This window comes from Lonchura striata, chromosome 7 (assembly GCF_050655825.1).
Source record: "Lonchura striata isolate lonStrDom1 chromosome 7, ASM5065582v1, whole genome shotgun sequence".
Classification (NCBI taxonomy): domain Eukaryota; kingdom Metazoa; phylum Chordata; class Aves; order Passeriformes; family Estrildidae; genus Lonchura; species Lonchura striata.
In genome coordinates, this window is record NC_140709.1 from 2,834,245 (window position 1) to 2,978,423 (window position 144,179).

General features: G+C 39.9%; 2 long non-coding RNA genes across 5 annotated transcripts; both read left to right on the plus strand.

The window, feature by feature from the left end:
• The first annotated feature begins 34,818 nt into the window (after positions 1 to 34,818).
• Positions 34,819 to 81,110, plus strand: LOC146766862 (uncharacterized). Of its 3 annotated transcripts, XR_014956665.1 has the most exons (5): positions 34,819 to 35,526; positions 35,883 to 35,965; positions 75,423 to 75,529; positions 75,962 to 76,056; positions 80,144 to 81,110. It is a non-coding gene; the product is annotated as an uncharacterized LOC146766862 (long non-coding RNA). The 3 variants fall into 3 exon arrangements; XR_014956666.1 differs by having other exon boundaries at positions 34,819 to 35,627; positions 75,962 to 81,110; XR_014956664.1 differs by having other exon boundaries at positions 75,962 to 81,110.
• Positions 81,111 to 81,650: 540 nt separating this feature from the next.
• LOC146766863 (uncharacterized) lies at positions 81,651 to 100,689 on the plus strand. 2 transcript variants are annotated; one of them, XR_014956668.1, is made up of 4 exons: positions 81,651 to 86,840; positions 88,025 to 88,086; positions 96,418 to 96,550; positions 97,256 to 100,689. It is a non-coding gene; the product is annotated as an uncharacterized LOC146766863 (long non-coding RNA). The 2 variants fall into 2 exon arrangements; XR_014956667.1 differs by having other exon boundaries at positions 96,418 to 100,689.
• Positions 100,690 to 144,179: the final 43,490 nt, after the last annotated feature.

Consider the following 144,179-nt stretch of genomic DNA (forward strand, 5'->3'; position numbering starts at 1 on the left):
CATTTAGGAACTTGGTCAAAGGGAATAATGTGAAAACTTCATTTTGCATCCACATTGCTGTGAAATTGCTTTATCCTCCTGGTGTGGGGTTGGTCCAGCAATGGGACCTCCATTTCTTACTGGAAAATGGGACCAAAGAAGCTTTAATCCCTTTTTCCACGAGACATAAAATCCTGGAGGAGCCAAGTGTGTGTGGATGTACCTTACACTCCTGCTCATCCCAGTCAATCTCTCCATATAATTAGTCATATGCTTAAATTTAATCACTTTTGCAGCTGGAGGATTGAAAGAGCTTCCTTGAAGGGGAAATAATTTTTTTCCTGTGGCCAACTAATTTCCCTGGATTTTGAGTTCTTTAAGGAGTGGAGGAGAAGGGGGTGGCAGAGACAATTACAATGAAAACAAACAAAAGGATCACATAAAAGCCAAGTTGGAGTGCTGAAGAGACTTAATAGCTATAAACTGGTGGCCATTAGCTCCTAATTACTCTCAAATAATTACTGAATAGAATAGTAAATGTTATTAACTTGCTTTAATATTCAACATAAAACATTGCTTCCACAATAATTTACTGTTTCTTCAGCTTTAATATAAACACTTGTAAAACTGGGCTGCTTCATAAACATTTGTGATAAATGAAATTATTCTGAGGGTTCTGTGGGGGAGACCTTTACACTGTAGGCCAATGGAATTATTAAGGTGATGGAAAAGACCTCCAAGTTTATATTGGAGTTAAAATATTCACCCATTTGTTGGAGAAGCAGATTTAGGTACTAAAAGACAAATCAAAATCCCCACACCAAGAGGAAAAATAGGAGTTGGATGTGTAACTGTGGTTCTGATGTCCAGATATAGAGGCCTAATTTATATTCTAATAATATTAGAATTATCTTCATTATTCATTCATTTTATTAATACTTGTATTCATCATCATCTTTGGAGAGCTTTTACATATCTCTGCCCTGTGCAATTGACTTGAGACTGCATTTTTTTTCCTGAAGGAAAAGATTTTGTGCCTTGATGTATTGAGAATAAAAGCCTGCCATAGTTCAGGGGTAAATACCCAGAAAAATGTGTGAAGTCCCCAAGGGAAGGTTCTGTTTATAAGAGCTGTTAGTTGTGAATTTACATCTTATTCCTTTGCCGGGGGTGTTTTGCTGTAGATTAAAAGGTATTTGATAAATAATGATGGACTAAACTTTGAGAGGTTGGCCCCAAATTAGTGCAGGGCAAGAAGAACGTGTCCCTTTCTGTCTCACCTGTTTTTATCTTCTTTTCTGGCATTTGGGCTGGAGTGGAAATGGGGAACTTATTGCCTTTCTGTTTGCAATAGTGGAGCCTTCCTGGCGTGGACAATTATCAACTTTTTTAATTGTTTGACCTTTCTCAACAATTAGGTGCAAGAAAGTGAGGCAGCTCAGCTTACTCTGTGTTTTGTCTCACTGGAATTAGTTTGCAATGGAATTAGTTTATAATGATGTATGTACTTAAGGACCTTCCCATGTCATGAAAGTTGTCTATTTATTTTTTTCTTTATAAAACTTAAGATGGAAAAAGCCCTAAAACTGACTCGCATGCTATCCTAATTTTTTATCTTTCTATATGAAATATTTGAAAATAATCTCTTTAATCAGATTATGGATTCAGATATTGGTGAAATATTTGGGTATCTCTTACTAATTTCCTGCTCAGTATTATGCTGTTTCTGTGGACTCAGTATATAAAACCTTGATAATTGGTTGGAAATTGCTGAGGTGCCTCAGCCAGCACAGCTGTGGCACCCACAGGTAATCCAGAAAATCAACTGAATTTCACATTTCTTCCCATCATTTATTTATTTTTTCCTGTAATTCCAACTTGCTCAGGGAAGTGTGTGGTGAGCAGGAGTCAGGTAGGGCATGAGGGCAATCATGATGGGATCAGGATCTGCCATTCCCTCAGAGCCCAAATCATTCCTATTCCTTTGAAAAATTCTGAGAATTATCACAGGATACAGTTTTTTTCACAAGTATTTTTGTCATTGAAAAAACTCAAAAACCCACCCCCCTATTTGAAATGGTTCTTGTGGCAGCCAAATTCTGGCCTCCGAGGTTATTTTAAAAGTGGGCAGATCGAAAATCTGCATTTAAATTTCATATATTGTACATTCCTAAGCCAATCGTTCCTTCAGCACTGGGTAAATGCAACATTTCAGTGCTGCACCATTTTTAAACTTCATCATTGAAGATAATCACCCCGAAACATAATAACAACATCATCCAAGTACAAGAAAATATGTTTGAAATGTTGTTTTTTTTTTTATTGTACCATAAGATAGCACTTCCAAAATCCCAAACTGAATTGCTTTTCAGCAGATAAGCATCAAAAACTACATTTCCTGCTTTCGGGGAAGGTGCAATAAGGTGCTCTATCAGTGTAATAGTTCCCAATGATATGCTCTAGTAGTATTTTGATGAATTACATGATTATAGCTAAAATGAACACTTTCATCATGCCTGAATTAATAATGGTGGTATGATTTGGCAAGTACTCCTGCGGTGTTCTTAAACTCATCACTTCAGAAGACAGAGTTTCCGAGCCCATCCTTTGTCTTGGGGAAACACAGGGATCCTTCACTGCTGAAAACGCAGGGAGCAGGAGGAAAAGTGACAGCTCTAAAAGGGAAAAGCAAACTGATGCTCGCTTACCTTGCCAAGCTCATCCTGACTCAATCACTTCATTTTTCACTGCCTTATTCCCGTGTCTGAGGCACCTTTGACTGTGTCAGAACAGAAAAAAAGAAAATCAGTATTTTTTCTGCGCGTGAGAACAGGTTTGTGAATTTTGTGGCAAATGTTTGCTGTAGGAAGGGGTGGGGGTTGGATTCTTCTTCCAGGCAGTGACAGGAAAAGAGGGTTTGTACCTCCAGCTGCACAAGGGGAAATTCAGATTGGACATCAAGAAGAATTTCTTTCTTGAAAGCGTTGTTAGACACAAGAATGTGCTGCCCAGGAGGTTTGGCAGTCCCCACCTCTGGAAGTGTCCAAGGAATGACTGGGTGTGCCACTCAGAGCTCTGGGGACAAGGTGGGGATGGGGCACAGCTGGGACTCCATGGGCTTGGAGGGCTTTTCCAGCCCAAAGAACTCGATGGGTCTATAAAATGCTGTGTTTCCAAGTGACTTTAAAGCCTTAAAAAAACATGATTTTCTCTCCAGTCACTGGGTTTACTGTAGAATTTGGGTGATCAGGATGTTCCTTTCTGTGTGCTCCATGTCAGACATTTGGTTGGACCCTCACCAGTCCTTGAGTGGTGTGACCATTCCACCATGTCCATAAAAACTTCCCACGCTGAGGATTCCATAATTCCATAATTCCATAATTCCATAATTTCTCAATGCTGTGCAGATATGCACAGCATTGAGAAAAACCTGCTCTGCTGCTGCTGCCCCAGTATAATTTGTCTGGCAATAAATGAAAGATCTCAATCTTTACAGCTGTCATATAGTTCCTTCAATGAACATTAATTTCACCAGAAATAATAAGAAAAATAACCAACCTGCTGCAGAGAAGGAATGTAAACTTTTGCAGGCTATTGTAAAAAATGCTGATGCACAATGCAGCACAAACATCTGGAGCAGATGTGTCTGTAATTTCTGTGTTCACTGGCCTTGGCTGGGACCTGAGATGTTACAGCCTCGTGCTGGGACTGGCTGGGGCAAGATCTTCCTTCTTTTCCTGAGTGCTTTTTGTCCCTGGAATTTTTGCTCTTGGTTAATTATTACCCTCTTTGTTTGTATCAAATAGTAATTTCATGCAGTGAAATATCTCAGGGTTGCTGATGCAGAAAGTCAAGGGAACATGAGCAGTGTTTGGGATCCCAAGCTACAGGAAAATGACATTACAGGGCTCAGGACATGAGAGAATCATGGAACTGTTTGGGTTGGAAGAGAACTTAAAGCCCATCCAGTGCCACCCCTGCCATGGACAGGGATATTTTCACTATTCCAGGGTGTTCCAAGCCTCATCCAGCCTGGCCTTGGCATTTCCAGGGATCCAAGGGCAAACTCTGGGAAATTCATTCCAGCTCTCAGGAGGAAGAATTCCTTCCCAATATCCAAACAAGTTGCCTCAAATGAGAGCAGAGGGAGATGAACTCAAGAGAGCTTTTATCTTTCCTCTAGAACAGTCAGAAATCTCAAAATTCTTCTCCTGGGCCAGGTAGGTGGGTAAATATCATGCAAACTTCACAGTCACATTCGTGTCCACCCAAACTAAATGACTGAACTTTATTTTAAGGTTTTGGTGCACAATATATTTTTTTTTGGCACTCTCAACAGTGTAAAATCTGTTAATAGCCTGCGTGTAGAGACACAGCCCCTGTTTAGCTGCTGTTATAAGGAAACAAATTGTAATTCTTAATTGAATTCTCCTATGGAACTACCAGCAATATAAATTACAGTGTCATTGGAATAAGAGGGGGGAAAGCCCTTTTTACAAGCCTCAAGATGATAATTTATAAATAAAGTAAACCCAAGAATCTTTAACAAAAAACCCCTACAGAATCTGACACTAATAGCCTTTACTTTTAATCTGATACAATAAATCTTGCAGCCATGTAACCAGAACAGAAATAACAAACCAGGCCAAGCTGGAGGAGATTTGGGGGAGTTGAAGAGAAACATTCTCCTTCTTTAATTAAAAATATATGGTGATTTTCTGGCATTCCAGAATAAAAATGTTGTTGCTGCCAATTGCTTTGCTCCAAAGAGAGGATTTTTGGTTGGATTCTTTGCCTAAAATCTTCCAGATCCACATGTTCTTCGGAATTTTCAATATTCATTTTGTAGAGTTTGTGTTCTGGCCCCACTGCTGTAATTGCATGAGAATCTCAAATTATTTTTTTTTGGTGAGCTGCAGCAGTTTAAAAGGAAATATGATCAATCAATATTAATTACCTTTATAATATTACTACTTTTTGTGAGTTTTTTTTTAAATGTTGCAAGGATACTTCAGGAATTTGTCCAGAGAGAGGATATAGTAAATGGTGACCAAGAGGAGGGTGCTAAGTGTGGTGCCCTGTGACATTTCTCCCAAAGAATCAAGGAATGGATTAATTTATCTATTCCATATGTCACACATCGATGATGGCAAATAGAGAGTTTCATGGTCTCTGGGTATTGCCAGCACTCTACATTCAAAGATATTTATTTAGAAATAAGAAAAATAATGGGAAAAATCTTAAGATTGTGACAAATATCAGCATATATTTGCCTCTTTATTTGTCTGCTTGGAGGATGTCACTAAGAGTATTGAGACTGGGACTGATCTGCTCCACAAAGATCAGGGCCTGGATTTTGCTTTTATTTTTTTTCAGAGACCAGTAGGATTTTTTCCAATTTTGTAGGTTTTTTAAAGTCTTAACTTTATTAAAGAGAAATTCTACCTTATTTTTTTTTTTTTAAGGGTTTCTCTTTATTTTAAATGGTATAAAGGAGCAGAGAGTAGGTACAGAATTCCAGTGTAAATGTATGAAAAAGCACAGAGTAGGTACAGAATTCCAGTGTAAATATATGAAAAAGCACAGAGTAGGTACAGATTTCCAGTCTTTCCAAGTTTGCCAAGGCTTTTTTTGTGGATAATTTTTAATAACAGCAACAGAAAAGTGGCACAGTCTCAAGCCTGCTCCTAAACCAGAGCAAACAGAGAAACCCACAAAGTAAACGGCTGCCTTGACTTGTGCATTCTGGAATGTAAAAACATCAGACCAAAATCGCATTAACTGAAGAATAAATGTTTAAAAAAAGAGAAATTGCCCGTTCTTCCAGCAGTGCCAGGAGCAAGCATCACCCTCTTGTCATGCACTGGGCTGTGACTGCCTGTGGATCTTAAAAATCATCCCAGCCCTTAAACCATGGGCACTGAGCACGACCCATCCTAAACACTCTGATTTTTGGCTCAGGCAGATGCAGCTCATCCCAAATATTTCTCTGAATCACCTTGTTTCAAATCTGGACATTTCCCATGTGCTGCAGCTGATGGTGATTTTTTTTTTTTTAAAGCAATACAAGCAATAATCTGAAGCTCACTTATGAGGCCTGCATAAAATGCTGTCTAACAACCAAGTACAGTAAATTAAACATGATACTCATAACATAAATACAATTATATTTATCAGCCTTTTATAACCACACAAAGCATTTACCAGTAAGAGTTATTTTGGAGTAGATAATTCCCAATTAACTTTTACTACTTTATTTTTTGCTAATTTACTTAGAGTTAATTTTTCAAATAAAATAATAATAATAAAAAAAAAGCTGTATCAAATGGCATCTCTAACTATTACACTGGAGATGAGATATAATTAAAATGTTATGTATATGGAATTGCAGCTGATGGGAACCTCAGCTTAAACTCTTATTTTTGTCTTTATTTGATTATTGCCTGCTCTGCACAGAGAACATGATTGAATTGCAAAATGGCTGGGTGCCCACAGTGCCAGGATTTGGAGAGGGAAAGGAAAAGCTTGGAAGGAAATTTACCTGGAAATTCAAACAGGTCAAGGTATGACCTTAAATGTGCTGAGGAATTCTATGGAAACCTTTCTCCAACCATGCACATTTATTTTCCGTAATCCTGGCCATGCCTGTGGGGTTGGGAATCTTGGAATTCCACGGCTCAATGGTGGGAATGGCAGTGGTCGGTGAAAATAGACCAAACTACCCTCACCCACAGCCAGTGCCCACAAAGGTTCCTGGCATTCTGGACAGATGGATAAATCAAATTTGAGGAGGAGGTTGATGACCATAAGCCATAAATAAAATAATAAAAATTAAAATATGCAATAAACCACCCCCAAATGAGAATATCCTGGGCACCAATCTCATTGGCTGGCAGTCTTTTGGTGACTCAGAAACAGCTCCTGGTGGCAAAGGGATGGTGCCAACTCCACCTGATGATGCCTCAAAAATAAGAAAATTAGAGTCCCCTAATTTCCTGATGTGCCAACTCTACCCCTGTGTGGGTGCCTTTCTGCTCTGTGGGGTTGATGGAACTCATATGTGAATTATTCACCTGTTAATGAATTTATTCACTCGTTAATAACCCTTGTGATTCCACTGCCCGGTTCGTCCCCAAAGCTTGGGATGTTGGCTCCACACCAGGGAATGTCCTCGTGTCTCAGCCCAGATCACAGAAGGCTCTGTCTAAAATTGCCACCAAAACCCAAAGTCCAGTGAGCTGCATCACTTGGGTGGGGTGTCCTTTGCAGCTTTTCTTGCCCTTTCCAGTTCCTGGTCTTCCCCAGGATAGTGGTGAGTGACAGAGTCTCTCTTGGGATGAGGAATACTCAGGGAATTCATTGCCAATGTAATTTTGTTCTTTTTAAAGAAATCCTTCAAGATAAAAAAGGGGACAAGTCTGTGAAGCCTTCCTACCTACATTTTGCTTTTCTGGTTTTCGCTTTGTCTGGAAACATAAGGCTTAAAAGCAGTTGGAACTGAGGCTGGATAAATCGGAGAAATCTCTGCTGGTGACACCCTCTGTGCTCATTTCCCTGTCCCTAAACCAGGAATTAAATACAGAATCCCAGAATAATGAGGCTGGAAGAGACCTCCAAGATCATCAAGTCCAACCTATGCCCTAACACCACAACTAGACTATAGCACCGAGTGCCAAGTCCAGTCTCTTTTTAAACATATCCAGAGATGGTGATTCCACCATCTCCCTAGGAAGAGAATTCCAGTATTTTATTATTCTTTCAGTGAAAAAATTTTTCCTAATATCCAACCTAAACCTTCCATGACATAGCTTGAGACTGTGTCCTCTTGTTCTGCCAGTTGCTGCAGAACCTGCAGAATTGTCCCAGTGTCTCCCAAAGAATCCCCCCCTGGCAGGGTTAAACGTGCTGTGGCCACTGCTGTAGCTGCAGAAATTCCAGCTGAGGACTGAGCTCAGCTCTGGGGGGTCTCCACACCCTGGAATGTTGGGAAAATGTGATTTTCACAGGGAGAGCGTGCTGGGGACACACGGGGTGTCCTTAAACCAAACCACTCTTTATTTCATCTGTCACCGCTAATTAAAACAGAAGCAAAGTTGCTAATTGTGCTGAGGACAATGTGGTTGGGAAATAAAGGAAATGTGAGCTCAGAGGCAGGAATTAATGTATTCCAGGCAGGAAGGAGGGCTTGGCTGGCGGGAAATATCAGCTCCTCATGAGGGCGAGGACAGTCACAGCCCCACTGTTCATTATTTTGGATGTGTCACATTTGCCAGGCTGACAAGATGTATTACGGACGAGGAGTTTTGCAGATGGAGAGAAATATCCATGGAAGTTGTTTATTTGATTTTGTTTTTCAATATTTTTATTATTTTTTTTCTTTTTCTGCACTACCATGTCCAACCTTGGGATAATGGAATTATTTTATGCCTTTTGCACTATCATCAGGCTTTGGATGGCTGCACAAAGGCCACTGGCAACAGAATAAGATGGCTGTAAAAAAATGCAAAAAATTGGGATAGGAGGGGGAAAAAAAAAGGTACATCCAATAACTTGCCCTTAAATTTAAAAGGAACTAAATGAGGAACTTCTGGACAATTTATCTTGCTGTTTACAGATAACAAGTCACTTTGTTTTTATGTGCTCAGTCTAGTATTCCATAATTTATTTGAAAGAAGATGAGAAATAATGTAGATAAATGATGAAGTGTCAGGGTCTGACGCTCTTAAATGAAGCTATTATGGTCAAAGAGAAAACGTAAAACCTGCGGCTCATTATGAGAGCGTTCTACTTGTCAGTTAAGTGAAAAGGCCTGGAATGATTTCCAGTTTATTTGTCATTGCAGTTATTAAAGCTGTCTTTTTGGTGCCATGAAAATGAATTGAAGACTTTATTCGAAGTAAATTTGTACTAAAGCTTTCAGATGTATCTTATGTGAGTTCAGTGAGGCAAGAAAACAGCTTAAAAGCTGAAATATTACAAGAAGGCAACTACTGAAGTCCTGAAACACACAAGAATATAAAGTCTGAGGAAGTTACACAAATAAATGAAGTATCTTGTCTCTTGGGAAATAAAGCTTAGTTTGACTATGTTGTACACTTAGACAAAGAAATCAGCCCTTGTTAGTGGCAGCAAAATATTGTCTTTCACAGCCTTGTGCCTGGTGCTTGCTTTTATATCAAGCTATTAATTTTTGGGACCAGATTGTCAAAGAAGTGGGGATTCTCTGGTCCAGAGCACCTTTAGAAATGCAGTGTCTGAGGCAAAGAGGAGATGTGGCATCCATGGCAAGATTGGGTTTTTATGGCCATCCTTTATGGTGAGGCTCTGTGATCTCAGGGGTCTTTCCAAGCCCTGATGATGCTCTGGTCCCACCGTGCTTCATGAGCAGGGCAAACCATGGCAGATAATGGGGTTGGGGACACCCACCCAGGGGTGCCTCTGCCCTGATTGAGCAACCAAAGCATCACATCTGACAAGGCATGGGAGATACCACTGACATTTTTATTCCTCTGGAAACAGCCTTAAAATACTTGAACCTTGTGCAGCCGGAGGGTCACAGTGAAATGTTATCCTGAAATTCAGGCAGCCCTGCTGCTGAGGTGGTCACTGACACTCCTTTTATTGCCATCCCCCCTCAAGATCGTTCCTGCTGAACTGTAAATCCCTAGTTTATGTGGAGACGACTGATAGGTTTATTTTATTTTGTTCTGTTCTTCTGGATTTCCTTTCCAGCAGTCATGTTCCCCCCTACCACTTCATATTTGCCAAGACAAATTGGTGCAGTTCTACTGGGCTTGGACTGTCCAAAAGGAAATTAAGAGTCTTTTTTTATTTGAAATTGAAAGCTGTAGGAGCACTAAACTGAATGCTTAACTCCAAGCTCCAGCAGTCTTAAAGCACTATAGTTGACACTTTATTGCAGATATTACAAATGTTATGACATGTCTTCAGGGTCAAGTTAAAAACAAAAAGGGTTCCACATTCTCATCAGAAGTAATCTGTCAGTTTTGTCATCAGATATTATAGCAGTCCTCAGTAGCAGTGTCACAGTCAAGGGTTTATCAGGCTCGGTGGTAGATGTGTACATACTCTGATTTCCAGGGGTTTATAACTGCAATAAAAATTCCCTCCAGGCTAAAACTTGGCATTCATAGCCCAGAGGGATTTTTTTAATTAAAAAAAAGTATCAGTGAAGGTTTTTCTTGAACGATAAGAGTGCACAAAACCCAAATCTATTCTGCATTTTAAAAATACTTTAAATCTTTTAAACTGGCAGACTTCAAATATTTAAGCAGCCAACTCTCTTTACATAAGAGACCATTAAAAAGGACATCCCAGGAAGGGGATAGGTGGTGGAGCAGACAAGTGCTTTGTGCTCATCACGAGTTTAAGTGTTGAGCATTTGATGAGATGTATAATTAGCCACACATTTCTAAAGCTCTTGGTGTCTCTCTCCATTGAAACTGTGCATGAGGGAATTAGGATGTCTGAGGCACAAATATAAATCAGTTTTTCCTCACCACCCCCTGACACGGTCCTGTAGGACGGGGTTGATACGGCGTAAGCTGCTCGGATCAAGGCAGCCCCTCTGACACCCACAGCTGCTCCCAGGAGAACCACAGGGCTTCATTTCCTGCAGTTTTCCTCCTGTTTCCTTCGTGGAGGCAACCAAAATATTCCAGGCTTGGCAGGGATGGTTAGAGGGCAAATAACACAAGCAGAAATGCCCATGCAAATTTTGTGGGAGACCACTGACCTGGAATGTTCGGTTATCGCTCAGTGACATTGTGGGGTTTCTCTTTGAAAAGTTAAGAGCAACGTATTTGATATGGAGATATTTGTGCTAAAACATGATGAAACATCATCTCTTATCCCTTTAAAAACATCCAGCTTTACTCAGGGGGTGGTGAAGCTCTGGCATAGGTTCCCTGAGGGTGCCCAAGGCCAGTAGGACAGGGCTTGGAGCAGCCTGGGATAGTGGAAGGTGTCCCTGCCCCTGGCAGGGGGTGGGATGGGATGGTCTCTGACCTTCAACCCAAACCACTCTGGGATTCCATGATTTCAGGCTCCACCAGGATGCCAAACCCAGACTTTCTGTGCAAATGATTTCTGTAACAGTGTTAGGCACTGCAGGTCCCACCTGGTTTTATTTTTAAGCTCAGGGACAGGGATAACAAACAGGGTGTGTTAAAGAGTCACCGGGGTGCCCCATAAAATCCCAGTAAAGCAGCAGAGAACAAGCTCTGCTGGGGAGCAGGAAAGAGGGGAGCATGGCTGTGGAGCATGTTTTCTGCTTTTATGTTGTAATTCGACTTCCTAGAGGGAAAATGAAGGAATGTGAAGAAAGAAAACCAGCCCTGGGTGGCTTCACTGCCACGTCCAGTGGGAAATTGTCCTCAAAGAACCTGCACATGCTCCTTTAGTGCCGTTGTGGAGGCACTGCAAAATTGGAAAATGGAATGGATTTCTAAGATGCTTCCTACTCTCCCTGCCTGAATTCTCCACATGGGAATTCAGGTGGAGTTGGCACCATCCCTTTGCCACCAGGAGCTGTTTCTGAGAGTCACCAAAAGACTGCCAGCCAATGAGATTGGTGCCCAGGATATTCTCATTTTGGGGTGGTTTATTGCATATTTTAATTTTTATTATTTTATTTATGGCTGATGGTTGTAAATCTCCTCCTCAAATTTGATTTATCCATCTGTCCAGAATGCCAGCAGCCTTTGTGGGCACTGGATGTGGGTGAGGGTAGTTTGGTATATTTTCCCTGACCACTGTAACCCATTTCCTACCTGCCCCATGGCACAAATTCCCCTAATTTTGGGTGACAGCTGCCTACTTACTGCTATTAGATTCCTGGAAACACCAAATATTCCCTAAATCTTCTTTATCAATCAGACCAAGACTGATAATGACAGGCTTGATGCCCTGTACTGGGCCATGAGACTGATGGGATGGAAGAAAGAAGAATTGTCTCAAGGGAAGCAAATGGTTTCAGTAAAGGGCCATAAATGCAAATTTAAGTACTCTTTCTAGTAATGCTGGTCTATTATTACAGCCTAAAGGAAGTTCATTTAATTAATAATTAAGCTCTTCAAGTTACTCTTAGCATGAATTTTAGTGTCAGGAATGGCCAGGAATAGGTTTTATGATGTGGCTGTGAGGGAGAACTGACAGCAGCATAAAAAAGGTGAACGTTTTGCCAAAATCATTGACCAAAAAAGGCAAAATAATATACCAAAAATACCACACCAAAAAAATACCAAAATCCAGAGTTCTGGGAAGTCTCAGCAAGCCCAGCTTGCTATTTAAAGACGGAAAAAGCAAAGTCCATGACAGCCACCAGAGTTTCTCTTTGCTTTAATGGGACAGCACAAAGGTGATAATTATTTTTCATAGGAATTCCCTGCCTACCAAACTCCTGATAGCTCCAGCTGACCTTTGGGAGGCTCTCCAATTCTACAAATTCCATGTGCTGCAATGAGAATTAAAACCCTGTACCCAGGTCCTCCCTGCCCAGTGGGTGCCACCAATGGAACGTCCTGGACCAGCATCCTGGACAGCACCAGGATCCCGCTGGGGCCCTGCCCCCCTCTGAAAATGGGTTTTCCTGTGCTCTGGGTAAAGTTTATCCCCTTCCTGTTGCATTTTCCATGCTGTAGTAATGATGTTTATCCCACTGGGAATATTGGGATCATAACCCACAAAACATTGATGAAGTGCTTTGGATTTTCTGCCACAGAAATGCAAAATCTTGTTGATGGTGTATATATTTTTTTCCTCAGATATTCTTTTCTTTTTAACAATTGAAATGATTAGGAATGACTTGGTGTTGTATCCTGTTTTCTCCAAGCTCCTCTTTTCTCCTCCTGAATTGTCTGGGGGTTGTGGTTCACAACTTTATTTGGTTTTCTTTTTAATCTCTGATTTAACTTGGCTCAAAACCTCTTTGTGTATTTACCCCAAGTGACTCACAGAGCAATTCTGTCTCACATCTCTGTTTAGGGGTAAGCAGTTGTGTCTTCAGAGTGCAGAAAGGAAAAATATCTTAATTCATATTATTAATTGAAATGTATTAATTTCTGAGGCTTATTGGTTTCTGCCCACCTGGGTGAATACTTTAGAGCATAAATGGAACAGTATTGTTGATGAAAAATATTCTCATATTCTATAATTCACAGTAATTTAAAAATGATAATACATTTTTATTATTGCTCTAAATATAATCTCTGAAAGATTAATAAAATTTGTGTTTTCCAGCCTTTTTTTTTTTTTGCTGGATAGGGCTGTGAGATCTGGGTTTGGGGAGATGAGCACCAACCCTTGCTGCTGTGCTCTGTGATTGATCCAAGGAATGGAAGATTTGGGTTGAGTTCTCATGAGCTGGGAGACCTTGAGCAGTCTGACTGCACAAAACTAACAACCCACATGCTCAGGGTCAGGGTCAAGGAGAGTTTTTTATTTTATTCCATGATGTCATCAGAGAAGGGACATAACAAGTTGTTATTTTTTTATATTTTTAAGCCCGTATAGGTGAATAAAAGCAGAATAGAAGCAGAGTTGTTGTACAAGAGGAGAATGATACAATAATTCAGGATAATCCAATGATTTAGAATGAGCCAATGATTCAGAATAAAGGAATGAAAATATGAGTAGAATCATAGAATATCCTGAATTGGAAGGGACTCTTAAGGATCATGGAAGTCCAACTCCTGGCCCTGCACAAGGCATCCCCCCAATAATTCCACCAACAATAAGTTATAATAATTCTAATAAATTATGATCACATAATTTTGAGAGTTTTCCTACCAAAATACTCAAGGAGAAAATATTCTGGATTAGATGTTTCTTAGTGTTGGCTTTTTTGAGAGGCTTTGAACTCCATGGGCTGATTTTTTGGGGAGGGTGAGGAAGCTGCTCCTTCCTAGGATAATCATCTCTGTCTGGTCTTCCTCAGATCCCCCTTCTGCTCCAGCCTTTCTCACCAAATCTATTGCCTGTGTACATGGGCAATATTCAAAATAGAAGGAAAAGTGCTATTTAAGAATTTCCTACCTTTGAAATCTTGAAACTTCCTTCTCTACAACCTTCCTTAGCAGTGAAAGTAATTAGTGAAATGGGCAGTGTTGTCTCATATCTGTGTCCACATTAAGTATTTTTAGGGTGTGAATTTTTAGAAGTTTGGAAAGCCCTAAGATAAAATTTGAAGTTAATTTTCCAGGCAAAATTTAACTACAAGACACATTTAAAAATTTGTTTCCTTGCAACAGCATTTCCATGGAGAAGGGGATTTGCATTGTGCAAATATTTAGGTAACATTGGGATGTAAAGGATCTAATTAGTGATTTTGTGAAAAAATTATTTGCTGTTTCAATGCCCTGAGTGGAGCCCAAGTGGTGCTGGCTGCCCCAAAAATTCCAAATTATTGGGATGAACCCCAGTAAAAACCAGTTCCAGAGACATCCAACTCCCAACGACGGAAAGGAGTGAACAATAAAAATCGGTGACATTTGACTGTTGCTGATTTATCTCCAATTCAGGCTTCTTAGCTTAACTTAACTTAACCACAGCCGGAGTATTTGCTCAAGCCCTGAGCTGACAAGAACAGAGCACTGGCCATTATTCCTGCTGGGGAGTCAGGGGGTTGAGCCATCCATCCTGCAATTCCTTGAATTCCCAAAGCTTTTCACGCGGCTTCCTCAAGGACAGCGCTCACGTCTCAGGCGCTGCGGTGACAGATGGGATGCAACGTGTCATGTGATGGATAACGCCGGAGCCGCGGCGCTTAATCCTTCTAATACTAATAGCAGCATTATCATAGAGATTTATGAGAATGTCAGTTCCAAGTTCCCAGTTCCATTCATGGGTTTTTAAAACTTCAGCTGCAAAAAACATGCATCCATCCCATTAATTCTAATTATCATGGTTCATCTTCTCAGCAGTTTTGTACTCCGGAACCTTTCAGTGCAAATTAACGTACCAAAAAAGTGTATTAATTAATATTTGTAGCTTTTAATTTCTGCAAGAGTGTTGTCTGGAAGCAGCTGGCAGTACAGGGCCACTGCTATTGAATCTTTGCCAAACAAGTGCAGATGTAATTTTGTTATCTCTTGCTTAGTCATTTACGCAAATTAATTTGAACAATTAGCCTTTTACTGGTCCTTCATGAATCATGCAAAAGGGATCTGCCAAAAAATTGCTACTTGACAGAAAACAATTGGTTAACGTTGTAAATCTTCCAAAAAGGTATTGCTGTGTTTGGGATAAAGGAGAACTTCAGGAACAATCTTGGTGGTTTTATTTTTCTTTAGTATGCCTTATCTATTGCACTTACTGCTGGGGAACAAAAATTCTGAAAGAAGATTACGCAGCAGAAATTTGGGAATTTTTGGATGAAAACCAAAATATGTGAAGTTCCTTGCCTGGATGTTGCATTGACTTCACTGCTCTCAGAGCTGTGCTGATGCTTTACAGAGAGGAGGTCGGTGCTGAGGTCACCCCAGAAAGAACAGATTTACTCATTATTTGACAAAACACCCAAATCTCTCATTTCTTTGGACAGGACTGTAAAGGAAGTGAGTTACCTCACGGAAATATCTCTCTTCTCTAAGTAAAAGAGGCTTCCACATAAGAGCTCAAACTTTTGTTTAATTAATGTGAAGCATCTCAACTCCTCTGTGGAGGCTGGGTTTGAATGACAGGAAACTCAGATGTTTCATTGCTCTTTTCTTAAATATCAAACTGAGTTTTCACCAGATAATCAAACTTACCAGCAGACGGTGCCATCCGGAGACTCTGAGTAGTGCTGTCAGTGGAAATCTGTCTCAGATGCTGTTATTGTAAACACCCTCTTTTACTTTTTTCCCCTCAACATTTTTACATATATCCTTTCAGTTTAAATTGCATTGCACAAATATGAGCTTAGTGATGGATATTCCTAATTTACAGCCAACTTGTTACCTGTCCCTCTGATTTCCCTGCTGAGACAGTTCTTGCAATTTTGGAAGGTGCGTGCTGTAATGTTCTCTCGGTGAATTAAATAGAATTAATGGTCAGCTGCATCCAGAACCATATAGTCAATGTAGTAATAATATATAGATATATAAATAATGATAAAACTGACATATTTAAATAAAACAGTACAATTTTGTCCATCTCATCATTCATCTTGACAGGACATCAATTTTTCAGAACAGGTAAACTTTTTCTTGGGACAGTAACAGGACCATCCCATTTTGCCTGAAATTTTGACTGCAGCTGTGGGAGCAAGTTCAGAATTAAATATTCCTTTTGTGGCAATCACACTGGAGCTCAAACGAGCACTGACTCTTCATTAGCTGAGCCAGGCAGCCCTGTGCAAATTCCATCACTCCGGCAGGGTAAGGTAGGGGTCCCTTTCCCTCTAATTGTTTTTTCCAAGCTGCGATTTCACAGCCTGTATTGTTATTTCCATTTGTCCATTTGATTGTGGAGAGAAGAGACCAGATGTTGTGTGACAAATCATAGCTATTTGCAATCTGTTGGAATTCTTATAAATTGTACCGGGGATCATTTTCTGATAACTGATCCTGCAATCACTTGTGCACGTGCATCACTTAGAGCACGAGATGTCCTATTGAAGATTGTGGATCTATTCATGTGCCTCAATTAAACAGGCACCATGGGCATTTGTGGGAATGTTTGTGGTGGGAAATCCGTGGATATTTGGAACTTGGTTCACCGTGGCGCCAATTTCCATTCCATCAAACCCCACGTTATTGTTACACCGTAAAGCTCAAAACCGCCTCACGGTTTTTTATTATAATTAGGGTACGTAGGGTTCAAAATTTGGCTGAAGATTATCCTGCAGCAGAGTGATCCAATTTTGTTTGCTGAATCGTAATTCCCAACAAATAGTTCCTTCAGGAAAGTGCATCCAGCCCAGCCCTGTTATCCGTCTGTTTTTAGGGGCTGCGGCTAATCAGAGAAGTGGTCTCTCACTGCCACACTGAGAAGAATGAAGTTAGTTCCTCTGTAATTGAAAGTATCAGTAGTAAACTTGGCTGGAGCTTGATTAATGGTATATTAAAATCAGAGTCTTCGTGGTGAGTGCTGGATAAGGAGTTTTGGGCAAATTACTTGGTTACTGGGAAACCTTTAAATTTTAATCATGGAGACACTTCAGCATCATTAGGAACTGAAAAGGACAATGGGCACTGGAGGAAGTTATGTGAATTGATGTGCTTTTCAATCTCTTCTTCTGTGGGGCTGTTGAGTGATGCATGGGCTGCAATCGAGGATGCTCTTGCTCCCCATGCCCCTGATTGCTGTTGTTATAATTTAGTGTTATCCAGTTCTTTATGATCATGGAAATCAGATGAGTTATTTGCAAAAGACGGAAGGTTTCAGAATAAGAAAATGTGCTTTAAGAGCTTGGATTGTCTGCAGTTTGTCTGGATGTGGGGGGGAGGCTGCACCCTGTGTTTAGAACAAATGGAAATAGGAAAACAGGCTCTTTAACACACATTTATTCTTTAATGTGATAATAATACAAATCTCAAACCTACATTTACACCTCACTTTGAGATCCATTCTTGACTAGAGAGCTTGTGCCATGTATTGGCTCATGTGTGTGATTATCTATATTTATATTTAGATAATATAATTATATTTATTTATTTATCTATACTTATATTTAGATAATATATTTATATTTAGATAATATATTTCTTATCTATGTTGTCTATATTCATTAGTCATATATTTATCTATATTTACAGAGACATGAGCTTCTGCAATAGCACTTTATGAGGATCCACATCTTTATGTGGGATGTAAATCTCTCTCCTGGCTGACAGATCCAAATCAGAGTGCAAATAAATCTGGGGCACTCAAGCCCTCACAAATTTTGGACCTACCTGGGATTTTGGAGCAACTCTAAAGATGTCAGGATCTCATTTCCAATGTCATGGAATAGACAAGAAATGCTCAACATACTCAAAGTGACAGCAAGGGCTACAGAATTCCCCTAGTTTTTCCAGGGAAGTATACAATGGAATTGGGTTTATAAAGTGAGCCCTGTAATTTAAATTTAAAGTAATTTTTTTGCCTCCACTACCAAAGCAAAACCTTTCTCCTTCCTAAAGATGTCCTGCAGACATATTCTCTCAATAGCCTGAATTTATCTGTAGCCAGTTCATGCTTGCACCAACCTTGCCTAGTGATTTAAACTACTTTTAGCCAAGTCTTCATTCAGTTTACTGGCCTAAACAAATGACTTTGTTTCATTCTCATCACTTAAGAGAGGTTGGACTTTTTCCCAAGTATCGTTTTCCATATTTTGATGAATTTTCCTCCGGCCTGTGAACAGTCTGCAGCACCAGACAACACCAACATGGTGCTTGCAAAATAATGGGAATATTCTCCTGTTTTAAATGAGAATATTTTTCCTTTCCCATCATAAGATGCACCCACCATTTGTGCTCATGTTGCATCAGTGAAATCTTTGCCTTCTTCTTCCATTTCCAAAAACAAACTCAAAACCACCAATGATTCATTCCTAAATTCCTGAATTGGAAGTTTTGTGCTCCTAAATGTTATCCTATGTCTGTCATTGAAGTCCCCAGATAATTTCATTTACCTGACGTCCGAAACTCCTCAGAGTAGTCGCTGCTTTCCAAATTCATGTCAGGAAAAACAATTTAATTGGTGTAGTCGCATCCTCTGTCAAATTAATTATCAAAATTGTTCAATAGGATCACTTCTGACACCTGAGCAATGTAGGATTAACAACCATTTGTCCAAAGTCACTTTGGAGTGCTGTGAAGGAAAAGGTCTAAATGCCACTGTGCTCTCCAGAGGAACATCCATTTTCTTTCTAAAGGAAAATATGTACTAGGGAATTTTAGGCTGGGAAAAGTGGTTTATTTCCAGCAAAGACAGAACTTGTTGTAAAAAAATATTTGCAGAAAAAGAAACTTCATTTTGCAATATTTGCACCAGTCATCATTGGAGAAGGTGGTTGGGAATGATCCCTGTTCCTATGGGATGCAGGAATCCCAAATCTCAGCTGTTGGCCTTAAAAAGGCACAATAACCAGCTACAATATTCCCCTGGGAATATCCCATTCACCCATTCACTGAGTTTCTTGCTGATGCAGATTAGAAACATTGTTAAAATGAAGGGAATTTTCATGTAGGAGGATACCATTTTTCATCCAAAATAGCCACAGGCTGGAAATCTTGCCACAGAAAACAAACTGCCAGACCAAAATGTGAGAGAAAGAGACATATCCAGGCATGGTAAGTTGTGCTTTTTGATTTTTTTTTTCTGTTTCTTTTAATAGATAATGTGTAGTTAGGAACTGAGAATAGTAGAACAAGTCCTAGGGGGGTTATGGATTTAATGGGAGGGGATGAAGCTGTTGTGGGAACATATTGTTTATTAAATTTTCTCATTCAGATGTTTATTGTATGATTTATGGTGACTTAAGCTTATTATGTTCCCCTTTTTAATTTGTCATGTAATCATTGTGTACAACCAATTAATACATCCAGAACAGATGGAAACACTGGGAGGAACCCCTTGACCAACCAATTGACCTTTGTTTACAGTGCAAGACTTAAATTTCAACAGTATCAGGTCATTCCCTATCTCTAGATCTATAGAATATGGAGATATGGTGTGTGCAAAACAGATTTCACAAATATTTTTGAAGTTCAGGACTCACTGGGTCATTTACAGGGAGTTTTGGATTTCACACTCCTCATTTTATGTTTGCACAGCCCAGGAGTGAGCTGAAAACTGGAGACAAATCTGAGGCCTCTAAAAATGCAGTGCTTATCTAATGTAGTTTAGATTTGTCTTATCAGCCTTGCAGAAGAGGAGTGTCTGTGGGACAGGCTGGGGTTATTGATCAGCTTCAAAATGTTCATGAAGATGTCTGAAAAGCTGAAAGGAGAGTCTGTGTTAAGGGGGTGCTCAGCAGCTGCAGGAGGGGCTGGAGTTCTGCCTGGTGGGAAGGTCTGGAATCAAGCGCCAGTCCATGGCATTACATGGGGTCACTTCCCAAATCCACCTCTTTTTTTATAACTATGGCTATTCAGAGTTCACTCTTCCATTTTTCCATTTAGTTTTCCATTTTCCATTTATTTTTCCATTTTCCCCTTTTCCTTCTCCTTTTTTCCCCTTCCCTTCCCTTCCCTTCCCTTCCCTTCCCTTCCCTTCCCTTCCCTTCCCTTCCCTTCCCTTCCCTTCCCTTCCCTTCCCTTCCCTTCCCTTCCCTTCCCTTCCCTTCCCTTCCCTTCCCTTAATAATTAACACAATTCTCTTAATAACAAAATTATTGTAATAATTAATTTCAAATATTCATCTGGTCCTGTTCCACCCCCAGGTTTCTCCCATTCTCCTCCCCATCCCACGGAGAGGGAAGGAGCAGGTGGCTGTGTGGGATTCAGCTGCTGGCTGAGGTTAAACCATGACAATATCTCTCAATTTCTTTGTCTTTCTTTGTCACTACATCACTGGGAGAGGAGAGAAATCAGGAAAAAAAATAACTTGATTAAAGATCCATCACAAATTAATGAACGAAAGTGCAATCCTGGCACTTCATGCTAGAATGGAACATTTTAAAAAATCATGAAGAGAGACATAAGAACACTAGAAAAGTTTGGATTGGGGCATAAAATTTCTTTGGAAGACTCTGTGCTAATCAAGAGCAAATGTAAGAATCCCTCAGGCTGAAAGGGCAGCGAGTGACTGTTATTTGTTACATTGAAGGTTTTCAATCAGCATTTTCCAAACGTGGTTTCTCATTATGATAATGATGATGGGATTAATTATCACCACGAGAACAAGTGATAATGGCACTTTGAACTGTGTTTGTCACCACATGACACGGGCTGTTGGTTGTTTTTTACATTCCCAGGACCTGGAGAGGTGCTGGCTTTGGCACTGGGAAAGGAAGTGTCCAGCTGGGCAGGAGGTGTCAGGGGAGGACAAACCTGGCAGCCTCCTCACCTGTTGGGAAATCACCAGGAAAATAACTGGAATTACTCCTTGGGATTAACACTCAGCTGCAGCAAATTATTAAATTAAATATTTGCTTGTTTTCTAAGAAATAATGCTGTCACAATGGCTGAATTTCTAAAATTTATAGAACTATTATCAAATTTCAGAAGTTTGTTTCAGCCTATGCTGGAGATGGAACTTAAATCAGAGTGGTGGGGAAAGAGAGGAAAGTGAGGGAATAAATCCATGGGAATACCCCTAATTAACCCCTGGGGATAAATCCATGGATCCCAGAACATTTCCCCGCAGCAGGAGCAGTGTGGGGTGGCTGACAGAGCAAAACACTATTGGAAAATATTGGAAATTTTCCATTGGTGATCTGTACCCAGTGAATATTTCAGAGAAATATTTAAAACAGAAAGTGAAAATGTATCAAGATATGATGGGCCACTGAGAATTATTGGGAATTGGAAATTTGTGAGGTAATCTGGCCTTAGCATGAGATGTCCTTCACAATCAAACTGTTCCTAAATCACAGTGTGGATAATTCTGAAAAAATAAGGAACTTCTGATTCTCCTGCATACATTTGATAAATCTGTTGACAAAAAAATTACTTGAATTTTTTTTCAATGAAGTATTTAACATTTATCTGCTGTTTATGTGACTTCCAGAAGCTTTTTTTTTTTTTTTTTTTTTTTTATTCCTGAAGACCTCACTATTTGTTGCAATTTGTTTTCATATGAATGGTTACCCATGTGGAAGAATGTGCTCTGGAACTTTTTCCTTGTAATTAAATTAATTCAGGGGACACGGAAGCAGCTCCTGGTGCTCTTTAGCTTCTCTTACTTTAGTAACTAATTAATATACAACTGACACACACGTACTCAGCTTTCATAATGTTATCTGATTAATAAGCAATAACCACCACAGTAAATCAAAATTAAATGCCTACTTATGGCAGTGAGTTTAGAACTCTCCTGCCTAGAGACTTTCCATTGATTGATTCATTAAATATTTCATTGACAGATGAAAAGAAGAATAAAAAAATCCTTGTGAGCAGCTTTGCCTTTTGTTTTACAGGGGAAGGTTTAGACCATTGGTTCACTGAAGAAGTTAAAGTTCTGCAAAGGGTCTTGGGTGGCTGAAAAACCAGATGAAAGCAGGGGTGGGTTGTACTCCAGGCAGTGCTGGAAAGAGGGATCCCAGAACAATAAATCATTCCCTGAATTTATGAGTATATTTTGTGGATAATTAGTTCCCTGCTGGAACTACCAAAATCCTGCCAGTGGTTTCAAGGAAGGTACTAGAAGCTTGATAAAGGGTGGAGAAATAAAATATCTCCAAAAAGTTGGAAGAAGAGAGGAGCAGCCTTCTTCCTACCTCTGGAGGAGAAATTTAAGCACTTAATTCCCAAGAAAATTCACTAAATCCTGCTTTTCCTATGGACCTCCCCGTCAACAACATCAAAATGAGTTGACAACCCTTGGTTTTAGGGTCACAGATGAAAGTTCAGAAAAGATTGCTTTCTAAATGATTATTTTTAGGAGGAAGCTTTCTCTTCCAGCTATACCAGACTATTTTGGCTGCTTCCTGCTGCAAATGAAAAATTTACTTGTAATTTAACAAATATATTTCTTGCTGGTGCAAAGAAACCTGTGCCAGGTGTGAGAGATACATATTCAGGATTATATTATTATTTTTTAGAACCATATTTCTCACAAATGGCAGATGGACAGCCATATTCACCACTTAAGAATTAAATTTGTAGCTCCAAGATTTTTCATAAGTTCCCATTGCAATGTTCTTGGCATTTTACACTCATTATGTTGCACAAAGTGTTCATTATACCATGACACCTTGAACAATGAAGGCCAAATGTGCAGCATGATCAGTTCAAGGAGATGTAGGTGGGTAAGTGAAGAAATGTGTGGGTTTGGGAAAGCAGAGGGTTAATATTATATCTTACTTTAGGAATAAAAATAATTTTCTGCAGAAAATGAGGTGTAATTACATGATAAACAACAGTTCTTTTCCTTTCAAATGTTACAAGTTAGAAGAAATTTGATTTTTTATTTTGGTTGGTTTGCTGTTTAATGTTTCTATGACTTGGCACTTATTTACAGCCTGCTTTTTATCTTCAGTTATTTTTTTACCTGGTGTTGAAGGCTATTCATTATGAAATAGAATAAAGCCAGTGAAATAGAATATGGAAATTGCTTTTCAGTTCATGGTTAGCCTCTACTTAGGGTAAACTTTTGTACAAAAAAATGTTTTGTCTCTGATCTTCTCCAGTAAGGAGATTTTAGCTGTAAAAAAAAGCTGTTCCAAGGATCAGAATCTAACACAATGATTATTTTTTTTTTTTACTTTACAGTGAAACTTTATCTTTTTGTCGCTACGTTAACCTGAAAACCATAAAGATACATCTTCGTTTTCCTTTAAGCTTCTTCTCCCAGTCATTCCTTTTTAACTCATTCCTATAATAATCCCTTTCCAGCACCACCAGTGACAGCAAAACCTATGAGGGTTTTCAAATTCAATAACCAGGCCTGGAAAGGAGGCATCCCTCATCTCAGCCTCAGCTGAGTAACTGCAGATCCTTAACATTACCCTCTACACTGGAGGTCCTCGGAGCCATCAATCTGCTGGAAATGTGCTGACAGCTCCGAGCGGTTCCGCGGCGTCTGAGCCGCTCCAGGAGCGCTGAGATCACCGCCGGAGCCGTGACTGACGAGCTCGGGGTGAGGACTCTGCCCCTGCAGCTCTGAGCACACGTGTGGGGCAGCTCTGGGCACGTGGGAGAGATCCGGGGGGATGGCATGGCTTTGGTGCTTCTCCTCTTCTGCCCAAGGCTGGGGAAATTCCAGCTTTGGTTTGGGAGGAATCCAGCAAAGTTTGCAAATCTTGACGTCGGCATGCCGCTATTGGCCACGAAAAGAGGCCATTTTCCATGGGAAATAAACTCATTTCCCCAGGGTCTGGGTATCAGCTCAGAGGTAGCGTTTGGGGCTCTAGGAGCATGCAGGGTCTTAGTTGCTGGAAGTTTGGTTTGGGAGAAATCCTGTGAAGTTTGTAAATTTTTAGGTTTTGATGTTGGCACCCCACTGTTGGCCAGTGTGAGCAGCTGTAAGTGGAGGCCATTTTCTATGCAGAAAAAAACTCATTTCTACAGGGTTGGAGTATCTTCACAGAAATGGAATTCAGGGCTCTAAGGGCATGCTGTATTCTAGTTTCTGGATGTTTGGCTTGGGAGAAATCCTGTAAAGTTTGCAAATTTTTAGGTCGGCATGCCACTGTCGGCCAGTGCGAGTGGCTGCAGTGGTCATTTTCCATGGGAAAGAGAAGTAATTTCCCCAGGATCTCAGTATCAGCTCAGAGGTTGGATTTAGAGCTGTAAGGGCATGCTGTATTCTAGTTGATGGATGTTTGACTTGGGAGAAATCCTGCAAAGTTTGCAAATTTTTAGGTCGGTGTGCCACTGTCGGCCAGTGCGAGTGGCCGCAAACAGTGGCCATTTTCCATGGGAAAAAGAACTCATTCCTGGAGTTGGAGGATGGAATTGCAAACGTATTGCTCGCCATGAGGAAAATGGGAATGGTTTTTAGGGTTTGTCAGATGTAACTGAAATTCAAACCTGTGTATCCTCTACCTCATCTTCCTACACCCCCAAAACACCTCTCTGCTGTCTCATTTTCCTGATGTGGAAATCCCAGGATCACTGAGGTTAGAAAAGAGCTCCAAGCCCATCGAGTCCAAACTGTGCCCAGTCCCCACCTTGTCACCAGCCCAGAGCACTGAGTGCCACATCCAGGAATTCCTTGGGCACCTCCAGGGATGGGGACTCCAAACTTCCCTGGGCAGCTCTTTCCAATGTTTAACAACCCTTTCCTTGTAGAAATTCCTTATGGAAGTGGTTTGAAACAATTGCTCTGTGGGTTGCCTCTGGACCTTCCACTGGTCAAACCAAAACTGTGTGTCCTCAGCAGGACCTTTTCTGTGTCACCTGTCTTTCCCTTCCTCTTGAGCAGGTTTCTGCCCAGCTCACAGACCACTTGCAAAGACACAGGAATTAGTTTGGAATTAAGTTTTCATATTATTAAAAAGAAGTTTCATTATTTTTCAGTTTGAATAGTCTCTCTTTGTTTTTGTCTCTAAATTAGTTTTTAACCATGTGTACAGTAATTGTAACAATGATACAATTGTTGCAATAACTTATAACAATGTTACACTAATTTCCTCATTTAACATTTCTATTTTTAACAATGCTAAAGGAAGTTGAGTACACACAGTAGGGAGATTATATGAATATATTCTGATTGTTGATGTGTCCCATTTATTCCTAGACTTGATGAATGTTTCCCTTGCAAATATGTGAAGGGAATGCATCTTGATGTTTCTCACAGTACAGACTAGAGCCAGGAGTTTAAGGCTCTGTGAATCACTGAAATCCCCAGAGAGCATCAAAATGTAGTGGGAATTGGGTCTTTAAACCCCCTCAACCACATTCTTCTGCCTGAAGAATTCCACCACAAACCAATAATTTCTGCGAAGTATGAATAATTCCTAAGTTCAGTACAGAGACTTTCCTTTCCTTTCCTTTCCTTTCCTTTCCTTTCCTTTCCTTTCCTTTCCTTTCCTTTCCTTTCCTTTCCTTTCCTTTCCTTTCCTTTCCTTTCCTTTCCTTTCCTTTCCTTTCCTTTCCTTTCCTTTCCTTTCCCTTTCCCTTTCCCTTTCCCTTTCCCTTTCCCTTTCCCTTTCCCTTTCCCTTTCCCTTTCCCTTTCCCTTTCCCTTTCCCTTTCCCTTTCCCTTTCCCTTTCCCTTTCCCTTTCCCTTTCCCTTTCCCTTTCCCTTTCCCTTTCCCTTTCCCTTTCCCTTTCTTCATTTTCTTTCCTCTTTCCTTCCTCCTTTTCCTTTCCCATCTCCTTTGCCTTTGACGTCTTTACTGACAAGAGTCACTTTTATTTCCAGCTGCCCTGTACCAATCTCCTGCTCCCGAGCCGCTCCCGTTCCCTCCGCGGGCGCCAAGGACGATTCTGCGCCCTCTGCTCGGGGTCGCGCGGGGGCTGAGTGGCTCTGGGGTGCAAATCCATTCTCCAGCTCAGTGGAGCTTCCCCAGCAGAGCCAGGAAGGGCGAGGGACACGGTGGCACCGCACGAGGCTGAGCCCACCTCCGCCTGCCTCGGGGCAAAGCCGCTCGACCGCACCGCCAACAGCTCGCCCCAAGACTGGGGCACTCGCTGTTGGCTGCACAATCCTCTCTAATGCTCGATTTTTCCTTCCTTGAGGAAAGATTAAAGAAGAGAATTACATTGGAACTGGTGGAGGCATGATCCATGCTCCCTTGATTATATGGAAACATTAAAATATCATCAGCATGTTAATTTTATCAACTGAACTGGATGAGATTTATTCCTCTCTCTTATCTATTGCATTAGGCTGGAAATACAATTTATTCTGATGGTGGGAATGTCAGACAGAGAGACCAAAAACATCTGGACATCTTAATAGGAGACAAATTTTCTAGGATGTACATTGACCCTTTAAAATTAATTCTCCTAATAAAGAGGCAGGAATTTCAGGGCCTATTCATCTTTCCAAATCGAGCCCCATCTCTTTGTTGGGGTAAAATCAGGTGGATGCAATGAAGGTTCCTTTGAGAACTTGTAGTTCTCATGTTTTTGTTGCATATTTGAGTATCAAATACAAAAGCTTATTAAATATAAATATAAATCACACAACATCAGATAAAGCCCAGCCATCAGAAACTACAGGATTAATATAAGTGAAAATTCTCCTGAAGAAACAATGTATCTTAGACATTCTCCAGGTCTGTGTTGGTGAATTTTCTTTCTGAATGTATAAAATCATTATTAATTAAAAACAACCATAAAGAAAACCCCAAAAAAATCAACTCCTTGCTCATTGAAGGATAGTTTCCATATTAAAAAATATCTTGTATTACAGCATGTTGATTATCCCAGCAGATTCTCAGCCTGTGGAGGAGGGTGAGTGACATTCTCCTTGTCCTGGGAAGCGCGTGGAAGCAAAGTTAAACACCCAAAGTCAAATACCTGCGGCTCTGTGCCCGCCTGGCACGCTCCGATTCCTGTTTTCCTGGGAGCACAGAGGAGAAGGGCAGAGCAATGAGCTCTGATCCAGAACATCCCTCTCAGACTGCTCCAGGACGGCTGAATTTTCATGTGGCTTTCCCTGGAAGTTCCAGGCTTGCCCGTAGCAATAACTTGATAATTGTTCTGGGAAGAGACTCAGCACTGCTATCTTATGCACAAGTAAACAGGCATCTATAAGATTAAGAATTATATGCCAGGGCTTTGACACAACCATCAGTTATGCCAGATGTAAATAATTTATTCTTTGTCAGTTCAAATACACAGCCTGGTTTGGATGGCTGAAATTTATGCTGGCACCAAAACGCAGCACGGTGTTATTTCAGCAGGGTGTCAAAACCGCAGAGATGCAGCTCGGATGACCCAAAAAAGAGGGAGAAAAATGTTATTTATGTTTTCTGAGGGTAACTCATCACTGCTATGTAGAAATAGGTGACGTAATAACTTTGTTGTGTGATGATACGTGGGGAGGCCCTGGCACAGAACAGAAGTTGTGGATGCCCCTGGAAGTGTCCAAGACCAGGTTGGAAAGGGCTTGGGATAGTGGACGGTGTTGGAGGTGGAACAAGTTGAGTTTTAAAATCCTTTCCAACCATAAACTTTCTGTTATTCTGTGATTACATGTGTCCTCCTTGACATGAAATCATGTAATTGTTTAGGTTGGAAAGGCCTCTCCCTACCAGTCTCCTAAACAGTTTTGTTTTCCAAAGCAAAGCATTTTGAGAAGGAGCCTGAGTGGAATTAAACTGCAATTCTGCCAAGGTGAACCTGGGCTGGTGCTTGGTTTGCCCAGGATGCTTAGAAGGTGCTCAGGTGTTTCCTTAGCTCTGAAAACCGAAGAAATTGAGATGTTCAGCCAAGATTTATTCACTGGTGAGGCACCTCCAATCTTGGCATCATTTCTGGGCCCCTCCTCACAAGAGAGGAGACACTGAGGGGATGGAATGTGTCCAGAGAAGGGAATAGAGCTGGGAAAGGGGCTGGAGAATCCCTGAGGGAGCTGGGAAGGGGCTGGAGAATCCCTGAGGGAGCTGGGAAGGGGCTCAGCCTGGAGAAAAGGAGGTTCAGGGGGGACCTTGTGGCCCTGCACAGCTCCTGCCAGGAGGGGACAGGCGGGGGGTCGGGCTGTGCTCCAGGAACAGGGACAGGAGGAGCTGTGCCAGGGGAGCTCAGGGTGGGCAGCAGCAGGAATTTCCCCATGGAAAGGGGGCACAGGGATTGGAACTGCCCAGGGAGGTTTGGAGTGCCTATCCCTGGAGGTGTCCCAGGAATTCCTGGAGGTGGCACTGAGTACTCTGGGATGGGGACAAGGTGGGCACAATTTGGAGTCCATATTCTGGGAGGGCTTTTCCAACCTCAAAGATCCTGTGATTCTGTGAACCACTTTATGCACAGTACAGTCAAACACATCTCCAAGATTTTTTGGCACCTTAAACATTGAGTTAAACTTTGGTGAGGCTGTCAGATAATCTGTTCCCATGCCATCAGCTGAAAATTCTGCTCCTTTTACAGGCATTCACCTCCCAAGGATTTACTGGACAACAGAAAAAGTGGAATTTGAGGCACACATCCTAAGCCGAGTCCATAACAGCCCCCATTTCCAATAACAAAACCAGCAGTGACAGTGATATATGGCTTTTTTTATGAGACCTGATAACTGATGGATATGTGATCTTATAAATGCTTAGACAAACTAATGCACATAATTATATTTTCCATTTGAAGTCTATTGCTCGGCATTCTAATACAATATCATTAGTCGGAATGGCCACAATGATACAGCTTGGGCAGTTTGTCACAGTAATTACGGGGTGATTATTTTTGACTGGAATAAAGATTTCAGTTTTAGTATGGTGGAAAGCATAATCACAAATTAGAAACAGCCTCAGAATAAAGAAATATCAGGGAGAGGGACTTTAAATATGGATTATAGTGCAATTCTAAAACAATTTCTTTAAAGAAGTGCAGTCATTTGGCTGAAAGTGGGACTACTTTTAGGTTCATAGCAAGTTCCTTCCCAAAAGGATGACAATTACCTAATTAACAGTTCCTATGTGGAAGGTTTTTGTAAAAGGGAAAATCTGGGCATCATAAGGAAGGCTTGACTTGTAATTTACATAACTGCTAAAATGGGCTTTGTTTTTTCAATCGACAAAAAAATGCATCATTTGTCTTCACCATGTTCAGGAGGGTTGATTAAAGTAGACACTGTCCTCACATCTGTATTGAAAACTGTATTAATCAATTGATTAATCACGAGGCATTAATCAAAATCTTCCTTAAGTGTTTTACTTTTGGAGCGGCTCTTAGTATTTCCTATCAGATTCCTTTTAAGGTGTCCATTATAAAGATTAAATTTGGGTGGTAAATATTGAGGGGTTGAAGCACACGTGGCTTTCCCCTTGAAGGTCACAGCCATTGCTCATTAGTGTTACTTTTAATGGGATAAGAAGCAAAAGTTTTTAATATGTGACTACATCAATTAATCAAACCCACATTTGATTTCCTTTCCAGTAAGCAGAAATTTCTTGTGGTGTAAAACTTTGAATACTTCAGGCTATGCTTAAAAATATTCCAAGAATTTAAGCTGTTCATGCAGATATAATGAACTGATGTTTTAATTATAACTGCTGGTTTTTAAATATTCTTCTTTACAAATATTGATTTTAAGGTATCCTGGACAGTTTTCATAAAGTTTATATTAGAATAATCTCATTTTCCCATACAGTGAATGAATGTCAAACTTCAGACCACTGCCACAAGTCTTTTTAGGTGTAATTTTTGAGTACTTAGTGAATTCAAGTGAGCCATAGAGGACCTTTGTAAGAAAGCTGAGCATCTGAGAATTCCACTCTGTTTGTTTTTGCTCATTCCTGTTTGTTTTTTCAGTGTGAAACATTAAACACCGGTGCTCCAGTAAATGTAATTTTGGAAGCATCAATTGCAGCACAAAAGAAAACTGCTGATTACAAACCTCTTCATGTGCAGGGAAATGTCTCTTCATCTCCCAATCCCTCTGTAAGTGATTCTTTAAGAGACATTTAGTGAATCCTCCTTGTGGCTGCTCTCATGACAGACTGGAAATACCTATTTTCCTACTGACTGCTTTTTCCACAGTGGGGGGAAAAAAATCCACAGGGGAAACACCAAACCCAAGCATATGCTATTTGTATTTACTTGGATTTTACAGTAGACCAAAAAAATATGCATCTGGCATTCCCATCACCTCTGGCAAAAGTTTAAAGAAACAAGAAATCAAAGCAGAGCAAATTAAATCCTTCAGCCACTTCCCTTTTGCCTTAAAAAAAAAAAAAAATCCAGTGCTTTTTTAGGTTGTCCTATATCCAGAGATTGCCAACTACTGATTTTGTAGTGCTCCTAAGCACTCATTTTTGGGGGATGGCTTCAAGTGGAACAAAGTGCAGACAGAGCTCTGTTTGATCTATTAAATCAAGGGATATTTAATGATTTGAATGATTTAATGATTTGATTTGGGCAGCTTTAGGACCCCTTTGTGCTGCTGATGCTCAGGGGAGAGCCTTGAAGTTTGGTGGGCAAAGGGTCCCAGGAGACCCTCAGGATGTTCATCCTAACCCAGGGATGGGACACCAGCAGGAGGAGTGGGATTGGGAACCTCTAAATGGAGGCAGAGTTTTAAAACAGCTCTTCTCATCAGATGATGATAACTCCTAAAAGCACCTTTGATGTGTGTTTACTAGAGTTACTCTGCCTTTAAAGCCACTAAAATCCATGGAAAATTTTGTAATGCCTTTAAAAATTATACTGGGACGCTTGTCTTGTAATGATGTGAAAGAGAAACATGTGCTCCAAGTCTTGAAATAATCAGCAATTTGGACATAAATTCAAACCTGGGGTGCTCTTCCACAGCTGAGTCCAGTTTAGGTTTTGCTCTGGATGCTGGAGGTTGGTTGCCTGCTGCAGTTTGCATGATCCCCATTATTCCTTCCTCATGCAAATAAATCCCAGTAATTCCGTGGTGGGGTAATTTGGGACTGAGCATCCTCGTAGTGAGCTGCAGGTGCTGCTTCAGCACTGGGAAAAGTGGGATGAGGGTTAGAAATTCCTGCTGGATGATTGATCATCAAAGCACCTTCATTTTTAACAGAATTATGTTCAACAGTCCTTCAGTTTGGGTTTTTGGGGACACTGATCCCATGCAGGGATTTATCAGCGGTTTATTGCCACTGATGGCTTTTTGTTGTTGATTTGGTTTGCTTTTTATTTCATGGAATAATGGGCCAGGGAAAGAAGCCATTGAAATGTGTGGAATGAAAGTATACCATTTATAAAATATGTACTATAAATATAATAATAATGATAATAATATATAGGAATATTCAATCACAGAATGTTTGGGGTTGGAAGGCACCTTAAAGCCCATCCCATCCCATCCCATCCCATCCCATCCCATCCCATCCCATCCCATCCCATCCCATCCCATCCCATCCCATCCCATCCCATCCCATCCCATCCCATCCCATCCCATTCTTCCACTACCTCAGGTTGCTCCAAACCCTGTCCAGCCTTGCCCTAAACTCTTGGGAAAAAAAATATTTAGTATTTAATATTTAATACTACAATTATATGTAATAATTATTCTAAATATTGGTACATTTAATATTATAGCTATACAAATAAAAATACAATGTGGAAAATACGTAATTAAAATAATTATAATTTGTCAGTGGCACCTACAGGCTGTTTGGTGTGAGATATTGCTCTGGAGGTTGAAAATGTGTTTCTGTGTGTTTTTAAGGAAATGGAATTTATCTAAAATTTTGTTCTGGATTAAGTTTATGTGTTTTGCCATGGATTCTCCTCTCCTCTCCTCTCCTCTCCTCTCCTCTCCTCTCCTCTCCTCTCCTCTCCTCTCCTCTCCTCTCCTCTCCTCTCCTCTCCTCTCCTCTCCTCTCCTCTCCTCTCCTCTCCTCTCCTCTCCTCTCCTCTCCTCTCCTCTCCTCTCCTCTCCTCTCCTCTCCTCTCCTCTCCTCTTTCCAGGTGATCACATAACTTTTTGATAAAGTTTTATCAAATCCCACATAAAAATATTTTTGATATAACTTGGGTATGACTGGAATGTTTAAATCCATTTCTGGCTCGTTTTTCCTGCACAAAGGTGCCTGAAGTCTGGACCAGATCTCTTGGCAGCGTGCACTGCCCTGTGCATCACATCCTAAACAAGAGCTTTGTCTGGGGCTTTAGAAAATAGAAATGCTGGGTTCAGTTTGACAGAGAAGCCCCAGGGAGATGCTCCCAGGGAGATGAGTGTCCTTTCAGAAACACTCACAGCTCCTTTCACGTGGCTGCTCTCCCCAAAACAGCAGAGCAATGCAGCTGGAACAGCCTGGAAAAGGGACAGGACAGTGGGGCAGGAGGTGATGGTTGGGAAAGGTTTTAACCAGCACAAAACCAAACCCCAGGATGGGTTGGGTCAGAAGGGACCTTAAAGTTCATCCCATTCCACCCCTGCCATGGCAGGGACACCTCCCACCATCCCAGGCTGCTCCAAGCTGGCTGTGGGCATTCCCAAGGATCCAGGGGCAGCCCCAGCTTCTCTGGGAATTCCATTCCAGGGCCTCCCTGCCCTCACCCTAAAAATTCCTCCCCATATCCCATCCATCCCAGCTCTCTGGCAGTTTCATGAGATGCTTTTTCCCCAAAGATTCCCATTAAATGGGAATTTTTACACCTCTTCTCTGGCTGTGCCATCTCTTCCAAGTGAAGCCTGACCTACCTCACACCCCTGTATTTGCAGAACAGCCACAGCATTAAAACTGCAAGGAAAAGGTGGCTGCAACATTTGTCCTGCTCAGAAAATCCTTTGTTGTGAAGGGTTTTGTGTATGGAAATGAAGGAAAGAAATCCAGGAACAGGGCACAGAACATCCACCCCACAATGATAAGAAACCCCCAAATGTCCTTACAAATAATATTTTTTTTTTTTTTTTCCAGGGTTATTTTAATTTAGAGTGCAAGCAGAGCAGAAATACAAGATGAGGAACCTTCCTGTTCCTGTTATGCCTTTTCCCCCCAACATCTGGATGAGCACAGGGATTCCTCTGGATGTACTGTTATTATATATAACATATTAAAATATATATTATATATATTATATATAATATATATATATTAATATATATTTGTTGATTTTATTATTATTATTAGATACAAAAAGAGAGGTTTTTACTATTTAATTGTATTAATTAATATTAATAAAAATTAAAAAAAAATTAGCTATCCTGTTTCAACGCGGAGCATCTTTTGAAAGTCAAATTACCAATCCTTGGAAATGAACAGCACAATTCAATACAACAATAGAAAATAAAAAGGGAAAAATATAAAAAGCAATTTGATAATGGGATTGGAAATGTCCGAGGGCTGCTCTGTGTGCTGCCTGCTGCTCCTCACTGGCACGTGTGCCTCGATTGCTCAAAGCCCACAATGTGTGCCCGAGATTTTTGTCATTGCAGAAAGCCTACGTTTGACCTTTCTTTGTAATTGTGACACCAGTTGAATTCTGCTTTGGTTCATGGCAATTTACTCCATCCTTTGAGAGTTCACTAGTTAATTATTGCCAAGTGAATTTTTAATTTGCTCCGATGATTACATTGGTGAGTGCAGTCATTAGTGGGAAATTTATTTTAGGAATTGGCACTAGAGGGAGCTAAGTAATTGTATCATTTATGGATCTGGGAAGGGGAGAAAAAGAACATTCATTAAAAAGTTGCTTTTTTTTTCTGAACCTGCTGATTTTACAAATATGGCAGCTATGCCTCAGCAAATTAGAAGTGATAATGAATTAGTTAATTTTCCTTCCTGAAAACTGCTATGCTCAGATTATTAAGTTACTCTATTTCTGTTTTACCAGCTACCAGCCAGTAAATTAGGATTTCTAGCACTCTTTTGGGAGGGTGAATTTTTGTAACTATTATCCTTGGTTATCATTAGTTTGGTCTTAACAGAATTAAAATGCTCAGGGATACCCTCCTGAGGCATCAGTGTGTTCCCAGGTGGATTCCAGGATGGATGGATGGATGGCACCGTGGGATGCTGTGGCTCTGTGAGAAGAGCAGAGCCTGCAGCCAAAGCTGGGCCTGGACACAAAATGCTGCATTTTCCTGCCCAGTGTCCACTGAAATCAGTGGAATTCTATTTTAACTCCGAGTTTTGGTTTTGCTGTTCACCTTTGTTTTAGTGGAGATACTGGAGAGAGCCCAGAGGAGCCACGGAGCTGCTGCAGGGCTGGAGCCCCTCTGGAGCCCGGCTGGGAGAGCTGGGAATGTTCCCCTGGAGAAGGGAAGGATCCAGGCAGAGCTCAGAGCCCCGGGAATGTTCCCCTGGAGAAGGGAAGGATCCAGGCAGAGCTCAGAGCCCCGGGAATGTTCCCCTGGAGAAGGGAAGGATCCAGGCAGAGCTCAGAGCTCCGGGAATGTTCCCCTGGAGAAGTGAAGGATCCAGGGAGAGCTCAGAGCCCCGGGAATGTTCCCCTGGAGAAGGGAAGGATCCAGGCAGAGCTCAGAGCCCCGGGAATGTTCCCCTGGAGAAGGGAAGGATCCAGGCAGAGCTCAGAGCCCCTGGCAGGGCCTGAAGGGCTCCAGGAGAGCTGGAGAGGGACAAGGGATGGAGGGACAGGAGCCAGGGAATGGCTCCCACTGCCAGAGGGCAGGGATGGCTGGGAAATTGGGAATTGGGAATTCCTGGCTGGGCTGGGATTCCCAGAGCAGCTGGGGCTGCCCATGGATCCCTAGCAGTGCCCAGAGCCAGGTTGGATGGGGCTTGGAGCATCCTGGGACAGTGGGAGGTGTCCCTGGCATGGCAGGGGTGGCACTGGATGGGCTTTGAGGTCCCTCCCATGCTGACCCATTCCGTGACATCCTAGAGCAGCCCCATGCTGGATCCCATCTGGGATGTGCTCACCTGCACCCCACATCCCCTGGCTGTGGCTCAGAAAATCCCAGATTTAACCCTAAACTGCCAGGCTGCTCCTGCCCCCCTGCTCTGTCCAGCTGAGACATTTCAGTGTGGTTTAAACTGCGTGCAACAAATTTCCAAATCCAAGAGCTGATGCTTCCTCTCTTTACAAAAATGTCACCCCTCAAGGTAGTGTGCCCAATAAGCAGGAAGTAATGCAGACAGATAATTAAAATAAATAAAAATCCAGAATCCAAGATGCAGCCACTGGCCTAGATTATTTGATAAAGGTGAGAACCTCTGACTTTATCATGAAATATCACAGACAGAAAATTCCTGAAATGTGCTGGCTTTCTGAGCCCCCATCTGTTGGTGTTTATGTCATTTTCCCCCAGTTTCACCCTTTTTTCAGGCCATGGGAAGGCACCACCAGCCCCACAGCCCCAGCTGGGAGCTCCACTGGTTTCACCTGGGAGGAATCAGTGCCACTGCTTTTAGGTGAGTCCCTTTTCCCAGAGCTTTTTGCCTGGATTAAAGTGTGGGATTGCTCTGCTGGTGCTGCTGCACATGAGGATTTGTCCTCCTGTATGTGCTCAAAGGTAGGTACAATCAGAGGCAGAAATGAGGATAATATTTTTTTTATTATTATTATTTATTTTTATGTTTCCTTGTATTTTTTTCCCCTGGAATTTTAAAGATGTTCCCCAATGCTGAACAGTTATGGGTGTTTGCTATTCCTTTGTCGCTTCTTTGTTATTGCTACTCTATTTTCAGTTCTTAATTCTGGATATTTTTGCTTTGAGCAACCTTGCTAAATTCTTTATTTCTGTGTTGTATTCTTTTCCACTGCCCAGAACCCATTCCTGCTGTAGTTCTTTGAAGTTCCTCAATGAAAAATCACTGAGCCTTGCAGGTCAGCTTCCTGTGAAATCCTATGGTAAGCCAACACCACATTTCATACTTTTGACACTAAACCTGTTGTTCAATAATTTAAACTGATATAAAAAGTAATATTTTTAATCCAGGGCACGTTTTAATTTTTCCTTTTATGTCATATATATGTGTGGGCAGTGGAGAAAAGTGATTTGGAGTTCTGGTGGGCTGGGTGTGTTCCCCCAATGACTTTATCCATCCTTGGCTCCAGCAAGAAACCTCTGAGGTGGGAACTCTGGGTGAGATTTTGCAGTTTGATATTCCTGCATCAAAACTGGGGCTCCAAATCCATACACACTCTTTACATTCTTAATAAAATGGTTTTGGTCAGTAAGCATCTATTTCTAGCTTTGCAAACTAGTGACAAAAGGTTGGGGATTTAGAGTGGAGTAAAACCCCCCTCAGGAAGGGCAGTGCTCAAAGCACCTCTTCCATTTCCAAAAGAGTTTCTTTTTAAATCCCATCACTTTTGGTTCATTCTGCACCAAAAATCTGTGCTCTGAAGTTTAGAGATTACGGGAAATAAGGTTTTCCCAAGTGTCTGGAAAACTTTGTAGCTCTGTGTCTACTTCATGCATTTCTTTCCAAGTTTTATTTGAGAATGAGGGAGTTTTGTAGCATCTTTTCCTTTGGTTGATTTTTCTTTAAGAGTACCTCTATCTATAATGTCTGTCTATCTATAATGTCTATCTCTGATAGATATTAAATCCCTGGAAGTGATCAAGGTCAGGTTGGACAGGGTTTGGAGCAGCCTGGGATAGTGGAAGGTGTCCCTGACCATAGAAAGGAGGTGGAACAAAAAGGATTTTAAGGTCCCTTCAACCCCAAAAAAAAATCTGTTGATATGCAGTGCTAGAAAAATCCTGGTTTTTCTCTGAGTTTATTAATTAAGAGCACTGGGAAGAGTTGTGAAAACTTTGTCACCCTTTATATGGAATCTAAACTGGCATCAGGTGCATGGAGAATCCTCTGTGATGTGATCCATTCTTGTGGTCTCACAAAACTCAGATGTCCAGGCTCTAAGCACGGAGCATTTGAAAGATTTTAGGTTTTTGGAATCAAGTGGCTAAATTACAATATCACAAGAGATACTGATTTTATATCAAATCTGCCAGGACAGAGAAAGAAAAGAGACTTTTAGTGCTCAGACTGATCATTAGTGCCATGTTAGAGCCCTCTGGTCACAGTTTTGCTGATGTCCCCAAAACAGGACAGATTTCTTTTATTGCTTTAAGGCCTGGTGTTGTTCTTGCCCATAAAGAATTAACCTGGGAGGAGCATCCCTTAACTTTCAAACACTTATCTCAGTATTTCCTTTCAAATCCTCCCTTAAAGCAGAGCTTTTCCCACCTTCCTGAAGTGGTTGGGGAAATTTAGTAAAGGTTATTTTTCCTTTCCTTTTCCTTTTCGTTTTTCTTTTAGGATAGGCTGAGATTCTGGGGCAGCAGAAGGGAGATTTGCTCCCGCCAGAAATACCTGGCTTGTGTAAACTGCAAAAATCTGGCCTTGCTCAAGTTTTTAAAATTACTTCAGCAGATTTAATGAAACTTCTTATGAGGCAGCATCACTTGAGCAGCTAAAAAATCCTCCCATTCTTAAAAAAAACCCAACAAAATTAAATATAAGCTTTTTAAGCTCAAACTTGTTTTTTAATAAAAATTTTAGCTGATTCATGTCCTTCCCTCTTGTCCCACTTATTTACTTTAATCAACAGGAGACTTAGAATTTTTAAGGCCGTTGTTCAATAGCTTTTTTTGTCCCAAAATCCTGTGTGTTCCCCTTTAGCAGGTGCTTGTCAAGCCAGTCTGTGTTGTTCCAAAAACAAAGCAAATTTATAATAAATTAAACCCTTTCATGTTGAATTTGGAAATTCTAATCCCTGAATTTATTTTTTGTTAGAAATTGCAACTTTGATAGAACCTTTGACTTCACTGGGAAAGGAAATGTAGGTTTTTAGATCCTGAAATGAGAAATATTTAACACATTTTGGGTATTTTGGTATTCCAGTGGCTGTTCTACCACAGTGAAAGTTGGGAAAATCTCAGTGAGGCTCTGCCTTCAACTCCCCAGAGTTCTCCTTGGTTTGGCTTCATGATCCTGAGACTTTTTGGGACAATTTCCTGATATTTGGTGTTTGTTATGCTGTGCTTTGGAGAGCTCTGTGCACTCCACGAGGTCTTCCTTGATGTGCCCATCTAGCAAAAATACCCTTTTAATGTGAATTTCTGAGGTGTGCTGCCCTTGGGGAAATTATTTAGCATCAGTTTTGCTTTCTGGAGCTGATCAACAAATCCCACAGACTGTAGGGAATATCTTTGGAAAACCCTGTGCGTTTTCTCTGAGGTTTGTGATGCCCATCCATGCAGTTGTGGCAAAAATGTAAAAGCCAGACACAAAATCTCTTTGTTTCCTTTGTTTTTACTTCCCTGTGACCATCTGTAGTGGCCTAAAAAATAAATATATGAATTATATATGGTCAAGGCCATCTGGGCATGAGCTTGGCCACAGGTGTAAAAACTTTGGTGTTAGAGAACACTTGTGACACTTGAAGTGTTGGTTTGACCAGTTTGTAAGAGTTTTATGGAAACTATTCCAGGGTAACAAAGTTCTTTATTCTAAACTCTTGCTTCACTTAATTCCTTTAAGTCATTATCTAAAATATAGTGATTTAATGCACTTTTTCATGCCTCCAAAATCTACATGCCTTGTTAGGCTGCACGTTTTTTTTTCTACGTGAAAATTATTCTACAAAGAAAATCCAAAAATAAAAAACAACCCAAATAAACAGAGGTGATCCATTTGTTTATACAACACTCAAGTATTTTTAATTCTCCCTTCTAAAGATGGAATCTTTCCTATCGTTTATCAGGCTTGAGGTGTTCCTGGGCACCCTTTAATTCCTGTTCACTTCTGGTTTGCCGACAAATAGATGTTAATGAAATTCTCCAGGTAATAATGGAGAGCTTGGGAGAAGTCAGATCCAATTATCCATGTGTTTTCCCATGAATTTTTAGACAAACACAGATATTTTTCTCTGCCCATGCAGCTACAGAAGGGTTGCACTGGTGTTTTACTGGATTGGATTCCATCCTCCTGAGGGGTTCCTTCTAACTCTGCATTTTCTGTGATTTATTTCTCATCTTTTCCTCCACCCAAAGCCTGCAGATTTTTTTTGCTGAGGAAATAATTTTGGGAAATCATCGTTGGCCTCTCCTGCAAGAATTCTGATGGCTGTCACTGCATTGATTTTTAATTTTTTTTTTTACCCCACTTTTTTTTTTGTTTGTTTGTTTGTTTTTGTTTTTTTGTTTTTAAGTTTATGTATTTGTTTGGTTTTTATTTTTTTTATTTATGTTTCTCCCCAAGTTTAAGGGCCACTCCCTTTGGATTTAGTTGGTTCCAACAGCACAGCCACTGCTGGACAGCAATGGGAATGTCCAGGGATCAGATTTGAGCCTTGGTAATTTTCTGTGTCAATTATTTCTTACACTTCAAGTATTACCAGTTTTTCTTCACTTGTTTGTCTCCAAAACATAAATGTCTGTTTTTAACACATATAAAAATGATGTCTTTCCATCAGCTAAAAGCTCTAAAATATTTTCCATCTCCGAGAAGGCTGAGCTGTTGAACAGTTCACTAAAACCTGAATCAAGCTGAGTATAATACAGAATTTGGTGTGGCCCAGCTGATGGGAGGAATGGATTAATTCATTTCCATGCTGATTTCCCTTTCCCATGGTGAGATACTTGGATTTTTTGCAGTGTTTGGTGCAGTTAAAGGGAGGCAGCCCTTGAATTTCAGAGAGATTTATTTTCATATAGTGGATTGCCAGCTAACTCAGCTGTCCTGAAGGTTCTCACCTTCAGCCAAACTGCACCAGACTTGGCTTTTAGATATTTTTAAAGACTTTGGTCCACCCAGCTATTTCTTCAGCATGATGAAAAACACAGACACAGAGTTCATATGATGTAATTACGGATATTTTTAAATTGTTTATGTTGTATTTTTTATTTCCTTAAGTCAGACATTTATCTGAAGTTTAGAATTCTATTCAGAACCAATGGAGAAGGGTGGGTTATACATGGAAAAAAAGTCTTGTGTGAGTTTCTCAGTAGTTTTTAATAAGAACAATTTTAATCCCCTCAAAATATTAGGAGGTGGTATAAGAGAAGGAAGACCTTGAAATGAGAGAAAATACTTTCTGTTGAAATATTTTTAATTCCTTGTACCATTATTTTTCCCACTTTTGTTGTTTCAGAAATTTGATCACTAATGCTTTAGATATAAACAAGGGGAATGTGTTCAACTTTAATACTTTCTTAATCAAGATTTTTTTAAAGTATTCATTAGGTGCCTTGATAGCTCTGTTAGCTGATATGAAGTATTTGTATTTTTCTGCAAAAAAAAAACCCTGCTGCCATCAATGAATAACAGCTGGAATAATATTAGGGAAAACCCCATCCCTATGGTTCTGGTTTATTCCTGCCTGCTGTCCAAGGGGGTTCTGCCTCTTTCTGCTTCCAGCACTCTGCAAAATGTGAATTTTCAGTTGGGGTTGGCAACACCCTCCACTCTTTTGCACGAGGATCCATACCCCACCACTGTGCAGAAATCAGGAACATTAACACGTCCTTCTGAATTTTATGCTGTGGCCTTTTGTCCAGGAGATTAAACCCCAGCAGGTCTGGAATCAGTGTAATGCTCTTTGGTCCTGTTGGGACCTGAGGGTGCTTCTGCACCTTTGGCATTTCCTGTTCTCCTGGGTTTTCCTGATCCTCAGGTCAGAGCTGTGGTGGTTGCTGCTCAAACAAAGTGCTGCAATCTCCTCAGAGCCGAGATGTGGGTGTGGGATGAACGGGAAACTCCTGCCAGGATTGAGGGGCAGGGGTAAGGAGGTGTCAAGGAGGCAGTTGTTGGTGTTTCTTGGGGGTTTCCTGTTGGAGGAGTTCATTAATGAAGACAAAACCACCTCATTTTGTTGAATTCAGCTTAGGAAAGTCCTGCTTGGTCTGTGGAGACCAAACTCCCTGTCTCAGATTGTGTCAATAGTGATGCCAGTGCAGCCAGGCTGCTGCTCACCCATTTAATCAGGGAGCTGCTTTTGTTTTTATTTTTATTATTATTATTTCAGTGTATTCCAAATCCATGGGCAGCACAGAATGGCTTGGGTTTGGTAAAATCCATCTGTTCCCAGCCCCTCATGGAGCTGGAAGTGCAGCCATGACTGTAGGGTGATGGAAATCCAGGAATTCCCTTGTGTGCTCAACTTCCCCACTGTGCTCTCCCAGAGAAGAGGTTGAAGATGTTTCCAGTAGGATTCCCGGTTGGAAAAGCACATTAGGAAATTAGCTTTTTTGTTTTTGGCAAATGGTAGAATAACAATCTCACCACGTAATCAACATCACCTTGAAGCAGTCAGTGAATGGCAATTTTTCTTCAAGGTTCAGGGAGTGCTGCATTATTGGAGGTGGGCATGTTCTCATCAGCCCCCATTGTCTAACAGCTAATTACTGCTGGGATTAACTCCATTTCACATCAAGGTTTGTATGTCAAACAAACCTGAAATTTGGACATGAGTTGCTGGATATATCTCAATTTAAAATAAAATGAAAGTTCTTTCTCACAGTGGTTGAAGGAAATGCTTCATAGCAAACTCCCTCACCACGCTTCTCAGCAAAAAACAGAGTGGGGTTTTTTTGTCTTTTTTTTTTTTTTCTTCTTTTTCCCCAAGAAAATTGGAAAAAAAAAAAAGCTCTTTTAGGCTCCTTCCAGTTGATGCTCCATGTTGTGACATGTCATGTAAAACTGCATCTGTTATGCTGAAACCAGAACATAAGAGAGACGCTCTTGACGTGAGGAATCACAACACGAGGGAACAGCAGGAACGCTGAAAGCGCGGCGCGGTTCTTCCTCCCGTAACCCCAGCCCTGGGAGAGACGAGGGATTTAAGGGCCTTTCCAGCTCCTCTCCATCCACGCTTCCTCCCCAGTGGCTCTTCCCCCTCTCTCCATGCCCAACCCAGCCCTTCCCATGGGGGGAAATCTCATGGAAGCTCAGAAATGCCAAGTCCGAGGGAAGTTCTGCCCAAAGGGAGACCTCAGGATCAGGCCTGGGAGGTTTTCCTGCCTGTGAAGTAGAAAATAGACTCAGATTAAGCGAGCAGACTTGTTATTTGACAGTTTATAAAATATTTTAGTATCTTTTTGGCAGTAGCAGTTTGAATGTTGGCAAATGTACACATTGCTTGCAGTTACAAAACCTTGTAATGAGTATTTCCCACTGTAATAGCAGCGAGCTGAATTTTGGATAAACCACTTAGACTTGTGAACTCTGACATGCCTGGTAACTATGTCTTTGCAAAAAGAATTTTGTCAAGTATTGGAGCTCCTACTAATAGCACATCCATCTTTCTGCACACTATAAATCTTAAGAAAATTTCTATTACTCTGCAATTTGTCTGGCTTATGCTATTTATTAGCCATTTTATTCTGCTGCTTTAAGAAGTAATGTGATGTTCATTTTATTGCTGGTTCAATAAATTGTTAATTATAATGCAGTGATTGCTGCTGACGTGATTTAAAAGCCACATTAGCACTATAGCATTAAGTTTTAACTATTTTACCCTTCAATTCCCTGTTTATACAACAGTAAAAGGAAAATAGCCGTAGACTAATTTAAAAAATGAAGGTACTTGTATCTATTGATCACATGTTATACTAGAAACTTTTGTTGTTTTTTTTGGTTGTGTCTTTTTTTTAAAAAAGGTTACATTCAGGTCTGAAAAAGAAAATGCACCCACTGAGCACAGTCTTCCTGTTCAGCAAAAAGTGTTCTTAAAGCAAGATTAACCCCAAAGTTAAATTAACAGAATTACTTAGTTAAATTAGGACAATTGGCCTAATAGATTAAAGGAACAAAATACCCAGATAAATCATAATCATTTTATAGTTATGTGTAGCTTTTGGTGCCCATTTTGTATAACAATGGAGCAGAAGGGAGGCTGAGATTGGAAATTGTACCTATTTTCTCCAAGAATGTTGTAAATGGGATTGGGGGAAGTCTCCTTTTTGCTGATTTAAAGTAAAATCTAATTGCTGTGAGTCTAATGATCCATCCTTGGCTGAGCAAGGAGAGAGAACTGACTCGGGTCCAGAAGCCCCACACAGATATTGGGCAGGATGGATGGAATTATGGAATTCTGAACTGGAGTGGCTGGGGACACCTCCTGCCTCTGGGAAATATGTATCAGACATGAAGATTTTGGGTGAAAATATTTACTTTTCTTAGTTATAACATGTGATTAATTTTTTCTTTCTTATTTGAGAAAAATGCACTTGTAGAAAAAGGGGGGGAAACAGAATACCTATGGAAACTGGTACATTAAGCTGTTTTATTTGCATATGCACACGTATATGTTTAATATCCATAAAAATAAGCATGAATGGATCGAAGTCTTCCTGCAAATCATTCACCACCAAAACTGAGGTGCAGCTCTCAAAGACTGGAAGCTAGAGCTCATTAATTCAGACAAATCCATTTAAATATATGGGAGAATGTAACTTTTAAGAGTTCCCAAGTGCCCCTGCCATGGAGCCATCTGATTCCACAGGGAATATTCACCATCACCAGACTTTCAGGCTGCAGCATCTCTGGTTAAAGCATCTTCTGAGTTCTGGGCAGCTTTAATGTATAATTAATAATACAAAGAATTAAAAGAAGCAATAGGAAGCTGTGGTTAGGAGAAACTGCCTGGCTGAGGTTCCCTGCTCCAGCTTTTATTGGGAGATCTGCTGCTAGACAAGCCAATAAATCACAACAAAAAGGTTGTCCTTGCTAGTCAGAGACCTGTTGAAATGAATGAAACACCCAAATCCTTTAGAAAATCCTGGAAGGGAGAAATCTTAACTTGAATTGTCTGATTGAATTTAAAAATCTGCCTGGAAGAGACATTTTAACTAAGTCAGAAATAGTTATTAACTTGAAGAAACCCTTTTCAAAGGTGGACTTAGAGTGGTTTTGTTGTAAGAAAAGAGCTTAAATTATTTTCTTGGGGGAAGGATCATTTCCCAAAAGAAAATAATTTCTGCCAGGGGAGCGTATTTAAAAAAAATTAAAACAAAACACAACACCCAAACCAAGCCAAATGAAACAGGAAAAAAAAAATAGCAGTTTACCCCACATCTTAATTTTGATAAATATGACTTGTTTTGATAAATATGATTTATTTGAATGAATCTTAAATTTTTCTATTTAGTCCTCCCTCATTTTATTTGTGCTTAAGACACTGGCTGAACTGCTTTGATAAAAGGATAGGTCTTGGAACTGGTCATGGTAAAAATTACAGCTATTAATTTAGATAGAATTAATTTAGATAAAATTAGAGAATTAAGAGAAAGTTTGGCTGCCAGCTGGCTCCAAGATTCCAAGCTTTGGGAGCAAAGATCTGAGCTAAAGGGACTGATAAAGCTTCTGGAGCTGCCATAATGTACTGAAAATCCTATCCTTGACTTAGTGCTACATGACATTTCAATAAAAGAAATTAGGACATAAAAAATGACTGTGGGCCCTATTAAGCAGATTTAAAAGTGGTAAACTAATTGCAAAAAAAGTAATGGGGATGTTTTCAGCAACATCTCCTGGAGATGCAACCATGGCATAACACGTTTCCATGGAATGAGTAATGACCTGGAAAAATAAAACTTTTAATGCTTGCGGATCACACAAGAACTGGGGGAGTGATAAATAAGGAAAGGGGATGGTAACTTGTACAAAATCCAGATTATTTTGGATGAAGGGACTGGTTTTCAGAGAAAGCTTCAACGGTAATTTTAGTAGGTTGGATTTGTAGCAATTTTTTTTTTTTGAATGAGTGATTTAGAATTTGAAGAGTTTTTGCTACTTGGAGGATATAAATTTGAGGGTTTTTTTATATTTAGCTGTATTTAGTGAATTGGGATTTTTTTTGTGGTTTTTTGTGTAAAATTGTATTTTTTTTTTTATTTATAATAATGGAAGTGGTTAGAGGTGTTCCTCCATCAGGAAGCCCTGAGAAAGGCTGGGGAAGGGACAGTGCTACAAACCCAAGGGAAAATCACTCTCTGAACTTTTTGAGGAGCAAGAATTTACCCACTCTGGTTTTCCAGGGTGGTGAGAGGCTCTGGCCTGAGGCAGCAGGGTTTGGGTTGGGGATGCTCAGGGAATTTCTGCTCATTCCAAATCGGTCCAGGTGCTCAGCATCTGTGGTGCCCTGCCAGGCCCTGGATTTTACATTCCAAGGAATTCTGTGTTAAAGCCGGGTTTAAAACCTGGACTTTTGCAAAGGCTGTCTAGAATTTGTTGAAAAATTCAGATCAATTCTACCTCTGCCAGAATCAAAGAGGAGATTTTGGGGTAGGAGGCTGTGCTTGTGCTGCTTTCAGTGAAACTCCCAGCCTGAAATTAATCCTCACCTCAATTAATGAATATAAATTACATGGGGGAGTGGATAAGTGGGGGACAACCCTGCTCTAAAGGAGGGTTAGAAATACAATAAATTCCAACCTAGAGTATTCTCTGCATTATTTATCCCTAAATAAAGCAGAGAAGTGATGAAACTCCAGGAATTCCCAGCTCAGTCAGCACAGAAAGCTGAGTAGCCTGTAAAGGAGATAGAAAGGAAATAGTTGAAAAAGGTAAACTAAAAACAACCCCACAAATTCAATGCAAAGATTCCATGCAGGAAGCTGTCAGGAGAAGCAGGAGAGAGGGGCTGAAGTTGATAAAGCCACCAGGATGTGTGGCTGCTGCTGCAGCTTTTGAAAAGTGCTCAAACTGTGACTTTGGAAATGCCAGTTTACTGCTGGCTCTAAACAGGACGTAAAAAGTTATCCACAAAGCCATAAGAGGAAAAAGAAACTCCTAATGGACTGTGAAACCAGATGCTTTATGCAGGAGAAGCACATTCTGCAGCCTTCATGTTCTGATTTTTTTTCGGGGAAATGCTGCGATACGCTCGGTAATTTCCAGTCGAGATGTTTGTGCCCCAAAGAGTTTGTGCTGGGAGGGATATTCCTGTTTGAGGGTGGGGAAGGAGGTGAGGACACGTTCCACAGAAATAAATTGATAATAAATCAGTTTATTTTTCAAGCTGTAACAGCTTTTAATTTAGGAACAGTGCCCATCTCCTAGGAAGGATTGAGTCCCTATAGGTGTTGTTTGGGGGGTTTGGGCACCAAGAGGGTTCTGACAGGTGCTGAGGAAAAGGTCACCCCAAATATCCTAAAAACACTCTGGGCTGGCCTGAAATCGGGTATTTTTCTTCCTAAAAACATTCAGGATTTGGAATATTTATTATTATGAGAGGTTGAAGCAAAGCAATGCTAACAGTGAATAGTGAAACAACTTCTGTGCATAAGTATTATGCTAATTTTGCTCATGAGAATCATTTTATCCTTAAATATTTTTGAGGAAGAAAAGAATGTTAAAAAAAGTTTGTTTTTACTTTTATGGTTGAAGTATCATTAGACCATAACTGATTTTTTTTTTTTTTGTGGGTTGTACTACTTAATCACATATCTAAAATAATGCAAGTAAGGAGAACTAATTTCATTCTGACTTTATTGGTGAGCGGATAGAATTGTGAAAACCTGAGGGTCAAATAAATCCTGAATTTAAAAAAAAAAACAAACATTGAATGTATTGAATTATCTACATGGAGTAGAAAAAGTGAGATACAGAAATAAGTTCTGATTAATAAGACAAAGGGAAATGGTGCAAAACAGATGGCATCCCATTCTGCCTTATGATTATGCATGATGTCATTACAAAACACTGGGATTTTTGTGTTAGGTGATTAGAGACCAAATTAGCAGCTTAACTTTTTCTAAACTTCAGCTTAATTGACAGAATTTTACATCTCATTGGTAGTGAGCTCCAAGAAACAGTTCCTGAAGCAAAGGCTGCAATGGGGAGTAAAAAAAGGAATTAAAACTTAAGACGTTTTTCTGATTTATCCATCAAATTTTGATTCCGTTAATAAGTTCTAATGTGCCACTATTTTTGTTGAGCATGTTACAAAAACCAGAAGTATTTCCTTCAATTTCTTGATAAAAATTCCAGTAGATTGGAGTGTTTGCAGTAGGAAGTTGGTTTGAGGAAGGTAGAAAGAAGACAGATTATATGGGGGTGTGTGTATAGAAATAACAGTGGAAATTGTTTTCTTCTTAGTCTTCCCCACCCGTTATTAATTCATTAAAAAAATTGAGGTTTTTTCCTATTATATTTCAATGTTCAGCACTGACTGAAAAATAGAATGTGTTGGGCAAACAGGAAAAAATCTCAGAGAAAGGAGAGCTTTGGAAAGGAAGGATGGAGAGGCTGATCTGAGGGAGTGCCGTGAATTGAAGTGCCATGAATTCCTCCTGGTGCCAAGAATTTGGGTGGATTGCAGGAACACAGAATGGCACGGGCAGGAGGGACAAGGTTAGAGAAATGATGATGGGAGGGTTTGAAAGCTCCCGGCCTATTTTGGATTTTGCTGCAGCAGGGATATTTGCTTTCCTTGCTGTACTTGAGCACTGGGCATTTCTATTTCTGGAAATGCCTCGAGAACGTCATTCAAACTATTTCAAAACTCAGGAAAATTTCCTGGGTGGTTTTCAGTTTGCATTGCAGTTCCTCTTGTCTCTTCCTTCCAAGACCTCTCTGAAAAAAAGCAACAGATCCTGAAGATAAATCCACATTTAATCTTTGTGAGAATTATCAGTTGTTTGTTCTTTGACCAAAACAGCTTCATCTACATCTTCTCATCTTCATTTTAGCCATTGGTTTGAATCAGGACAGGGGGAATGTTTCTTAGCAAGATCTTTTTTTATTTCCCCCCCCAGCATCATCTGAAATATCAGAGGAAGGAAAGTTTACTCTTTAGGCATTGAGATGCCTGGTGGCAGTTTGCTTTAGTGTTTTAGTGTAGTTTACTCATTCTATTTAGTTTTCATCCAGTTTTTAATTTGTCACATGTGTGTCATATTGATAAAAGTTTACTTTAATGTGCTATTTGTTAAACGAAAATAGACGTAAAGAAAAACCACAATTTTGCTTTCCTGAAGGCTGTACTTGTTTTAAAATACTTAGTGAATTCTAGATGCCTGAAGTTCCAGGAAAAAGTGAAAGATAGGAGTATTGAATATATTTCATTTACAGGTGAAGTAAAAATAGGAAAATATTCTCGCATGGGAAGAACAAAATCTGAATTAACAGTGCAAGTAGAGAGGGAAGAGCACAGATATTATAGGAAATAGGGCTTGGAGGCAGGATCAGCTGTGCCCAAATCCTTTGTGACAGATCCTTGTCTAACTGGCTCTTTACATCACCACTGATGGACTTTCCAAAATCTCTATAGACTTTTTTTTTTTTTGTTAATGTCTGATCAAAATCTCCTCCTCAGCAGTTCCAGCCTGTTCCTATTTATCCTTTTTGAAGTGGACACAGGGAGCAAATTCTTTGCAGCTACCACCCATCTATGTACAAACTTATCACTGCTGATCCTTCCCTTTGGGTTCACCCAGCTCACTTAGCATCAGTTTTACACAGATTCTGTTTTCCAGCCCCTTGTTCCTTATCTTGAGAGTTTAGGCAGAGGAGGAATTCCTGGAAAAAATCTTATGTAAAAATATTTTAATATTTTCAGCCAGTATTTGAGCTGTGTTGAATATTCAAGTCAAAATCAAATATAATAATTAGCAATGAGTTCTGATATTTGAGATTGATTTCTGTGGTTGTGGTTATTTTTTTTAATTAGGCTTTGGCATGAATAACAGGGTCCAACTTCATCCCCATTCTCTCTGTGCATATGTTGAAAGGACAATTTTGAACCTGTGAACAGTCTTTTATCCTAAATATGTTGTTTCTGTTAAAAAACTCCATGCTAAATCAGGTGGCATTTGAAACATCTCCATGAAGACATTTTGAAACAGTTATTTTTAATTTAAACTGGTTTTGCAGAAGGAGAAAGGGCCTTCACAGCAGAGCTTGGTCTTTGGCTTGGAAGGGTGTGGGATACAGGAAATTTTCCCTTCCTTCCACCATCACTAGTGGGTGAGATCCACATCCTAAAGGCTTTGGGAGGCTGAAATTTTTAGGATATGACTGCTTTTTTTAAAAAAATAATAAAAACGGAGAATCATAAAATATCCTACACTGGAAGGGACCCACAAGGATCATGGAAGTGATCTTGGCCCTGCACTGGCACCCAACAATCCCATTATATCCCAAAATTATTGTCTGTGGCAGAAAATTTGTGTTGCTCTTTCTAAGATATCTAAGACACAGACTATGAATGTAAAAAAAAAAAAAAAAAACCAGACAACAAAAACCACCCCCCAAATCCTTGCCAAATGTTTTGCTTGCCTAAAGAAAAATATTGGTTGAATATTATTTCACATATTTTAACCCCAGGAAAATTAACATGTGAGAGATTAAAAAAAAAAAAAATGCCTCATGCACATTTCCAGTGCTAGAAAGAAAATTAGGTTCTTTTGATTTTGTGTTTGTACAATGCACAAACTTACACATTTACGTTACCAGATAAGCAATTAGCTGTTGAGATCTCTTTGAGAGATTTGCTAAATGTTTGTATTAAAATCAGGAATTTGTTTTGGTTTTATAATCAAAGTTTCCTGTTGTGTTCCCCATCTATTTTTGGCCATCAGTTTTTATACTTACCTTTAAATTTTGTAATTTTTATTGATTATAACAGTTGTATCACTGCCTCTTGTACCAAAAGGATGGACATAAGGTCCCGTTTTGAAAAATCCTGGGCATTTAGCAATCCATGTACCAAAAATTCATAAAAGGAAAAAGCTGGAAAGTTCTCCTTTTTATTTTTTCAAACTTCAGCCTTCTGCCCCTCAAGAAATGTGCTAGCTGAGTAGGAAGGCCAGCTTTTTTGGGACACAAAGGCCCTGAAGGACATTCCCAGGCTGGCAGGAGCAGAGTTTGACGTCCCAACTGTGGGCAAATTCCTCTCCTGATGCCAGAGGATGGTCCCCGCTCTCCACAGTCAACACAGCTTAAAACTGCAGCCACAAAAATCTGTTTGCTCATCACTTTAGTCTTCCTTGAGCGTGCCTGAGTCAAAAATAGATGATCCCCCAGGCCAGGATTTGCCTGATCTGACTTGTGGTGTTTGGAGGCAGAGCTCCAGCCGCCCTCGGAGCCGGGAGAGCGATGGGCAGCCCTGGAGCTGAGCTCTCCTCTCCTCCTCCCACTCTGGGCCCAGAATGAGGAGATCCCTCTTTGCTCCCTCGTTTTAAAGCTGGGGTTGATGGCTGAACCTCTGAATGTCCGAGCAGAACTCAAATTTGGGGTGGTGTTGTCTTGATGCAGGAGGCGGTGGCTGCGCGTTGGAGCTTCGCACCCAAAAGAGGAGTTCCATATTTTATGTCCCGTGCATAGGATGATAAATAGGAACATGGGGAATTAAAGACAGCTTTTAGCCACAGATCCCACCGGAATGTGTCAATAAGCAGAGTTCAGAAGCTCCTATCTGAGATCTTGTTATTATTATTTTGAGATATGATGCTGCAAAAAGAGCTTTGCCCTAGGAAGAGAACCATCCAGGCTAAAGCTGAAGGAACTGCCTGGTTCCAGTGCAAAGAGTTTTTGGATGTGATCCTTAAGGTCTCTTTGAACTTAATCACCGGTCATTCATCAATAATTCATCACGTGACTCTGTAATACTGTTATTTACTCTGCTTTTTAGGACAGCATTGCAGCTAGTGAGAGGAATGGATCCCTTTGCCACTGCAGCCACATCACCCTCTTATTTCAGTGCCTTCAGGAGACCCAGCTTTATTTGTTTATTCCCAATTAATAGCATATTTTATTATTGTTCTTACAATGCAATTACTTCAGTTGGGTGGTAAAAACAAAAGAGCGAAAACATTACAGGGAAAAGTGCCTATGGAAAGCTTGTCAAAGTGTCAGTGACCCGCCAAGGCTGCTCCATTTATCACAAATGGCTTTGTTAATACCCAGCCCCAGCAGCACTCAGACTTAATGCTCTGCTCAAAGCCCGACAATGGGAAACACTTGATAAGACATCTATTGTCATATTTATCATTTATAACACGCAGCAAAAGCGTGCCAGAACATTTACTGGGTGTCTGGAGGTGGAGTGTTGTCACCAGTGCCACCTAGGCTGGAGGCAGGGCTGGGCTCAGCCTGGCTGCCAGGAGACCTGGTGGGTGGAGGGATCAGAGGAGGAGGAGGGAAAAGGAGATGGAAAAGGAGAGGAGAGGGAGAAGATGGAGAGTCTGAGTGTGCCAGAATCGAGGGGAGGAGGAGAAGCTGGGGGAGCTGGGTTCACCCTAAAGGTTTTTATCACCAGCAGGAAAGTGAGTGAGGGAAGATTTAGGGGTGAGTTTTGGCACACCTCGGCTCTGAGCAGTGCTGGAACCATCCTGCTCCGCGTGGGTGCCACTGCCCCAGCCCTGCTTGCTCAGCAGCTCTGCTCAGCTCTGGGCAGGGCACTGCTGCCAGAAATGCACCCCGGAGCCTCAGGAAGCAAAATTCAGGTGCTGTTTGGTCAGAGAGATGAATAACTTTTGACTGCTTGTTCTTCTTTCATGGCAGCTGTTTCTAATTCCCCACATGAGACGGGGTACCAAAGCACTTTTCTTCTCCAGAGGAAAAAATCCCTACTATTATAATTTTTTCATTACAGCTTAAACATTTTCAGTTTTAAAACAGGAGAAAAATAAGGGTAATTTGCTAGATCTGATTTCTGATGCATTTTGTTCAATGTTATGTAGCCACATTTCTTTTTTTCTGTGGGAAATTTGATACATTACTTGAAGTTAACTACATACAAGAGAATACTAAATAAATTCACTTTATGTGCTTCCCTAATTAGTTTTCAGCCATGTAATTCTCTTCAATACGGAGCTGAGAAATCCCCAAGTCTACCTTGATGTAGTTAGTGTCACATACACCGATCATGTGAAATTGAATTTGAATTTACTACTAATATTTAAACACGAAAGCTGACTTGAACCGTATTTCCCCCTTGGATAGAGATGTCACTGCTCCCTGTAATGAGCAGCATTATGTTGAATACTTAAACCAAGAACAACCAAGTTACAGGAATGGGGCATTAATCTTGGAGAACTGTGGAATTTTGTGCTTTAGACAATGCAGTGTCTTCACATTCTTTCTTACACTTTAATTACTTGCGATGAGGATTTTGCAGCGTGTATTGTTTGAGCATGTTTGGTGGGGATGGAGTGGAAATATTGCGATCTCCAGGATCTCTTGGATAACTGTAAACTGAGCATAAGCACAAAACGACATTATTTGTATCACCTTCAGCTGTTGGATGTAGGAAGTGCAATAAATTCCTGTCCAGATCTCCCTGACTTTGTCCCCAGACCTGAGGGTGTGTGTGGGGTCCTGCCAGTCCCACCTCTGGGGGAGAGGGAGATGCTGAGTGTGAGGTTGGTACCACAATCCTGCTCTTGCAACTATTTCACATCCCTCAGTTAATTGAATCTAAAATCCGAGTGTCTCACTGGTCTCTCCCTCACCTGGGAGAAATCTGAGGTTTTGGTGAGGAACCTGCAGGAATGATTTTCAGAGACTGAATATTGAAAATGCTGCCAGGGTTTCTTCCTGCAGGTTTTGGGGTGCTGTGGTTGGAGAGATGGGACAGGAACTGCTGGACTTGGCACTTGGATGGCACTGAAATATGGTATAATTTATGTTGCTGCATCATTCACTCATGGCCTGAGTGGACACAAACACCTGGATGACTTAAATGAACTTTGCAGCACTTGGCTCTGCTATCACTCAGTGTTTGCTGATCAACTCATGCACAAATTTGTAGAGGGAGGGGAAGAAGCTGGAGCAGGAGAAAGCAGAATTTGAAATGTCACTGTTGGATCTCTCTGGAAATGTTTAGAAAAAGCAGGTTGGATTTAAATCTTTCTCAGTACCTTTGAAAAGAGTGACTACCACTACACAGTGAGGATGTGGGGGATCCCAGACCAGCTTCAAAATTCCTTGAGGGATTCATGCTCTGGAATCCCCCAAACTAGTTCCACTCTCAATATTTCCAAAATATTATATATATATGCTCTCAGAATATATAATATACTTATATTTATATATTTTATTATATCTACTTTATTATAACATAATATAATATACTCTCAAAAACCAGGATAATTGGCACTCATGCTGTAGGTAGAATTAATGAGGAAGGTAATTATTTATTCCTTCTGGGGGGAACTCAACATAGCACAATGAGGAAAATTAATTTTGAGGAAATAATACCAAATCATCTATAGAAGCTTAATGAAAACACCCGACAATGCATTTAAAATGGAGTTTTGTGTGTTTTTGTAGACTTTTCTCTCTCCTTTCTTAAAAATCCAACCAGATCCTTTATTTACTTATTAATGGAGTGTGGTAGATTTTGTTCCATGTTGGATTTGTTTTTCTACTTAAAGACTTTAAAGATTGTGTTTTTAAACTAATTTACCGAACCTGAATAAGATGAAAAAATTCTTATTTGCATGGGGAATCCTTAAAAAGTGGAAAGTGGCAAAAAAGCGACTGGTTAATGAGTGAGTTGTGACTCATTCATGGAAATTTCCATACATTGATGTAGGTTTTGTTGTAAAACAGCATTTTGGGTGACTCCTACCACATCTTAAAGAAGGAGTTTGGTTGAAATCAGGTACCAATTTTGCTATTTTTTTTAAATAGAGAAATGAGCTCTGAATGCAGAGCTGCATGTTTCTGTATCAGGCTGGGTGCCTGCTGCAAGGAAAGCCCAAAATTTTGGTTGGTGAAGCTGATTTTTACCATCTTAGAATGGATGAACTCCTCTTGCTGCTGTTTTCTCAGCAGAAGTTGTGCTGTGGTGTCTGCAGGAGGAGGATTACACTGCATCTGGCAAAGGAAATTACGGATTAACATGTGCATTATGGAGAAGAAACATTACAGGAAAACTGTCATTTGTATTTTACAAGGAAATAATCCTTTAAGTCTCTTAGGGTTGCAATAACTCTTTCATTTCACTCCCCTTTTGGAATACCCTGTGAATCCTCATGTCAGAATTAGTAACAAACAAAACAAAGCTCAGGGGAATCTGGACTTTTTCAACCAGAAAGGTCAGTGCTAGAGAAGAGATTTTAGAAAATGTTCCAGGTGCTACCAAAGCAGCCCCCCCACAGCCAGACCTGGGATTTTGGGAGTTCTCCAGGTGCTGAGTATGGTGTGGATTTATCCAGCTGCCTTTCTCCCTTCCCACAGTGAAAATGTGGAGTGATGCCCTGCAGAGGGACTCAACCACTCCCCAAAGCCTGAAGGAAACTGGTTTAGAGGCCATAGGCTCAATCTGTAGTTTTGCTTGTTAATTTTTCCCAGGAGAAACATTGCTTGGAGGTCTGGAAGCATTTTAGGTTAGCGAAATACCTGCTAATTCCTGCTCTCCTTGGCTCCTGCAGCAGTCACCACTTCCAAATCCTGGTTAAACTCAATGATTTTTAGAGGTGTTTTCCAGCCTTAAAGATTCTGGGAAATCATGGTTGGGTTCAATGATCTCGGAGCCCTTTTCCAACCTAAATGACTCCAAGGCTGTGTGCTGCTGCCTCTGGTTTGCAGTGAGAAGGTCCTGCCTGCAGCATCCAACTTCCTCAATCTGCCCTAAATGATTTTCTTTTCCAACACTGGACTGAAGGGTTTAGAACTGCAGTCATGAACCAGAGTGGGGATTTCTGCTGCAAACAGCCTCGTGCAGTTCCTTTGCTCAGCCTTTGCTGTGGAACCACCCAGTGTCAGCTGAGTCACTGCTCCGAGCTGGCTTGTCACTGTGGATTGGGAATGCTGGACCTGGGGTCACAGGGACGGGCAAAACGACTCGTACGGTTTCAGAAGGCAAATGAATGTTTATTCAAAAGCACTTCTCTATCAAAGAGAGAACATCATGAACATTAATTCCATTGGTCTTAAAGTAAAACCATTTCACCTGATTGGTGCACTGCACTTAGGTCAGGTGGTAGAACATATCTATAAACAATATGAACGGAAAATACGTGAATTGATAGTTTACATTCCTCTTGGACTTTTTCCCAGCCTTAGCCTGGCAGAAATCTTTCTCCTTTTCTCTCTGACTGAACCAAGATTATCCACAGCATCCAACCATTCCCTTCATGGGATTGTGGCATTTCTCTTCAGCAAAGGTCTTAGAAGAACCTTCCAAATCCCATCTTGGCATTAAAGCGCTGGCGCCACTCTTCCGTCCGTGGTGTTTGCTGTTTTCTGGTGGCCAGAGGGTCGCTCTGTGCCGTGTTGTGAGGGAAACAATTTTTAAAAGTCCCCAAAAGCAGTTGTATGACTCCAGGCTTGGCTGAGGAATGCCGTGGATCCAATAAACATTTTAATGTTGACTTCAGAGCTCTGGTTGGAGAGGCAGCTCTATGTGCACTGACGGTGTCTTCTCGCTCTGCCCTCAAGATTGTCACCTCCTTCTGAGCCAAGCACTGAACTGGGAGGGAATTCTGAGGGAAAACCAGCATCTGGATTGGGCCAAGGATCTAAATTTTCACTTTTTGGGAGAATGCTGGAGTGCTGGCTTTGCCCGTGGTGGTGTGTCTCACACCCAACATGGCAGAATGTTGTTTTCTGTCGGGAGCGATGTCATCTTCCTGTTGGATTTTTGGCCGAATTAAGAGCAGCTTTAAGCAAAAATTTATATTTTGTTTTAACCAATACTACATCTATGTTTTTTTAGATGTTTTTTGCCTTCTTTTCCTTTTAAAGAATTCCTTGGTGTCTCTTTTCCAGCCTTCTAAGAAACAGTTAAATGACTGAACCTCAAAGGTTTGAGCACTTCTACAAACAACAGTCACAGGGAGGAAAATTAATGGTTTTCTGTTAATGACTCATATTAGTCCTCTTTGGTGGTCTGAAGCAATGGATCAGATATTTTTTTATTTTTCTTTTTTTCCCCCCATTTCTTCCACATGCCTGTCATTGGGCTGCTTTTCTGATTGCTAGTTTTGTTGTTAAAAATGTCACTCTCTTTATTCACCCTTCTCCCCATAGAATCTTTAAAACTAAATGCAGGAAAAGTGGAATATACCTGTCATTTAGACCAGCTAGAACAAAGGTTGATAGAAAATACATTCCTAGTTTGAAGAGGCTTCCCTGCTGATTTTGTTTATCAGAAAATGGCAAGTTTTGTTCCTAATGGACTGAAATTTAAATAAAATCTGACTCTGGAAATAAAAGCAGCCATTATGACAAAATAAAATTATATATTTTATAGGAGAAATTGAATTAAAATGCTAGTTTCCTTTGGTTAAATTCTTTTACATAAGGAAATGAATAAACGAGAGAGAGTGGAATAGAATGAGATGGAAAGCTGATTGTTGAAGTAAGCTTTTTAAAAATCAATAATCTCTTGTAATTTATATTTTTGAAAAAACTTTGAACAGACTTCCATATGATATCTTGAATTATAGCTACATTTCTATGTTTCCTTTCATTAGAAGTTGAACTGGGGGTTAAATAGAGCTTCCCCCCTGGGATTTCAGGTTCTTACTGGGCTGTGGCTTTGGACTACAACCTTCTACAAAAGCAAAGCATCCCCAGAACCTGAGTTATTTGAACAATTTTATTTATTAATATTAATTAATTTTTTTAAATCAGGTTGTATTATGTGCCAGGATGGGTACTGAACTCTTAGGGAAGGTGGTGGAGCCACACCAGGGCTGGGGAAAGTGATGGCTGGGGAGCAATCTACCTGTTGGAGACTTGGCTTCCAGGGAGCCTTTTCATCTGAATTCAAGAGGTTTAGGATTCAGGTGCAAAAAAATAGTGCTTAGAATGAAAATTAACATTTCTGTACAAAAATGTGTGCTCTCACAGCAATTTTTGTGGACCTTACATTGGCACAGAATGCTTGAGACACATCTTTGCATTCCTTGCAGGTGGAGGAGTTGTCCAGATTTTCAGTGGCACTGGTTTCCCTAAAAATAAATGGCTGGTTTTGAGATAGGCAAGTAAAGGAGTTAGTAAACCCTAAACTATTAATTAACTTTAAAGGGAAGGCTAGGTTTGCATGGAGCTGTTATAATAAAATTTAAAATGCATTCTCAGGCAGGTCATGACTCGAATTTGCAAATTTCCCTCCACGAGCAGAAGGTGCTCATGGATGAGAGGTAAGGAGGTGGTGAGGGGTAGTTCACACTTCTAATTTCAATTCAACATTCCACCTGGGTCCTGGGTGAGACTGCATGGGAAAATAAGTCCTGGCATACTGCAAATCCTCATTCAAATTTAAAGTAAAAATACATTAAAAATCTGAAAATACATTATTGAATTCTCCTCTGTTCCCTCAAAATTATGACACTTTCCCAAGTGCAGTGTTTCCTACTGGGATGGAGGGTGAAAGAGGTCTGAGAGCACCAAAATGTTGGTTCCTGGATTTCTTCTTGGTATGATGGGAAGAACCAGGTGTTTCCATGGAACCTGGCAGTGGAAATGTCAAATGGCAGCCACGAGTCCTGGGTGTGACTGGAATGGCATCATTACCTCCCCAGGAATCCCTGCCACCCCTGAGTGTCAGCAGGGCTATAATTATTGTCTTCTTTAACCAGCAGCTGGGGACTTCTGTCAGCAGATGTTTTAAAAGTGCTTTGAGAATGGAAATATCTAAATATTATTTATTATTATTATTATGGCATCCACAGTGATCACAGCATGCCTTTCTCACCTGTCCCTGATGACAAAAATATCTGAAGGGTTGGAAGCAATTCCTCTGTCCCACAGGAATGTGTAAAAGGTTGAGATTTTGGGCAAAACTTGGTGCTGGCATGGTTTCAGACCTGCTTGTCCTGGTGGCTTTTGGGAGGATGGAGGTACCTGGAACATTTGTCCCCACCAAATTTCCATCCAGAGTGTCAGGGCTGTGGGCTGGCACTGGGCACACCTTCACACTGCTGGCTGCTTGATCCTTCCTCCAGTGAGAAAATGTGGAATGAACCACGGAAATTGCTATAAACTCACTGATTCCTGATTCCTACAATAGCATCACACAGAATTCAATTTTTTTACTCTTTTCCCTTTTTGTCTCCTCAGCTTACTGAGGCTGTGGTTTAGCAACTGTCTTAGCTCTTTCATTTCCAACTGAAGCCTAAGCCAAAACTTAGCTAAACTGAGCTAAATTGAGGTTCCCAGGTGTATATTTAGACATCCAAATGGAAGGGGTGTGATGTTTCCCCATGAGCCCTTAATGGGCTTCACACAGCACCCACCGAAATGAGGGGGTGTGAGAGAACATTCCACCTTTCCAGCTCCTGTCTCATGCTCAGAATATCAGGTTTCAAGCTTAATTTTAGCAGACTGAACTGGATATTTCAGTGTTCACAAGGACAATCCAGTTTCCAAGATTGCTGCTCAGTGCTGGGGATGTTGCTTGCACACAGGTGGGAGTGCTCCTGCTTGGTGGAGGACAGGAATGTCCTTGTTGTCTGGGTCAGGGCAAGAAGAGCTTCGTGCTTGCCTCTGAAGCTCTAAGCCTTTTGAAACCTTTCAAAAACATTCTCTGGTCTCTTCTCCAAGGGTAATCAAAGCTGGAGGAGTTGTTTACATGCCCCTTCTTAGAGTAGTTCACCCCCCTTGAAGATTAAACCACCCCAAGCAACTTTGACTGCTCTGTGAGCAAGTCCTGAGTGTGTGTTTGGTAATCAGGAGATACAGAAATCCCTGTAAAGTTTGTGGGCAAAGCCCAAGCTCAGACAAAGAGTTTCCAGAAAATAAATTGCTTGTGTTAATCCTACTAATCCATCTTCAGGTTTTCTTCTTCCCAAACAAACCTGCACTGGCTCAACCCACTTGTACCACAGCCAGTGAATACACATGCTTGTACTTTAACTCCCATTGAAGAGGGTTCAGTTTCTTCTTTACCACTTGTCTTTTTTTTTTATTAATTATTGTTATTTTATATTTGATTATACCCTATTATATCTGATACTTACCAGAATTAAGATCTCCTCACTATAATGAAACCTCAGTGAGCCTGGAGAGCTTTGGCAAAAGTAACCTTGGGCTCGTTTGCCGGGACGGTTTTGCCAAGCCCACACAGCTCTAATTATGTCTTTTCACTGGCCTGGTTTAAACTGTCCCCTCTTTCCAAAGTCTTTTGTGTGTTATTCAGAAATACATTGTTACATGAACACAGTATGTTTAGAATAACTTTAATTGGATTTGGTAGCCAAGTAAGTGTACGTTTTTATTAGAGGTACTGACGGCTTCCAGTGGAGATAATATTTATACAGTGGTCCAGAATTGTTTGCATTTAGGAGAATAAATAAAATGAATAATATCCAAACAAGATAATTAAAATGTCAATTACAAAGTACCTTTAATTTGCACTGGCTTTTGATTTGCATATTTTTTCCTTTACTTTGAAGACAAAGAAAAATACACTCAATACCAAATTTCCAGCTCTCAAATTTATCACATAATATGATATATTAGCAAGTACCACCTTTTTGCACTGTATTTACAGTACGATTGCAGAAGGACACCCATATTTGCATATTGGGCCATTTTTTTAGTGCACAAACATGTTCTGTCTGACTTGGTCACATTTTGGCTTTCATCTTTGTTAAATCACAGTGTTGTGGATGAGGGAAAAAACCCCTCAAACCAAATCTAAATAACACACAGAGAAATCCTTAAAGTTGTATGAAGTACTGGCTAAAGGCTGTGATGGACAAGTAGTTGTAGAAAATGGCTTTTATTTGCCACTGACCGCTCTTTATGTAGATATCCATACTTCATTTTTAAAAAATCAACATTAAACAAAATAACTTGTCCTGTTATTATATTACATAGATCTTACACTAGAGAAGTGGACTTTGAGAAACTATAGCACTGCTTAAATTTTGTGTTTGGAGCTTCCATGCAAGAACAAGATGACAGAAGGTCATAAGATTCATTAAAATTTTTGTGAACCTGTTGCTTTTTACATACCTGGAGTTTTGTCTTTGTTTCCAACATAAGTCAGTGTAGCAATATAAAAAGGTAAAAAGAAAGTGCAAAAATGGGTCCCATCCCATTTGTGAGACACAGACTGATCCAGCAGAAGTCAACACTTCTACAAATGTGTAATCTTGCAATACCTGGGGCTATGTTTGTGATTTGAAGTAGCAATTTTTTTCTTCTGATTCCTGAAAATGGCCATTTTTGAGCAGGTTGGATATCTTCTGTCTCTTTATTTTGCTGTTGTTTTGGTAAACCTGATTTTTTCAACTCTTGCCCTGCCTGTACCCTGAATTAGTTGTCGTCAATAATTATTGCTCTCCATTTTGATCTTCTGTGTGAGTACTTGGCAAAATCTGTAGGGACTACTCAAGATGAAAGGGTTGCTATGCAAATAGGAAATCTTACTCCCCAGTATTTGTCACCAGTTGCAAAGCACAGATTTGGAATGAGCAGTTGTGTGGCATCCTAAGTAAATAGGGATGCTGGGCTAACACAGCCTGTGGGGCTCCGAGACAAGTGGGAAAAGCAAGTTAAGCTTTTTATTTTCATAATAGTTATTGCTACTCTCCATTTATTTATTTATTTATTTTCTGGAGGGCTTTGTTAAGCTGATCTTTATTCCCAGAGACTGAAATGTACTCCTCTTTCTTTTTCCTTGAAAATTAAAAGCTTCTACCTTAAAGAAGTGAATGATACATTATCTGCTGTCTCTAAATTGAACCCATTTGGAGCTATTTGCATCCTGTAGAAACCTACAGCTGAGTGCTGTGCTCAGAGGTGTAATGACTGGTTGTCACAACACGCTGGAGGTGGCCCCATAACAAAATGATCCCCTGTCAATCCCCTTGCAGGAAATGCTCTGGCAACCTGTAATTCAGCCTCAGTATTAACATCCTGCCTGGGTTTTGTTAAATAGCACTTTCTAGGAAGTAGATCTGCTGAACTTGTGCTTAATAATGTTTTAAGGGGAATATTTGATGGAAGTTTGAGAAAGCATCACATGGGGTTAACAGTGATTTGTCATTTGTTTCTAATTAAAGGACTTAATCTCTTATCACTGGAACAGCCTATTTTTTTTAATACTAAAGGCACAGATGTGAATAGAAACATATTAATGAGATGTCATACTACACAGTCATTTAGTGTTTTGTTTAACTTAAACATAGCAGAAAATGTGCATCTAAGTAGACACATGTAATGACATTGAGATAGAATTCTAATTCCCTGCATTTGCATAACCTTTCACAGCTTCCACCTTGCTGCAGTTATCCTATACCCAAAATTGCTGTTTGTAACAGCAGTGAAAAGGTCTGAAATCCCACCATGACATTGTTTTCCTGTCCGAGGGGCTGGGGTTGGCCTTAAACCAAACATGGGCCTGGTTGACTTGGTGGGTTCCTCTGAAGACTAAAAAAAAGTTTCCAGTTTGTCAGTCATGGCAGCTGTTCCTGTAAAGTGCTGAGGAACAATGACTGACCTCATCCTTAGATGTCAGACATTCCAGGTATGTGACAGCTACTCTAAATATCCAAAAACTGGGAAAAAGTGGCATGAACTAGTCTCAGAATCACTAAATCATAGAGGCTGGGAAAGCCCTCCAGGGTCATTGAGTCCAACCTGCGACCAAACCCCACCTTGGTCACATCCAGTTTTTCCCTGGACACTTCCAGTTCTCCAGATATTTCCATGTGGGTAGGAAAGGTCCCTATGTATTAATTTAGTGTTTTAGACCATGAATGAACTTAAACCCACATTTAAGAATTTTTGGGCCGCTGTGCCTGTTTCCCTTAGTGTGTTGTTTTGTTATTTTCCTAGTGGGAGACCACTCATAATGGGTTACATCCCTTCCTTTATGACAAATTGTTTCTTTTGGCTAGGGTGGTTATGCAAATTAAGGTTGTTGATTCAAAATTCCAAGTTTTTACCCTTTCCTCACTTGTACCTTAAGTTTCCATTAAAAATGAAAGCAATGACATGCTAAAAATAATCCTGGCTTATAGAATAAGAATTAAGAACAACTATAGAGCAAAATTAGATTATTTTAATGTGCAGAGTTTTTTATCAGGTGATTTTAACCTTTGGCTGTTTCTCACAGTCAAAAGCAGCTCATTACTTGAGGGCTCCATAAATGTTTCCTGGCATTATGGAACATCCAATGAGAGAAAAGGACAGAAATGCTTTATTTAGACAAACATTCTCCTTTTGTGAAGATATTATTTGTTTCTTAATGGAAAGATTGTGGTGCAAGTGAGAATCTTTCAAATTTTTGCTCTGGCTGTCAAATAAAACAGAACTGGATAGCCTTAAAAGTTCATAAAAAATAATTGAAAATTTGAGTGCTTATATGCACTGGCTAAGAAAAAAACTTGGATTCAGTTTTGGAGAGAAGACCTTTGGTGTTCAGTCTTTGGATTTCTTATTTTAGTCATTCGCAGATTTTAATGTTGATTAAAACTCGAAGGGTTGCACCACAAACTGCAAACAAAATCTGGGGGTGGTTTTGGCTTTTCCATTTCACCTGTGCTTATTGAGTGCTCAGGAATGTGATGATGTCAGAACTCTTTATTATCAGGGATATCCACACGTGTAGCAAGGAAAATTCTGTGCACATTTAGGATCAAAATGACAGCTGTCCTGGGTTTCATGAGCTTCATATCTAGGAAACAAAAATTAATTTGTGCCGACTCAAATGCAGATTATTGAACCTATTTCTTCTCTTCTCCCAACAAAACAGCACAATAAAGCCCAGGCAGAACAAATCTGTGCAGATTCACCCCAACCCCTCCATCCAGCCTGAGGTCTGTGTCTGATGGAGAGTTCTGGTCCTTTCAAATGTGCAGAAAAAGTTTCAGCCCAGAGTTTACTCAAGTGTTTCTAGCCCCCTTTTCGTCTTCTGTAAAAGTTTGAAAAGGGCTCATAAATGGCAAGAAGGCAGTTTGTATACAAGAAATGTAGCCTGGCAATAAAAAGCCTGTTTTGAAGTACACAACATGGTTTCTGAATAAATATTTCTTTAATGCATGTAATTACCGGATCAGCAGAATAAATGTGGTCATGTCCTTGTAATTAATACATTGTCAAAAGTTCATTTAAGTATAATAATTTCACAGCAAAACTGCTGCCTATGTAGTTTGTGCGATAATTTGTTAAATTAACTGCAATAAATATAAAATTATTGGTAGATATATATTTTTTAAATTCTTATTCATTACAACATGCTATCTAATACACTTAAAGGGACTTTTTTTTCATTAAAAGAAAAGCCACTGAAAAGAAAAGTGCTGTAATGATGTTTTTCTTCTTTTTACTAAAGGAATTTTCAAGCAGCACCACTTAGCATCGCAGCTGCAATTGGCAAATATTTAGTTAAGAATTGTGTAATCAAGTTGGCAGAGGCTTGAAGATCCAGTGAGGAATGCACAGAGAAAGATGCCTGTTTATCCATTGTAGAAAAGCAAAATGTTTTTTCCTGGATTTGGTGTCAGACTCTTTCAGTTGTACCCAGAGCTAATTACAGGGCTGGGTTAAATGTTACAGCTGTACTGAGGTTTTAGCAGTGGGGAGAGTGTTCTTGACTTTTGGAGCTTTTTTGGAATAATTCTGAAGAAGATTATTCTGATTCTTCACTGCCAGTCTGAGAGTGGTGACTGGGTGGCTTGTTTTGTGTGGTGTCCAGGGAAGTGGAGGCTGTGCAGCAGGATGTGACCACACAATATATGGGTGGCCAAGCTGGAAATGTCACTTTGTTCTCAATTAGAGATGTGTTAATGAGTGAGAGGTTAAGCATTGGAAGGGGCTGCTCAGGGAGGTTTGAAGTCACCATCCTGGAGATGCCCAAGGAATGCTTGGGCATGGCTCAGTGCTCTGGGCTGGGGACAAGGTGGGGATTGGGCACAGCTTGGACTCCATGGTCTTGGAGGGCTTTTTCAACCTAATTCCATTATTATGTCCTCAGAGCCTGGTCAGAGAAAAGTTTCTGAGCTGACCACACAATGACTAATTCATGTTAAAAATAGAAGTGGGATTCAATCCCCCAGTTTCCAAACCTGTGCTTGGTGGGTGCTCACAAGACCACACTTTTCTCATGTGATGTAACCATGGAATGATTGCTGGAGTTTCTAATGTTTGTAGTCAGAGCCTTAAACTTATCCAGGCAGTAGAAGCTTCTTATTCTATTTATGAAGACAGAAAAGTCAAAGTTTTAATTTCTTACTGAAAGTTCCTAAAATTTGGTATCTTATCAGAGTTTAGTACATGGGTCAGTATTCAACAAATACGGACTAGGAAGGAGTTGGTGTGTTTTGAACTGGAGCTGGGACCAAACCAACCCAACCCACCCAAACCTGGTTGGATGAGCAGGCTCAGAGAGGGCAGCAGTTCATGGAGGGATGGAGCTGTAACCCCAGGATGTCTGTGAGAACTGATAGAACCTGCAGGGCTCTCTGAGGCTGTCTTGGTGATAACATCTTTATCAGTCACCTGAAGCGGCCACAGGGGGAATTCTCAACATGTTTGTACAACTTTCTGCATCTTCATTTTTTATAATGAGGGTGGTGAGGCCCTGGAACAGATTGCCCAGAGAAGCTGTGGCTGCCCCATGATCACTGGAAGTGTCCAAGGCCAGGCTGGATGGGGAGCATCCTGGGATAGTGGGAGGTGTCCCTGCCTGTGGGAAGAGATGAGTTTCATGGTCCCTTCCAACCCCAACCATTCAATTCCTCTCCTCTGTGACCCTGGGCAGTCAGAGCAGGGATGTGACCTGTGGCCACCTCCCTTTGCTCAGAATTTTGTGTGGGGCAGGAGGATGAGAGACAACCAGCACTACTTGGAAAGGTGGAGTTTCACACTGCACAGGTGGGAGAACTCTTTCCCCATGAGGATATCAAGCAGGGCAGGAATTTTTCCAGAGCAGTCATTTCCACCACTGGAGTTTTGCAGGGCAAGAGTGGATCAAATGCTCTGCAAGAGTTGGACCACAGAGCTCACCTTGCTCGAGCAGGCGGTCATGGCTGAGTCCTCCCAAATTTTTTTGAGATCCCATGGATGTGAGGACGAAAAAAATCCCAATTCCTAAGTCTGAGACATGCTTATCCATTATGACTTACACCCCAGGAGTAAATTACAATAGTAACGAGAATTCCAAACGATCTCTGATGTCTGTCAGCTCCAGTTGGAACCCACGGAGTGCTACATTTCAGTGCTAACAGCTCCATTTGCTCCAGTGAGAAATAAATGTTCCTTGACCTCAAACACAGGTCACAGAGCACGTGTGACATCTTGTAATTAAGCTAAAAGATTCATTGACAAACACCGTTCGAGTGGTGAGATTTAGATGGTTACAAGAAACCATAAAAAATGTGATCCTGCAGGGAAATTGGCTCCAATGGGTCTATTTTATGTCTTGGCTTTGAGTCATTGTATGTAGCAAGAGCAAGTACTGCTCATAAACAGTGGAACATTAATTATATACATTTAATTTTATGTAACTTATGGAAAACGTAAGAAAATTCATGTATTGTAAATGTCATCTTTTTTTTTTTTTTCTGAAGGGATTTTCCATTATTATTTTATGATGATAAAATAAGGTGTTCTGATGAACTCTCAAAATAATTTTTATATTTATTTTTACATATTTCAGTAATATTGAGTCAATAAAGATGGTATCAGGAAATCTATGAACTATAATGAATTTTATTTACATTTTTATTACAGCACTAACTTCACATCAGCTCCCTTCAAGTGTACAGTTGAAAAAAAAAAGTGCAAATCATCTCTTTTTAGCAAAACTACCCAAAACATCTCAATCGCTTTTATAATGGATTTTTTATTGCAGTGTTAGAAAATATTTACATCGAGACAAAATGTTCATCAAATGAGGTCATATTCTGGGAGAATAGGGAAAATGGATTAATGGAAGGAGAATTTTGAGAACGGGTTCTTGCTTCCATAGCCTTTTTCTGGAAAACAGTGGTATCTCTATAGTAAGATGTGTATCCCTCAGCATGGAGAGAAGTTCCAGAACTTGGTCTGCAGCACAGTGCCAGTAGATGAACCTTTTAAAAATCATGCTTCAGGTTTGTCATGAGTGTATAAAATGGGTTTGATGGTGGTTCATAGAATCCCAGAAAAGTCTGGGCTTGAAGGGACCTTAAAGTTCATCAGTTCCACAGGCAGGGACACCTTCCACCATCCCAGGCTGCTCCAAGCCCCAAACAACCTGACCTTGGGCACTTCCAGGGATCCAGGGGCAGCCACAGCTTCTCTGGGCGACCTCTGCCAGGGCCTCCCCACCCTCACAGTGAAAAATTCCTTCCTATTAATCTAAGCCTCTAATTTTAACCTCTATTTAACACTACTTAGGTGTTCTCAAAGTATAGTTTGAAGTCATCCTCATCGAGATTGAAGAACTGCTTCCTGTCCAAATGAGCCAAGTTCGTCTTCACAAGAGCTTTTAACAAAATTCCTGGGGAAAGAAGTGTTTTGTTGCCCGTGAGAAATTTTGAGAGTGGGTGGACAGCAGTCAATTGGCAGAAAAGTTTTGTGACTTGATGTTCCAGAGCAGTTAATGCAGTGATTGCAGATTGGAACCTTTGAGGAAAAGGACATTTCTGGCAGGGAGGGCTCGGCCACCTCCAAACCGGTGTCGCTTCACTTGGAAGCGTTAGTGGCACGACGGATGGCATTTGTTTAAGGCAGCCATCTGGTCAGCACGGGAGTATAACGCACCATATTGCCTCCCCAATAACATTTAAACTGTTTGCAATCTCAATAAACTCTTAACTTTTGAAGCACATGCACAGGGGTGCATTCAACCACCATGTGAACCTGATTTTCCTTCCTCACTGCTGTTGGAGGGAAAATCAGATTCACATAGTGGCTGAATAATTCTGTTTACAAAAGCTGCAAAGTTGACAGCCAAAAATAAAAAAGCAGGCCAAGAGCAGCAAAAACTAATGAAAACCTCTGGTAGCTGTTTTCCAATTCTGTTTTATTCATCCTACCACTACAGCTTGGGGCTGGGCTGATGGGTTGGGCCACTGGGAGCTGCAAGGTGTGGAACTCGGTAGTTTTCTCCATAGGAGGAGATGGGATGAAGTTTTTTTTTAAATTTTGGTTTTGGGAGTGTGCAGAAGTGTCTCCAATGTGCAGGTACCTCAAATCTTAAGCAAATATATAAATTTTTTTGTTCTTCCTTGTCTTTTTTTTTTTTTTTTTCTTTTGGCTTTTGCTGTGTATTTTCCACTCTGTGGATTTTTTACTGTGAGGGTGGGCAGGCCCTGGCATAGGGTGCCCAGAGAAGCTCTGGCTGCCCCTGGATCCCTGGAAGTGTTCCTGGCCAGGTTGGATGGGGCTTGGAGCACCGTGGGAGAGTGAAAAGTGTCCCTGCCATGGCAGGGGGTGGAATGAGATGAGCTTTAATGTCCTTTCCGACCCAAACCATTCTGGGGTTCTATGGATGAAGAGATTAAGCATTCCTTGTTGCATTTCTACTCTTGGGAAAGCAACAGAAATCATAGAAGAGCAATTTATTTCACCTGTTGACTCCTCTGCTTTTCCTTTTCTCTCCCATCCCATTCTAATCCTGATGTCCACAACTAATTTTAAGTTTTATCTGAACACATCTCCTGTATCCTTTGCTGTTGTGTGGCTGCTCTGATCTGCCTGTGACTACCCAAGGCAAGGACCCTGTGACTTCATCATGGACCAGAAAGAAATGAGTGTTCTTCCAGCCATCTCTAGAAATCCAGAGCTCAGGAAATCTTGGATCATGTCAATTTTTTCCCAAATCCAACCCTGAATTCTCTTTATCTCTCTCCTCTTGCACCTATTGCATTGAATGGACATTTTTACAACTACATGGTTATGCAGTAGGAGGACAGGATTTCCCACCCTGAACCACTGCTCAAGGTAGCAACAAAGAGTTGCTCTCTTCTCATCCATTTTCTGCTTTTGTCTGGATATTCCAGTGTCACTTTTAGGACAGAGCCCCATTAATATAATATGCCAGCTACTTCTGTCAAGGCATTGATATATGTCATTAGCACAATGGAAATAAATTCAAATTCATACGTTGCATGTCACACACTGAGTTTTATCTTGACCTCCTAAGGTGAGAGACAGATGTTTTCCTTTGGAAATGCTTTGGTTATTTGTTTATACTTGTCAAATGCACATCTGAAACCCACCTATATAAAACTGGAATATGGGCTGCATTTTAAGTGAAACCAGGGAAAAATATGCAGACTTTGAGAGATGAAGAGGAAAAAAACCTGCAGCAAGCACCAGGATATGGGAGTGAATAAGCATAATAGATCAGAATAAGGCCCTAAATCAATTTTATTTTCACAGTTCTAGCATCATAAAAAGTGGGTGGCAGTAAACCAATTATTATGCAACTTAATGAACTAATTAGGAAAATCAGAGCAATAATGGTACTGGTACTGACTGATCTGAATATAAAAAGTAGAATTAAGTTCTCGGTATTGAATTTTTCAATGCACAGGATTGCGGAATAACTTTTAAAGCATTTTGAGTTTGGGTAGAGGGAGACTGCATCTGTAGTTGCTGTGGGTACCCAAATGATCACAACCCTGAAGTCTCAAGGTATGTTCACTCCTGTACAGTTTTAAAAACAAAAACAAGTGAGAAACAGGTCATTAAAAGCTCTGCTTGCATTTATGTGCCCCTAAATGCTGTTGAAACTCTGGTGTCTGTTGGCAGGAGGCTCTTAAATACCTTGAGCACGGGGTTGGGTGGCTCAAACCCTGTGCACTGGGATTTCTGAATAAACCCAGGCCCTGGTTTGAGCTTTCACAGGAGTGGGATTTGCATCAAACCCAGTGCACAGGAACAGAAGAAAATAATCACAAAAGCACAGCTTCTCTCCCTTAATATTGGTGTTGTTAGCACATGCTATGCTTTAAAGTGTTTAAACCCTCACATAATGGGGTTCATGTTGACAGAAGTTATAAATATGTTGGTATCAGAGCAGGATTTCTCATTATACCTCTGAGATTATGTATGGGTGTTTCAAGGCATTCAATAGTTTGTTGATTTTCTTTCTTTATGCCATTTCTGACTGTTCATGTTTGATAATATGATGTGTGACTATAGGCCTAAGCCTTTTCTCTTTAATATCAGGGACAAGGTTTCTTTTGCCTTTGGTGTCGAAATTGAAATGAACCCTCATAAATTCCTCCATCATTTCCTTGCTATTGTGAAATGCTCTGCAGTGTTTTCATTGATTTATAACATATTTTTTTATCATACAATTGTAGCACAGGGGTTCGTTGCTGGTTTTGTTGTAATTCTATGTCTGCCTTACCCATGTTTGGCAAATTTAGTAGCTGTTCTATTTGCAGATGGCACATGTTGACTTTTTTAATGGTCTTTATGGTATTTGGATATGGTATTTTTCCCTGGAAGGAGCTGTCTGGGCCATGAGTGTTTCATCCCAAAGGAAAGGTAAAAGACTTTTTTTAAAATATTTTCATGGATAAACACAAGCAAAAAGAGAAACGATTTCTGCTTTCCATGATCAAGACAATCGATGTGAAGAGTTTTGTTTATTTTCCTGGTCAAAAAGCCACTGTCAGAGTCTATTTAAAACAAATGGGGAGATGGGAGGGGCAAATGGCCTTAAAGCAAGTGTATCACATCCAATACTTTTTAAAAAAGAGAAGGAGCCCAGGCCAGCACGTTAAAAATGAGCATTTCCAATACAATTTGTCACCCATGCATAAATCTTGCTGACATTTTCAGTCACTTTAATAGCCTTCCCATTTTATAAATCAGTATGAACTTGCACAGTTGCAAAAAGTGTGTATTTTGAACATCTCATTTGCATACTTTACCAAAAGCCAATGAGGCAGTGGAAGCAACACTGGTGATCATAATAAGTGTTTGGGAAAAGGCAGAAAGATCACTAATGGTTTGCCTTTAGGGATTTCTGTACTCCATAGGGGACGAAAATGAGAAATATTTTTCAAACAGCAGGGGTAAAGGTTTTAAAACTAGAAACACATGGAGTGATAAAAATGTTAGTGCCACAGGGCGCATAGCAGGAAAAATTTACAATGTAAAAACTGTAATTTCAGCATTAGGAAGTAATAATCGTGTTTCATCATTGTTATTAAAGCATGACCCTTAAAGTCACATAAATTAGATATAACTTTCTAGAGAAGTGTATTAATCTTCAGTGGAAAAATATTAGGAAAGTTTATTATCATATGAAGATCCGAAGAAACTGGGTTTTATTAAAAAAAATGAAGTTAAACTTGGTGGGGTTTTTAATTAATTAATTAATTTTTAAATAAATCTCCAGCATTTTGAACCAGCAGACTGGCTTGTGTTTACTCAATGCAAAGTGCAGAGACCAGCTTTGCTCTGAAAACCAACAGTTGCATGAGAGAAAACACAACCAACAATTAAATAAGGAACTGAGGAAATACAGGGAATAAATGGTTTCTATTTTATTTGACAGAGTCGTCTTGGTGTGGATGCCAAATGCATGCAAATGATTAATGAGGAACATTGTAGTTGTTGAGAAAAAATAAAAATATCACAAGAATTTCCAATGGAAGTCTTGAAATGGGACTGGTTATCCAAGGTGTGCAATTAGTGACGGGGGGAATTCCCATCCTGCTGTAAATTGCAATTTTATGTGGGCCTCAGAATTTCCTGGAAGTGCTGCTTAACACAAGCACTTCACCTGCAAGAACTTTTGGGTAAAATCATATTTCTGGAAATCTAACACCACCATGAGTGGGTGTGAAGGCCCTTTCTCCTGGCCTGGGCTGTGGGAAAACAATGCAGTGTGGTGGGACTTGGTGAACCACTGGATCCATCCAGGATTAATATAATTTCTGGCTTTTCTGGCCCCAAAATCCCAAAGTGTTTCCTGAAGTAAAGTGTTCTGGGTATGGGTTCAACACTCTCTACTAAGAAAGGAGCTGCCTGGCTGATACATACAATTTTATCTTGTAATTTCTTGGTTTCAGTTTAAAAACCTAACTGCTAGCATTGACAGACTGGTCGTGCTTTCAATGAAAATTTAATTTAAATATGGAATGGAACAGGTTGATGTTATTGATAAAGAGTTTTGACTTCCTGCAAGGCAAACAGACATGCTGGGTTTGGGATACTGGATGTGTCCTGTGTCAGAGAAAAGAGTATGTGCTTCCAGGGTGGGATCCATCCAATTCACTGCTCACTCATTAGAGAGAAATCAGAAAGAACAGAAGAGCAGAGAAAAACTCCCTTTTCATCCCTCACATTCGGTGCCCTCAGCTTTAGGACGAAGATCACAATTTCCTCTTGTTCTGTGTTTCCTTTTTGCACATTGTTCACCCGCAAGAGGGAGATGTCCAATTTGGAAGGGCAGCAATTTGTAATCTGCTGCTTGATTTGTGGGCAGCCGCTCTCCAGAGAAGAATAAAATCTTTCCCAAGTGCTCCAAACCCAGGGATGTTATGCATAAGGAGGGCAGCATTATTATCTCTCCTTACAGCTGTGTTCTGATGTGAAAATGGCTGTAGCTGTTGTTTTTCCTGCCCCTTCCTGCCAGTCCCTCAGGCAGTTTATGATGCTCATGCACAGCCAAAGATGAGGCATCGTGTGCTTTTCTCTGCAATTGGAACTAACAAGACAAACTTGCCCAAATGGGAATATTTTTTTTTTTCCGGGATGCTTTTCCTGTTTGCATGAGAGAAGATTGGAAGATTTCCATCAGTGTCATTTTCCAAAGCAGAAAAGGTCTTTTTTTTTTTTATTTTGTAAAAAAATTATCTGTTCTCTAACACCAAAAGTTTATTTTATGAGTCAATGTGTTGTAAACACCTGCAACTGCAATGGCACTGATGGAAAGAGGCTCCATCCTTTTCTCAGTGAAAAGGGAAATATTCCAGGTCTTTATCTGGAATTCTCCCTCTGCAGTTGCAGCATCATTACTTACAGTCTGCTTCTATAATAGTGATCTACAGAACAGAATTAAAATGGTAATTAAAAAATCCTTGTATATGATAGATTTATGTATATTTTAGAATTCCAGAGTAAACTGGGGGCACAGAATCCAGTGATGAACTGCAATAGTTTTAAGAATTTTTAATGACACATTCCAACAGTGTCTCTCCAGGGATGGGATTAAAATTTGGAGATCAGGAGTAGTTTTAGATTTACTTGATATTTATATATCAAGGAAATATTTATATTTCCTTGATATTTATATATCAGTCTGCATCAGTCACACTGCAGAAGAGCTGTACAATGGACACATGAAGTGTTTCTAATACAGAGTTCACTGTGGTTCTGTACCTTTTGGAGTTTAGCTCAAAAACATTTCAGTCTTTTCCTCTGGGAATTTGATAACCTCTTAAAAAACTCTGATTACATTAATTCAGATGTTAATTTGGTAAGAATTTGTGTATTTGTTTGTATCTCTTTAGTTTATTTGCAGTATACACATATTTATATAGTCTGGACTTTGTGGTTTAATAGTTGTGTTTTCCAGGAAATGAAACCTTTAAGGTCTAATCTAATATTTATAACTTGAACCATTTAAATTAATAATTTCAGATGGTACCATTTAGAAGTTGATAGAAAAATTGTGATAATTATGGTATATTTATAGGACCAGCTGTAGCAAATATAAGTTGGAGTGTAATAAAAGGAGGACAGGTTGGAAGAAAATTCAAGGAGATTATCAGACTTAAAACTTCTTTTATGTAATATTTTCATGAATGATTTTTCCAAAACAACAAAAACAAAAAAAATCTTTTTGCACACAAAATTAGGAAACACCACTGGTTCAAATTTGAGATGTACAGGAATAAATAGACACGCTGAACCAGTTCATATGAAATTAAATTTAACAGTACTGAAATGTAGCTGCTAGAGGAAAAATTTTCCAAGGAACTGGAATTTCTCAACACAGAACAACAGAGGGGAAAAAAGGATTTGATTGCACCAGAGTGTTAACAAATGATTGAGATCTACCAATACAAAACTATTATGAAAAAGATTAGACAGGAGCAGAGATATTTCCAGCAGGAAAGATAATATAATTCTACAAGGCTTTTGTAATTTATTTTTCTCTCTCTTACAGTGTTGTTGTTTAATTTTCTTGTAATTTCTTTCTTCTTTCCCTGGGTTCTGTGGGATCAGTTTCCCTTATTGCATCCATTCTTCAGCATGAATTTACTGTAAGCACACTCAGAGTGATTATAGCTTATGACATGTGGAACTTTACAGGTCCTAAAAATAAAATTAGGGATCTGAAATAACCCCTCCAATCCAGGAGTAGTTATGCAAAGACAAAGCTTTTACTCCAAGTGGAAACGTGACAGTTTCTGGATTTCTCTGTAATGTCAGGCAGATATCTCAATGTCAGAGACATGTCCTGATTTTCCCTGGATAAAAACAAACCAAACTTTTGCCCTTTTATTTTTTTTGCCTTTGGCTGCTGGAGCTGAGATGAGGGCTTGGAGCTGTTATGGGATGTGAATTCTTCCAGGGAAAGCTCCTGGGAACAGCTGGGTGCCTCCTCCAGGGAAGGGTCTCTAAAAGGGAATTTTTCCTGATTTACACAAGGATTTACACTGAGGAGATCCCAACCTGCATCTCCTGGGCAGCAGAAGTGTCTGTCACTGTCTCTGACCCAGAGAATTTGGGAGTGCTGAAAAACCCTGGGCTGCAGGTCAGGCTCTGATCTCTAGAGATCTTTTGTCAGAGGACATTTGTAGACATGGGCAGAAAGAAATTATCAAATTTTGTGTTTTTTAAATACTTCTGACCCTGTTTAAAAAACACTAAAGCAAACCAACCCACACCCCCCCAAACCACATCAAGTATGCTGAAATGTGTTCTCAAGTAAAATCCACTAATTTGGATTTGTTTTCTCACTTTTTCTCTATAAAATCTATTAATTTCTTGGTAAAACTCTCTTAAAATGAGACAGAGTAATCTTGTTTTTCCCAAGGTCAGGCAATCAGTCAGTAGTGGGCAGTCAACATCCATGGAAAACCCTACAATAACAACATTCATCCTATAAATAACAAACTGGTTCATATGCCTGATAGAAGGAAATAAATTTTGAGAGTGATTTCAGTATCAAGTGATTGAGCTGTTTATTGAATAAACCAGAAGTGAAACACGTTATTAAAAGTTATGAAAAAATAACTGTAGAAAGCCAGTCAAAACATCGTATTTTGCCATGCTACTTAAATTCAGCAGCCTTTTCCCCATGAAATATATTTTCCCCGTGAGTTTTTAAGTAAATATTTTCCTGGGAAATTATGAAGTATATAAGGAGAATCTAGTCTTGAATAAAATGCTTTTGTCTGCACAATCTTTTTTTGTGTTGGAAAGGTTGTGGTAATGGTTCCTACTGACCCCAAAATATACAAATGGTTTGGATTGTGACTAATTACCAATTTTCACAGTTTTGATACTGAAACAAATAAATATTTTTAAAATTGTTCTTCGATCTGATATAAGATTTGCACCCTTCAAATTGAAAAGTCTGTGCTTCACACGTGGCATGAGAAACAGAGAAGCTACTCGGACCCAGTGAGGATGAATCATCTCCAAATTTGTGGGTGTGCAAAACATTTGCAGCTGGGAAGAAAATAGAATGGTCAAATTCAGCTGAAATATTCACAGGTTGAATTCTCTTCTGCTCTGTGATGGTTGTCACAAGATTCAGTCATTGTCCAGGAGGAAAACAATTTCTGGTAGATGTTGGCTCAATTTTCAGCCAGCTAAACATGCAATGAACCAGTAATTATTTTTTTTCCCCTACGGGTTTTAGATAAATGACTCATATTCCATCAAAATTATGATTACTGATAGTTGAAATCACTCACTCAGACTAACATTCTGAGTCAGATCTCATATTTTTGGCAAAATATTAATTGAGGTATAAGGAAATCACATTCCAGGTGTATCAATCACCCCTCACGCTGGTGGTGTGAAGCTCAATATAGCTTTGAGGAGTAGGGTATTTTCATATGCAGAGAATATATTTGTATTAGCACAATTAAGTTTTGCAAAACTCCAGGCTGATTTTCTGTAGCAACAAGTTGTAGGTCTCACTCATTTCTACATCATGCATCAACTCCTGCTGAACTAAAGCATAACCTCTTAGAAAAATACTGTTAAATTTTATTTAAAGTCCTGAAGTGAAGGTGATGCAAATGAATTATTCCTGTGATTAATTATTAGAAAGCTGTGTTGTGTTTATGCTCTGGATTAGAGTGCAATGTTTGCAACAATCTGTTCCATTTCTCTAATAATAACTGAAATTTCAATTTTGCCACAGTTTAACCTTTGCAGGAGATAACTAAAAAGGATTTAGTTTAGTAAGTTAATTCCTGAGAGAAAAAAAATCTTCGAAAAATTTCACAAACACCTTTCTAAACCTTTCCTAGGTTTGTCACCTCCAAGCAGTAAATAGAGGGACAGAAGAGGACACATTTTCCTGCCTGATTCTTCTGAAGATGGAATAATGATGGAGGTGAACTCCCTGTACAGCAAGGTAAGACCTGGGCCAGACAAAAAGCCAAGAAAAAGTTTTGTTATCATAAAAGTATTTAATTTGAGCTTTGATATCACCTTAGTGTCTGAATACTGCTTTTTTTTGAAGTTGTAATATTCAGACTGCAGCTCTTTGTGTGTCTGAGCTGGTGCTCAAAGCACCAAAAACCAGGATGGCTGCAGAGCGCCAATTCCAGTGGCTGCTCCAGGGTGCATTTTGAAATCTGGGCAAAGAGATGGAGCTGGAAATTCAGGTGGGGGGAGCTCATTAATCAGGAGTAGCAGGACAACAGCGAGGCAAACTTTGGGCATGCTTTGGGAAGAGCAAGGAGTGTGGAGTGGGAGAGCCGGCGGCCAATGTCCTCCTGTCCCAACGGGGCTGGAATTTGGGAAGGCATGTGTGGAAGGTGCTGACAGCTGGTCTGTTCCCCAGAGAGAGTTAGCTGAAGAAGAGAAGCTGATAAGAATAGTCCTTGGCCCTGAAAGGAGTTCTACCAAGGCCGTCAACATGGAAACCGAGAAGAAGAGGTAAACGTGGGGGCCTTGCAGTTGGACGTTGGTGGAAAACAGTGGTGGAAACAGCCAATGAACATTATGTCCATTTATTGTGGCCAATGAATAGGTATAAATAGGTATAAACTTTGTAGAAAGGTATAAAAGACAGCATGCTGTTAAAATAAACAGAAAGAAGAAGCCGTCTGAAGTTCATGGTGTGTGGCAGGCGCATTCTTCTCTCTCTCAGGATTTTTTCATAGAGGAGCACAGAGGAAAGAAAGAGAAAACAATTTCTATTTCTGCTCCTTGTGGAATGTGTTTTGAGAATTGTTTACCTGGGGGGGTTGCTTGATTGGATGCTGGTGAGGTTTGTTTGAGCCTGATGGCCAATCCAACCCACCTGGACTCTGAAGGGAGGGTCACGAGTTGTGAGTTAGATATGGTAGCTGGAAAAAGTAGGCATGTTGTTTTAGTATCTATTTAAATAGTATATTAATGTATTATAATATAGTTATAATAAAGGAATCATTCAGCCTTCTGAGCTGGAGTCAGACATCAGCATTTCTTCCCACTGGGTTCACCTGCAATTACAATACATGGTGTGCTGTGGATTGCAACCATCTCAACAGGGGCAGGCATGGGCACCTGGACAGCAGCACCAGCCCTGGAGAAGGAGTGCCCTGCTGGGGAAAGAGGCAGAGGGAGAGCAGCTGGGGCTGCTGGCACAGCCAGCCACCCAGAGCTGCCCACCTGGCAGGTGAGGCTGCAGGCACGAGGCCGGGGTGATGCTAACGAGGCTGGATTGATCTGCACGGATTACAGAGCAGCACCGCAACGCTGGCGTGATCACAGAGCTGCAAAGTGGGTCCAGGGGAGCACCTTGACTTCCCCAGGAAATGAGGAGGCAGCTGTGAGTGGTTTTTTTGGCAGAAAAGTGCTCCTGCTTTTGAGAATTGTCAGCCCGGTGTTGTTCGCTCTCCTCGCTCAGCATCGCCCCACCACGAGATTTAATGGTCTGTGTTATGGAGCTGGAAGGAAACTCCTGCCTGAAAAATCACGTTACAACACCAACACTATAAATGTATTATGGAAAGGCTGCTTTGAAGGAATAGAGAAAAATGTGGGGCATTTGTTTAGTAAGTGGGAAATTCTCTCTCTCTCTCTCTCTCCCTGATATAAAATGAGATCACTGGTCAAGAAGAGTTGTACAGATTTAAAATATGTTTTTTATGAACATATGAACACTCTCTGGAGACATTTTCCCAGTAGTTTGAATGACAGTGGTGAAGTTACAGAAAGCTTAAATGACAAAGAAAATGAAGAAAAATGGAAAAGAAAGAAAAGAGGGGGAAATTTAAAAAGAAAACGGAAGCAGAAAGAGACGAGGAAATCTCTCATCCTTTTTTTACCATAATGAACAAACCCTAATCAGGACTTGCTGATAAGCTGTAAACTTCTGTATTCTGCATTTCCTTAGGCAACCACAGTTGTCCTCCATAAGGATTGTTTCAGCAAATCCTGCAGTATTTGAGGGAGAGCAGGAGGCTTCAGAAATGCCCAGAACTGCAAGCTCAGTCTTGCACTTGGTGAAGTGCAAAATGTAAAGTGATGCCTTTGGAGAAAGCAGCCTGTAATGCAAGAAGACAAATCACTGATTTGGAATTGATATGTTCCTTGTACTTGATATGCTCATTTATATGCAAGGAATTTATTTGATCCTAAATTCAGGAATTTAACCAAACAGGCAGATAATTATGTGGTCATCAAGTGAAGAAATGAGGAAAAAAAACCCCATCAAGATCCCTGTTGCAGAAAACAAGTCTATAAAATTAGGGAAAAAGTGAGGAATCGTGAAGAGGGAAAGAATATCCTAAATAAAGTCCAATTCCAAGACTTGTGTAACATTAAGGCTGTGCTTTTACAAGAAGTGAACAAACTGGAACTGGAGAGAGACAAGTCAGCATTAATGCTGAACCCTACCCTCCTAATTTCTAAAATGAATTTATTTTTATTTTTCCATGCTCACAATGCATATGCCAATGTAAATGACAGAGTATTATTAACACAAACAATATTAAGGCATTGAAATATAGAGAGATTAGATGTTATTTGGTTTTCAGCTCTGAATGAACAAAAACAATGTACAGCTCCCTCCTCCCTCACACACATTTGTTAGGCTGGTGTGTTTTGGTTCTTAGTGTGAATTCGTTTTTATTTTAGGTTTTAATTACTAGTTATATAGTGAATACATTTATACTTGTATTTAATTTATAGGAGTAAGATGTACTACTTTTTAAGAGGAGATATAAAATAATTATGAAAATGTCAAGGTCACACATCTATTCTCTTTGGGTTTTTGTATAACATGTGTTGGCTAATTTTGAGACTAATTTTCAAACCCTCAGGAAGCTTTTTAAAGCATTTCAGCTAAGCAGGAATCCCAGGGTCAAGAACAGTCTATTGGATTTGGATCTAAAAGGACTGAGGTCATAGTGCTTTCTATTTACCTTTCCTTTCCTTTCCTTTCCTTTCCTTTCCTTTCCTTTCCTTTCCTTTCCTTTCCTTTCCTTTCCTTTCCTTTCCTTTCCTTTCCTTTCCTTTCCTTTCCTTTCCTTTCCTTTCCTTTCCTTTCCTTTCCTTTCCTTTCCCTTTCCCTTTCCCTTTCCCTTTCCCTTTCCCTTTCCCTTTCCCTTTCCCTTTCCCTTTCCCTTTCCCTTTCCCTTTCTTTTCTATTGTAAAATGCTCATTTTTTATAGATAAATCAAAATTGACTAAATATTGCCTAATACAAATTAGTGCTTCACAGTGTTTGATAGACAAACAACACCCAGGATCCTACTCAAAACTGTGAGGAAACATATTTTATGTGAGTACTAATTATTATAGTGAATTGAAAGGGGCTCTACATGTAATATATAAAATTGTAAGTATAGAAAGAATTTATACTTGAAAAAACTGACTGGATCAAATATCATTATTTTGATATAATCTGTTTTATAAAAGCTGTAAATACGAGCATGAACATTATCTTGTTCAAATATGTATAATTTAAATTTTCTTCATTTTATTCCATGAAAACCCATCAGATTTTGGCAAGGCTGATCTATTGACAGGTTAATTGTTGGTGGTTTTGAAAATACATTCAAGACACATGTAAATTATTTTTTTTCAAGTTTTGTCTCTTTTATTTTTGGGTTCTGAAACTGCAAGAATGAGTATTTCATGCACTCAGAGAAGCAGAGCTACCCACCAAGTCTTATGGTCCCATCTCTAAATTCTGTGGGAAATTTCAATGATCAGAAATTTAACCAAAGAGATGAGAAGACTTGGGGTGTCACTTTCTCCACATAAATTCATTTTAAGCAGAGCAGACAGGCAGTGTGACTTAGATCATTAAATGAGAATGTTTGGAATAGTCCACAAAGTGCATTTCACTCAGGTTATTATTTTTTTTCTCTAAATACTGAGGATGCATTAAGATAATTGCAACAGAGTAATTAGGCTTTCTCCTAAAAATGACTTGTCTACAAGTGGTTTAATAGATTAAAGATTTTAAAGGGGTTGGAGAGAACCAGTTACAGTAATCAGAGAAGAAAAAGTGCTGAAGGTATCACGAAGGCTCATAATTAAACCGAAGCTTACAGCTCAATTAAACTTGAGCATCATTATGCATAAAACATCAGTGGGCATCAGGAGTCCCATAAAAAGAGATGGGATCCATGTGGAAGAGCTAAAAGGTAAGGCATGGTATGGATTGGTCCAAGACTTCTAGATAAAGTCAAGGAAAACTGGGAATAAAACTGGAGTTTTCATGTTCTCTTTTCATTTAAAAGTCCTGTGTTTTAGGTGTTTTTTTAAACCTGCAGCAGTAAAATAATGAAAATATTGTGGAATTTCTATCAGTGTAACAATGTTAGGAACAGCACATCAGTCAAAACTGCTGTGCCATAAACTCTTCGGGATATTACAGGCAAATGAAATTTGTTGCATAAAGAAAATTTCATGTGAAATTTTTTTTCACAGGAAGGCAGATTTTGGTGCTTTTTTCTAAAAAAATATCATTACAGTTTCAACTGAAAAATTAAAAATACATTGATTGTGCATGTTGTGTTTCTATAAGGGAAAATTTAAGATGGTGAGGACTGGAAGAAATACTGTGGAAATTAGAAGTTGGAGAGTATCACAGGAAGAATGAGGAGATCCTGGCATGAAAGTTTTGACCCAGATCCTATAAGATTCACTGTTATTAATAAACTATTGTATTTAGATATTCTTACCCTTTTTATTTGCAGCTCTGCGTGATTTAATATTCTTTTTTTCCTCTGTGCTGCCCTCTGGATTTGTACCTGCAGGAAACCTCCCAGCTGCCCTTGCAGAAATATGATATTAGGAATCAAATGTCATTATTTAATACAGAGAAAAAAGGAAAATCTCAAAGTGAGTGGATTGGAAGTCCAAGTGCCAGCACATTTCAGATCCAAGCACTTCCCTTACAAATACAGTAATTGTAAAATTCCCATTGTCTTCCTAGGAAGTGCTTTGTAGTGTTTGTTGGATATTATTTGTGCAAATATTTTAGTCAGGAGTTAAATTCTCTCTTAATACTGGTTTTAAAGAAGTTTCATCTGGAGGAGTTTCCAGGTACCAGATGGAGCTTGTGAGGCAAAGTGAGTTACACTAAAAATTGCAGGAGGCCTGCTGTGGTTCAGGTTTGTGTCCCTCCTGCAGCCTGACTGGATGTCCCCAGTTCTGGAATGTTCCTTGGGGGATTCTCTTTTGAGGAGCAGAGAAGGAGGCTCATAACTCCAAGCATTATCCAGAGGGGTGGGATCACAGAATCCCAGATCTGAGCATTTCTTTGACCATGTCTTAATTAGTGACTGACCGTGTGTCTTAGGCTGGAAATGGGGGTGTGTGTTCTATTTCCACCTGTAGAGCTGGGACAGTTCTCTGCTGTTCTTTGGGCAGTTTTTTCTTTGTCTCTTCCACAACCAATCCTCCCTCCAGGAGATCTCTTTTGTTCATTGGCCATTAATTATTAATTATCTTCTGTTCATAGGCCATTAATTATTAATTATCTTCTGTCCATGGCCAGTGAGTGTCCCTGCATGGCTGAGAAAAATTCCATCATCCCATGGGGAGATGCTCCGCCCAGGGGAGGAGTCAAAAATTCCTACCTGGATCCAATCTGACCTGGGAACAGCACAGCAGCCTTTGCCCCCTGCATTCCCAGAGGAGCAGCTTCCTTCCCCTGCATTCCCAGGGGAGCAGTTTCCTTCCCCCTGCATTCCCAGAGGAGCAGCTTCCTTCCCCTGCATTCCCAGAGGAGCAGCTTTCTTCCCCCTGCATTCCCAGAGGAGCAGCTTTCTTCCCCTGCATTCCCAGAGGAGCAGCTTCCTTCCCCCTGCATTCCCAGGGGAGCAGCTTTCTTCCCCTGCATTCCCAGAGGAGCCCAGGCCCATCTCCCCCATTCCTGGAGCTCCAAGGAAAACTCCCCCCTTGTGCAGATCCTGCTCCAGCAGAAGCACAGCTGGCACTGCAGGAGGGCTGAGCCCCCCTGGGATGGGGCTGTGTCACCTCCCTGACACACAGGGGACAGGGCATTGCTGACCCTGTCAGTGCTTTATTTTATTTTTTGTACTATAGCATTTCTATTTTTAATTTTCCCAGTAAAGAACTGCTATTCCTACTCCTGCATCTTTGCTTGAGAGCCCCTTAATTTCAAAATTATAATAATTTGTAGGGAGAGGGTTTACATTTTCCATTTCAAGGGAGGCTCTGCCTTCCTTAGCAGACACCTGGCTTTTCAAACTAAGCCACCGTGTCTTTGATCATGTCTTAATTTTATTTTTGTTTATAGTGAAATGAAGATGCTCCCGTGTTAATTGAGAAGGGTCTATCAGGCCATGTAGAAATTACCCCTAATTTAGAGCTCCAGTGTGGGTCAACTGGGCACGGATGGCTCTGCAGTGTGTGGATCATCCTTGCTCTGTGGTAAATATGAATTGAGCTCAACTCACAAAGAGTGCAGGAGAAACCAATTTAAATTTGTCCTGCCTGGTTAGTTCCTGTGAGGCAAATTGGTGCTCTTTGATAGTATTTAGATTTTATTGTGAAATCAACAGCTAAGTGTACATTGTACATTAGCCGAAGCAGCATGTTTGTTCCTGCTCGGGACCTTAAATATTATTTTTGTTATCATACTTGTTAGAGCGTTGTTTTATTACACTAAATAACATTAGCTAAAATTATAATTGCCATCATTATGTTCTTATTGTATTAGCTGCTATGTTGTGATAATATGATCACAATATTATGGCATTATCAGTGATGGGGGTGGTGATAAACAGGCAATTCTGTAAATTCTTTGTACAGCTCAAGCCGTGGTAGGAGCAGGATGGGATAAAACCTTTAATGTTTACGCTGACATCAGCTGAAAGAGTAAAGATCTAAAATTTGCCAAAGCCAAGCCTTAGAAGTTTGGATGCTCAGGAAGGCACATCTGAACTTCCTGAAGGAAGGACTTTTCTTGTAGAGCCATTAGAAAACAAAGGCAGAGGTGCTCAGAGCATCACATTGGTGTTAAATTTACTCACCAATTCTTCAGTCAATTTGTACTTTTGTTTTTGCAGCTCTTTGAACAAAGAGAAAACCCCAAGAGAAAATACTGTTATTAAAAGCTGCAGAGGGGCACAAATTCCAGCCATGCCTCGTCCTTAGAATCTTGACACAACCCCACAGTTCAATAAAACAGTTTTAAGTGCCCACACAGACAAATCTTCTGAGTTCGGCATGTTTTGTGTCAACCCTCTATTTCTCAATTTAAAAATATACAGGATATTAATATATGAAAGAATTTAAAGGGTTTGCTAAGCCAAAAAAACAGGTGAATTTTTGAATCCCATTAGCTGTTCCATCCTAGGTAGCTCAGTGTGCTAACAAATATTTGGACCATAATATTTCAGTGGCCCAAGTGAATGAGCAAGGAATGAGAAGAATAATATTTCATCTTGAGGCTTTTTTTCCACTCTTTCCCAGAAGATGCTGTTAGCAGTGTGCAAAAAAATTGTATTATACCAAAACTGTACAAAAATAAATTCCCTCCCCCCAAGCCAATAGGTATTGTTTTACAGCTGGGAGATGGAAAACATATTGGTTGAAAACATTACAATATTTAAAAACCACATGGAGTTGTAAAAATTGGAATGAGTCCTCTAAATCTTCGATAAAATGGTTAATCTGTTGATCCTTAACAACTGCTATGTACAGTACAGAGAGCTTATAATTCACAAATGCAGGTTCAAGCAGTGTTCCCCAAGGATGGGGAGAACAGATTGAAACACTGAAAAGAAAGGGGAAGGAGACAGAAGAAAAAGAAATAATTAAATAAAAATGTCAAATTCTTCATTGGCTTTTTTTTTATATTTTGTGTTTTCCCAACTGTTGTTCTCTGTCTCCTAAACCTGAAAAAAATATTCTCTCACTCTCAATGGAAATAATCAGTTCAATATTTTTTGAATACTAATTATTTAATTTACTTGGTGCTTTTTTCATCTCTTCTAAGAAATAATCTGTATTTTGCAAAATTTAAAGCCAAAGTCTTTCTTGTAGTGCAAGAAAGCCAAGATATATATTTTTTTTCTTTTTAATGACAGTCAATAGTCCCACAACTCACCCGTGCATTCCAAAAATTTCATGCTGTCATCATAAAAATCTGACTGTAGCAGAATCTGTCTGGCACTAGACAGAGCCCTAATGACCCTAAACTTACATATGATCCCTGGTGATCAGAAGAAGAAAAATACAGTAAAAGTAGAGAACTCTGTAAACTGCTTAAGTGACAGAAAAATATCCTCTGGAGAATGTCATTCATTTTTTTTTCCTGTCTTTCACAACTGTCAGAGGTACCAGGTCTCTGAACTTGTCTTTTGTGTTGTTTAACAGGAAGCACTGGAGAATTTTCCAGTCACTTGGAAAGTAAAATTAGTGATGAAGTGGGGTCGTTCCCCCATTCCTACAGTTCCAGCAGCACATTCCCACTGTTTAAACAGGAAGCCCAGCATAACTTTTACAAATGTTGGGAGTGTCAGATTTCCCTCTCCACACTCCTGTTTCCAAGGGTTCATTTGATGAGAAATTGTGTTGCAACACAAACCAATAAACAAGGTTTTACTTGGACATAGAAATCATGGAATACACTACATTAAAAAAAATAGAAGTGTTTTGTTTGTTTCCCCTTTTTATTTCCAAAATAGCTTGGTAGCTGATTGATTTCTCACATTGCTATAAATTAAACAGAGAGGAATTGATAGGATTCTTTGAAAGTTCAAAAGCATTCCAGAGAAATTATGCTGAAGAAACAAAGAATTTCATAGAGTTTGATATATTTTTGCCATATTGTGTGACATTCGATGTTTTTACCTCCAGCTTTTGAAATTAGCCTGATAGTAGAAGCTTCCTTCTGTCTCTCTCGACTGCAGAGAAATAAGACTGAAAATATGAATCATAAATGTGCTGACCCCAAAAGAAATCAGAAATATCAGTGTAGAGTTGCTTTGAATAAATTACAGGCACTTTAAAGCCATTTGGTGTTTAATTCATTGTGGGTTTTAATGCCAGCAGTTAGCAGGAGTTTCTGTGTTCTGTTGTGTTTAGCTCTGCCACCACAATGTGTTTGACACATTTCCATGAACTCACTGATTTCCCTGTGGTTGGGTCTCACTCTGGATTTTGGGTTGGGCTCTGAGTACCATGAGCAGGATCTTTGTTCAGATCCCCTTCTTCTCGTGGGAATCCTTGAGGAAACATTTGGCTTTTATAGCGCACTTCTGAGATGGACAAAGTCAAACTTCCCTACAAATGAAATAGATTGAGCAGTAACAGAATCCTGGAATGATTTGGTTGGGAGGGAACTTGAAGCTCATCGAGTTCCAGCCCCTGCCTTGGTTTCTCCAAGCTCTGTCCAGCCTGGCCTTGGACACTTCCAGGGATGGGGCAGCCACAGCTTCTCTGAGAAACTTCTGCCAGGTCCTCCCCACCCTCACAGGGAAGAATTTCTATCCAATATCCAATCTAAACTTATTCTCTTCCAGTTTAATATGTGATTTTCAATTATTAGAAGTGTACAAAAAAAAAAAAAAAAAAAAAAAAAGAAAAGAAAAACCCATAGAACCAAAGATCTAAGTCACAGTTCAGACAGACCATGATCCTGCATTGGGAGGGGAGGAGAAAAATCCCTCTTATCTGCAGATTCTGTCCTTTAAGGCTTGGAAATAACAATATTGGGGATTCTTCCTCTGTGTGAACAGCAGCTGGGCAAGAGTCTCTCAGGAAAAGGCATCATTTTAGTTGCTGATTCATCAGGAATTTTCCTATTTTAGTCTCCTATCAGAGAAGGTAAAAGGGGGCAAATTGTTGGCTCAACATAGTCCTAAGCTCCATTTCAGCCTGAAAGGTAAGTTCCCAACAAAAAGTGATTTCTTCCCATAAAAATGGATATCTTCAGCATACCAGGAGTCTGGAGAATGAGTAATCCTGATGTATAAATCCTAATTAAAGTGTCAGAAATCCCTGGAATTGTCCAAGGCCAGGTTGGAGGGGTCTTGGAGAAGCCTGCTTTAGTGGAAGGTTGTTGCTGTTGAGGCAGGATGGGAATGAGAAGACTGACTCAGAAGGCTGCTGAGAGTAAAACTCTGGTTTATTTAAAATATACTGCTTTTTTATTCAGAGCTTTGTGAGGACCAATTCTATTGGTCCTGAAGTGAAAACAACTCACACTGTTGGTTCAGAGTGCTTGATGCGCAGTGATAGAACTTAACTATAAACAGCGTGAACAACAAGAGAGATAAAGAATTATTTACATTCTTCTCCAACTCTTTCCCAGGCTTCTGCCTGGCCAGAAACTCTCCGTTTCTCTCTTTAACTAAATCTAAGACCCACAGAAGGTGTCCCTGTTCGTGGCAGGAATGAGATGAGCTTTAAGTTCCTTTCCAACCCAAACCATTGTGGGATTCTGTGAAGTGCTGCACTCCCAGTGTGCTCAGGCTCACATCAACATTGCTGATCCCACTCCCTCCTGCTCCAGCCGTGCACATCCTCGTGTTTAGCTGGAAGTTTATAGTTCTTTGTCCACATCCCTGTGGTATTTAATGCCTTGCAAATCTTAGCAGATCAAGCTTCCCAACATCCTGAGAGGCCTTGTCAGGAAAGCTTCATCTAAATACTTTAATCTCTCTTCTTGCAGTAGAACTTTAACTTCCCTTGCACACATCCTTTATGTTTGTTGAACTTGTATTTATGGGCTAAGTTTTCTTAAACCCAAACAAAACAGTAATTTATCTACTTTATTTCTTTCAAAATGGTGTTCTTAAAGTACATCTTGCAGATAGATTATCTGTCCCTCACAGCAAAGCCTCACAATGGGAGCCTAATAATTGCTCTTTTTCTAATTTCACTAAATGAGTTATAATTATTTTACGTCTGCTTTATGGTTACGGAATAGTATTAACCTAAGCTCTAATTATAATACAGCTTTCAAAGAAATGTATGGACACTAAATTGATGGACTGCCAGCTTATGTAGGAGCATCACATAAAGCAGATATACAGCTGATGGTTTAAGGCATAGCATGTTAAAATTCAGGGGCACAACTTGTTCATGAATAAGTAACAGGGTGTAAATTCATTGGCTATTTTTTTTTTTTAGTGGATCAAACTGAGAAGGACATGATTAATCCTTGTAAAAATGCATGTAGAGTTGAAGTTGGATGGGACTTACACCAATAGGATTAGGAGACTCAAGCAGAGCCTGGAAGTCAGGTTTGTCAGCACTGCAATGGTAATCATGGATATTTTACCTGTTTTCTACTGGTTTGCCACATCTTGGAGCACTGGGAATGTTACTGCCACAAATTAACCCCTTGCTTTTTATGTATAAACAGATTCTTAACCAAATATCTTGCAATTGCCTTATTGCCAGAGGTGGTTGAAAGCCCAACAATTAAGAAACAAAATTTTTACATTTTTGTCTGCTTTCAGAGCCTCTACCTACCCCTGCCAAGGTGAAGTCTGGCTGCAGATCTGCAGCCATGGAGCCTCCTCCTGTGCATCCCTGGAGGATCAATCTCCCAGCAGAGCTTTCTGCAGCCCCCAGCTTCCCACATACGCTCAGCTGCCTCCTCCATCCAAAAGAGGACTATGGCTTGCTGATCTCAAAGTAGAAAATCAGATACATTTGGGCATTTATCAGCTTTTCACTGGGCTGTGCAGCAGAGAAAAGTTATTTGGGCCTAAATCCCCAGAAATGACCTTCAGAGTGGTTTTGTATGAGATGATTTATTGGACAACACTGACTTTTTGCTGGTCATCTGGACCATCTGATGGAGTCACCATCCCTGAAAATGTCCAAAATACGAGTGGATGGAGGATTTTTGGTTAAGTGCAAGTGGTGGTGGTGGTGATCAGCTGAAGGTTGGGCTTGATGGTCCTGAAGGTCTTTTCCAACCTTCGTTAATCCATGATTCCACCTCAGCACAGCCACCAGAAGGATGCCTGACCACCCTCCAGCCCCCCAAACCAGGCACACCAGAAATAATTGACGATTTCCTCCCCACAAAGGTGATCCCTCTCATTTAGGGTCCCTGACTATATCTGACTGAGATTTTAGAAGTCGGGTGCAAACTTGGAGATGAAAAGTGCTGTTTGAATGAGCTTCAGACTAAACAAATTAGATGTGTAAAACACCTGGCTCTTATCTCCTTCACAGCTAAATCCTGGGCTATGAGAACTAAATAAAGCCTACAAGCCATTTCCTGGCCACTATGGGAGATTTCCCCTAAAGTTTATTTTTTAAGCCTCAGTGTCTGTTTCTTAATTACTTAAAGGTCTGTGGATTCGTTCTGTTGTATGAAATTTGATATAAATTGTTTACCAGACTTAAGGGGGCGAGGAGATTATGCACTTTTTTATTTTTAATATTTCTCTCTCCTATCTGCTGTGACCAGACAGAAATTTCAAGCAACAGTTCTTGGAAAACATATGGAAACCAGTCTGGGAATTCTGTAAGGTAAGAGACTGTCCATGATGCCAGGATGTCTGGCTGCTGCCTCTGCTGAGCAGCTCTGCATCCTTCATATTTTGAAATTATTCTATTGCAACCATTTCCCATTCAGTTTCATTTGGCAATATATCCTTGTTTCTAAAGGTGTCTACACTTATTTGACTACAGAAAATATTTACTTTTCTAAAGGGCAGCTTAACCTTTGTTTAAATTTGAGGTGAGCAAAAGGGCACTGCAATTATCTGCTGTATTATTTGTGTCACATCTGAGTTACTATGAAGGTTCAACATGCATTGGCCTTTATTAGGGAACTGCTTAACAATATAACCACAGGTTTTGCATCCAGCAAATATATTTTATTGAACCAAAGGCTTGCCCAGGAAACTTGGACTCTTGAGAGCATTCAAGTGGCAGAAAGCTGTCCCAGGGGATGGGATAGAGATGGGTGGTTTGTTATGGCAGCTGTAGCCATTTTATTTTAAATATCTTGCAGTCAGGTAAAGGGGAAATCTGACTTCAGTGTTTCCTGATAGAGAGCTTCAGAGTGGAAAAACTCCAGTAGTGGATTCGTGGGTAGGTGGATTCGTGGGTAGGTCTCACTGCTTTCCCATATTTCCAAAATAGAAGTTCCCCACTGAGAGGTAAGGAAGAAGAAATATTCAATGTGGTTGTAAGTTATAACTAGAAGTTACACAGGATGTTTCAGTCACGCTTCCAGGTGGGAACAGTTATTTGTGCTGCAGAAAGGCAGTTCAGGGCTGCAGGAGGGGGCTCCACCCTTGTGGGCAGCAGGGATGGCTGTGGGGCTCCTCCTCACTCAGGGCAAAGGGAATTCCCAGAGGGAAAGATGAGATTTTATTTTGTTGCTATTGGTTTATTGATGTTTCATAGAATCATCACAGAATCCCAGAATGGTTTGAGTCAGAAGGGACCTTCAAGCCCATCCAGTCCCTGGGCTTTTTAAGAGATGTTACATTTTGTAAATAAAGCTGTTGCCTCTATCTCGATGGGAAGTTTTGATCCAGTGGATAATGAAATGTTAATCTCATTTGAGACAAAGACATCAGTGCCTTTGCCACAGAAATTGTCTTTTAAGCAGAGCAAACAAACATTTAAGTACTCTTTGATTTGTGTCTGGTTAAGGACTGAAAAGTTTCACCTGATAGTGTTGTCCCCAGTGAAAAATGAGCATCAAAGATATCTTCAGGAGCCACAACCCCGCTGGGAATTTGTATGGATTCACAAATAGTACAGGGATCAGCATTCAATAATACAAGTTAGCTTGTGATAATGCAAAAAGGAAGTTCTTTAAATGGATGAAAGATGTTGCCAAAGAAAGAATCACATCCTTTTTCCAGGTGGGAAACTTGTTGGTGTCAGTAATTTATCCTACTCTCATTCATGAGGATACAGCTGGGATTATTTCAGAAAAGAAACTGAAATTTGGTCAAGTCAGGCAGGTGACTGCTTGGTTAGCTGGGAATGTCCCTTCTAATCCTGGATTGACAGGTGAGCTGCCTCTCCTAACCAAAATCCATGTCCCCAGCAGGAGCCCAGCTGCTCTGGTAGCAGAGATGCTCTGAAGAGCAAAGTGCACGTAGAGATCCAGCTCTAATTTCAAGTCAAGAAACTTTGTGTGAATCTGTTGCTTGGAAAATATCCCAGGAGCAGCTTATTGTGATGGACTGTGTGTAAATAATCAGCACCTCCCAGGCTACTCCCAAGACAAAGCACCATGGCCAGGAAGGGTTATTTCTTCATCCCATCACTCAGCTGGTTTTATATCTCCATGGCAAAGCAGCAAATATATATGGATCTGGAGGAGCTTGATCCATGGCATGTTCAGAGCAGGGTTTTTGTATTTGTGTGTATTTATGGTCACTCACTAAAGGAGCGGTGACCTTTTGATAGATTAATATAAAGTACTTCAGATACAGTGGCACAAGGAAAATGACTTTGACAACGAATCCGCTTGTTAGTGCTGGAGTTACTGTGCAAGTATAGGAAATGAGAGGCCTTCAGCTTAAAAATCTGTCCTAAAAATCAGCCTGGCCACCAAAGTCCACCACTCCCCTGACTAAAGCAGAGTTTACATCGAGCCAGCCCTACCTTCCCAGTACATCGAGTTCCCTTGTCTTTCGCTCCACAAGTTCCTTTCAACAACATCCATTTATAAACATCAAAGAGAAGACAGAGGTGGTGGGGGACAGGCAGGACTGGATTGCACAGACCCCTGAGGGTCAGGTGAGGGGATTGCTCCGTGGAGAGCTGATGTGAGCAAAGGGAAGCGGGGGACAGCTCCGTGACCCCGCAGCGGGGCCGGGCTCGCTCGGCCAAGGTGCCCCGCGGGGAGGCTGTGCTGGTGGAGCACCAGGGCTTTGTTGTTCCACTGATGGGCTCAGCTGGAAACCTCGCCACTTCTTCCCCTCTCTGAGGATAAAGCCAGGCCTCTAAAAACACCAAAGGCTTTGAGAACATTTTTGGAAGAGCTGCCTGAGACAGAAGTCTCGGATCGGGAGATGTCTTGTAAAAATCCTGGGGAGTGTTGTTAACCCTCAGAGCGGGCTTGGGGATGTGTCAGTCTTCCAGGGATGCTGTTCCTGCCAGGAAATCATAATTTATTGAGGTCAAGCGAGTTAATGGGCTGGACTATGTGCTACCAATTGGAAGACATAAAATATACTTAGTCCTGTGACAAACCTAAAAGGTTTTCAATGGAGGGAGGCTCACAATGAAACCTGTGATGAGTCATTCTGTTATTTTTCTCTGAGAGCATTTTTTCCTTTGAAATATAAAGGGAAAAGAGAGAAAGCTGATGTTTAAAATAAAAAGAAAAAAAGCAGGGTAGCTGTTATGTTGCAGATGTGCATTTTATAGTTTAATATTTTTTGCGTGAAAAAGCAGTTGGGATTCTAAGCAGACATGATGTAGAGCAATTTAAAATTAATAGAGCACTTCAAATTTTTAGGAGCACTTTAAGTTAGAAGTGATCTTGGTTTTGGGCAGGCTCGGTGTGAAAGATGTAAAATTATGCAAGAGCTCCAGATATAGGAGAACATATTGGCATAAAGGCAAATGCTAATTCAGCAGATTAGGACAAATTAAAATTCACCAAAACAAAAATCCAAACAACAAAATTTCTTTTACTCTGTTCTTTCAGTATAATTACTCAGCTTCCATTGTCCTGTGACTTTAAATATCCAGTGAGAGATGGGATGAAGAATCTCAGAGAAGAATATTGAGAGTGAATATTACTGAAAATGGAGAAATTATGCTCTGAGCAGAATTCTGGGCTGAGTGTCCCTCAGAGGGAGATGCAGGTTTTGGATCAGCAGTGGAGGTACCTGTCTGTCTTTCCTAGGTGGAAGAGCAGAGGAGACAAGCTCATTATTGACTCTCTCAGTGGCCACAAGGGCAAGACTGGGCTAATAAATTCTCTTTTAAAGTAAGTGAATGCAGCTACTGCCTCATGCCCTCCCCTCAGCTTCACACTACCTTTTCTGGATGCTCCACCAATTCCCAAATTTTCTTGCTCAGCACAGATATTTTTTGTACTGTGTCAAGTTAAACTGAGCATTTGGTTTACTGTTTGCTTTGTGGGCGTGGGGTTTTGTTTGTTCATTTTGAAATTATTTTTGCACTGTCAGCAACAGCATCCATACAGTTGGAAATAAATTGAATAAGTGGAGATCTGAACGTTAAAAAATGTGGAGAGGTGAAGGTTAGGGGGCATGGGGTAGAGGTGGATTTGGCAGAGCTGTGTTAACAGTTGGATTTGATGATCTTAGAGGTTTTTTCCAAACTTAATGATTCAGTGATTCCATGATTCCATACAGAACTGCTCAGTTTGCCTGGGTGTGCTGTGGTTTGTTTAAACCTCCCTGGTTTAAACCAGTTTAACCAGGTTTTATTTAAACCACAGGAGCAGCCTGTGTTGTGGCAGGGGGGAGAAAGAGAAATCTCTGGAGCTGGAGGATGCCTGATGGGGAGCAGGGCAGGGGATACCCCCAGGGACTAAAAGAGGTTCTCCCCAGGTTGATGAGGGTTCTAAAACCAGTTTAAAGTGCATCCATAGAGAATTTGGTAAAACTAGGCCTGAATTGCCATTTGAATTAATCCCATCATCACCTCATCTGTCCAGATGAGTTGTTTCATGGTCCTGCCAAAACATGCATCATGGTCCTGCCAAAACACAGGAGCATCCCTAACCTGTCACATGTTTGGGGCTGGAGCTGTGGATCAGATGTAAAAAGCGCAGAGAGAATCCCTCAAGTGCAGGTTGGGAGAGAGAAACACTGACCCTGCTCAGCCTGGTGAAAGAAATAAGGGCAAGATGGGAAATCTCAGCTCTTTTTCCATGGGAAAACATCTAAAGTGCCCTCAGTTTTGCAAAAAGTGGGTTCTCTGTTTAACAGGGCCATTTTTTCCACTAATCTTTTCTTTACTAAGTAACAAACCTAAAAGCATGACCCTAACTTATGGTGAATAGATACCAAACAAATTATATTATTTATATCCATACCTATAAAGTCTTTAATGGGCTTGAAGCATTTCTCTACCAACTGGAGCACACAATAAATACCTGGATACACAGATTTTAGGCACTTTAAGCTTTTTATTATATCAGAGAGATCAAGTGACTTTGACTGCTGCATCCCAAATAAGTTTATTCCTTCAGGATTCCTGTGAGTGATTTAGTGTGCAACCAGATATTTCGCCACTCCCAAGAAATTAAAGATAATGTATTACATGTCTCTTTCATGCCTGGTTCGTTATCCTTTTGTATTGATTTGCATTCTTTGCCATTTTGGCATGCACTTTTTTATATTATCAAATGATGTGTTTTTGTGATAACAATGGATGTTTGTATCCCATTGGATAGGGCTTGTTGTAAACATGATAATGAAAAATGTGATCCCTCCTCCCAAGTCCTGGTCCCTCTATATTTATTAGAGTTGCATACATTAAATGTAGAATTTTCTAGTGTCCATCTGTACATACAGACGCTCATGGCTACATTAGAGATAAAAGTCCTCTGTATTTTAATAGTTGTGCCAGCCAGCAATGTTTTATACAAATAACAGAAAACATGTCACATTTAATAGAGGATATATCTATTTCTTTTAATCTATCCCCTATATTTTCATATATGTGGTATGATTTTATGAGCTAAACTCTAGTGGATAATTTGGAAAAAAATCTATATGAAATGGCAAAGAGATTTTCCCGAAGTGTTTTGTTTTATATATGCAATATAAAGATATCATTTTGTGTGTGCACACTTTGTTTTTCTAATTTAGAATAAAACTTACAAAAGGATTTTCAAAGCAAATGGTTTCAAATCAGACACTTGGGTTTATAGCTAAAGCAAAGGAAGACAGCAGAGATTTTCTGCTTCTGCAGAACTGGGAAGCGTTTTATTATCCAAAGTCACACAAAATTATATTCTCCATTACAGACCTTGAAATGCCTGACTTTTTCACTTTTCCTACACTCCAAAATGAATTAGTAAAAGTTTTGTGGAAAACCTTAAAGCAGAATCAAGGCAAACCTTAAACCAAGGTCAACCTTCACACGCGGCGCAGACAGCGGTCGCTAGCTGGGGGTAACAGGAGATCTTAAAGGGGTTTAAAAAATAAATAATTATTGCAGGTGCCCATCGCCTTCTGACATAAATCTGCTTATAAAAGACGAGTCATTGAACAGTGGTGCTTTGTAGGACTGGAGTATTCCTCCACGAACAGGGGGAAAATAATCCTGCAGCGAGGAGGGGCCTCTCCTCTTTGCGCGATAACGCTCGCGCCGGGCTGGGCCCGGCCTAAGGAGTCAGGATTAACTTCCAGCAGCAAAGGCTGATTTACAGAAACCACACGAGGAGTTCCTGAGCACAGCCCAGATAACAAAAATATTATCGCCGCTGTTTACAGTGAAGGCGGTCAGTTTATTTCTCCGAGTGCTTCATTATGTATAAGAGATGCCAGCGATAGGCCCGCAGTCAAAATAAACAGGCAGAAAGTGTTCCACATACACACTTTGGAGAGAACGGTTACTTTGCTATTTATTTAATAATTGACCATAAATGGAGTCAAAGTGCAAAGGGAAAAAAAAAACCCTAAAAAAAAAAGCAGCGCACTAAGGGCTTTTTGAAAGATTGATAAATAATGTGGAATCTCAATTAGGCTTTAGAAGGAATGCAGATATTAAAAATTTGGTCAAGAATCTAATTAGCTGGAGGTAATTAAACAGTCTCACACGGGGTCATTAATCTTTTCCACAGACCTTTGATGTTTTGCACACTGTCTTCTAGTCATTAATAAAATTCATAACACTCCTCTTTGTGGTGTTTTATCATCGTGTTTTTCTCTGTAAGAGCATAGAGCAAGTGTCATTGTATCACAAGGGCCTTACTTTAGTTAATTTCTTTTTTCTGCTTGTTAGACTTAACTCTTTCTTGGACCAAGCACTGCCAATTCATGCCAGAAGTTTTAAGATAGGTTTTAAATCCTTCTTTTGCCATTCCCCACAGCTTTCAAAATCTGTATACTGAGAATTAAACCATTCTGATGCATCTGGTCAATTAACAAAGTTTTTGTCAAATTTAGCTCATCTGTCCGATGCTTAATTTTGCAACCTCGTTCATTCATTATTCACAGGAATGATAGAAAAAGTATTTTATTTTGCTTTCTTCCTTTACCTCCCGTTTCTCTTGATGGCAAGTCCCTGGGAGACATAACCTGTAGCTTGTGGTTAATTTTAGTGGCGTAACCAAAGAGCTCTTGAGGATGGGGCTATGATAGAAGTGAGGAATAATTATGAAAAAAAACCTAAGTAAAATGGAAATTTGTTGAACGTGACTGATTTTATGTACAGTCTCAGTACAGTACTTCAATAATGCATTATCCTGACATATTTCAAAGCCAAACTATGCTCAAGAATAGCTGAATTTAAAAGGCAAGAAAGCTACAAAGGATGCCTTTGGAAGATAGAGCTGATTTCTATTAAAAATATTATATCCATACATTTTTAGCCCATGTGTGTTGTGTATTTATATCTGTTTGTATTACAAGATTGTGTTATGTGGAGTTGTGTGAGTAGTCAGAAATAGAGGGAGATACAAAGGGTTTGTTAATGAAATGTTTGTGTCTGGATGGAGACATTTCACATTTTAGGCGTATTTATTTCTGAAACAGGCAAATCCATTGTTTCATGTGATTATTTGTGGGGTTTGTATTTTGGTCAGAGCTGTTTCAGGCAGTTGTTTGTGGCAAGGAGTTGAGTCATTAAAGGATGTGGATACTGAGGTAATACTTCAGGCAAGAGAGCAGAAATTGCAATATCTGCTTTAAGATCTGCACCTTCACTTTCTCAATAAAAAGGGGAGAGGAATAAAATGCTCCTTAAATGCTGTTAAAAATGGCAACAACTGCAAATGTTGGTGGGGATAATTTTGGTGTTTTTGTGACGGATTTGCACAGCAGATTTGTACCTAAAAAACGGGTGATCTTACAGGCAGTTTCAAAAAGAATTCCCACTTGATAGCACTTGAGGATTAAGAGGAATTAATGAGAGACAGGAATGAAAATCTCTGGCAGTTTACAGTCATCCAGAGCAATCATATTCTGAACTTGTGAGTGTTGTTTTCTTCATTTCTGTCCTCCCCTTGCATATTTGTTTGATAAGTCGCTGTCACTACTTGTAGCTGCTGCTTTCTGCAGGCTCTTCTATTAAGTTCAGATCCAAAATGCAGCAGAGACAACAGACCAGAGGGAGGAAAAAAAAAAATTGACTGCACAGCTCCAAGGCTTTGGGTAAAAAAGTACACTTTCTTTCTCAATTGAATTTTGAATATAAAATGCTATGTGTCATTTTCTCAGAGGAAGGAAGTGATTGCAGTTATTTTATTTCCACATTACTGAGCAAAAATGTTTCCCTCTAAAAATATCAACCCAACAGCAGAATATTTTTCAGAGTGATCCACTTAAAAGTGAGTGGGAGACAGGCAGTAAGGATTGTTCTCTTTTGTGTTTACTTGTAATTTATAAACAAGTTCTGGCAGTCTTTTTTTTCTTTCTGAAAACATGAGGAAGAGCATTTTTATGCTTTTTTATTCATATAAATAAAATTTCTTTTTGCTGCTAAGACTATTTTTATAGCTGGGAAACTGACAGACACCTTTAAACGATGAAATAAAAAATGAACAGTTGATAAGAGAAAGTCCTGCTAAAACTGCCTTTTCTTTCCTTTTTTTTTTCCCCTAATGCTCATGCATTTTCAGTGACTAATTAACTTTTCAAAAGGACTTCATCTTTAGTGATTTGACCTCACTTTCTTTTACAGTGTGAGCCACCCAGTAACCTCAGGAGTTCCACCAGGAAAACGAAGGATGGATGATCATGTCCCTGTTAGTTCCAAAGTAAACAAAACCAATAAAATCCCACAACAAGCAAACAAAACCAAGCTGAGTTCTGAGGTTGTTAAATTCTCCTTTTTTACCATGAGAAATACACTAAAGCAACTTAAAGACTCTCTAAAAGTAAGGTTATTCCAATGGTAATTTTAAAGTGAATTGAAGCTGTCACCTTGTGACCTTTTTCCAAGTGATGCTAATGAGATCCATAGGTGATTTTCAACTGCTTAATAATAATGAGATTGATACAGGGAACGCTCAGATTGGCAACAATTTGATAATTGTGTGAGCAGGAAGAACTAGCCCTCCCTGGTGGTTTGAAAACATAGCTGAGATTTGAGGAGCTGCACAGAGCTCTTATTTAATCTGAGCAATTCTATAATGATGTGAAAAGGTAAGTGTTTTTGATTTAGTGATGTCTATATTTCAAGAGACAAGATGTTGGTGATAAAGGAAGAGAGGGGAAAAAAAAGGCAAAAGATGAATGGCTGGTTTCTGGAGACATCTTTTGGCTTAATATCTAACACCATGTCTGTCTGTGTGCATTTTCTCTCTGTTTTCCCACTAGGAAAATAGAATACTAATTAGATTTTGATTACAGGCAGTTTTTAAAGTGTGGAAGACACACACACATTTGTGCTGTTAAATTCTCCTTTAATAGCTGGACACAAGGCTTTGAATTTGATGTGCTATCAGGGCTGATCAGCTGGAAAGAAACCATGTACACGTTACTTATAACTTGTGCTTTTTTCTTTTTCCTGTGATCAGAATTGCCTGAGAACTTCTTGGTGAAAAATAACGACCCCCATGAAACACTTATTTGGAAAATTGATAATTCTTGGAGTTTTTTGGCACATTCTTGTCTTCAAGGTTAAGAGGTGAGGATAAAATCCTTTGCTGTAGAGATTTCTATTAAAAGTTACTGTGGCTTAAATGGACAAAGAATTGTGAAGATCAGTGCTAAAATACAAAATACAACCTAGAAGTGCCCAGGGATGAAAGAAAGTTCCAGTGACTCTGAATTCATCACCTGAGTGCAGATGTTGCAGTCTTCAATCACCTGGGTCCCACTTTTGTCCTGCTGAGGAACCAGGAGAGAGGAAGAGACCTGGACAAGTCCTCATCACTCCCCTGACCAACGAATGTAATTGAATTTTGTTGGTGTAGAATAAGAAATACAGAAATATACAGAAATATTTATAAATAGATAACATTCCTGAGCACAGATGCACTTTTTTAATATTCTAAATCCATTTTAGATACCACGGTTCCACTTCAAACCGGTTTTGGGGTGAAATAATAAAAAAAAAGCAATCTTAAAAGAAGTGCTGCTGAATTTACATTTATCAGGGTGAAATTTATCAGTTTAGAAAGCAGTCCAAAATACTGAAAGTATTTATTTTATATACATGGACTTCATTAGACATATTTTAAGTTTAGGGAGAAATGTTGAAAAAAAAAGATGATGGAGGAGTTTTTGGTGTAGATGCGATAACTTTATAGAAATGTGATTATTTTATAGCAATAAGCTGTTAGAAAATGTGTAGTGTGGTTGGGAAATATAAGTAGCCAATGGATGAATTAATAGGAGCTTCACGTAACACTGATTTTTAAAGCAATGCATTGTCTAACAACAACTGATCTGAGCCAGATCCCATCTTTAGAAAGAAAGCAGTTCCTTAATAAGGGGAGTTATAAAAACCTCCAGTGAAAAGTTTCCCTGGGAAGTCCATAAATACCAATTAAGGTGTCCATTAGGTCGCATCCAGGATTTCCTTTCACTCCTCTGAGCCCTCCCTGGGCTGAGTTCTGGGCAGTTTTTGGGCATCCCTGCGTGGAAGTTCCTCTCTGAGGAATGAGCAGACAAAAGTGTGAATCTTTGGGGGTTCAGAGCCACCTCCAGCTCCAGCTGTTGGCTGTAAGGTCATCCCAAAACCAGCAGGGCAAGGAGGGAACGTGGGGTCTGGTGCCATAATGTAATTTCCTCCTCAGTTTCCTCTTCTGCCAGAAAATGGCTAGTAATGGGCTGTTTGCATAGGGCAGGAGGAGAAGGCAGGCTGGAGATGGGCTTTAATGCTGAATTTCCTCCTAAATGTAGTTATAAAAACTGGACTAAAGAGGGCAGGAGATACTCTATTTAAAAAAGAAATGCAGGCAAGCAGACACTAAAACTCCACGGAGAAACAATAATATATATTTCAGTATATAATAAAGTGATTTATTTTCAATAAAATCTGTAAAACTGCTTTAGTTACTTTGACACCTTGATTAACTGGAGTTTCAAAGATATTTGTGTGTGTGTGAACCTTCTTCATACCAACAGTCCCAAATACTTTATTGCATCTGCTATTGAATATGTATGTTTTAAAAGCATTTGCTACACTGTAGTTTTACTGGATGTCAGGGACAAAATAGATTAATATTAGACCTCAGCCAGAAAGCATTTCTGTGGCAGCAGATGAAATGTAGCACTCTCCACTGCCGACGCTCTCCCTGACTTATTCCTGGGGATGCTTTATCCAGAGCTATGGGCTAGGGGAGAGATTTATTCCCTCTAAAATCGCTGATTACCATTATAAAACGCTAAAAAGTTTGCAGCCGTTGAGGAAATTTCAGAGCTGGCCGTGGCAGGAGTGAAAGGATTAGAGGAGGCAGGGTGCATTGTGTGTGCTCAGTTAGAGGGATCTTCCTACGGGCTCTACATCAGGGAGTGGGAAAACTTTATTCCTTGTCCTTGTGATGCCTCAAGGCTGCCCCAGAGCAGGGGCTGGGCAGAGTCACAGAATAAAGCAGGGATTTATTCAAAGGATTTATTAAATTGATCTCCTCCATGGATCCACCTTGGGCAGCACCAGAGCCCAGCCAGGGCTGCACCCAAATGACCCAAAATGGTCCCAAAATTCATGAGCGCTCCCGGGGCTCTCCCTGGGATCAGTTCTGCTCCATTGGCACCTTGGAGTTCATTGTCCCATTCCAGCTCCAGCCCAGGCAGTCCCACCCTGCTTGTTTTTCTCTCTCCAGCCCACGCTGTTTGTGCTCCTGGGCTGAGATTTGGATCATTTGGGTGCCCAGCTGGAGCAGGAATTGTTTTGTCTCCCTGCTCAGCAACACTGAATGTGAAGCTCAGAGCTGCACACTAAAGCAGCACAGAGCCTGAAAAATATAAAATATAAAAGCTAAACCTGAGGCATCACCTGCACCCCACAAAGCAGCACAGCACTGATAAAGAGGTTATGCTGCACCTTCCAAAGGTCCCAGAGTTTTTTCCCCAAAGCCTCTCTGAGGGATTTTGGGGGATTTCAATGTACATGACCTCACACCTCACACAAAGGATGTGCAGCACATACTTTCTCTTGCACTGAAGCACAGCGGGGAAAATTTACATCAGGAGGAAATCCTAGCATTGAGAAAGACTTTTTTTCCCTTTCCTTCACACATGTAGGCTCTGTGGGAACCTGTGCTTCCAGAGGGTGGAGGAGCCTGTGGGAAAAGGATTTCTCCTGCCTCCTCCTGCCTGGCATGGGCAGTAACCCAGGTGCAGAAATTATTTCATGCAGGGCATCCTTGGGCATGGAAATGGCAGTGCAGGGATGTGGGAGATGCAAGAATCACCATGTCAAGATGTTCTCTTCCTGCTCCTTTGGAACCCTTTTCTTCATACAAACACAAGAGCAGAGAGAACAAATACTCCTGGAATGGTTTGGGTTGGAAGGACCTCAAAGCCCATCCAGTGCCACCCCTGCCATGCCAGAGACACCTCCCACTGTCCCAGGATGCTCCAGCCTGGCCTTGGGCACTTGAGGGATCCAGGGGCAGCCACAGCTGCTCTGGAGATTCCAGCCCAGCCAGGAATTCCCAATCTCCCACCCATCCCTGCCCTCTGGCAGTGGGAGCCATTCCCTGGCTCCTGTCCCTCCATCCCTTGTCCCCAGTCCCTCTCCAGCTCTCCTGGAGCCCTTCAGGCCCTGCCAGGGGCTCTGAGCTCTGCCTGGATCCTTCCCTTCTCCAGGGGAACATTCCCGGGGCTCTGAGCTCTGCCTGGATCCTTCCCTTCTCCAGGGGAACATTCCCGGGGCTCTGAGCTCTGCCTGGATCCTTCCCTTCTCCAGGGGAACATTCCCGGGGCTCTGAGCTCTGCCTGGATCCTTCCCTTCTCCAGGCTGACCAGCCCCTGTTATTTTAATTGGATGACTGAGGGGCACTCAGCTGGGTCTAGACCTCACCAAGACCTGAGTGTCTCCTCATTCCTGTGCTTAAATTCCTGGAATCCTTCCAGGAATTTTCTGGTGCTGAATATGACCAAGTAACACAGCAGCATGAATTTGAATCCTATTATTAAACGCAGATTTTGTTTGATTTATTTTGTCCACTCTGTGTATATTCACTGACTGTATCTTACTGGGGAAAAAAAGCATAAGATGGATTTATTTATTTTATATCTAATTATAAAATGTATAAATAATATCTCTATATAATTTTATATATAAATAATTACTATTAATATGGTAATGAAACACACAATAAGTTTAATAATAAAGACTGTAATTTTTTTGGGGGGGGGCGGGAGAAGAAGCAGGATTTATTTTAAAATGATTCAAGCCCCAACACCTTCAAGAATGTTGACAATTTGCTGTCTTGTGTATATTGACAAGCTGAGTGGTTTGTTTCTGTTTGAATACAGCAGAAGTTTGTTGCTGTTGTTGGTTAAGTGCTTCCAGTGTGTTCATCTCAGGCAGCATTAACAAGGAATAAACAAGACCTCACTGGAGGTTTAGAGAACCAAGCAGTATTTATGTGTTCAGAGCTCATTTTAAATAAAGACCCTCTTTTGGCCATGTCAGAAGGACAGAAAATCAGGATCACAGGTTTTCCCTGTTGTTTTTTTTAAAACTCCTGAAGCTTTTTAGGTTATTCCAGCACTGAGTGTGTCAGTCCAGGGAATGAACTGAAGAGTAAAAACCACGTTCTTGTACAGAAAGATTAAGAGCTGGTCTGGGGAAGAAAGTCCAAGAGTAAACAAAGGTTGCACGATTCCCTTGGGAAAACACCAAAGTTCCTGCCATGTGTTAAATGTTCCTGCAAACCTCACGATGCTGGTTTAAATTTCATATGCTCTGTGACACTTTTGTTAATGTATCGCCACATAAAGCTGAGAGGGGAGAGACACTAAAAATGTACAGACAACTATGCATAAAAAGAGCATTAATAACTTCCTGGACTTTTTTCTGAGGTTGGTGATAATTTACTCCACAGAATTAAAGCTTTATTTTTTTTTTTAAGTTGAATAGTAAAATGAAAAGAATGCAAAATTATTCCAGTTTGAGATGGAAATATGCTGCCAGAAGGATGGGTGATGTATGTAATGGAAGAAATTGGTCTCTTAGACTAAAGCAGACTCTGGTAAATCATAAAATATGTAAGGACTCTGTGACAAATCATGGATTTGCTAGAAGGAATATAAATGTGAGGAGCATGTAATGGTGTGATGACTTCTGCTGTTAAAGTTGGGTGTTTCCATGGACAGACGACTCCCAGAGCACAGGATCCCCTGAATTTGGGATCAATACTGCTCAGGGTGTCCACACTCACCTCTGAGGGAGTTTTTCTCTTTTTCCATTGTTTTCTAGCGTCCAGCCCTGGCCCAGCTGGGTGTGGGGGAGTCCCCATCCCTGGAGGGGTTTCAAAGCCATGTGGATGTGGCACTTGGGGACACGGGGCAGTGGTGGCCTTGGCAGTGCTGGGGAGAGGTTGGACTGGATGCTAAAACTTAATCCAGGTTCTTGGGCTGTGACCACCACCAGGAAATCACTGGATGATGGACAGGAGGCATTTCTCTCTTTGCTCTGGGGAAATGGCAACCAGGAAGTTTTTTTAAACTTTTACTGCAAAATGCCCTAAAGCTCAAGCTTCTCTTACCAGGCATTGAATAAATTCTTTTAGTCTGTGTTTATATCTGTGACATGTATGTATACACAGAGATATGCACAGAGTCTAACTCTGAACTTTCCTTCATTTGCTTTCCCCAAAGCAAAACTCTGGAGAGTTTGCTTGCCATCATCAGGATTTTCTCAGATTTGGGTTGAGTTCACCACTCTCGTATTTGTAAACTGGAACATAAAGTTACTGTGGAGCCTGTTTGACAAACTCCTTTCGTTAGTATCGTGGCTTATAAAGTTTATTTCCAAGAAATGAAGACATGGCAGCATTTATACCCATAGACTGAAGCCAAGTTTCCTTCTTTTTCTTGGCATATAGAGCTCAGGTTCAGTATCCTCAAGATGTATAAATTATACAGGTTTGACCAGAGAGCTCTAAAGAATTGGCACCCATACCTCCCATTTATGGATGATTTCATTTTACTGTCATATCTTCTCAAAGTTCAATCTCTAAAACAACTTTTAAACTCTCAAGGTGTTAAAATTTGCTTTCTGCTCCTCCAGGAAGACAGAACCTTGCTTGGATGGCAGGAGCAGGCAGTTGGATGAAGTGTCAGCTCTCTGACCCAATTTAGCTTTCCTTTGCACCACTTTCCCATTTGGAAGTGGCCAGTGAAGAATTTTTTAAAATTTAAAGAATATTTTAAAAGAAAAATGCCCACTGTTTATCCTCTTTATCCAAAATGCTGTCCCATTTTTTTGTAGCATTAGGCAATGCAGCCCACTTTTGAAATCCATGGTAAAGCACCCATGGCAGCTCCATTTTTGCTGTTTTTCTGGCAGAATTTGAGCTTCTTAAACCTCATATTCTCAGATTTCTTCCTCTGCAGCATTTTTGATGCACAGCAGGTCCCTGATTTCAGGGCTGGCCCGTCCCTTCTTAGTCACCTTGCAAACAGAGTAGCTTCATTCAGGTGATAATTTAAAATTGTTTTGTAGAGGATTAATTAAATCTGTGATTCTCCATTGAGGTGGAATTCCTACTCAGTTTGGAGTATTTTATTTAAATTCTCCCTGCTTGTTCTTTCAAAATTTTATGCTATCAATTCTGTTTCCATGTCTATTGAAGTGCCAGAATCAGCCAAGGGCTGGTTTTATGCAGTAATTTCATATTTGTGCTCCTTGTCTTTCCCAACTGAAACCTCTCACACAAATGAAGTTCCTCACATCACGTTTTGAATTTAGTGACTTTAGTATGTTTTTTTTTACCCTGACCTGCACTACCTGTGGATTCAAAGGCCATTTAAACATGTATATGGTTTTTTCACCCTGTTTCCAGAGTGTTTCAATTCACACCAGCCCATCCTCCAATTTCTGTATTCTTCTAACCCATCTCTTTAATTTCTTTTGATTATTTTCAGCATAGTGATGTGTTCATCCATCACTTATGGCCTGCATTACAACTTTTCTGTATTTTTCACCTCTTTTCACCTTTTTGCAGGAGATTTCCAAGATCTCCACACAATCAGGCTTTGTAAATCCATTCCTGAGGAAACCAGAAGTATACAACTGTAGAGTGTGTCTGTGTTTGCACAAAGTTGTTGGGCAATTTTGGCCGCTGAGAAAAAGGATCATAATGCTATTAAATCCCTCCAAATGTAGAGAACGTGGGCACTTGGGTACATGGAACAGACTCAAATTAGTGAGAAAAAGCTGCAGCCTCAGTTCAGCTGTGACAGAGTGAGGAGTCCAGGGTGGAAAGAGGAGAAACTGCGCTCCACAAATCCTGCTTCTCCTGGAACCTCTTCTGTACCACTCATCCCTTTTATTAAACCAAATCTTACATTAAAAACATGAAGCCTGCAAAGTCAAATACTCTCAGAGTGATGCATTTTCAGAAGATTTTGCATTTTCTGCTTTATGCCACAGGCTGAAATCACACAACTTGGTCATGTCTTCCCTGGGATCTGTGCAAAGAGCAGGAACTCTTCAGCTGAGTTCAAGAAGTTTTGGAAAAGGATCTCAGGGTGGAAAAGGGAAGTTTTGGAGAAGGACACAGGGTGGGATTCTCGGGGTTGCCCTGTGCAGGTCCAGGAGCTGGACACTTGTGATCCCTGTGGGTCCTTTCCAACTCAAGATATTCCATGGTTCTCTGATCCATCACTGTCTTGGTTTGAAAAGCCAGGTGTCTGCAAAGGAAGGCAGAGCCTCCCCTGAAATAGAAAATGTAAACCTTCTCCCTCTGAATTATTATAATTTTGAAATTAAGGGGTTCTCAGGCAAAAATGCAGGAGTAGGAATAACAGTTCTTTATTAGGAAAATTTAAAAAAATATAAATGCAATTGTACAAAAAAGAAAACAAACCAGTGCCAGAGTCAGACAGGCCCTGTCCCCTGTGGGTCAGGGAGGTGGCTCAGCCCCATCCCAGGGGGGCTCAGCCCTCCTGCAGTGCCAGCTGTGCTTCTGCTGGAGCAGGATCTGCACAAGGGGGGAGTTTTCCTCTGGAGCTCCAGGAATGGGGGAGATGGGCCTGGGCTCCTCTGGGAATGCAGGGGGAAGGAAGCTGCTCCTCTGGGAATGCAGGGGGAAGGAAGCTGCTCCTCTGGGAATGCAGGGGGAAGGAAGCTGCTCCTCTGGGAATGCAGGGGGGAAGGAAGCTGCTCCTCTGGGAATGCAGGGGGCAAAGGCTGCTGTGCTCTTCCCAGGTCAGATTGGATCCAGGTAGGAATTTTTGACTCCTCCCCTGGGCAGAGCATCTCCCCATGGGATGATGGAATTTTCTCAGCCATGAACAGGAGGTAATTAATAATTAATGGCTTATGAACAGAAGATAATTAATAATTAATGGCCCATGAACAGAAGAGATCTCCTGGAGGGAGGATTGGTTGTGGAAGAGATAAAGAAAAAACTGCCCAATGAACAGCAGAGAACTGCCCCACCTCTACAGGTGGTGATAGAACACAAAACCCTCAGCCACATCTTGCATTTCCAACCCAAGGCAGTCACCCACAAGTCTCACTCCAGGGTTGAGTACAGCCTCTCTCATGCTCCTCAAACCTATTTTGCTCTGAAGTTGTCATCCCTAATTTGCTTCATTTGCTGTCTGGGAAATATCTGAGTGCTTTGGGAATGGTGGTTAATTGTCAGGACCCCCTGGTGGGGAGAGTGATTTCTGTGATAACAGATCAGGAGCTGTAGCATGGGGATGTCAGCAGAGAGCAGCTCCCCCAGGGCTCCAGGTGGTACCCAGATCCTGACACCCTGTTTGGAGCACATGTCCCTGCTATCCAGGAAATCAGGGACTCAGAAATAACAGCCTCTTGGAAATAGTTTGGGTTAGGGAACTTCACATTCCACCAGAATCTGCAATAGAGATGATGAATTATCTTTCTTTTCTGATATACTCTCTAGTTTGCGCACTGAGGCTGACAGAAATCAAAGATAAGACATAGAATTATATACAATACAAAAATTTGTGTAGTGTTAGATTATAAAATTACACAGGTAATTATTTCTATTTAGTCTTTTTTTCCCTCTCTCATCTTAATACACAGAGCAAGTGCTTGTTGTGAACTGAATAAGGAGAAGTTTTCAAAGTGACAAACAAATTCTGCATCATTACAAGTATCAGGGTACAAAGTTGAAACTGGCCACAGTTCTTAAAGTCAAAACACTGGATTTTTTAGTTTTGATGTTCTTTTGGTAGCTTGTGGGTGAAAGAAGGTCAGTGATAGGTAGAAGGGGAAAAGAGCAAGGATCTAATTGCTGCAGCCCTTCTCGAGTTCAAACTTATTGTAATTAAGTGTTAATTTTTCTTAAATTAGAAATTATTAAAAACCTGTGGCTAGGGTTGCAATGTGAGCTGCTCCAAAGAGGAGACTCTGCTTTGGAGCCACTGCAGACTGAGTTGCAATCTGAACAAAGTAAATGGCTTGTAAATACATTGAGTAATTGGGTATTAATGGAAGCTGTTGTGCACACACTGCCCTGGCCCCTCTGGAGCTGCAGAATTGGGCTGTCATTCACAGATCTGATTGCAGGAACCTGGTTTTACAAATTTGTAAGGAGTGGGAAACTCATGGTTCAGAGCCCAGGAGAGAGGCATGTCAAGAATATTTTTTTTCCTAGGCAATCTATTCCATAATAGCTGATTTTCAAGGCTTTGTGTTCTCTCTAGGAAACACCCAGCATTGCCACTGGGCATTGCCAGGGAGGAGGTGCAGCTCTGACCTGCTGGTGCTGCACCTTTGGCATTCTGTGATCTGGTTTTACAAGGCTTCCTCATTATAGAGCAGAAATTGCTAAATAGATTTTAAGTTAAAGCAGACAAATACCTAGACAGCCTACAACATAATAGGGGAAAGATCAAATTCTACCCTTGCTTAAATTCAAGCAGCTCATTAACATTAATAGGGCTGCATGTGTAACTGATAGCAAAATTTGGTTAGTAAACCTTGAAGGACTTCAGCTTAAAAACAGATTTTTATGTACAGGCCAGGGAAAAAAACAGCTGAAACTGATAAAATGCAATTTATACCACCATAACAACAGTGCCTAGGAGTAAGATGTTGGGATATTTCCCCCTTCAAGTGGGTAAAGATTGTTCCCAGACTGAAGCCCTCATTGCAAGCCAAATTTTAACTGCAAGGGAAATGTCTGAACTGGTGAGTTAAGCCTTGCAGACATTTTTTTTTTGATGTTGAAAACATTACCGTGAAGTCATCTGGTGCAAAAACCACTGTGGTGAGCAGGGGCTTTGTTTCTGTGCTGTCTGCAAAACTGGGGAGTTTTTAGGGATCATTTCTGTTGCAGTTTAACTTTTCTCTTAAATATATTTTGGAGTATTGGGGGGGTTTCACTGCAGGAAGGTATCATGACCTTAAGTATTACCTTCATAAATAGGAAAGTCTCAGTTTTAACTCTGCACTCCTAGGAGTGTTTTAGGGAGGCTTATATCAGATACAAGCAAAAATTCTTTCCTGGAAGGGTTGTCAAACATCCCAGGAGGGGTTTAGAAGACATCTAGATGTGACACTTGGGGACAGTGTGAAAACACTGGATTTTTTAGTTTTGATGTTCTTTTGGCAGCCTGTGGTGGCCAAAAGAGCATCAAAACTAAAGAATCCAGTGTTTTAGTGGTGGCCTTGGCAGTGCTGGGGGTTGGATTTGCAGGTCTTAGAGGACTTTTCCAACCCAAGTGATTCTATGTTCATCATGAGAATGTCAATGGTTTTCTGCTTTGAAGAAATTTTAGGATTGTCCTTTTGTGCTTCCACTTCAAACACAAATAAACATGTGATTGCCATTTTTACCTCGTGGCAGTTCTGGTCAGAAATATTTCCATTCGTGGCTGGGGGAGTCACCATCTTAAATATCCCAAGTGTGTGCAATCACAGAGGAATCATAATAAAAGTACTGTAATTCCAAAAAGACACTTTTATTCTAGAGCATGAGACCCAAAACCTGTGAAGTTTTGTCTTTCCCAGCTTTGTGCACTCCCAAACACACCTTCATGGCTCTTTCAGCCGGGGTTTTGCTGGCTGGCTGTGCCCAGAAGAAAAAATGATGGTCTGAAGATATAAAAGACATTCATTATTTGCTTTATTCAGTAACAGCCAAAGGGCTGAGCCTGCTCCATGCTGCACTTCCACACTGAAGATTTTTAATTATTGGTACTCTGCTGGCAGTTTGGGTCAGACAAATCCCTCACATTCCCAAATATCAAATCCCTTATGTATAACACCAAATATAATCTGTGGCCCTCAGAAGAGTCTCCCAGAGTCCCTTATTGTCCCCCAGAAATTCAGAGCTTGGCCAGGTCACTGAAAATCAAGTCCAAATCTTGGCAGCACCTTGCAATACCTGCAGCCAGGAATGACACTTATACAAAACTTGGCAAAAACCCAGTACAGGGTGTTATCTGTGCCACCCAATCAGCTGCTTGAAAAAGTCCCAAAATCTCAATTAAAAGAAAGAAAATGGCATGTTTTGGTGTGGTGTTTTTTGGTTATTTTTTCCTTTTTTTTTTTTTTCCTGTGAGCAATAAAACCAGGTACTTCAGCAAAGCAAGATAACTCAAGATCTGATGAATAAATAATACCCCGTGGTTGAATAATTTAAATGTAGTGGCAGATGCCTGGAACAATCTTTATCCTTGAAACAATAAGATGTGACCATGTGCAGTTGGTGTGCCAGACAGAGAGGGTGGAGGATTAAAACCATGACTTGGGGAGCTGCCTCCATAATTCCAGAAGATGTTGAGCAATGTCCCATGCAACACTTTGCAGGAAGCAAGAGCATTAAATTCCTGAGGTTTAGGTAGGATAGGTGGCTTTTCCCAGGTGGATGTGCTGAGGATGGAGGAAAATGCTTCGAGGTGAAGCTGATTAAAGTATTTTAACCATGCAGGGAACTTAAATCAGGTAACTTAAATGCAGGTATCTTAATGCAGGTGAGACAAAGTTTTTCCACGTTTTTCTCCTTAAAAGAGAATTGAGAAGGTTCACAGGGCAAAGGGGAGTTTGGCCTCTGTGTTTTGTTTAAGAAAACCATGAAAGTTGCTCCTTCTGGTGGTTTTGATAATTGAAAATCCAGGAATTTTTAACCTCTCCTCCCTGGGTCTGTGGTGTCCCCACCACCGGTGGCTCCTCTGCAGGGACGTGTCCTGGTGTCCTTGGTGAGTCTTGTGCTAAGGGGCGGCTTTGGATGGACATGGGGAATTTGGCTTTATGCAGAAAAGAGAGACAAAGAATGAGGTGCTCTCATAATTTTTTATTATCTGGTTTATTTCTTGAGAACTCTGGTTTATTTCAAAAGTTGTGCTTTGGTTTGTTGGTTTGTTTTTTTTTTTTTAATATAAATGGAGGATTTTTTGTAAATGCCCACAAGGCAGATGCTTTTCCCTTGATTTTGCATGCTGGCTCTTCACCTCATCTTCATAAAAAAAAGAGTTTTAAAGTTTTCTGAGTAATTCCAGACTGAAGTGCTTCACTCTTGGGAGACACTGTGAGTTAAGAAGCTGTTGTAGTGAAGGAAATTCAAGGTGTATTGTCCTGCAAAGAATTTATTTGTGGAATTAATATGAGAAAATGGGAACACAAGAGCTCCTTGAGCCTGGTATGGTCTGGAGTGAAAACACAGTTTTGATTTTATGAAATCAAGGATTTTGGCAAATGTTGCCTTTGGGCTTTGATTTGAGGTGTTAATAAATGTAATTAAAGAGTAGGGAAGGAGAAATATTTTGTGTTTGGTGAGGACTCTTTGTTGAGCTGCTTATGCTGAAGGAGTTTAAAATGAAAATATGTCTTGTGCCACAACGCCAGTGCACACAAATTAAAATTGAGCAAGGTTTGGGGGCTTTTTGTTAGTTCACTTTCCCCATGTAGACTGAAATGCCTCCAGAGTATTTTTTTACTATTGGCAAATTACCAGGCTTCTAACAGTAGTTAAAATCTTATTATCAGCATGATTAATATTTTATTTATGTTGGTGTGATGACTACTAGGACGTCTGGAACTGTGATAATATTTTTAATACTCTGCAAGTTACAAAAGTGCCTATCTCATCAAAAAGCCCATCACCTGCATGATGGAAAAAATCATAGGGAGCAGGTTAGGGAGTGGAAAACTGCCTTTTTTTAACTCCAGTTTAATCTTAGGTTTTGTTTCCTCCTTGTTTCTCCTTCTTGTGCTACAGAAAAGATCTGGGTTTTGTGACAGGGCTACCAAAATTAATTTGAACCAGAGAAATGCCACTGTTCATTTATATCTACATAAGCCAAGAGGCACATGAAAAGGTAGTGTAAATCCTGCATATTTCTTCTTTTGCTTTTTTTTTCTTATATTTCCACAAAACCAAAGAATTCTGGATCAAGGATTATGTGGAAAAGTAAGATTTAAACTTTAAAGGAACATATATAGAATGTGTGTACAATATTATAGAGTTAGGGAAAAATGATAATAAACTTCAGGGGAGTGTGGAAGTATCCCTGAAAGTGGAATTGCTGGAATTTTAGCAGGTGAAATCCAGTTCTAGTCAAGTTTCAGTTCTCTGAGGTCAAAGTTGCAGGGTTTTTTACTTTAGAGGATCACACCTAAATGTGCTCCTTGATTTCTTCTTCATTCTTCTTTCATTCTTTTTCCTTCTCTCTGGGCTATCTCCAGGGTATCTACATTTTTCTTCAAGTATGGTGCCCAAAACAGAGCTCCTTGCTACTGGAGAGTGCCAAGGAGAGTGGAAAAAACACTTTACACACCCTGCATAAAATGTTTGTACTCAGAACTGCTTTATTTGTCTTAAAATTGGTAATAGTTGGTGGGAGCTTTTTGAACAGTTCAATTGAAGATGTATGTTATTCTGAAATTTAGGATGTAGTCCAATCAACCTGGTGTTTAATTAATCCTTGTTAATGAAACAATTATAAGTCATGACGTGACATAAAACTTGTGACATTTGTGGAGGAGGAAAAAAGTCTGGTGTGATGCTGTTTTTTTTTTTTTTTAAACTTCTGCAAAAATGCAAATTAAAATTCTCCGTGTGTAATTATGGAGTGGATGAGAACACAGAAACTTTAGTGGAGCTGTGTGTGCCTTGGGGCTCTGTTCCTTCACTGAAGATCCAAGGATTCCTTGATGCACAAGTTGTATTCTCTCAGATCACAGTTCTTATTGGACATCTAACCAAATGATTCATCAGGGCTCCAAAATGAGCTCTCCCCCTCAGCTTTAGAGAAGCAAAATGCCAAAATTAAATACCCCAGACCAGAAAAAAATTTGAGAAAGTCACACAAGGAGAGATCTGATGGGAAGGTTTTGTTCTTTGACTGCTCTGTTTTAGGGACCAATTTGCTGTTTTCTTCTTTTCAGGAGAATTAATAGTTCCTGTATCAGTAATTTCTCTTTACCTATTATGACTCACACAAATTTCTCTCCTTTTGCGGCAGTGGTTTGAGTTTTGTTGGCAGGATGGTGTCAAACAGAATTTTTTTTTTTTTTTCAGTCTAATTTAATTTGGGAGGATTTTCCATGGAATTTAACCCAAATACTCAGAGTAGGAATGTTTTTTAGGCTGGAAGGACCTGCCCAAAATCCCCATCTCCAAGGTGAGATCCTGGCAGGGATGGATGGACCCTCAAAACCCCTGGGTTACATCTAAAACACTCAAACCAGCCCAAAACTCTCCTCCCTTCTCTGTTCCCCTGCCCAAACTCAAACTCTGATATTTTCAATATCAAAACAGTGTGGAGAGGTAAATCTTCTAAACAACAAAGGAGAATTAAACGGGCAACTTCTCTGGGTAATAACAAAGTTTTGTAGCTAATTCTCTCCACATACTGTGCAGAAAATGAATCCCATAAAATACAAATATCTTCTCCCTGAGCACCTGTAGCTTCTTGCTAATATTTAAAATTTATTTACATTTCATTTAAATAAATTTTAAAATTGCAGCACAAGCTCTGTGTGCTTGTATGTCCATACTGTTCCTGGAGAAGGAGTGGCTGTGGCATAAAATGCAAAGGTAAAAAAGAAATTGTTTTTGTCTTGAAATGCTGGTGGTCTCTCCTGCAGTCTGCTCAGTGTTTCAGTCTGGATTGTTAAAAACAAGAGTCTATAGCTGAAAATAATCCCAAAGAGTGCAGGTTCAAAGTAAGTAAAAAAGTGAAAATCTGGAACAAGAAATAAGTGGGTTTGGTGTTGCTTTAAGAAGTGCAAATGCAAAATCCTTAAATCAGGGTCTTTTTAATGAGCAGTTGTGGGTTTCTTGTGTTGTTAGCCACTGGATTCCATTTTGTTCTTGCCTTCCCCAAAGTTAGGGCTGTGCAGAGATGCTGTGCAGTTCATCAGATTTAATCTCACCAGGTGAGTCAAGCTCTTCAAGGAAGGGTGGTGCTCACAGCATCTCTAATTTCCAAGAGAGTTAATTTCTTAATTCAATGCTTTACCTTGATTCTGTACCAAAAATCTGTGCTGTGAAGGTCAGGAGGGAATGGGATCAGGGGGAAAGAACAGTGTCCTTCCCAGTTCCTTTTCAGTATCCAAGTGTCTGGGAAAACTTTGTAGCCCTGCATCTACTTCATGAATTTCCTTCCATATTTCTTTTGGAAATGAGGGGATCTTGTGGCAACTTTTTCCTTAATATTTCTTTAAGAAAACTCTCGTGGTAGGCATTAAACCCCATCCTTGGCAGTGTCCAAGGCCAGGTTGGACAGGGCTTGGAGCAACCTGGGACAGTGGCAAGTGTCCCTAACCATGGCAGGGAGTGTGACTGGATGAGCTTTAAGGTCCCTTCCCACCCAAATTAATCTGATTCTGTGATCTCATTTACCTGTGAGTAAAGAGTGTGCATAGAAGATACAGAACAGTACAATAAATAAATAAATTGCTGAGGTTTGTGTTCCCAGCACTGTCTAGATGAGGTGTTAAGATGGCTGATGGCATTCTAGACTCGGTTTTAATCTTGCCCAGGGTAAGCTAGGCTCGTGCTATTTTATTTGACCCTTCTTTCATGTTGCCTTCAGTGTTCTGGTGCAGAACCAACCCAATCTAATTCAATTCACCACTACTTTACCCTTCAGTTAGAGCAAACCTACAGTGAGCACACAAAGGCCACTGTGATGGTATCTTCTTTGATCTTCAGCTTGCTCAATCTACTTCCTACTGTGCTGGCTCACAATTTCATTTTAATAGTTAAGTAGTTTGGACATCATTAAAAGAACTGTGTCTGGAGGCAGTGATATGGCACTGATCAGTTTGTCAAGTAATTCCATTAAAAAAAGTTCACAGTTCTGTCCTGATATGATGTAGAGAAAATGTCTCATTAAAAACAACTTTTGTAAAATACTTTCACCCATTTCAACTTAAAAAAAAATGAGGATAATTTCTGGAGACTCGCTCTTTCCAGTCTCATACATCATCTTCTTTTAATCTCCACTACTTCCTGCCTTTTCTTTTTTTTCTAGCAATTATTAATAATTTTGTTGCTCTGCTTAATTTTCATAAGTGGGCTCAAGTATATTTTTGGAAACTCTGCTAACGATGGCCTGGGTTGTGATTTGGGCTCAATGCATGTTCAATATGGGGGTGTCAAACATCAGCCTCCAAGCCCTGGGCAAGATAAAGCCCCATTTCTTCCAAACTGGGTGAATTCCATGTACCCTATAGCCTCACCCCATGGCTGTGTCCACTGAAGGAGCCAGTTATGTGTCTGCCACTGAATTTATCCCAAAATCCCTCTGAATCCATGTCCCATCCACCACCTCAATCCCTACAACTCCCTGAGCTTCTTCCTCCAAGCTCTGCAAAATTCCTTGTGTACTCATCCTTGGGACTTTCTTCAAAAGACACATAAATATTCGCGATCTGCAGCTTTTCTTTACATACTTTGATTTTTTGCAAGTGATCTTCCTTTCTCTCAGCCATTATCTAAGTGGCAATGAGGTGGTGATGAGCTGGTGAATTATTTCTCTTGTGCCTGGGGTTTGGAGGAGTCAGCCTGGAGATGGTGACCTGTTTTTACATTGCATTTGGTCTGATTTGAGGCAGATCCTACAATCTCTTTCTGAAATATCAAGAGACCCTTTACATATTCTGAAGCATGGGTTATTTGCTTGGTCGTTTTAAATCTAGAAAATCTGGTGAGTTGGCTCCACTTTTAGCATTTGTATTCCTTAATAGCAGCCATGTTCTCAAGGCAGGGAGACTGAGCAAGTAATTTTTGATTGTTTGTGCAGGGAGAGGGCTAAAAAATGGTTCCAAAATTCAGATTCTTGTCCCTGGGGCTGCTGGGTTCCAGCAGCAGGGCAGGATGAGATGCTGACTGACGTGAGGAGGTGTTGTGGCTCTCCAAGAGCACCTCCGTGCTTCCATCCCTGTGGAGAAAGGAGAGGAGCAGGAGGGGACACAAAGTAGCTCCAAAGCAATTTGCCTTAAGATGTGTCACTCTGCTTTATGTTTCTGAATTTGCACTGGGACTTCAACCTCTCTTTTACATTTTACCCTGTCTCACAGACAGGGGTGTTTCCATGCTGAGAGTGAAGGAGGTGATGGGTAGGCATTGGTGTTTGGTTTTCAGAAGGTTTATTTTATTTGGGCTGATCTTGACATAAAGTATGCGGGCTGAAATTGAATCTGCAGTTTAATGTTATCAGTCTGGTTTTGATGATTTTCACCTGGCACACACCTGGAACAGGGTGTGCACGTTCAGTGTTGTAATCTGAGCTCAGCTGGAGACAAACTGCTGCCAGTGCTGCCTGCTTGAATATTGAGGTTTGGTTTGGATGGCATTAAAATCAGTTTAATCTCTCCACCCTCGTTCTCTGATGTTTTGCTGTTTTGCCAGGTGGAAAGGAATAGATTTGAAAGAGTTTAAATAAAGTAGGAGCAATTTATCTCCAGCAAATCCTGTGGAAATAATAGATATTAAAGCAAATGAAAGACTGCTATCAAGAGTGTTGGTCTACAGTGTTTTGGGTTTTTTTTTAAGAAGTCCTTTTAAAAATTCCTTTAAAAAATAGTTGTAGATATTCAGCTTTATAATTCTGATCAGTTTGAGCAGGTATGCTCAAACGATTTTCAATACAGAAAAGAATGTGGCTCTCCAATTTGCCACATACTAAAAAAAAAAAAGAAATAAAAAGGCGAGTCAAACCCACAGAGAATACCTCAAGCCCTGGTTTCTCTTAAAATAACAGATGAAAAAAGAAATTTGAAAGCAAAACAAAGAGATAAAGAAGCATCAGCCGCTGAAACCCCTTAGGTATTCTACCTTCCAGTGTGCACCATCTGACTGACACACTTCTCCATATGCTGAGGAGGAGCAAGAACTATTCCCAGCTAACCCACAATTATGCCTTCATTATTTCTTTTTAATCTCCTCACAGTTCCCATAGGGCCTCATATTTGGTTAGATGAATGTCCCTGCAACAGCCCAACTTGGAAAGAGTCTCCCAGAAAACTTTCATGTTACGCTTTGTGCAAATTTGGTCCTATTTGGAGCTATTTTTATCTTTTTTTTTCATCCCCTCATTAAATAAATTATTTTCAGGGCTGCTTTCAGTCTCTCTTATGGTGCTGAAGGATTTGTTAGGATAGAATAGGAATAGGAAACATTCAGTAATTTTTTTTTTCCCAATGGTGCTTTTAGAGGTATTTGTATTTAGAATTTTCTTTTTTTTTTACAGACAAGTTGATTTTTAGATGTACAGCAGGATTTGGACCACTTATGTAATTCTGTGCCAAAAAAACCCTGGATTTCACTGTAATGAATAGTGTGACCTATTAGTCATGTTGAATATACTTTATATATTTCACACTCTGCTCTGTGCAGATCTGAGATACAAAGATATAAACAGAGATAAGTATTTTTGCCTACCTATTCTGCCTGTAAAGTTATTTTGCTTGGGGGCCCAAAGTATGAGCAGTATAGTATTAATATGGTGAAATTGCTACAATTATGTTGTACTCCCACATTACCTTTGATGTGATATTTTGCAAATTGTTCTGTGCAGAATTATTTTGCTATGGTTACATTGTAAATGTCATTTTGTGATGAGATACTTGGAGATGTATATAATGACTTATAATAAACTTTATGGAAGAATCATAAATAAGAGATTAAAATCTTATATATTGTAATGGTTTTTTTGCATCCTTTTTCTGTACCACCTGTCCTGGTTGCTTGGCTTTGAGAATTATCTTTCTTTTGCAATTCAGAGTTTACTTGGTGAACTTAGAGCTGAAAGGAGGTGATGGAAGGACTGGCTCTTATCAGTTCATATCCTTGATTTTTTTTGTTCATACTGCGGGTTTTCAAGTGTTGGACTGACCAGTAAAACACTCAAATCCTCCTTTGACTTCCAGATTATTATTTTTGGTTGTTAAATCCATCTGCTTCTGTCTCTGGGTCTCAGCTTTCTGTCAGAATTTTGTTTTCTGTTGTGGGGGCTGAGAAAAAGAATTAATGACTTGTCTTAGGTTTTGTAACTTTAGGATGTCATCTCATAGTTAAAGACAGATGATTTATGCTTGGAGAATTAATCTCTGCAGGTTGTCACCAGGTCCAAGAGAGTTATCTCCTTGCTCCCTGTTCATTTTTAATAAAAAAAAAAAAATTAAAAATGCAGGAACTGGATTCCCAAAGGACACTTTGCATCAAGCTACATGAAAGCCCAAACAGACCAAAATACAGGGAGTATTGACTGGAATAATTTGTGTGTGAGGAATAAGATGAGAAAAAAAAAATAAAATAAAAGAGCAGCAATTACAGTTTATTGAAAAGACCACATTTCTGTATTTCCAGAAACTTAAAGAAGAAATCAAAACCACATTTGTGGTTTTGCTGCTAACTGGAAGCAGGAGAGTATCACTTCTCTGGAGCAGGGTCAGACAGAACCTTTTACTGTGGCTTGTGGATGAAGGCTGCAGAAATACACTTAATGGGCTGAGAGAGAGGGTGTTGAAAATAGATCCATGAATGATAATTTGAAAAAGAAGTTGCCAGTCCCAATAACTTTCTTAAACCCACATCTTGGAAAGCATTTATGCTATTTTTGGAGCATGATGAAGTCCATCAAAAAGTGCAATCAGCTTTGAACGCAATAAAATAAAAATCAGGTTTGCAATTATGGTCTGCTGAAAATCTTAAAAAAGTGGGGAAAGTTTCTCCATGAGACAGAGGATTTATAATGGCTTTTGTAATGGAAGATGTCAGTAGCTATTGGTAATCTTTGTATTTCATTAAGAGTAATTGTCTCAAGGTGTTTTACTGCGCTGTCCTTAGTAAAATTTTTATTTCATTTTTCTCAAGTGCATTAAGCCCTTAATTTAAGTGTTTAAAGGACATTTTGTCCCCTTAGATACATACTGAAAGCATTAAAGATAAGTCAATGAAATCAAGATGTGTTGATCAGACCATGAGAGGATCTTAAACACATCGTGGAATGCTGCTAATGAGGAAGGAATCCCAATCAGACAGATATAAAAAAAACACCTTTCATAATCTCCCCATGCCAGGACACTGAGTCACAAACTGCAATTATGAGTCAAAATTTGCCAATTTTTTTTTTTTTCCTACTGCTTTGGAAGGCCCTCATGTCTGTCTGCAGCTTGGATTTGTCGTGTTGCTCCTGACTTCAGCACACTTGGACTTGCCAGGTGGGGTTTTCTCTGGCAAAATAAGAAAATAAACAGGAGTAGAAGGCAGCTCCATCCCAGTTATTTGCTGCCCACCAGGTTTTTGCATCTCTTCCTCTCTCTGTCCCCTTCTGCTGCTTCCCAAGCTGATGAGGTGCTGGTGTGTAGTGACCCCTGGAATTTCTGGTTTGGATTAGCAGGGAATTATTCAGGTTGAAGGTGGTGCAGGTATGGCTGGGCTGGCAGGAATAGTGGTGGTTTATGCTGTAAACCCCTGTTTAAATGACATTTAAAATGTGTGTCACAGCACCCCTGGGACCTGCCTTCCTGCTGGCCCCGGTTACCTCTGGGGAATTTGGATTCTGATATTGTCATTATTCCTGTGATAATGTTGGACGTGAGCACTGCCAGTGGATTTTGGGGGTGACAGCAGGCTTTGGGAAGCCAAACAGAGCCAGGCAGCATTCCCTGAGCTTTGGGTGGGTGTGATTTTTGGCAGCTTTGCTCTGGTTTTGGGGTTGTTTGGTGATGGGGTGAATTCAGCAATCGCTTCTCTCGCAAGTTCATTCCTGCCCCCAGGCTCAGCCTAGTAAGGACACACTGTGAGCTGATGCTTAATTAACCACCTGCCTCCCCAGCCAGAGCTCACTCCAGTACAGTCCTGAAGGGGCTCCTGATTGAGGAAAACACATTTTTTAAGTTATAATAGCTCATTTTATATTGTTTCAGCACTCTGTGTCACAGGCAGGGTGGGGGAATGGTATCTCAGTGAGTTTTTAGCTTAAGCTACAGGTGTTGGAGGTGAAAGTTGACCTTGAAGGAGTTAACTTAGACATTCCAAGTGAGTAAAATCAAATCAGCTTTTAAATAATGATTTTTTTTTTTATTTGTCATGAAGCAAGATTGCCTTAAAGTTTACAAGTCCAAGTTTCAGCCAAAGAACCGCAATCTGTGGGCTTTAAACCCAGACTCCTGGCTGTCACTCTAACTCAAGTTTGTTTAAAGCTGAAATGCTTAGGATGAGGTGGCTGCAGCAAAATTAAGTTTTCAGACCTGGCAGTGGAATAGATTTAATGAAATTTCTGTTTGAAGTTGTGCTGTGGGAGTGGTATTATGGGCTGGCATGGAGGGACACTGTTGTTGTTGAGGTAGGGACGGGAATAAAATTACTCTAAGTTCAGAAGGTAAAGAATGAACTGAACTTTATTGATAACTAGTGTTCTTCTTTTATAACCAGGATTGCTAAGATGAAATATGATGGTCTCAAAGTGAAAACCTTTCTCACCATTGGCGCCCTATGAATACACGGTGGTAGAACATATCTATAAACAGTATGAACAGAAAGAGAGATAACAAATGGTTTATATTCCTCTCAGACTTTTTTCCCAGGCTTAGCCTGGTAGAAGTCTCTCTTCTTTTCTCTCTAACTAAACTAAAAAAATCCATAGGACACCTCTGTGTTAGGTGTAAAATATCATCTTGTGTGGCTGAAATTTTGGGCAGGGCCATCGCTCAGCAGAAGGGAAGGAACACATACAAATGATGCTCAGAGCTAATGACGCCACTTTTTCAGCCTAAATACCTTGGAACCCACGAAGACAGCTCCTAGACAAAGGGGACAACCAGCAAAATTCCCCACCATAGATTTCTCCCTTCCTAATGACAGGAACATCTCTCTCAATATTCCTCGGCTAATGAAGGAATAGATCTGCTGCGAAGTTCCTAGGAGGCTCATTTTCTTGAGTAGAGTAGTAAAAGTTTAGCTGATGGATGACCTGAACTGCTTAATGCTCCTACTTACAACTTCTGAGCAGCAAGGCGTAGCTGGGAGAGAGCGGAAGGAGTTATCCTCGGGAGGCCCCAGTGTCCTTGTAGGTTGTCAGAGTCAATGAGCCAGGTTTATTTCAAATGGCTCCTTAAATGAACATTTATTTTGTGCCAGTAACACGTTTTTGATTAACAGCTCCTTTTGACTAATTTGCTTCCCAAAACAGCCCAATAAAGGACTCGTTTAAAACATAATTAAAAGCGTGTTATTGCTAGTAGTTAATACTGATTAAAACAGGCATTAAGACAATTATCGTTGAAGGGAAGTAAGCACCCCGTAGTCAGTATGGAATCCATTCTTACAGTTTTTATGCATTGCATACACAAGTGGGCTGCCTGCCAAATATGCAGGAGTTCTCATTCTGCACAGAATTGTATCAAAAATTGATTAAAAATAAAATTAATTTTATTTTTTTTAACGGACAAGCAGCCCGACAATATTTGCGTGGAGTGTTTGGATTTAGGTTTTTAGAACTCACGTTGAAGTTCAACTTTCTCATGCCTGGTTACCCAATTAAATGGTAGCAAAAACCATTCCTGTTATTGTGCCTTGTGCTGGGACTTTAAAGAATGGGATTCCTTAAACGGACTTCAGGTTTTGCATCTTTATTTTTGGGACTCTGCAGCTTCACACTCTGAATTAATTGTTTATTGTTTTAATTAAAGAGAAACAGACAAAATTATTGACTGCTAGAGGTGGGAGTTATTTTAGGTGCAGAAATAGGAGCTAGTCAGGAAATTTTGAAAACTTAATGTTTTCTGTTATAATGTATTTGTCTATTTTGTGGGGGTTTTTTGGCTGTGTTATTTTTTGTTTGGGTTTTTTAATTTGTCTTTTTTTGATGGGTTTTTTGGTCTTTATTTTTTTTTTTTTTTTGTAGTTGAATGTACAGGCTTTCCTTCAAATATGAACTCCTTAGAAAATTCACATAATGTCATGTACTCCTTATTAAAATAATGGAATATTCTTCCATCTGATGGAAAAATTAAGGACAACTTTTAAGATCAAGGGTTTTAATTATGACCCTGTAGCTTTTTATTCAATAATTATACCAAATGAAAACACGAAAATGTGGGTTTTGCCACTTTAAATTTTTGTGTGAAAATTCTACTTGTCATTTCACACTTGTGTTTCTGCTTTGAACATCTTAATTCCTTAATTTCTCAGCTGCATTCTGGATCATGATTTTACAATTTGCAGCAAAGAAAAATCTGTGTCTCCTCTAATCCAGTTTAATTTAATACATTTCTTAGAATGGATGAAGTTTTCTAAGATTATTTTTGTTATTTCTTCTGAAGTTGAAAATTTTGAGGGATTTTAACTAAGGAGTTGCTTTCAGCATTGATTTCAGCTTTTTCTGCCTTACCTCACTGTAGCATTAATATTGGAGAATGACCAAAGTTATTATACAAGGTCTTAAAAATGAAATTTTGTTCTTATTTCCAAATGTGCATTTGATTACATCCAGGTTTATTTATTTTTTTTAAATTAAAAAAAGGAAATTAAAATATACTAGAGGTTATTTAGCACAAAGTTTTATACCTTTGGCTCTAGAGGTTTTCACAGTAACAGCTAAAATAAATGAAAGTTTTCCTGAAATTTTAGCACTATGGGGACTAAGGCAAAATCAGAACTTCACTGGGCACCCTGTGCCAGAGCATCACCAGCCTCACAGGGAAGAAATTCTTCCCAATATCCCATCTAAACCTCCTAAACCAACATCTCTCTTTGTCTGTCTTAATTAAATTGTTTGTTAATTCTTGGGCATAAAGAAGGGGAGAGAAAAAAATTATTCAGCTCCTGTAGTTTAATGGACTTAGGACAATGACAGATTCAAAAGCAGCAAAAATAAATAATACAGATGTTAAAACTAATAATGTAACAAAGGTAAAAAGACATCCCTGTAGGCTGGGAGAAGTATTAACACAGAGACAAATGCCAACAACTGTGCAATTAAAAAAAAAGACAGCTTTCTTGTTTTCCCATTAGATGGTCTGGCAATTTATAGTCCATTTGCAAGAGCATCTGAGGAATGCAGGGCAGTGAGGGAGGAGAAAAATCCCAAGGGTTTGAAGTTGTGGCAAATAGATGGTGGAAGTTGGATTGGATTGTGGATTGGACATGAAATTTGGTGGGTTGATAATAAATTACAAATGATGGATGGCTATAGCTCTGGATGGAGAAGTGAGGAAGGGAAAAGGGGCAGGAAGAAATGATTGGAGATTTTGGGGAGGAATGGTTTCAGCAGGCTGCAGGGATCAGGTGATTTCCATGGGTGAGAGAGGCGAACATGGATCTGCCACCAGCACACAGGGCTGGAGACCTGCAGAGCTCCCTCCTGCCTTCCAATGGAATGAGGAGCATTATTGTTACTGATTTTAATGAAGGGATGGGGCTATTTCCAAGCTAAGAGTGATTTATTGCCCAGATAAACATCAATCTCGGGGGCTGTGAGATTTTAGAGGAGCAAGAATTTGGCCGTAGCTCAAGAGTAGTCACAAGTTTCTTCATTGCAAGACAATATCGAACTTTCTAACCCAACAGACAGCTGTCACAGGGCTTATTTTGATTTTCTGACCTATCACCTTTACTTAATTTTGGTGCACTGTGGATACTTTTATCTAATGGTCTTCTGTCTCACTTGCACACATGTTTTTATTATAACTTCTAAACTCTTAACTTATTCTATACACCCACACGCCTACATTATAAACCCTTCACCATTTTACCCATAGTTTCTCACTTAAGGCATAGTCTTGCTTACAACTATGGAAATATAAATTTATGATTTTTCTGCTTAATGTCTGTGTATTGTATTTTTACATCAATCCAAGCTTCTCCCAAGGCTGCAGATCAAACCCTTCCGTGTTTGTGGAGGTTTCTGTTTTTCTGATTCCCACAGAGGAGGACAAGCCCAGGAGGAAAATGAAGAAGGAAACAAAAAAGCTTATTTTCCATATGAAAACCATTGTCCCAAGACCTGTGGAGAGAGGAAAAGCCAAGAGAGTGCAGAGGGGTTTTTAGAGATGGGGCCAAGCTTGCTGGCATGAGGAACCCTTGGAATTCTCAGCGAGGTGGAGTCCCTGGATGCCACAGGGACAGATCCTGTCCCCAGAGGCTCCCGAGGGGAGCAGAGGGGGCTCAGCAGGGTACAAATGTCCCCACACATTCCAGGAGGAGCAAGCACCAGCCAGGTCCCAAAGCTGCCAGAATCACTGTAGGGATGAGGGAGATTTGGGCAAAATTTCCTGCGAACCATTTGAATCAGATAAAATAAAGCCCACAAGCAAGGACAGAAGGAGACAGTGGAGCAGAAACCTTTCTACTCCAGCCCTGCCTGCCCCAGCCACTTTGAGCTTTCTCCATTTGAAAGTGAAATTTTCTAATTTTATTCAAATAAAGCCTGGCTTTCTTGTGTTTAAAAGACTTTTGGTCTTTGGGGATCTCGCTGTAGGTGATGGCTTCAGCAGATCCACTTCAAAGCTTTGGCGGATTCAGTGTCCTATCAGAGCAGATACTAATTAGTGGAGCTGTGGGCCCAATTCCTGAGGGAGAGAAGCCAACAGATACAATAGCATTATACTGGAATTACTCCCCTAAACCAAAAGAGTAAACCTGCACAGGCACAGCTCCGTGGCAAATTCCCAGTCAATTCCAGTAAATATAGGATTGTGACTTAATGAAGAGATTGGGGAAAAAAATTGTGGTTATTCTCACATTGCAAAGAAAAAGATCTGGAGTTCTTTTATATCAGAAGGAGAAGAAAATATTTGCTTAACAGCTCACAGCATTCTTGTATTTGCTCAATGTAAAAGAAAGCAGGAGATGTATAATGTGTGTGTATAAACATATAAAAATGGGATTTCTCACAGACAGAAGAGGAGGGAAAAAAAAAGGAGTAATCTGTGAGAGGAAACAGGTTGGCAAAAATGGGACACAGTAGAATAAACTCATTATTTGCCATTGGAATGTGTGGTATTACTGCTGATGTCAGATGCATTTAGCATTTGCCAGTCTATTAGGAGAGAAAATGAAGAGAATCTGTCTTAAAACTTCCAAGCAGAGACAGTAAGCTCTGAAAGTTTGTGCTTTGATACCTTTGCTTCCCCACCACTCAGCAAGCAATTCCATGTTGGAATGTTTGAGATGTCCATGCTGTGGCAAGGCTTCCCAGTTCCTCTCAGGCTAATAAGGAGATGGATTTGTTGATATATTTTAGGAGGCGATTGTGTTTGGAAGGAGAAATTGGATGCTGAGCTTTTGTTGTGATAGCTCTAAGACTCTGTATTTTGGCTTCGAGTTCTAAGAGTCCATTTGAAGAAGGGGGAAAAGGAGAGAAACCAGCAGAAATTATTCAGGTGTCAAACAAAAGTTTCTTCCAAGAATAAGATTTATTTCACTCTGTAACCCCTTGCCAGAAGTTTGTGTTTTTGGGAAATGAAAATTTCTGTCTTGGTGGTATTAGTAAAGCAAAACCAGCTGAGCACATTCAAACAATGGACAGAGTCTGTCTCTGCTAATTTTGAATTTTCTGGCTTTTGTCACTGTATGTCACAACCATAATTATTATTTAAACATAGAGGTGAACTGCAAAACAGAAATGAAACTTTAGCTGAGAAATGCTGTCTGAAAGAAAAGTTCCTGCTAAGTTGTGCAAAAATCCAGCACAGCTCTATGTTTTAATTTATCCTTGTTTAAAATTCTGCATCTGCCATTTGCAATTACCCCATTGAAATGTTTATTTACCAGTGAAAAATAAGTTTATGTGGTGGTTTTTGGGGAATTTGGGCACTTTGTGAGATAGAATGATGAACAGAGACACTGGAGCTCACCTGAGAGCCTGGGCCAGTGCCAGGGATATTTCCTTCTGTCTTCCAGTTGGCAGATCACTTCTTCCAGCCAATATGCAGCAGGGTTTTGTGTTTCTCTAGTCTGGACAACTTCATATTTTAACTAAATTGCAGTAGTGTTGTTTTTTTTTTATTTGGTTTTTTTTTGTTTGTTTGTTTGTTTTTTTTTGTTTGTTTGTTTTTTGTTTTGTTTTGTTTTTTTGTTTTTTTGTTTGTTTGTTTGGTTTTTTGGTCCACCAGCAATTTCTGTGCTGGGAAAGCAGAGCACAACTGAAAATTTGGGAATTTGGGAGTCCTGGCTTGGGTTTGGTTTTTAACCTGGGAAGTCTAGGGTTACTTTTGTGTGCAAATAGTGGGATTTGGGAATGGATTAGACATAAGAGCTGCTTCAGGAATCATCACGTAATGACATGATGTGCCTTCCTTAACTGGACAATAGTGTGGCCTTTGGGTAGTTTTGTAAGAGGCGTTCTTACCTTTCTGTCCATGCAAGCAGTTCATGTGCCTGTCCTCAGAAATACCCCTTTGTTTTACCTGACATATGTGTTCAAATAAGATTTTAAATGTTATAAACCAGAACCCTGCATAATGGCAAAAAATTCTATTGGTAACAGTAGGCAATGTGGCATTAGGTCAGTGATGTTCATACTCTCTGAATCTCTGCTGTATTTCCTTATTTCCCTCTGGAACAAACTAAAAAGGTTTTGGCAAGGCGGGATCTTACAACATCAAACCCTACCAAAGGCGGATTCCCACAAAGTGCTTGCACAGCACAGAAAAGTTTAAGTGCTGGCACCGAGACAGGTTCGTGTGGTACAGAAGAATTCTTACATTTGAATGTTTCTATCTTACGAGCCTTTAGATGTCAAACTTTAAGTGGAATTGACTGTTTATCCCAGTTGATTTTGACTAGTGACGCCTTCCAGGTTGGAGGGCGCTCCCTTCACTCTGTTTCCCATCAGCACTCCTTGACTACTGGCATGTGGTGCCAATTTGTTCCTTCTGTACAGAGAAGAAGAGAAGTTTGGATTTAATTTTAAGCCTTGACACAAGGTTTAATTTGCTAAAAAGGGGAGCTGTGCCATTGTAAATCTTGGAGGAGACACCAAGGTTGCAAAAATTGTCAGCCCAATCTGTTTTGAGCACCATTTCAGACGTTCTATTAAAGGAACAATATTCCTTTTCACAGCTTGTTCAGCTGTGTCAAACCACACAGGTTAGAGTGGAGCTGGCTATTTATTGTACTTTTTATTGCTTTCTGATCAAGTTTTTATGCTAGGAGGGAAACTTATGTGCTGGAAATGATTTATCAATACTACAGATGGGAGAGAAAAAAGTTGTTTTTTTTCAGGTGAGTAGAGCTCAAAGCACCGCAGCTTAAGGCTTTGCCAGAGAGACTCATAGAAAGGAAAGTGATTTTATTCTATCTCCCAGAATTACAGAATAATCAAATGGTGGGTCTGCTACCATGTTTTTGAGAAGGAAACTCTGGTAGAACATGATGTTGGCACTCAAGCACTGGTTTATCCCTGGTGTTGACTCAGACCACACTCAGCTCTAAAGGCTCTTTGGCCCTGTGTGCAGATTCTGATCTTGCCTAGGATGATGTAAAAGCTCCCTCTGCCTTCACTGCTTACTTTGCAGAAGAGGAGAGGCTTTAGCATGGAACTCTACATCTCTGCTGACAATGTGAATTTGGTCATTGGCTTCAGGTCAGGGTTTCAGCCCCTGTCCTAGTTCTTTGTAAATGTTTTCTGAGCCATGATGATATTACCAGAGAAGGGGCAGTATGATGTGATGGGATTTGGTAAATATTTATTTCAGCTAGTCTGGTTTTTTAAAAAATAATCATTTGGAGCTGGTTAAAACCCAGAAATTTCAAAGTATACCAGCAAAGCTCTAATACATTAATATATACTAAACCCTCCACAGTATCTTGCTGCAGACCTTTTTTATTTTGCTTTTTAAGAAATGGATGTCTGACCCAATAGTTCATTTATACTCATCTGTCACATAAGTCCCTTTTATTTCTTGGATTAAGCGCTACAGACCTAATAAATCATCGCTGCTCTTCTGGCACCATCCCAGCTCATGTTGTCAATCTGGGCAGTGTGCATGTGTAATATTCTAAATTCTGCAAACCAGCAAGATTTTGTCAACTTCAACTCTATGCATTGTAGAGAAAAGAGGAGAAATGAGAGGTGTGCCATGAGCTGCACAATTTATCAAAAACATTGGTTTGGGGCATTTGGAACTGGCATGAAATCGGACCTGGTTCTAAATTTTCAATGGATTTTTTTTTTTTTCAAACAAAACAGGCACTGCTAAACCCTTTCCCAAAACAGAAGGGAACATGGATCCCATTTTATTTTTCCATGAGTAAACCAGGTGGGACTGGGGAGGGCGGCAGCCATGGGTGTGTCCCTGTGAGAGTTTAGGAGCAGGAGGGGCAGCAGGAGTGTTCAATTCTCATCTGTGCATCTCAAATATCATCTCTTACACCCCTGAGCACAAGCATTTTGATTTTTCCCAGGGTGAAGCCCATGCTCTGTGTCATACATCACACCCCTCTTCCGGAGGATGGGATTTATGGAGAGGAGGTGTTGGGTGCTCTGTGGAAAGCTGTGTAGCCAATTTATCTGTGCACAGCTCCTGACTTTTCAGCTCTGTCTCCCAGATCTTTTCCCCTGGTATTTATAATTTATATTTCTATTCCCCTGGTATTTATAAGAGGATGGTTACTCCTCCTGAAGGTGAGGGAGGAGTGTAGTTGGAGCCACCTCTCCAGTTTCTGTTCCTGCTGCTCTCTGATTCCTCAGTGGAAAGATCCACTTAAGCCTTGAGCCAGAAATCCTGATTTCTGAGTTGCAGCTGTCACTGGTGTCTGACATGATTTTGATGGAGTTAAGGAGATTGGTTTAATCACATACAACAAATAGCGTTTATAAACAATATGCCACATGTAAAATTCAACCTGAATTTTTGGTGTCCTACAACATTTCAGTGAAGATGGATACTGCAGAGATTAGGTTGTGATCTATCATCTTTCTACAGCTAAGCTGACCACAAGAGGCTTTCTGCTCATGAGCATCATGTGTTTCTTTTATCCAGTGATGGCACCATGGATTTCAGTGCAGTGTGAGTCTGTGTCCAGCTGATCTAGAAACCAGCCTCAGATCTGAGCCTGAGCAAACCTGGTGTCAGCTGCTGCTGAAAAAACCCAATGACCCAGGGCCAGCCCTCCCTCAACGCCAGGCACAGGATTTAATTCAGCTGCTGAATCCAGCTGGGGCCCTGGGAGCACTCACCTCCCACTGCCCGCCGGCAGCAGGAGATGCTGTTAGAGAAGGCAAGTTTCTCCTAGAAGGAAACCTCTCCAAGCTTCCTTCTCATTCCAGTTGTCCTAATATTTCCATTTAGGGCAAGGCAACAGCTCTGTTTGGGGTTGGAGTAATCAGCAGGGTCTTGTGATGAAGTAAAATGTTGTTTACCTGCAACAAACGGAGAAATCCTCTCCCACGTGACTGCTGGGAATGTCTCAGGCATCCTCTGATGGTCCACACACACAAATTGCATTCAGAGGCACGCAGTGTTTGTGCAATTAATCAAGCCTGATCTGGAGCCAGAATAATTTGGAAAGATGACCATTTATAGAAGATTTGTTGTTTGCTGACCGCAGTTACAATTATCTACGAGAACAGATAGGTCAGATTTATTTAAGATGCTTTTTTTGGTAAAAGCAGTATATTCTGTTAAAATTGGCCAGCGAGAAGATTTGTTTCCATGTGGGTGTGTATTTCAGTGCTGCAGAAAAATGGTTATTTCACAAGCTTGAGCATCAATCTTTGGATTTACACAAATTCAAAATTATATTCCTAGGAGTTCGTAGCGGCAGCCAAGAGTTATTTTCTGGTTATTAATCTTTCTCCCCTATCCAAAAACATCCCCAAACTTTGTTTAGCTGTACGATCTTTTCAGACTGTTGATTGTACTGTGCTGGGGCTGAGAATGTTGGAGTTTATGTAACCAGTCTCTCTGTTTAAATTTCAATGACAGATCTTTTAGTTTTGTTTACGGCCAAATAACAATGCAAACGTGTCACGCTACGGCCGCGGTGTGCGGCCATCGAAAAGGGCACTCGCCAAATTGATTCCTTGATCTTACCCTCTTAAAAACTTATTAAAAGCATTTCATTGTTGTGTGCCGAATATTAGTAAGCAAAAATAAGCTCTCCTTATTTATATAAAGATGATGGCCGGTTGCTGTGTCTTGTGGGTTATTGGTTGTTTGGTTAATCACAAAGTTGTGTTATTCCAGCCTGTTTGGAGATTTGCAGCTAGGCAGAAAAGCCACACATGGCACCACGGCGAAATGTTTCGCTGCAAACCCAAATACTTCAATAAAAATCATATCTTTAATCTGTTTATAGCCTTGCAATATTTAAATTGCTCGCATGGCTTTGATTATAAACTTTTGCGTAGATATCACCACGCTGGAGTATTCGGTAATGCGAACGTCAATGCGAGGCAGATTTCTGGGCATAATTAATGCTAAGTGATAATTTGCAAGTGAATTCGTGGAGTCTCTTCTGGGTTTTCCATCTGGTCCTTATCATGCAAAGATGTCCAGTCAGCAGTGTTCAAGTTGTTCACCAAATTCTTCCCCAGCGTCTCCAGGCACAGAAAAGTCTCCTTCTATGTCTTCCATGAGGTTTCCCGACCTTCCTAACTTCTGTTTGCTCTTAAGGAAAGTTTAACAACTTCCAGTTGCCATATTATAATTAATTTCAGTGTTTCCCTAGGATTTGAGCAGATTTTTGAGGTAGGCTAATGACGCAGGGCTTAGCTTAGGTTTTATTTTTGCCTACTGCAAAAAAACCAGCTCACATCCTAAAATCCTGTGCAGAAATTCCTCAGCCTCTGTATAGAAAATGGTTGAGTTTTTTCCTTCCACTGCTTTGCCTGTGGTGTGGAGCACTGAGCAGCTATTCAGGAATGATGCTCCTCTTGTGCTTGTTTCGGGTGTCCAGCCTAAACTCATTGGCAGTCAGTTTATACCTGTTTATATCCATGCCAATCTCTGAAATCTCTTCTTATTTTGCCTTTCTTAGCTTACCTTTCTATCCTGATCAGTAACATTCCTCACCCACTACCATTTTTCTAGGATTAATGTGCCACCTTGAACTTGTACTTTGTGTAGCTACATTTAATTCCATTTATATTCATCTGATCAAGGACACATGACACATTCATAGGGCATATTTCCACCTTTCTGGGTATGGATGATACCTGCTGATTTTTATATCACCAACAAACTTCACATTCCTCTTTGAGACAAAATCATAAATGGAATGTAAAGGCTTATTCTAAAAGTCTTATTCAGGAACTTCTCCAGTATCTCTTCTCCAACTCAGGAGCATGACATATTTCAATATGTTGGTACTTCATATTGTTCATTTTTCACTCTTATTTTGTTGCTTTCTGCCTCATTTTTCTTCCCCCCACCTGAATTTCTCTCTGAGTGCTGTGTTTACAATAAATTTTCATGATTCTTACAGGGTTGACTATCACTGTCTCACAAAAACATTAAGTATCTCTCTCTTTGCAGAAATAAAGGAGTATAGGGTTAGCATATGTTTGACATTCTCCAGATAAATCTGTATTTTTCTTTTCTTCCTCCTCACTTAGACATTTTTTAAGCGTGAAATTCAATGACTTAAATACATTTAAGGATTTCTGGATATTTGAGTACCTGGGGAAAGCAGTAGATCCAAATGGTCCCTTGGACATCTGGAAATTTAAGAAATTTCATCTGCAGAAAATAAGTGGTGTGGGGCTTGTGATCCCAGGAAGGGTCCAAGCTGCATGTTCAGGAATTGTGAGTTTTATAGACCATATCCAACACAATGTGTGCACATAGAGTCCTTTTAGAAGAATATGGGTGATCTGGGTGATAATTGTTAGTTATTCCACTCTGCATGTTCTTGAAAAAGAAAGAAAAACTGTTTCAGTTTTTGCATTGTGGAGAGAAATGAATGGGAATGAGTGTCCCCAGATAGGGAGAGGGGGTTTAAACTCAGTTAACTCAGGTTATCTGCTCAGTAAACTCTGAATTTTGCCTGATTTGGTTGTTCTAGGAAACCTTTGCCTGTTCTCCATATAATTTTTATTTGGTTGTTATCCAGTCTGGGATGCAGCTTCAAAACTCTTCTAGCCCAGTGTGGGCTGTGGATAAAATCAAGCTGTGAAATGCAGGTGTGTGCTTAGGAGCCTTTGTAGCTTCATAGAGTCATAGAATATTTTGTGTTGGGTTAGGAGGGACCTTAAATTCATCCCATCCCACCCCTGCCATGGTCAGGGACACCTTCCACTATCCCAGGCTGCCCCAGCCTGGCTTTGGACAGTTGCAGGGATGCAGGGGCATCCACAGCTTCTCTGGGCACCCTGCGCCAGTGCAGCACCTCTGGGTGCAGGGCTTTGTGTGTCAGGAGGAGCCTGCACAGAGATGAACTCCACCCCCCCACCCTCATGCTGAGATGGAGACCAGAAGCCAGATGGGTGCAATGAAAAATGAGAGGCAGTGCCCTGGAGATGGCACAAAGAACAAAAACTCGATGAGGGGACTGAAAAAAACTTGTCATGCGTGGATATTGTCAAATTCCTTCAGCTACTGGCCAACACACGATTATGTGCATCACTATTATATAAAAAATATTTGCAAAGGAGCCAAAAATCTGTTATGTGAACTTGCAGGAAGTGAGGGAGAACATGGCAAATCTTTTGAATAAAACACCCAGGAAACAAACTCCTCAGATTTCCAAGAAACACTTTTTCTTTGGAAAGAAAACATAAACACCCCCGACTTTCTGAACAAATGCATGTTAAGTGTGAGTGACTAAAGGATTCGTTCTTCCCCTGCATAAACCCAAAATGAAATACCCAAATTCTCAATTATATTGAACTGCTTGGCACCTGAGAATGCTTAATATTTATTGGAAGGGGGAAATGTGTAGCAGAACTATCAGGCCAAGAGAAATCCCATTCACATGCCTCAGAAAACTTTGGGCCATGTCTTGAAAAGAAAGTTTTGGAAAAGCTCTGTTAAGAAAACAGAAGCTGTGAATCATGCCATGTGGTATTAAAGAATTTAGAGAGCACACTGAGATGTTCCATATCAATGCTTTTTCTTAAATATATTCAACAAAGGGCCTATTTCCCTTCAACACTTTCAAATTTCAGCTTTCTCTCCCTTCTGCTTTTTAGCAGAAGAACTACTCAAAAAAAAAAAAAAAAATTAAACTCGCACAGTTATAGCTTTTTCTCTAAAATCCCTGGATTTCTTGCCTTTTTATTTTTCTGCTTCTCAATTGGTTTAGAGAGAATTTTAAAGTTATAGCCTAAAAAGGGAATATTAAAAGAAAGGGATTATAAAAGCAATTGTAGAAAAGTTTGGGAACTTGTAACTTTTGCAATAGCTACAGCAGGGCTGCGTATCAGAACGTGTCATTTTGTACTCCCACAGTGCTCCAAAGTGGAAAAAATAACTTACTGAATCTTTGATTTCTTATCAGTTCTTTGCTGATCCATCAGTACAAATTTATTTCCAATAATGATGGTGGAAGAAAGAAATTCACTCTTGGGCTCCTTGAATAAAGCATTTTAAGAACTCATTCTCTGACCAATTGAGCTTGAATTTCAGTTAATATCTGTTGAATCTTGCATGCCTAGAAGTGTAAATAAGTTAAGGAAGATGCTTTGGGATTATTTTTTCATCTGATTTGTTGGATTAGTCCAGGGCATTGGGATTGAATTGCCTGGAGCAGGCTGAAAATGGGAATTCTCCAACTCTGCTTTGGGTTATTTCCTATTCCTAACCAAAGCTCACTGCTGTGACCTACAAAAATTGAGAGGTTTTGTTGCTGTTTCCTGTTGTTTTCTGTTGTTTCTTTGTTTAGGTTTTTGTTTCATATGTAATAGGAAATGATTACTGTGGTCCTGGTTTATGCAGGGGTTGAAATGGATCATTCTGAGGTCCTTGAAATATTGTCAGGAGGCAGAACATCACACAAGAGCAGCCCCAACCTTCAGACAGATCCACAGCTCTGTCTCACTTGTGATCTTTTTGTTCCATTTGCAGAATACGTTTAGTTTCCATATTTCTTGTAAGATCCAATGAGATCTTTAAAACAAACTTTCAAATGGTGGATTGCTGAAATAAATGGCAAAAGTTTAGGTTTTTATAGGTTTTTGTTCATTAGACACATAAAATCCTGCAACAGTATAAATAGAAATGGTCCCGAAAAAATTGTGTTTTCCTGTGTACATTAAGTAAATTTTCTATATTTTGATTTTAATACTATAAAAAATGTCCAGGATAAACTAACATTTAAGGAAAGCTGCATTTCAACCTCTCTGGCTTTTCATTTGCTGCAATAGATGGGAATTTTCACTTCTTCTCTATTCCCTCAACTGAATGCTGTAAAACCTGTTAGTGGCACTGAAGATTATATGTGTGCTTCCAGGGAGAAATTCAGTCTGCATTTTACTTGTAGCAAATTGTTAAAAGTGGCGCCACATTTTCCAGTCCCACCTGGGCTGTGGGGACCTCAAAGCTCTTCCCAGCCCAGGTGTCCTTAGTGGGATTCAATCAAAATATCAAAACATGTCATTGAAAAAGGCATATATTAATTATATTTTGTCTTATTAGTAAAAATTAGTTTAGGCTGAAGTCTCACTTCATGTCACTTGTCATTCAAAAGGTCTGATAAGGAAAAACAACATATCAGGTTATGTTAGAACATTTTAAATATTTTCTTGCATTAGACTCCTCTTCTATATAACATTTTTATTTTTCAATTTTTTTTCTCTCCTTCTTTGGGTTCTTTCCTCTCATTTTATTGGTGTACCAGTTTAAAAATAAAAACTGTGTAAGCTGACTCTTTCTTGCATGTGGGGCTTTTATTAGAAGAGGCTCACAAGTGGATCTTATTAGAGTAGAAATCTGTAAAGTTGGTGACGTGTTAAACTGTGCTCAAGATGCATCTTTTTGTCATGAAACACTGATGTCTCTCTGAACTGTATTTTTCTCAGTAGAATATTTAGAAAATAAAAGTACAGCTTAATTTTAAGCAGGTTTAATTGAACTAATGATACTGTACCTCACTGCAATATATTGTATATCCCAAACTGACTATTTTGAGGAGTGATTTTTATTAGGCAAGATTTTTCTTTACATTCCTGTAGATCTGTCTTACTTTAATTATATATTCTGACATTTCTATAAGATATTGAAAATATCTGGTTTTCCCCTCAAAGGTTTACTGAATTATATTTTACTTTTTGAATTGAATTAAATGGCAGTAGATACAACAAATGATAGCTGCAGCATGAATCATTAATTAATTATTACATTTAAAAGAATTTCTTATTTCTACAGTGATTTAGTGTTGCTGTATGGTGTGGGATTACTGATGTATTGAAACACTATTAAGCTTTCTATGAGGAATTCAGACTATTTCTATTCTTTTTCCCATTGTGAATCAATGGAAAAATACAAGGAAAACCACAAACCCTATATATGTGTGCTTTGCAAGACTAAGAAATTGCTTAAAATTCTGCTGCAGTTCATTAAAAAGAGAATTTTAGACAGAGTAAACCATGCTGGCTGTCACTTATTATTTCCTTTCACATCAGTGCTGTTTCTGGTGTCTTTTTTTCCTCCAGGCTGAGGCTTGGGAAATACATTTTCTGTTTTAGAGGTGGCTAAACTAAAGTAGTGATTATTCAAGCTAATTGTATTGATAATTTTATTAACCAGGACCTGAGTGGCAACTTCTGGTGTAACCACAATTTAATCCTAGGGTGTATTTAAATACAGGAAAGTTAGTCATTTACACCAGCACAAATCATTGCAACATGACAGCTACTGGTAGTTCTTGCTTTATTTTTTGAGTTTGGCAAGTTTTTCCTCTCTGCGTATTGCAGTGGTGCATTTTTTGTTTGTGCAACACTTTGTAATACAGATAAAAGAAATATCAACTCCAATGTCTCTGTGCATGTCCTGTGCTTTCCTCTATTTTTATTTTTATATTTTTACACTTCCTCTATTAAGTGATATTATTGGACTCTTTTCACACAAATGCTGAAGTTTTCTACCTGCCTGTCAGTGCTACAGCAAAAAGAAATTTAATGTGCACCAAACAATTAAAACCAAGATAATTATGATATCTAAATGATGTTATTTTTCTAAGTCTTAAACTTGGGCTCTGTCTGCTGTTGCTGACTCTCCCACCAAAGAGTTTGGCCTCTTCCCTCTGGCCAGAGAGCATTTCTGGAATTATAAAATACATTGGGCCTAGTTTTCCTTCCCCTCAACAGGCAGATCTTAACAAGCCCAGAGCCTGCTGGACAAATAAAAAGAACTAAAGAGTTGAAAGAATTTGCAGAAAAGGCAGTTTCAGGCTTCTTTAACAATCCACAGATGCCAAAAGGCACAATAAGGAGGAGATTCATATCAACAACATGACAGATATCTTTTATTCTGTGGGGATGCTGTTGGTAAAAGCAATTTAATATGGGCTCTCCCACATGCTCTGCCATCTCATTTAGGTGTCCAGGTGACTCAGTAATGCACCCCAGGAAAATTTATCTTCACAGATTTACAGAATCTGTAATTTCCTGACACAGAAAAATGCACAGTGCTGGGAAAGGGCTGAGGAGAAGCAATGCTTGCTCAGGGTAGGGTTTTTTCCAGGGTATGGAAACCACAGGAGTAGCAGCATTACAATATTTTGTGACTTTTGAGATGTTTGCAAGCATATTTATGCTTATCTTGTTGGCTGAGACATAAAGAACAGTGTATTTTGTAGCATTTATTAATTCAAAGGCTTTATAGAGATGCATTGAGGAGACTGGACAGAACCACAGAATAAAGCAGGGATTTATTCAAAAGATTTATTAAATTGATCTCCTCCATGGATCCACCTTGGGCAGCACCATAGCCCAGCCAGGGCTGCACCCAAATGACCCAAAATGGTCAAAAAAAATGGATTGGTCACAAAATGATCAGTTCTGCTCCACTGGCACCTTGGAGTTCATTGTCCCATTCCAGCTCCAGCCCAGGCAGTCCCACCCTGCTTGTTTTTCTCTCTCCAGCCCACGCTGTTTGTGCTCCTGGGCTGAGGTTTGGATCATTTGGGTGCCCAGCTGGAGCAGGAATTGTTTTGTCTCCCTGCTCAGCAACACTGAATGTGAAGCTCAGAGCTGCACACCAAAGCAGCACAGAGCCTGAAAAATAGAAAAGCTAAAACTTGAGGCACCAATAGCAAAGACTTCTTCCCTCCAACAGCCAAGGTTATAATTTGTGCTCTGAGAATTTTTTTCTATGTGGAAATATGTGGGGAGAGGGTCCAACCCATTTTTTGAGTTCTTCTCACTGGAGTGATCAATTCCCTCCATCCCAGGCTCTCAATAAACCCATTTCATAGGGCAATGTCCCTTTTGATGGGATAATTTCTACAGATCTTGTCTCTTTTCCTAATGCTTGAAATGGTTCTGGTTTTCCAGCTAATTCAGGTGCACTGACCCTAAAACCATCACATTAAGAACTTTTTGGATGCAATTAGGGCAGAACACTGCCTTTTTCTTTCTAAATTAATCCTCAGTGCTTCAAAAACATCTGTTTTTTTTTTCCAGTGCAAATGATTTGTAGGATCTATGGAGAAATGTTGGAATAGGGGAGAGAGATGTAGGCAGAGATGGCAAAGTCCTGGGGATGCACATAAACCACCTCCCTTCAACTAATTTTGCCTCAAAAGCAGTCATAGGATGAGCAAAAAAATACATATCTGAAAAGTTATGCTTTAGAGCAGGGCAGTTTGTAAGAGAGGATACTCTAGAATCAATATAAAATAATATATCAGAATTAGGAATTAATGCTCATCTTGCTAGGCACAAATGTATGGCAAGATAGATAAAGAGTTGCAGTTTAGGAAATACTTATTAAGAAAAGAAGTAATCAAAAAAAAGCTTTAAGTTCTCCAATCTGAAAGAGAAATATGTCTTCTCATTCCTCTTTAGCTGGGAGAAAAAGTTTTAAAATTGTGGGCAAATACTCAGATGAAATCCATGGTTCAGAATTAAATACTGAATACCATTAAAACCTTTTAACAGCAAAATCAATCTTTTAAATCGGTTATTAGTTTACATTGTCTCAGACTTTATTTCTGGTTGTCTTCTTCAGTGCTTTGTGTATATTTGGCTATTTTGACAAAATAAAAAGGTAAAAGCACCTTTGATTTAAAATAGATGAACAAACAGATGATGCAACAATCAAAATTATTCTGTCTCTCTGAGGAGTCTTCAGAGGAGCTGAACCTACATGTGCTTGTCTCATATTTGAGGATTTTAGGAATATTTTGTGGTTTGCTTTGGGCTCTCATTGAACTCAACTCCCTTTTCTCATGGGCATCACTGATCCATGACCCCCAGACCAGGTAGGATGGGGAAATTCCCTTTTCCATGGGATTTCCAGCCCGTTGCCCATGTTAAAGATTACTGGAGAGTGGGTAGGGAGTTTCTTTAGGCTGAGGGAGTCAGTTCAAGAATATTTTTTGAGTTTGTTTCCACTCCTGAGGAGCCCTGGCCATCCCAGCCCATGGAGTTTGTTGCCATGGTTGGATGTCAGCTCCTGGAAACACAAAGATTATCTGGGAAATGCACTCTTCTTTCAAAATTCTCCTTCCAGCCCTGTTTAATAAATGATGTGTTCATGATCTTTTAACATCAGTAACAATTTGTTAGTCATATTACAGTGCAGAAGAGAGAGGCTGGGAAGTTATCTGAACCATTTTAAAACTTAAATTAGCCACCATAAAGTGCAGAATAAAATTATAAAGACTTTCTTGTAATACAAAATTCATAGAGACAAAACTCTAATTTCCTGATGGATATATGATATTAATGTAACGGATACCTCAGTGTAGTTAAATTGCATTAAATTGTTATTAATGCTTGAATAAACTTCAAGGAAGTGGGTACTGGTTGAAATGGGATAATATTTTGTTCTGCTAAATTATACGTTAATTGGTATTTCCTCTCTTGTAAAAGGACCTAAAGGGCTTAATAAAATATGTGGTAGAAACATTAGTTTTTCTTCTTGAGATGTTAAGTCCAGAGCTTAACCGGAAACATTTAAAATCATTCCCAGAAATTCACTGGCACGTGTGATGGCAAGGCTTCCAGGACTTCCCCAAATAAATAATTATGGATGTCAGAAAGGAGTTTACAGGGCAACAAGCATGGAAAGGGAAGAAAATCCTTGTTTGCTGGTTTATTTTAATTTTTGAAATGATGCTTTGCTTAGATGTAGGTGGGATACAATGGGTGAGGAAGGCTCTTGGCATGGAGGCCACTGCTCACAGGATAACAGAGGAGGGGACAAAAAGGACCCCCAGTGCCCATCTCTGCATAATTCAAAGAGGTACCAGAAAATCAGGAGGAGATTGTATAAGAAAATCTCACTGAATAGTTGAAACTTTCCTGGAGAGATTTTTTTACTCCTTTTTTTGTAGAACTGCTTATTCCTCATTGTGTCAGAGCCGACCAGAATTGTTATTTGAGGACTAGGTATGATATCCTGCATGGAAATATCATATATGGGTAGTCTTTCATTTTGGGAAGGAAAACCTCTCCTCCTTATGAATATATGTATTTTAAAATAATAATAATAATAATAAAAATATATATATATATATACACACATATATATATGTGTGTGTGTGTGTGTATATATAAGTATATTATATAAATAATATCTATATAAGCGTTATAATTATAACAATTATATAATAATGCACATATATATTATATGTATTTATTATATATATTAATATATGAATTATATATATATATATATGTAATATGGATCTATTGGCATTATGGGTAATCTTCCTTTGACTCATATACCAAATAATACTGGGCTTAATTATTACCAAAAATGAGGTATTTCCAAGTTTTCTTCTGGAAGAGCTTTAGCTGATGGCTGACTGAATGCCTACAGAAAATTAACTACAAAACCTAAAGGAAGTAAAATTATTTCCTTGAGGGCACAGGAATAAGAGAGGTTGTCTCGGCCTCTGGTTTCAGAAAAGCCATTCATGTTCTCATTGCAATGTTGTTGGGATTTCCAAGGTGGATGTTCAAAGTTATTGGTTTTTTGCTCCTCTTGGCCTCCTCTCCATGTTAAAATCAGACCCTTCCCTTACAGTGTTTCTCATAAATATTTTGTTTTTCAGGTGATATTTTCTGGGGAGCACAAACTGAGATATTCTCTCTATGTAACTTAAAGCAAATCACTGAGAAGAATGAGGTTAGCCAAAGTTTTTGAGCTCTGTGGTTTGTCTTAGAAGAAAAACACCACAGTGGAATCAGATACTTTTGATGCAATATAAACAGTTTCATATTTACAAAGAATGGGCAAGTTCCCATTTCCTGATTGCTGAACGAATCGTGTAGGAGACAGCACTTTTGTTTGCAGCCAAGTGTGATCCCTTTCATAGATTTAATTCAGACTCTGGCTACAGCTATTTTTCTCTCTGGGCCTTGTCTTTTCTCAGCTTTTTTCCTCTCTCTGCTTGTTTTCCCCCAAGGCACATTTTAGACAATCCCAGAGTGGTTTGGGTTGGAAGAGACCTTAAAGCTCCTCCTGGGCCACCCCTGCCATGGACAGGGACACCTCCCACTATCCCAGGTTGCTCCAAGCCCCATCCAACCTGCCCTTGGACACTTCCAGGGTTGGGGCAGAACTAATTCTAAACAAAAAGTAATTTTATAAAAGCCAGGTGCTGCAAGGCCCTTACTGCAAACTCTGTTGGCTTATCAGAGAGAAGTTAAATAATTTCTGGCTTGATATGACTTTTCAACAGGGTAAGATGTTTGGTCATGGAAGAATAAATCCATTGATTGAAGAAACTTCTCGGAGGGGGAAAAAACCTCAAACAACATTTTATTCTGTTTATTTTAAGTTCTTCTCATCCCCAGCTGGTGCCAGGAGAACATGTGGCTCTTGGGGACACAGTTTAAGGGTGGACTTGGGTTTATGATCAGAGTTCATGGTCTGAAGGGTCTTTTCCAAACTCCTCCATCCCAGTGAGTCTCTCCCACAGGTTTACCTGGGGCAGCACGGAGTGTTGGGGGAACTTTGTGTGCAGTGAGGGAAAAACCTGAGCCCTGAGGGACTCGGAATTGCTGAAAATCCCTGGGAGCTTCATCCCTCTTTTTTCTAGCAAAGCTGGGTGTGAGTGGGACCTTGTGCTCTTCACTGTGGCTGCCTAAATTCACTTCTGATGGGTCTCCTGGGCATGGGGAAGACCACAAAAATAATCAATGCAAAGTAATTTTACTCTTAAAAATATTTTTCTTTTTAATGATAGAGAAAAGAACTGGAATGGGATGATATCTGAGTAGTGTGAGGTTGTCTCCACACTTATTGGGTGTTGCTGAGTGTTTTTTAAGGAGAAAACTGCTGTTTTGGTGTGTTCTTACCATTTTCTCCAGAGCAGAGGCAGCTCAGAGCTAAGTCTTGCTCTGCCAGGGAGAAATGATTTATTGGATGATCTCCCTGAGCTCCCAGCCTTTGTCTTCCCATCTTCAATACCCTGCACAAGAATGGAAACACTTCATGGGCTTCATCTTAATAGGGACTCCCCCACTCCAAAACAAGATCTTTATCCAAAGATTTTAATTAATTGCAAAAGTTAAAAATAAATCGTGCTGGAGTACCATTGATAATCCTCCTAGGCTGGCTTTCATTCATGTTAATGTGTAATACAGCCACAGTAAGATTTAATTTTAACCATAATTATAAAAGTTTGAAATTAAATCTTACTAGGGATGTGTTCTCCATTAATATGGACAAAAACTGATCTGGGAGGATTATTATGGGGGACACAAGAAAGATTTAATTTTTAACTTTTATAATTAATTCAAAAATGTGATAAAGGATTTTGTTTCAGGGGAGGGGGGAGTGCTCTCCAGACCACTAAGACATCCCAGCAGTCTTTCAGAGCCATCTTAATTACAGCCACAAAGAATTATTTGTTAGAGAATGGTGGTCAGGAGCTCAAACTGCTTCTGTTATCCAGAAATAAATGTGCAGACACTTGGAAACTTTCACTGAATAAAGACTGCAGTTGGTGAGGAAAGATCAGAGGGATGCATACGTATGCATATATATTTATATTTTTTGTGTTTATATCTGCAAATACCTGAACCCATGGAGGTAGAAGTGCACATCTATAATAAAAATGGATATAGATATGTAAATATACATTTATTTTATGGAGAAATATGCATGCACTTTTATAAAAATTGTAGCAAAAATACATTTGTTCTTTACTTTTTTAATACTGCACACAGATGCATGGACACATGTACCTAAAGGTATGGATGGGAATTTTTCCTATTAAAAAGGAGTTCCTGCAATAGGAGAAAAGGAAATTAATGGAAACCATTTCTTCCAATGCATGTGGCTGCACTGAATTCTGCTGTGTTTGTTATGCTGCAGAATGGGCAGAAATCAAGGAAATTTACTGAAAATTTTCCATTGAGGATTAGGTTACGATAAAATTAAATGAAAATGCTGAAAAGGAGTGAAGAATTAATTTCACAGGTACATCTTTGGGAGTCACTTTTGGTTATAAATTCCAGCTGTGCTCTGGAGTGCCAAGCCTTGGTGGTTTCAGGTTCACTTGGTGCCTGTGATTCCACATCAAACACAATTTTCCAGTGCAGAAGGGTTGGATTTTTAAGTCCAGCTCATGGTCACTTCCTTTTATTTTTCCAGCTCATGGTCACTTCCTTTTATTTTTCTATCATTTTTTTTTTTTTTCACCTCCATTGTTGAAATTTTAACATTCAGTCTGAAAATTCAAGAAGAATCTTTCCATATGATACCAAGAAATAGGATTTAATGTTGAGTCTTGGTGGGGATGCTCAGAGTTGTGTCAGGTTTAAATCCTATCCTGCCAGTTTCTCATCTACCAGGGTTCAGTTCTAATTGTTTTTATTTTTTTAAATGTGGTCATCCTTTCTATTCAATTAGTACATTTTTATTGTAGTAAAAATAATAACATTTATTTTATTATTGCTAGTGTTATTTTAATTTTGAAGGTTGGGGACTTTTTGCATTGTCCTCTAAATTTAACCAAATTTATTTAACAACAAAATAGAAGAATAATGACAAAATTTGAAAACTTTTTTTTAAAAAAATCCCTAAAATTTTGGAAGCATGAAAAACAATACTCTAAAACAGCAAGGTAGGGAAAGTATAAATATTTTTTTAAATATCCACATCTTTGCAAATACATATCAAGCTAGTCAGACTTTCTCCTCAGCTTCATATTTTTAGAAAATATATCTGTATGTTTGTCTCCCCTTTTATTATAAAAGTAAAATCTGAACATCTCCATCTTTTATTTCTTCATTCAATGTGATGTTTAATGGAGGGGCTTGGTTTTTTTTTTTTTTGGGTTTTTTTCATGTATATTGTAGGGCTTTTTATGAGCATCTGCTTTCATCCTTTATTGTCCTTTCTACAAGTAATCAGGTTTGGACCACACTGTAAAGTCCATTATTATGAAATTTTGCAGTTATAAAGGGCAGATTCTTCCTGCATTAGCACAATAACCACTCCTTGCTGTAATTTACTTTAGTAAATGGCTCCAAGTAAGCAAAGAGTGCAAAAATTACAGTTACAAACCCTTTCTTTTTAGTATTATTTCTGACAAACAGCTGCTATCCTTTGCAAAAGCTTTGGGTAATGATGATAAAATCAAACTTGAGGAAAATGCTTTTTTTTCTTCTTTCCTACGAGGTACTTTTTTGTGTTCTGTTGGAATGTTCAGACAGTTTGAAATAATTGAGGAAAGCCATGGAATAACTTCAGTGGTCTTTGGACTGGCCTGTAATTAGTGTTTATATGAGAAATCATATTAATATTGGGAAATGCTTAAAAGTAAATTTGTCTTCCTAGGGTGAGGGTTTCCTCTTGGAACTAAATATCTGAGGGAGACTTTCTTTCATAACCACTTAGCACTGTAGCCACTGAAATTTCTGTGCTGAATGAATGAAAATTTGAAATATTTAGTAAATTCTGAGTATCCAAAAGGTCTGAAATAGATAATAATTGTTCTGTTGGCAAACAAAGCATTGAATTAATGTTATAAATTATGGAGGCTATTTTAAAAATAGTGGTAACTCCATTGTTATTGTATTTTCATTGACACATTGTTTAATCTTGCTATGGCAGAACAAATTGAATAGAGTGGAACTCTTTCCTCTCTTCTTTAAAATTCCTGGATTTCCTTCCAAATAACAACTGAAACATTTCATAAAAATGTACCAAATCATGAATGTTGAAATCCATGCATGCCATTGGAGATATTTTAGGTTAATTATTGACTATTTAAATTAAAATATATTGTATGTGGTGTATACATTTGGCTGCTTGGCAAAAAGGAAATGGTGATTGCAAAAAGCCCCAGAATCATCAATCAATACCAAAGTGCTTCTAAATCTTTACTCCTGAGAAAAAAAAAAAATGGTAAAAGGTATTTTATGACAGGCCTGGAGCCAAATCACACTCTGAAGGAACAGTTGGAAATCCACTCCTTCCACTCTATTTCGTTGCCCTGGCTTAAAGTTAATCATGTTTTTTAAAAAAATAACATGGCAGACATTTTGTGGTGGGCCCCAATTTTTACTGATCATGTGTCCAATGACGCACAATGAGTAAAAGTCTGTCCAGTGACACCAAAGTGATATCCCAGCCCACTCTGGCACCACCATGCCCTGAAGGGGGGATGGATGAAACATTGGCATGGAACCTGGATCTAGAGCTGGCAGTTCTCGGGGTCTGGGCGTCAGGATGAGCCCAGGAGTGTAAAAGTCCTCATTTCCCAGCCCGTGGAGACAAAGAAGGAGTCTGAATGTGCAGGATCAGCTTCTCAAGGTTGTTTATTTTCCCTTTTCTAGAACATTCTTTCTCTGACCCACTGAGCTCTGTCCAGCAGGTCGGCCATGTTATTCTGTCTGCCCTCAGGGTGGTGTTTACATTTTATACCAAAAACTACATATGTTATGTTTACAATAACGTGCCAATATCTCTGATTTATGTTGGACAGTGTCTCTGCCTTAAATCAATAGAAAAGTGTCACCATCACAGCAAGACATGAAGTGCAAGAAGAAGGAGAAGAAGGCCAGGACACACCCAAATCCCTCCGTCTTGTCCCCTGAACCCCATTCTAAAAAAGCCCCAAAACTCTACTTTTTCACTCTGTGTTAACCCAACTACCACACTACTCAAACCCTTGTGGCTTGTGATTTCTCACACAAAGCTGGCAGTTTTTTCCATGGGCTAAAATCAAAGCCACAGGTGTTTTTGACTTTGTCTCAAGGTCTCTGAGCCCCCTGCCAGGGTCTGGAGACATCCAGGGCAGCCAGAGGGATGTGCTGGACTCCCACAGGCAGTGACAAAAGGAAATATGACTTAAATTCCTCCATGCCACCCTGCCCACTCTGGTTCCTCAGGGTCATGTCTGCCCAGTTGTGGTAGCTCATTTTTTTCTTTGTTAGGATTTTTTTATAGAGGTATACAAAGAAAAATGAAGGAGAAAACAATTTCATTTTTGCTCTTTCTTTTTCTCATTGTGGAATGTGTTTAGAGAATTGTTTACCTAGAGTGAATACTTGATTAGATTCTAGTGAGGATTGTTTGAGTCTGACGGCCAATCCAATCCACCTGTAGCTAGACTCTCAAGAGAGGGCCACAAGTTGTGTTAAAGTTAGATATAAATTAGAGAAATTAGTATGTAGTTTTAATATCTTCCTTTATATAGTAAATTAATATATTTTAACATAGTTATAATAAAAAAATTATTCAACCTTCTGTCAAACATCATCGTTTCTTCCTATTAAGTTCACCTACATTTACAATACCCAGTGCATTCTCAT